General features: G+C 40.7%; 10 protein-coding genes and 1 long non-coding RNA gene across 17 annotated transcripts in view; 6 read left to right on the top strand and 5 right to left on the bottom strand.

The window, feature by feature from the left end:
* The window catches only part of LOC119724859 (MFS-type transporter SLC18B1-like), an 11860-nt gene extending 5484 nt beyond the window's left edge, over positions 1-6376 (bottom strand). The window contains exons 1-7 of the mRNA XM_038196137.1: positions 6223-6376; positions 4182-4608; positions 3530-3625; positions 2535-2608; positions 2039-2186; positions 1500-1568; positions 944-1031 (exon numbers count right to left, since the gene is read on the bottom strand). Of these exons, the coding sequence (XP_038052065.1) occupies positions 944-1031; positions 1500-1568; positions 2039-2186; positions 2535-2608; positions 3530-3625; positions 4182-4547 (841 nt within the window). The 5' untranslated portion in view covers positions 4548-4608; positions 6223-6376. The remainder of the gene's footprint in view (positions 1-943; positions 1032-1499; positions 1569-2038; positions 2187-2534; positions 2609-3529; positions 3626-4181; positions 4609-6222) is intronic.
* A 3736-nt stretch (positions 6377-10112) lies between these two features.
* LOC119724858 (MFS-type transporter SLC18B1-like) lies at positions 10113-25917 on the bottom strand. Of its 3 annotated transcripts, none has more exons than XM_038196135.1 (7): positions 25650-25916; positions 17834-18152; positions 16936-17031; positions 15307-15380; positions 14296-14443; positions 13541-13609; positions 10115-10460 (listed from the first exon to the last, which is right to left on the bottom strand). In XM_038196135.1, the coding sequence occupies exons 2-7, from the start codon at positions 18116-18118 to the stop codon at positions 10359-10361; spliced, it is 774 nt and encodes a 257-aa protein (XP_038052063.1). In that variant the 5' UTR covers positions 18119-18152; positions 25650-25916; the 3' UTR covers positions 10115-10358. The 3 variants fall into 3 exon arrangements, with proteins under 3 accessions (XP_038052064.1, XP_038052063.1, XP_038052062.1); XM_038196134.1 differs by having other exon boundaries at positions 17834-18179; positions 25650-25915; XM_038196136.1 differs by lacking the exon at positions 16936-17031 and having other exon boundaries at positions 10113-10460; positions 17834-18179; positions 25650-25917.
* Positions 25918-33943: 8026 nt separating this feature from the next.
* Positions 33944-35529, top strand: LOC119724857. Its single transcript, XR_005270680.1, has 3 exons — positions 33944-34019; positions 34403-34550; positions 35460-35529. It is a non-coding gene; the product is annotated as an uncharacterized LOC119724857 (long non-coding RNA).
* A 499-nt stretch (positions 35530-36028) lies between these two features.
* Positions 36029-38705, top strand: LOC119725180. The gene is made up of 6 exons (XM_038196540.1): positions 36029-36041; positions 36527-36663; positions 36996-37094; positions 37322-37413; positions 37924-38019; positions 38428-38705. The coding sequence occupies exons 1-6, from the start codon at positions 36029-36031 to the stop codon at positions 38504-38506; spliced, it is 516 nt and encodes a 171-aa protein (XP_038052468.1). The 3' UTR covers positions 38507-38705.
* A 1092-nt stretch (positions 38706-39797) lies between these two features.
* On the bottom strand, positions 39798-48320 carry LOC119724856 (A disintegrin and metalloproteinase with thrombospondin motifs 6-like). Its single transcript, XM_038196132.1, has 10 exons — positions 48144-48320; positions 46688-46821; positions 45988-46155; positions 44706-44880; positions 44422-44555; positions 43978-44064; positions 42853-42977; positions 42037-42180; positions 41562-41699; positions 39798-41041 (listed from the first exon to the last, which is right to left on the bottom strand). Exons 1-10 carry the CDS (start codon positions 48253-48255, stop codon positions 40978-40980), a joined length of 1281 nt encoding a protein of 426 aa, XP_038052060.1. The 5' UTR covers positions 48256-48320; the 3' UTR covers positions 39798-40977.
* A 5694-nt stretch (positions 48321-54014) lies between these two features.
* Positions 54015-59078, top strand: LOC119725179. Its single transcript, XM_038196539.1, has 2 exons — positions 54015-56387; positions 56791-59078. Exons 1-2 carry the CDS (start codon positions 54015-54017, stop codon positions 58312-58314), a joined length of 3897 nt encoding a protein of 1298 aa, XP_038052467.1. The 3' UTR covers positions 58315-59078.
* Positions 59079-59310: 232 nt separating this feature from the next.
* LOC119724855 (MFS-type transporter SLC18B1-like) lies at positions 59311-71890 on the bottom strand. Its single transcript, XM_038196131.1, has 14 exons — positions 71751-71890; positions 69296-69638; positions 68147-68242; positions 66402-66475; positions 65742-65889; positions 64898-64966; positions 64598-64685; positions 63818-63954; positions 63123-63221; positions 62879-62970; positions 62008-62103; positions 61326-61400; positions 60487-60630; positions 59311-59719 (listed from the first exon to the last, which is right to left on the bottom strand). Exons 2-14 carry the CDS (start codon positions 69632-69634, stop codon positions 59629-59631), a joined length of 1548 nt encoding a protein of 515 aa, XP_038052059.1. The 5' UTR covers positions 69635-69638; positions 71751-71890; the 3' UTR covers positions 59311-59628.
* Positions 71891-72887: 997 nt separating this feature from the next.
* On the top strand, positions 72888-93037 carry LOC119725177. The gene is made up of 4 exons (XM_038196538.1): positions 72888-73005; positions 86857-88960; positions 89463-89850; positions 91305-93037. The coding sequence occupies exons 1-4, from the start codon at positions 72888-72890 to the stop codon at positions 91647-91649; spliced, it is 2955 nt and encodes a 984-aa protein (XP_038052466.1). The 3' UTR covers positions 91650-93037.
* A 1170-nt stretch (positions 93038-94207) lies between these two features.
* Positions 94208-100763, top strand: LOC119724854 (CMP-N-acetylneuraminate-beta-galactosamide-alpha-2,3-sialyltransferase 1-like). Of its 4 annotated transcripts, none has more exons than XM_038196129.1 (7): positions 94208-94315; positions 95627-95960; positions 96088-96278; positions 97049-97228; positions 97657-97702; positions 98461-98580; positions 98741-100763. In XM_038196129.1, exons 1-7 carry the CDS (start codon positions 94311-94313, stop codon positions 98924-98926), a joined length of 1062 nt encoding a protein of 353 aa, XP_038052057.1. In that variant the 5' UTR covers positions 94208-94310; the 3' UTR covers positions 98927-100763. The 4 variants fall into 4 exon arrangements, with proteins under 4 accessions (XP_038052057.1, XP_038052056.1, XP_038052055.1 ...); XM_038196128.1 differs by having other exon boundaries at positions 95612-95960; XM_038196127.1 differs by having other exon boundaries at positions 95578-95960.
* A 1413-nt stretch (positions 100764-102176) lies between these two features.
* LOC119724853 (pyrroline-5-carboxylate reductase 1, mitochondrial-like) lies at positions 102177-112238 on the bottom strand. Of its 2 annotated transcripts, none has more exons than XM_038196126.1 (8): positions 112063-112238; positions 109554-109720; positions 108972-109074; positions 108402-108466; positions 107831-108010; positions 105721-105933; positions 103996-104088; positions 102177-102604 (listed from the first exon to the last, which is right to left on the bottom strand). In XM_038196126.1, the coding sequence occupies exons 3-8, from the start codon at positions 109039-109041 to the stop codon at positions 102407-102409; spliced, it is 819 nt and encodes a 272-aa protein (XP_038052054.1). In that variant the 5' UTR covers positions 109042-109074; positions 109554-109720; positions 112063-112238; the 3' UTR covers positions 102177-102406. The 2 variants fall into 2 exon arrangements, with proteins under 2 accessions (XP_038052054.1, XP_038052052.1); XM_038196124.1 differs by having other exon boundaries at positions 109554-109721; positions 112071-112238.
* Positions 112239-112313: 75 nt separating this feature from the next.
* LOC119724852 (glutaminase liver isoform, mitochondrial-like) lies at positions 112314-121503 on the top strand. The gene is made up of 13 exons (XM_038196123.1): positions 112314-112724; positions 113264-113342; positions 113633-113766; positions 114083-114212; positions 115106-115349; positions 116780-116838; positions 116950-117041; positions 117208-117325; positions 117475-117651; positions 118208-118339; positions 118858-118950; positions 119323-119525; positions 120027-121503. The coding sequence occupies exons 1-13, from the start codon at positions 112453-112455 to the stop codon at positions 120106-120108; spliced, it is 1815 nt and encodes a 604-aa protein (XP_038052051.1). The 5' UTR covers positions 112314-112452; the 3' UTR covers positions 120109-121503.
* Positions 121504-124898: the final 3395 nt, after the last annotated feature.

Below are 124898 nucleotides of genomic sequence, written 5' to 3'. Positions count from 1 at the left end.
AGTATTATTCAATAAGCCATAATACAGTGCTTCCGCGTGCGGCCTGACTGGACAGTACTATAAGGAATAACTGTGTGCTTGGTCGGTTTTAAACACGATGCTGATAATTACCCGAGCCGAAATCCCATTCATAAATACCTTTTTCACGAGCAGTCGTAAACAACTCCTTATATGGAGATTGGCGCGCGCGTCGCGCGTATTGCGTGAAGTGGAGTAGAACGCAGCTGGGCCGCAGTGCAGTGTGAATAAATAGGACTATGAGATACTGGCTCACTGGTAGTATTGCGCATGCCCACGTGGTGATTTTGAGCATTCAACCGATAAAACGGTACTGGCTCCGGATTTCATAGGAGTCAACATTTCATGTGACACTGGAAAAGTGTTAAAGACCAGCCAGCCGATCTTTATCAACCGTTTAAAACCGGCCACGTGACGGGCTGTCGACGAAGGGGAATGGGTAACGTTAACTGTGGTAATATGAATTGCTGTTTTGTGTCGATGTGGTGTGTTATATTCATACTAGAAGACAACTGGACTTGCGCAGCAATGTTTTCTTTTCGTCTCAGTGCTGTTATCAGTGTTAATATGGACATGGTAACGTCGTGTCCATGGCCGTGGTAACCAACATGGCCATGGGTCATGGTCATTGGCGTAACCATGTGACTATAGGGCTGGAAATGGTTGCGTGTATTCGTGGGCGTGGCCATACTAATGGCTATGTGTCTGTAATTGTGTTAAAAAAGAGCATGGTCAGGAGGCTAGCTGCGTGGTCATGGGCGTTGTCGTGGGTGAGGTCATCAGCGTGGGCGTGATCGTAAGCATGACCGTGGGGGGTGGTCATGGGCCTGGTTCTGAAGGTATAGCCATAGGCTAGTAAACTCACAACAACCCCTGATAGTCACATGAACCAGTATAAGGACGTTTGCATTTGAATTAATCTTACCAATCTTTGGCATCAAGAAGTAATTGACAGCAACACAAGCCCAGACAAACCCGCCAAGTACAAAGAACGGGAGCTTGAAACCGCCCACCTGTTCAGAAAAAAATGCGTCCGTTATCAGTGGTGAATATTAATGAGGAATGATTGACAGATAGGTTTACGAATGGCCTCTCCCATTGCTGCACAATATGGAGTTTGACAGTCATCAGTGTGTGGTCAAGCGTGTGGTCATGAGGGGGCGGGGCCTGGATGGCTTGTTGGTGAGGTGGGCGTGGAGATCGGATGGGATTTATAAAAAGCTCTAGAAACCAATTCTGGTTTTTTTCTTGTCTCTTGTTACAATGGACCGATCCAGTAAGCTCCGCCAGTGCGCACCTGCGCAAATTAACACGTGCTTCTCTCCAATGCCACGTTGCATTTTCCTTCCCCGCGCATCATACGCGCGTGCACGCATGTCGGACTTGTGTGCACGCATGTCGGACATAAAGCTCTTCTGTGATTGGTCAGAATACCATGGGGCGGTGCTTACTGGATCGGTCCATTGATTGATAATACTTACATTAAAGAATAGCCCACCTACTACTGGTCCAATTGCGAACGACATACCGGCGAGAGTTTCAATCAAGCTCTAGTTTGCAAAACGTGAAGAGAAGACAAAAAAGAAAACACATGCATGTTTCGTGTGCTTATAAATCGAGGTATTTGTGCCATGTACTGTAAAGTGCTTTTAAATATGTACATTAACCACAAGTTGAGAGTCAAGTGGGATAATGAGTACTCTAAGTCGTTCTGTGTTCTAATGGTGTAAAACAAGGAGAGGTCATCTCTCCAGTTATATTTTGTGAGTATATGGATGGGCCGCTACTGGAGGAACTAGTTAATAGTTGAATTGGTTGTCACTTGGGCAATATTTATGCTGGGGCTTTTGCTTAAGCTGGCGATATTTTGCGTAAAATCCTACGAGATGAGGCAAAGCCGTTTGAGTGTTTCTATAAGTGGTTAGAATCTTCTTCTAGTACAGAGCCCCAGCTTGACTCGAGGCCTAGTTTTTGAAAACACCATCCACGTGTATTAGTCCCCTGCAAAGTATGTACTTACTGTTGCAACGCCGACATTATCTGGGAAGGTGTAGGCAAGAATGGCAGTTACAGCAGTGTTACAAGCGGACGATCCTAGGCCTTCTAAGATTCGCATAGCAAACGTAAAACCTGTAAAGGTTGCCAATGTTGGCATATCCACAACGAAGCTGCAAGAAGCAGAAAAAAAGGACAACCGTTGTAGAGCTGGTCCACGAGCTCCCGACATTGATTCGAGCTATTCAGAATGGCCCTATATTCAATGGAAGTCTTTATTCAGGCGTGTGGTGTGGCCTACATAATGTTGGGCCGGATTTAATCCTCTCTCTAGTCTTGCGTAGAGTAACCCTATTTCAAACTTTGGGCCAAGGCGAGACTTAAAATAATAAAGTTTATTTCCTAATCGGCTAATTGGGAGAGTCGTTCTCAACTAAAACCGAACGTAGTCCCAAAGGTTTATAGGGGAAACTTAATTAGTTGAAGCAACAGAATATAGCGAAAGCAACAGCAAAACGTACCCCAGCAGGATGTTGCAACCACCGGTGACAAATGCTCCCGCCAGAAATACGAAACGAGCGCCAGCATGTGGCAGCTGCAGAAAGAAAACAAACAAACAAACAAACAAACAAACAAACGAAGGTAAACAATAACCAAATAGACCAATGTCTCCGATCCAAATCCTTTGACGCCGGATGACGGCTATAGCCGCAGCTCGATGAAAGGCGATAAGCCGGGGTACTGCTATGTACTAAACCCTTGCGAAGCAAGGATCTATTACATAGGGGCACGACATCTAAAACGGAAATATTCATAAAACTGTAAGTAAAACTACTTCTTATTTAAGATATAATTGTTCCAAATTATTTAAAAAATAAATACTTTAGGATATAACAGATGGTAATGTGCAGTTTTTGTCGTCGTAAATGAAGTATTTACCCGGGAAATAAACGTCAAATTTCGAGGAGAACACCGTTTACCCAAATTTCGTTTTTAATTAGGCTTTTATTAAAAAGTTTTAGAGAGATAGGATGCCGAACCGATGAAACAAAAGCGACATTTCAATGTTCATCTTAAAGCTAAAAATATTGTGCTCAGCATTACCATGGTTCTGTAGTTATCACTTATCAGAATTCAATAATAAAGACCAAAAACGTAGACTTATGAATATTCAAAAATATAATTCGCTTGCTTGACAGACTTCGAGGCCAGATCGGGGAAGAGCCTTGCAAATCTGAAAGCCACCGCGCGCAGTGGTCTTTGTTTAAAAGTATTCATGGTATTTGCCACCAGTACAGGCCGTTATCACGCGTCTAACCAGGAGTTGGGCCGAGTCGTTCATCCTTAATTGTGTGTAGGATCCGTGGTGAGATTGGCACAGCCAGCGAGATTGGCACAGAGGGCATTAGGCATGCCGTCGTGGACCAGCAACAATGAAAGAGGCAAAACAACTTTCAAGACAAAACCCAACAATGAGCAGGTGTAAAAGTTATATACTGGTAACTTAAAATCTTACAACTTTGCCCCAGATCGGTGCACCTATAGCAGACGCGATGAAGAAGGCGCTAAACACAAGTCCCACTACCGTCTTCGACATTCCTTTCGCTTCAGCCTGCAAAAGTTATGGGAAAAAATTACAACTGGCCATTTGTTTGGTTAAAGTGAACAATGGCGCTGTATGTCATGACGTCATTTTTCTGGGTAAATATCACAAGTGGAAATATCACGCTTATATTTTTTCCATTGGAGCAATGTAGCAAATTCATTTTCTAGAAATTCGTGATTGTAACGAATTAAAGCAACGACGTCCAGGTTCTTACAACACTAGCAGATTTACCCCTCACCCCCTAAATTAAGGCTCTTTGGGGATCAAGGACCAAATACCACAGAATACTACATGTGTTGTGCACACTTGTATGGAAAGAAATGCATACTACAGGTTACTACTCAGTAGTATTTCGTAGCTTTAGGGGCGGTAAGGGTTAATTACAATTTATTTGTTTGTGTAAACAACAAACTTGAATTGGACAGCGCCCTCATCGGTCATCATACCAATAAAATGGGACCGTGTGATACCAAACGTTTGCCTAAAAGACGCATTTTTTGTCATTTTTATTGTCATGTAGTTTAAATAGTCAGCTGTCAGTCGGCGCACGGCTTATACCCACCTCAGTTGGAAAGAATACTGCAATGACGGAGTAGGAGGTCCAAGTTGAGAACGAAGTCAAAGCCGCGCTAAGAAAGGTGATCTTTTGGTGAAGGGTGAACTTTGACCTCGGGGCAGCAGCAGAACCACCATCACTTGCAGCAGAACCACCATCACTTGCAGCAGAACCACCATCACTTGCAGCAGAACCACCATCACTTGCAGCAGAACCACCATCAATTGCAGCAGCTGGGTTGCTTGGGTCTGTGGGCGTGACCTCGAGCGATGTCTCTTGCCATTGGTTGTTTCCCGTTACATGAGCGTTGCCGTTTGGGGCGATGGGATGGGCATTTAGATTGGACTCTTCTGATTGGCTGCGGTCGGTCATGCTTTATTCATGAACCACCTCGTTCTGAGTCGGGCTGTGATAATTATTCAAATCGTGGATTCTTGGGAAGGGGGGGGGGAATAAAAGAAACAATAACTGTCCAACGATATGGTGGTTTCAATATTTTGTATTTGAGTTGAACCAAGATATACCACAAAAGATAACAGTCGACTTGATGGTGCTCTGATAAAACAGTTTAAAATCTGACAATTCACAGTAAACGATTTAAGTGTCCTTAAGAAAAAATGAAGCCGTTGTTTAGGCTTTTTTTTCTGAATCCTAATTTTGTTTGCATTCGAATTTTACTTTCATCCACAACACTTCCAAAGTATCTGAATTCATGAACAATTTCAACATCTGTGTTGTCAATTTCAATTAGTTCCTTCATGTTTTTCGTTTTCCGGAAATCATATATCATCTCTTTGGTTTTCTGTACATTTAAAATCATGTGATTTCTGTTGCACCACTCCACAAATGTATTTATTTCAAACTCTGCCTCAGAGTTAATGGTGATCAGCCTAGATAAGGCGGTGTCATCAAAATATTTTGTCATGACACATGATCTACTTTCAGGGCAAAAATCACTAGTGTACAAAGAAAACAATACAGGGTGAGTAAAAAAAACCCGAAACCCAAATGTCGGGACTATTGTTTTAGTGAAGTTCTGCATGAAGCACTTTGAAAATCTAGGATATAAAAGCCCAATTCATAAGCTTTCTTTTAGTATAAGAATCATTCAAATCACTTATGTACTTTTCAAGTTACGGACTTTTGAACACAACCACCGTTTTAAGGTTCTGTCCACGCATCACAAAAAAGATCACTGTTCTTTCAGCAAAACGAAAACAAATCAAAAAGGGATGCACATGTGTGTCAATTGTTTTTGTTTTGCTGAAAGAACGCATACCTCATTTTCCAAACAGATATTTCATGGGACTTGCCAAAGCTTATCACACTATTTGTAATCTTCAAGTCAACCCTCGACGCCTCCCACGACCCTCGACGCCTCCCACCACCACCACCACCCACCACCAATAATCCTAGCCCCATAAATGTGGCCAATTTACTGGACTACCTCCATAAACATAGGCCACACATCCACATGTACAAAAACGTGTCGCACTTTGTCAAATTTTGATTTTTACATTTAGGCTTAGTTTGTAGTATTTTTTGCTTTAGAAGCATACTCACCCTCTTTATAGGCTAATCAGAAAGTGCTGCCTTTTTTCAGATGTCTAATTTTTGTGGAATTTCATGTCGAAATTTTGATACGCAAACGTGTGCAAATGAATCTGGAAATTTCACGAAAAATAGACATCTGAAAAAGGCAGCACTTTCTGATAAGCCTATAAAGCGGGTGAGTATGCTTCTAAAGTAAAAAAACCCCCAAAACTACAAACTAAGCCTAAATGTGAAAATCAAAATTTGACAAAGTGTGACACGTTTTTGTACATGTGGATGTGTGGCCTATGTTTACGGAGGTAGTCCAGTAAATTGGCCACATTTATGGGGCTACAATAATCCCTCCACCGAAAAGCGGTACGAAATACGCCTCTCATACTATAATAGCTCTCATGCATCGAGTTAAAGCCAATAAAACATGGTTACTACTAGTCTGCACGAAGTTTTGCTCGTTTGCAGTTTGGGGTTTTCAATGAAAATATAAAATTACTACCTTCGTGTCTGTACGCGCTGGCTGTACTCATGGGGCTCTATTCCAACACGCCTTCATCCGTACGTACAGGCTGTTATGTGCACTTGGGCCAAGTTCGCGCAAGGACTATAGTTAACCAATGGTTAACTATTTGCCCGAACTCTGTCTAGTCAACGGTGGTTGACTACGCTAGTCGACTATTTGGAACCAGCCTACTGGGGGTTGGCTGCTTCGCTGGTAACCAATAGCCGCGCGCATTCATAACGCTAGCAGAGGGCCAGGATCCAGAAGTTTGACATTTTGACCAGCGTTTGACTCGACTAGAGACGTTCGCACGTTGCTATCAGTGCGCAGGCGTAAGGTACGTCACAAATCAACCACTATAGTCGACTAATGGTCCTTGCCCGAACTTGGCCTTGGATTACGAACAGGTATGGTTCCTTCCTCTATGGTACTCTCGACATTAAGCTATGAATACGTGACGGGTCAATGGTATCTTTTGTAGGAAACCGGCGGAGCGAAGCTGTTTTATTACAGCCTCGTGTTCAGGGCCAGTAAGTAGGCCCAAATTACGTGTTGGCTGTACTACTGGGGTCCTATATACATGTACATGTACATGTTCGCTCTGCTAACAGGACGCTGGGATACTCTGATGAATGCACGTTCTGATTGGTTGGATTTTGCGTAACCTGTGACCTGCGCGTCATCACGGTCATGACTCTGCAAGGTTTGAAACGGCCGTTAAGACTGATTCATTACTCTTTTATTCCAGTTTAGAGATTTGTTTTCCGTTGAAAAGCGTAATAATTTAGGAAATTCTGTAAAACTTCTGTGTTGTAAATTACAATTCCCGTCACTTGCTCAGGCTCCGTTTCGAATCACGAACGGTCGGATTGTTAAAATGCGACCCTCAAAATTTTGTCAACATGGTCCGCAATGAAACAGAAATCACATCCGGTATGGAATGTGCGCTTTTCTACGGGAAGTTTTCGGATAGCATTTGCGCATTTTATCTAACTGAGGTCTTGAACAGCTGCAGCACGGTCATAGGCCTTATATGCATTATGGGAAACTTATCATGACCTGCGCATGCAGCTAGCGCGCTACGTATGTTAAACAGCTGTGTCGTACGTCACAGGTCACGCAAAATAATATCCAATGAGCTCTTGAAGAGATCAGCCCTTCCCAGCGTCCTGTTTGCCGGGCGGGGTACGTGTACGAGCGAATCTATTTACAGGTGTACCATAATTGAGCTTAAAGGGTGCACACCTGTAAATAGGCCAAAACTCCATTCGCCGAGCTCTTGAATGAAAGTTATACCCTCAAAATGTTCTATATTACAGAGTTTTGAGAGCCATGGAATTCGGGGAATTGAACACATATGGCACTGAACCTCTGGCCTGGACTTTGAGTTTCCAATTCTGAGCATTTTATTGGATGCAATCCGGTCCGAAAGTGGCGCTATTTAGCTATGTTGTGGAGGGCTTCTTTTTTAAAATGGCTACTTTTCCAGTTTGTGAAACATCATTCGTTTGTGGTGTACTTCCTTTGGTGAGAATGTGTCGTATGAATAAAAACTAGCAAATGCTAGGAAGTTTAAGCAGAATGTAAAAGCATTTACTTTGGAGTAAAAGCATTATAAGGAAAGCAAATGCTGGATTCAGTATGAATAAAAGTTTTCCTTTACTGTTCAGAATACTAGACAACACGGTAGCAAACGGTCTTACTGTTGGATTGTTTCATGGATGAATGGTTGTTAACAATAGGGTCTCTTTCGTGTGTGCGACCTGCCACACACACACATAGGGTTCACACATAGGGTAATAGTCCAATTCAAGGTGATGCATACAGTGCACGAACTAGTGCATTTGATCCCAAAATCTAGCACAAATGATATACATGTAGACACTTTTCGCCAGTTGCAGAATACAGAGATTACACTTCATCATTCATGAAAATGGTAAACGTCCACAGTGTCTTGGTGACGTCACAATTGCATAAAGAAATCACAGACACGTGTTAAAGCGGGTAAATACCAACATTCAAAACACAAAGGTTTTTGTTCATTGAAATAATAATAATAAAGAAATAGTTTGCAAAGATTGGTGACCTAATAAACTAAACAGTGCTTTCAATTTGTTCAGTCCCCAGGTTGCCGTTGGGTAAAAGTTCTCCTTAATAATCATTCTATGCCGCTAGTAATGGAATTACTAATAAAAATATTATATTTCGCATTAAATGTTATTCAAATTAAAGTAAATGTTAATATTATACTACTGACTTTTTCTAATTTACACATGATTGTACATAACTGTAATGAATGGCATCATTGAAATAGATGTTACTACTACTACCACACAAAAATATATTACTTTATTTGGCATTGTTATTATTTTAAAAAATCTCGGCAGTCCAGCAAAAAAAGCTTCAAACAATTTGTTTTTCAGCGGTTATGAGCGAGTCAAAAAAAGCAGAACCCAAACCCCCCAAAATATATTTCATATGTCACAAAATATGTGACACCAAAAATCATAATGACTGGAAAGCTCATTTCATAAACTACTTTTACATGAAAAAAGAAAGAAATGGTTAAATCCGTTAAAAGAATATCACCATTTAAACGCAATGATTCTAAAACCTGTTTCGTCCCAAAAAAATATTGTGTGTTCTGACTGTTTGGAACAACAAAGAAAAATGACACAGAATAAACCAAATTAGGTTTTGCCCTTCACCGACGTTTAAACACTGTATACTCAGTGTGTTACCTCCCGAGTGAAAGTTGGAAAAAATCACTCGGGTGGGACTCGAGCCCACGACCTCCTGCTTTCTAGTGCAGATGTCTACCACTCGACCACCGAGCTAACGGGATTGGTTGGCTGGTTCGAATCTGATGTACATAGCAGCAGGTACCGCATTAACTTATATTAGACACAGAATACTTGTTTCAACAACTGTCAACAACTGTAGTACACAATATCTTTATCAACAATCGTGTTAAGGCAAACAATATGATTTATAAAATCATTTTCTTTCTAAAGACGGGTCTTCAAAAGGACTTTGTTTAACATTTTTTAACTTCTAAACTGAGGCTTCACCGCTGATGATGTTTGAAGACAATTGCGACGACGATTCTTGAAATCGCATTTCTGGACAAAAGAGCTGTAGGTTTTAGGGTCATTGCGTTTAAATGGTGATATAGTTTGAACAGATTGAGCAATTTCCAGTATTATTTGTCCCCCTAAAATTGAGTTCTTAATGAAATAAGCTTTTCAGTCATTATTATTTTTGGTGCTACATATTTCTTTAAATATGAAATATATTTTGGGGGGTTTGGTTTCAGCTTTTTGTGACTCGCCCTGTAAATTGATAAAAATGTATGAAGGCAAAAAGAGGAAAACATAAATTAAGTCTCTTTCGAAAGAAGTGTCACCTTCTCTTCTTCTGTAGCCTCCACAACAAGCCGGTGTTTCGGCAATCGCCTCCTGAAATGGTCAAGAGCAATGTTTATCCGAGTTAATCCGAGTTTGGCAAATGGATGGACGAAAGACCAATTGCCCAACCACAAAATGACAAAAACAAAATGATCAATAAAAAAAGGGGTCTACGCATTATGGGTTTGAGATGTGGAAGGTTCACTTCCCACTTTAGTCATTTTTCTCATTCAGTGGACAACAAACCTAGCCTTGTTATTTGTTTATTGATTGGTAAACCATTTAAATGAATATTCATGACGCACACTGTATAATCTATACACACCTACCCTGTTTGCGTTATTGTGAGCATGAGCACATAAATCATAAAACAAACAGTTGGATTAGGGACTGGTGTGTTTGCTTCCACCAAGCGTCTCAAAAGTCTCTGTGCCCCGCCCTCAAATATGCATATTCATGACGCACATTCATGACGGGCGTGGCTCATGCTGGTCACTTGTATGTTCATGGTTGTGTTAATGAGCGTGGTCATGAGGCTACGGGCGTGGTCATGGACGTTGTGTACGTGTGGGCATGGTCCTGGGCGTGGTCGTGGTCATGGGCGTGGTCATGGGCGTGGTCATGGGCGTAGTCATAGGCAAATAAACTGTTCACAATAACCCCTGATAGTCACATGATCCGTATGACGCCTTTGCTTTTAGGGAAGAAAAATATGTAAAATATTTGTTAAACAGTCTTACCAATCTTCGGCATCACGAAGTAATTGCCAGCAACACAAGCCCAGACAAATCCGCCGAGAACAAAGAACGGGACCTTGAAACCACCCATCTGTTGAGAAACCAATAAATGCGTCTGTTAGCCGTGTTAGCAGTGATGAAAATTAATGTGGGGGTCTGCCCCATTTGTAGTGCATACGGGTGCAGACTAGTAAATCGGTCCGAAATTGCCTACGCCGGCCTAATCACGATTTGCATGCCCTCAAATTATTCAGTATAACAGCATTTTGAAGGTCGTGAACTTGATGATTTGTAAAAAAAGAGGTTGGAAGCCGTGCAGGACTGCGAGCTCGTCTTTCTGAAATATGGATGATGATTAGGTCCTAAAATGGGTCTATTTTGCAATGGAGCGTAGGCGTCCATTTTCAAAATGTCGATGTACTTCAGGACTGCTATTAGGGGTGGAATCTTTGGATGGAATTTTCTCCCAAAAGCCATTGGTGAACCCCCAGATAATTGAACAGAAAATGAAAGACGATGACATAAGCTTTAATTTGATGTATGACTTGAACACCTCAGAGAGTTGTGAGTAATTTCCTGAATTTCTGAAGTGGGAGCATTTATCATCGAGGTCTATGTAAATTTATTTACTGGTCTGCAACCACACACGTTCAACTATTTGTCGCATAGCAACGGGAGTTGTCGGTTCACTCTGCACTTTATATAGTGTTCCCGCGCCTGTATAGAAACTAGTTCTTGCAACTTTGACAAGGATACTATTATTCTTCACATTTGAGTGGGGATAATTATATAGCATTATTTAGTAACTTATATTGAATCTTTTTCATAATATTGATACGATGACAAACTCACCTTTAAGTAATGATTTGTGTGCATTTTAACGCGCATTGATTTGTAATGAAGTCTACCGTGTGGGTGGGTTCCACGGTGTCTGTCCTTTTCTCTGTTTGTGATGGCTGAAACTGCATCGGTGACACACTGTACTGTCAGTAAATCACAGATTTACATAATTCGGGCGATTTAAAATGCAGTGCGCCACCAAGAGTTTGCCACGGAGAATCAATTTTTCAAGTTTACGGTCGACAAAACATTTGAATGAGTGTCAGTAGACAACTTGAGCTAATATGTCATAGATTGGGGCATAGCGTTCTGCAGCCTTACCAAAAACACCATATTGATAACAAGAAAAGAAAAGGGCAAACAGATACTGGAATCATACGCTTACGAAACCACTGACCGGAAAAACTAACAATTTCAAATGTCCCGCGCTGCGAATTTGTCGACCATCTCCCACAATGCCCTGGGAAAAATGAACTCTCCGTGGCAAACTCTCGGTGGCGCACTGCATTGTGAATCGCCCGAATTCCGAGGATCCACCCAGGCCTCATCAGCCACAGGGAATTGCTATTCACCCCTAGGTGTCTATGTCCGGGTGAGTCACATCAGAGTGTATTGGAGTGCAGTGACTGTATTTTGCGTATTTCGATGCTACTTTATGAATATCATTTTCCACATGCACGTAACGGTATCCACAATGCACGTGACATGGTACAGTTCTGTAGTGTGTTAGCTTGCGCATGGTCGTGTGATTGCGAGGATGCTCGCAAGCAGTGGGGGGGGGGGGGGGGGGGGGGGGGGGCGGGGGCCCCATGAAACCTTGTCGCCCCCCCAGTCGCCCCCCCCCCCCCCCCCACTGAGATTTTGAGTTTCTAAAAAATTATTATTGATCTACATGACGCCATGGGCGTCAATCCTGGGGGGGGGGGAGCCCCCACTTTTTGAAGGGTGGGGGACACAATATCAAATGTCCCCCCCCCCCCCAGATTTTTGAACTCGTGTCTCATTTACAGGGCCCTATTATGTACTACAATGTATCTTTTGCTTAGAAAATATTGGTTAAAGTGGTCAGAAATTGCCTCAGATAGCACCACAGAGCATTTAGAATCCAAACATTTTTGGGGCCCTTAAGCGGGCCCCGAACCCCACGCCTAAAGCTCAGAATTCTGGTAGCTGATTCAATGACTCCAACCTCGAAAACAATGTTCACAAAAAATTCTTATGCCTTTAGCTGAGAAAACCTCGAAAATTATGTTTAAATTATTATCTTTTGTGCTAAGATAATTATTGGTTAAAGTGGTAAGAAATTGCCTCAGATCACACCACAGAGCATCGAGAATCCAATTTTTCGGGGCCCTTAAGCGGGCCCCGAACCCCACGCCTATAGCTCAGAATAACGATAGCTGATTCAATGACTCCAACCTCGAAAACGATGTTCAAATAATTATCTTTTGCTAAGAAAATATTAGTTAAAGCATGGAGGAAAGTGGTAAGAAATTGCTTCAGATCACACCACAGAACATCTAGAATCAATTTTTTTTCGGGGCCCTCTAAGCGGCCCCCGAACCGCACGCCGTAAGGGCTTCGCGCTTCGCGCTCGCATCAGTTCTGATCAAGGTATGTCCGCCCCCCCACTTTTGAGAAGCGATTGACGCCCCTGCATGACGCCCCCCCATGAAATGTTCCAGCCCCCCCCCAGCGCCCCCCCAGCGCCCCCCCCCCCCCCACTGAAAACTTCCTGGCTACGCCACTGCTCGCAAGACAGTCGCGCGTGCTCTCGATATTCGAGCACTCGCGAAACACTTGCACTTCTCTCTGTATACTTAACATGATAGTGATCATTGTAATTACTATTTTAATCATGGTAATCATTATTTTACGATAAAATATTGTATTTTGTAATAACTTAGGACTCTTATTTTCTATTTTAGTACAGGGTGTTTGTTTTGTTTATCCAAACTGAGATGGATCAAAATAAAGCCAAAGTGAAGCCTTTACATCTGGCGTACCCCTTACGAGGGACTCACCGAGCTCCCAAGCCTACGAGGTTCAGACCTCGTACCCCAAGCCGCCGTGCAAACGCCCCCGCCGAGGAACGATTGTGAGATTGGTTCACGAAATGGCCTCTCACATTGCTGCACAACATGGATCGAGTTTGATAGTCATCGGGGCGTGGTCATAGATATGGTCATGAGGGGGCAGGGTAGGGGCGGGGCAGGGATGGCTTGTTGGTCAGGTGGGCGTGGGGTTGGCTATGGGATTAATGAAAGATCTAGAGACTTGTATTTTTTTTTGAGTTACAATAATTGACTGATAATACAAATGTACACTTACATTATAAAACAGTCCACCTATTACTGGCGCAAGTGCAAACGACGTACCGACGACTGTTTCCATCAAACTCTAGTTTACAAATCATGGAGAGAAGACAGAAGGAAAAACGCATGCTTACTGTAAGGTACTGAGTGATCATGATTACTGCAGCAAAACCCACAAGCAACAAAGACTCGATCTATGGGGCGTTTTAAAGAGGTTGTGGAATGCTCGAAGACATTTCCGTCATGTTTCGGGTATATGTAGCCTAAGGTGTGATGAAATAAAAACGACTACTTGTGTCTGTCATGAAATGAGTACAAAAGGTACTTTTGAGAGCTGTTTTTCAGGTCCTGCTTCGACCCGAACGTGCAATATGTGTAAAATTCGTCGTTGGGGGCAGCAAACAAAACATAGTAAATCGTGACGTACTAAACAGGGCTCGTTTATGCTACGCTACATCTATACCCGAAAAATGACGGAAATGTCTTCGAGCATTCAACAACCTCTTTAAAACCTTGGCTCCGTCTTCAGATGTGACACTGTGGAACGTCCGGCCCCTACACTTGGGAGGACTGCGGTTCAAATCGGTCCACGTTTTGCGCAAGGAGCATCCAATCCTGCGAGATGAGGCAAAGCCGTTGGTGTGTTCCCATTAGTGGTTAGAATAGACAGGCTTCGTCCAGTATAAAGCCGAAGCAGGACTCGGGGTCTACTTTTCGAAAACACCATCCTTACCTGTATAATTAGTATTCTCCTGCAAAATATGTACTTACCGTTGCAACGCCGACATCATCCATGAAGGTGTAGGTGAGAATGGCACCTACAGCAGTATTGCAGGCGGACGTTCCAAGGCCTTCTAGGGTCCGTATGGCAAACGTGAAACCTGTAAAGGTTGCCAATGTAGGCATATCCACAACGAAGCTGCAAGAAGAAGAAGGAGAGAAGAAGAAGAGAAGAAGAAGAAAAGAAGAAGAAAAGAAGAAGAAAAGAAGAAGAAAAGAAGAAGAAAAGAAGAAGAAAAGAAGAAGAAAAGAAGAAGAAAAGAAGAAGAAAAGAAGAAGAAAAGAAGAAGAAAAGAAGAAGAAAAGAAGAAGAAAAGAAGAAGAAAAGAAGAAGAAAAGAAGAAGAAAAGACGAAGAAAAGACGAAGAAAAGACGAAGAAAAGAAGAAGAAAAGAAGAAGAAAAGAAGAAGAAAAGAAGAAGAAAAGAAGAAAAAGAAGAAGAAAAGAAGAAGAAAAGAAGAAGAAAAGAAGAAGAAAAGAAGAAGAAAAGAAGAAGAAAAGAAGAAGAAAAGAAGAAGAAAAGAAGAAGAAAAGAAGAAGAAAAGAAGAAGAAAAGAAGAAAAAATGCTGTCATTGTAGTCTGGTTCCCTTACCTTACGTCAAACGAGACGGAGCAATCTATACATGTCGGAAAAATTGTCAGGTCAGGGAACCAGACTAGCTGGCTTGCACCCGTTTACGGATGTGTAACCGAAGGCAAACACAATGTGGACCTACTTAAAGTTGGCAAATCGGGGGCAGTATTTGAAGAAAAAAAAAATCAGTTTTTTTTTCCAACGGTAGTCGACCGACCACCGTTGGAAATTATAAAAAAAAAAATTAACTTTTCTTGAAAATGATAGCACACCAGGTGCCAGGATTTCACAGGATGCTTGGGGCTATTATTCACTCACAGTCAAGTAATGTATTCCATTATAATTTGGTAGTTTCATTTTTTGATGTTTGCAAATGTTATTTATTGCAACAGAAAAAAAAAGCAATGGCTAGCAGTTAAAACGTACCCCAGCAGAATGATGCAGCCGCCGGTGACAAATGCCCCCGCCAGAAATACGAAACGGGCGCCGAAATGTGGCAGCTGCGGAAGAAACAAAATACACCTATGTTACATGAGCTCGCGACCACGGCATACGTTGGCGCACCGGCAAGTGCGCCTCTGTGCCACACACTTCCTGCGTGCGCTATATGCAAATGACGCGTGTCGGACATTTTTATGCACGCTTGATCACGGTTAGTGTTGGATACTTAGTGAATCGGTTTAGTTTAAATGGCCGAGAAATGATTACATGCGGAGAATTAAAAAAAGCTTTGGAAACACACTGACACATCCACACACACTCTCGAATTTGTATCCTTGTGGAGACATTTCTTTGTTCTCGTGTAGTTAAGTTTTCGATTTTGAAAGTGAAGTTTCAAAATGTTCTTATTTTAATCAGAATTAATTTAATTAATTTTCTAAAACTCTTCCATTTGCGACTGATCAACCCACCTTGGAAATTCCTAGTTTTTGAGTAAAATCCATATATCTATTTCGTGAAAACCTTGTGGAGACCTATTCATCTATAGAAATTGCCCTGTGGAGACCTTTACAATGTTTTGTTCCCTATTGTGTGCGTGTCTCCACAAGGATACAAATTTGAGCACACATTCCCACGTTTGGTTGCGGAGTACATCAAGGTTTTCCTATTGGTCCTCATCATCGATCTTTTACTGTAACTTTTCGGTAACAGCTCTCATTTTTACACGTTTCGAATCGAGGACGTCCTCGATTTGACTCCTGTACCCGATTACATAAGGATGTTTCACAGATGTGTCTCAATTCTACTTATTCTGTTGTTTCAGAATGGCTATCCATACACTGGAATTCTTCACGCATATCTTGGTGTACGCAATAGGCCTGAATTATCCCATTCGACGACGTAGAGGGCGGTTATCCTATACGATAGCACTGACCATCACTTAAGTAACAGCGAGTCAGCGAGACGGGCACAGAGGACACGTACTCTTGGACCACATACCAACCACAATGAAAGAAGAAAAGCAACCACGAAAAAAAATTAAAGGTACAGTCCATCATTTTGTGTATTTTGTTCGTTTGAAGCAACAAAGGTTCTCAAAATCTAAAGAAGAGTGCTGAACAACTAACCTGATGAAGTGTCAGCTCAGCTTCAACTGTACACTTCGGGAAAAACAACATTGTACGATCTCGATTTCAAATCAAAAGTTGCTGAATCATGTTTCGAATTGAACCTGAATTTAGCGTCCGAGACACGTTCTCACTGAGCCCACTGCGTTTACGTGATTTCGCGCACTGATCCGTGTGCGACGTGTCAACGCTTGCCCGCGCTTCGCCGAATATAAAAACGAACTACTAACGGGAAACTTCCAACAAAGCGTCTTTAGACGCATCGTTGAAAAGGCCTTCTTTCGCTGATTTCTTCAAAGTGACAGCATGCCATAAATAATTTCACAGGGAGTTTAGTCCCCTTACTATCTTTCAACCAAGTATGTTTCTCAACAATAATTACGTCAGTTACTTTTTGGATTGCTGTAAAATGATGGACTGTAGCTTTAAAGAGCAGTGGTAAAAGTATAAACATGAACACTGGTAACTCCAAATCCAAAAGACTAACAACTTTGCCCCAGATCGGTGCACCAATACCACACGCGATGAAGTGGCAGCTAAATACAAGTCCTACGAACGTCTGCGACATTCCTTTCGCTTCAGCCTGCAAAAGTTGTTGGGGGAAAATGGCATTTAAAAAACAAGTGAATAACGGCGCTGTATGTAATGACGTCATTTTTCTAAGTTAACATCACAACTGGAAATATCAGGTTAATTTTTTTTGTACATTGCAACAATGTAGCAAACACAATGTTCTAGAAATTCATGATTTTATAAAGGTAAGTTACGAATTAAAGCAACGATCTGCAGGTTCTGACAAAATTAGCGGATGAATTACAATTTTTGAGTAGAGCACAAACTTTATTTAGACAGCTGCACCCTCTCGGTCATCATGCCAATAAAAGGGGAAAGTGCGACACCAAGCGTTTGCCTCAAAAACGTCATTTTGTTATCATTTACTTTGAGTGCGTTCGATTACTTCCCCCGCGCTTACTCGTGCGAGCGCGACAGCGTTCGATTTACCTCTCACGTGACTTCTCGCGCTTACTGGAGCCTGGCCCAAGTAACCGACTCGCCAAGCAGGTCTAATACTTGGGTAAGTATCCCATAAGGCCATGCAATGTCCGGCGGTCGCCTCAGGCCGTGTCCGAAACGGGCTTCCAGAGCTAAGGCTATTGTCAGCGCGTATCCGCGTATTTCTAATGGGCGTGGACCTAAACCTAGCTCTAGACAGTTGATTCGGACGTCAAACTTCAACTTTCCACGAAACAATACCCGAAACCGCTCGTTTATTTAGCTCCACTGCGCATGTCTGTCATCACGCGAGGAGCCAGGCGCGAGTAAGCGCGGGGGAAGTAATCGAACGCACTCATTCTGTCTTTGAAACTCTTATGGTTTGTACCCACCACTGTCGGAAAGAATACTGCAATGACGGCGTAGGAACTCCAAGTTGAGAACGAGGTCAAAGCTGCGCCAAGAAGGGTGATCTTTTGGTGAAGAGTGAACTTTGACCTCGGGGCGGCAGCAGAACCACCATCACTTGCAGCAGCTGGGTTGATTGGGTTTGTGGGCGTGGCCTCGAGTGATGTCTCTTGCCATTGGTTGTTGTTTTCCGTGACATGACCGTTGCCGTTTGGGACTACGGGCGGGGTATTTAGATTAGACTCTTCTGATTGGCTGTGCTCGACCATGCCTTATTCTTGAACCACCTCGTTCTGGGTTGGCCTGTAGTAATTATTCAATTCTTAGATTCTTCGGGATAAAGGAAACAATAACTGTTCAACAATATTTTTGGCGGTTTTCAATATTTTGTGTTGTTTATATAGGCCCCAACAATGAAATTAAAACTCATTGTTTTAATAACTAGCGGTATTCAATTCAATTCAATTTAATTTCAAGTTATTGGTCCTTCCAGGAAATTTGTTTTGTCACATGCAATACATAAATAGATAATTCATTAATATAATCCAGAAAATTTAAATAAGCAAATTACTAAAATAATACTTAACGATTACTATGAAAATAAATATTTATTTATTTGAGCATATCAGTCAAAATGACAGATTCCCACAATCTTTGAAGCTTGTTTCACAACCCTTTTCAGTTTTTCTTTGTCCTTTTTCATTGCTCCATTATACCAAACTACACAGTCGTGAATGATGACACTTTCTACGACCGAGGTGTAAACAAGACTCATAATGACCCTGTCGACCCGAAAAGAACCTAGCTTATGCAGGATATATAACCTCCGATTTCCCTTTGCTGTGAGAGCTCTGGAATGTTCACTCCAATCTAGCTTGCTGTCAACGATTGTTCCCAAGTATTTGTAACTTTGTACAATCTCAATGTTAACCCCTGCGATACAAACTGAACTGGTTAAGGGATTATTTGCCTTCTTGCGCCTAAAGTCAAACACCATTTCTTTAGTTTTGTTAGGGTTAAGTTCAAGATAATTGTCTATGCACCAAACACTGAAGCCCTGTATGGAACGCCTGTAATCATCTTCATCACTTGTATCTATAAGCCCGAGGATGACAGTGTCATCTGCGTATTTCAAAATGTTCACTGAATTATACAAAGAAACACAGTCATTAGTATACATTATAAAGAGATTTGGTGAAAGCACACATCCCTGAGGTGATCCTGTGTTCGTCACAATGGTCTATGAGAGAGTACCATTCACTTTCAGTCGCTGAGTTCTGGCGGAGAGAAAGTCGCATACCCAGAGAATTAGTGAAGGTTTCACCTCTAGGGATGTGAGTTTCTCAATCGAAAGATGTGGTTGTATCGTGTTGAATGCAGACGAAAAGTCGATGAATAGTGCCCTGGCGTAACATTTCTGCTTATCTAAATGTTGGTAAATGGCATGAGTGAAAGACAAAACCGCATATATGAAAAACTTTGACCCGATTTCGGACAGAAAAGATAAGCCCTGCTCCCCACACAAATGAAGTTAACTCTGCAAAGAGATTCCGCAGAATTGGCAGTTCGATATTGACAGCACTGTCAATTTTTCGTTGTCCGTGGAGCGACTCCTTTACCAATGTTTTTAGCTGCTCAAGAAATAGACTTCTCTGTTCCTCAGAATATTCGATGAAGCAATCTGGCACATCTATGATATCGCCAGCTTCACGCCATTCATCGTAAAAAGTTGAACTCCACTCTTCGGCGGTGTAATGAACTTTTACAAAGAGTTTATCATTTATAACCTTGGAGTCGGTTACAATTAGCTCGTATAATTTAGAGGTATAGACCACGTCTTACGTCCAGGTTTCCCTTCACGAAGGGAGGGACCGCTGTTAAGTTTACGGTTGTTTATTTCCTTCCTCGGTCTTGCACTCCTCCTAACAGAGGAAGCACTGGCCATCAAGGTAGCCTGTAGTGAAAATAAAAACAGACAAATTACTATAAACTAATTAATCAATGAAATTCTCAAGATCTTCCAAAAAAAAATAACCATGCCTGAACATGCATGGCATTTGGCCAGGATAAAATAACAAAAGATCCCAACTTAATAATATCAGTATCTGAATTTTAATCAACAGTGGAACCATTGAGTTTTATATATTTTTAGCTCCAATTTAATAAAGACAACAGTTTGTCAAATTGGTTAAACATGTTGTCATGGACAATGAATGGACATGATTGTTGAACATGTTGACTGAGCATGCTGAGTGTTGTTCATGTTGTTAATATAGTAAAAATAGCAAAAACTTTTGTTCAGACTTTAAACTTCATTACGTGACAACGTGATGTGTAAAACTGGTCAAAAAAGGTACGAATTATTAAAACGAAAATAATTTCTCACCTCGTCCCGTGTACAGATTGTCGAGTTATGTGCCCATAATATACAGAGATGATGAGAGATCTCCTCACTTAAGAATCAAAATCCAGGTGAAGTATACCCACACGCGTACCGTACCGTCATGACCGTACCAGAACACGCTGCACCCCTCTTGTAGAATAATGAGGTGATCCAACGCGAAGACTCCAACTGTTATCCTTAATTAATAAATACCTTGGAGAGTTGATGGTTTCTGATTGGTCGAGACTCGATCACGTGGCCGGGCATTAACGGTGATAATGACCGGCTTCAAAGAACAAGCGAAAAAAATGGCCCCTGAACCAGCATTGATCCAGCCCCATGGAAGGCAATGATCGGCCTAATTTACAACAGTTTTGGGCAAGTTCGCGCAAGGACTATAGTTAACCATTGGTCGACTAACGCTTGCCCGAACTCTGTCTAGTCGACGATGGTTAACTACGCTAGTCGACTATTTGGAACCAACCTACTGGGGTTGGTTGCTTCGCTGGTAACCATAGCCGCGCGCGTTCAAAACGTACAGCAGGGAGCCAGGATCCAGACGTTTTGCAATGACATTTTGACCAGCGTTTGACTAGAGACGTTCGCACGTTGCTATCAGTGCGAAGGCGTAAGGTACGTCACAAATCAACCACTAGTCGACTAATGGTCCTTGCCCGAACTTGGCCCATATTGCAGCTTGTAACAATACAGCACTGCACATGCGCTCAACCACCTTCGCGTGAGACTGACGCGGTCACCCCCAAACCCGGTCATTATCACGCAGTGAAGACCGGCTCCTCACACTGTTATTCCCTTATTGCTGGATTTTTACACGAATGTAACATATGACAGTCATCAAGAGAGAAACTGGAATACATCTCCTCTTTGTAGAATCCCTTCACAAAAATCCGATTCAAGCAGTTTTTTTCGGTCCTGAATTGGTTGACTGTGGGAAAATGTGGGAAAATGACCAACCTCGTGTTTCACGAGGACGGAAGTATGGGTGGCATCGACTATAGTCTTCACGCTTTTTGTAATCAGTTATCATTTCTAAACAGTTCCATGCTCTTCTTGGATTGTTAGCTTGAAAGTAGCTCTCTAGTTTCTCCCGATATCTCTCTTTAGCACCTTTTATCTCCTTGAGTTTTCGATTTAACTCCCTTACTTTTGCCACATCGCCCTGTCCGAACGCTTGTCTTTTTTCTTGCATGATCGATTTCACATTTCGGGTTACCCATGGTTTATTATTTGGATAGTTCATAACAGTCTTTGTTTCAATGTGAAGATGCTCACAGAAACCAACATATCCATTTATTATATCCGCGCGTTCATTGATATCTTTTCCTGAGTTCAAAAGCAGTTGCCAGTCGGTGATCGCAAAAGCTGTTTGAAGCGTTTCAATTGATATCTGGTTCCAAGCACGTACTGTCTTTCTGGGATGTTTGTCACTCTTTAATCTTTGTCTATATTTAGGCAACAAGTGAACTACATGATGATCAGACTTGCTGAGTTCTGGTCGGATGATGGTCTTGTAGGCATCCTGTAATGAACAATGACATCGGTCTAGGATGTTCTCACCACACATTGGCCTATCAATGCACTGATAAAAGTGTGGAATACAGTGCTCCAATCGACACTGATTTAAATCTCCAAGTATGATTTTTGGCGAATTCGGGGAGCGATTTTCCACATCTTGGACATGTTCATGGATGTTTGCAGCATTTTCAGAGTTTGCATCAGGTGGCACGTAAACTAAAAGTACATGGACTTTGGGAAATTCACGCGGTAGGTAGAACGGGCGGAGTGAAATGCTGAGTAGTTCAATGTCAGCACAGCATAAAAATGATCTGATCGTAAAACTATTACACCACCGCGGCACCTGCTAGCTGGGTGTCTTACAAAATAATCAGTGCACCCTCAATTCACGTATTTTTTAGTCGGGTTTTCAAATGCATATTCATATCGTACGAATTCGTACGATCGACGGTAAAAGGATATTTTGCCACATTTTTCATCATGAACGTTATGTTTTGCGTAGTAGCGATACGTTTTGGAATGTTTTCATACAGATAATTTAATACTTAACTACATGTATTCTAAAATCTGAAAGAAAAAAATTAGCCAAAAAAAGCCAAACAAAACAAATAAATCATTTTTGCACGTGCAGGTATGACTTCAGAGGACAGTGCAATCGGGGCACATAATTATACCACGCAATTGCAAGGACATGTGTAAAATAACCAAGCGCCTACATTAACCGTTGCACTTTGTGCTTGTGCACACTCTTTAGGCCTTTTACAAAAAACGAGACACGAAGGACAGCGAAGGATGTTTTTAATGTCATACACAGATAAACCGCAACGTTTGCACACTCAGGGGCGTCAATCGCTTCTCAAAAGTGGTGGGGGGGGGGGGACATACCTTGATCAGAACTGATGCGAACGCGAAGCGCGAAGCCCTTACAGCGCTGGGTTCGGGGCCCGCTAAAGGGCCCCGAAAAAAATTGGATTCTAGATGCTCTGTGGTGTGATCTAAGGCATAATTTACCACTTTCTTCCATGCTTTAACTACTATTTCTTAGCAAAAGATAATTATTTGAACATCGTTCAAATAAGCTACCGGTATTCTGAGCTATAGGCGTGTAGTTCGGAGCCCGCTTATGGGCCCCGAAAAAAATTGATTCTAGATGCTCTGATTTCTGACCACTTTTACCAATGTGTTCTTAGCAAAAGACAATAATTTAAACATAATTTTCGAAGTTTTCTCAGCTAAAGGCATAGGGGGCCTCGAAAATTTTTGGATTCTAAATACTCTGTGGTGCGATCTGAGGCAATTTCTGACCACTTTAACCAATATTTTCTTAGCAAAAGATATTAATTTAAACATAATTTTAGAGGTTTTCTCAACTAAAGGCATAGGGTTCGGGGCCCGCTTAAGGGCCCCGAAAATTGTTGGATTCTAAATGCTCTGTGGTGCGATCTGAGGTAATTTCTGACCACTTTAACCAATATTTTCTTAGCAAAAGATATTAATTTAAACATAATTTTAGAGGTTTTCTCAACTAAAGGCATAGGGTTCGGGGCCCGCTTAAGGGCCCCGAAAAATTTTGGATTCTAAATGCTCTGTGGTGCGATCTGAGGCAATTTCTGACAACTTTAACCAATATTTTCTTAGCAAAAGATATTAATTTAAACATAATTTTAGAGGTTTTCTCAACTAAAGGCATAGGGTTCGGGGCCCGCTTAAGGGCCCCGAAAAATTTTGGATTCTAAATGCTCTGTGGTGCGATCTGAGGCAATTTCTGACCACTTTAACCAATATTTTCTAAGCTAAAGATATATTTTAGTACATAATAGGGCCGTAAATGAGACACGAGTTCAAAAATCTGGGGGGACATTTGATATTGTGTCCCCCACCCTTCAAAAAGTGGGGGACATGTCCCCCTGTCCCCCCCCCCCCCGATTGACGCCCATGTGCACACTGCATTCTAATAACTACAACCTGGACACAAATAGTTTGTTTCCAATTTTACATGCCAGAGTTTACTCCGACTAAAGCATTGTAATTCTTGAGAATAGTTTCAAAACAAAATCAGGCTCTTAGTTGATCCTTTTGTAAAACGATTTTTTTTTTGTACACAAAACCTCCCACAACTTCCAACATGACTTGTAAACAACAAAATAAACAAGTGGTCAAACTTACAGTTCAGGCTACCGCGCCAAATTTACATTTACCTTGTGGGAGAAATATTCAGTTGGCGAAAAATGAAGAAAATGAATCACAATCACAAAAGGTGTACAATCATCAACAACCATAAGTAGGCTAAGGCTGGCCAAGGGCGGATCCAGAACACAATTTTTTTGGGGGGGGCCCAAAAAAATGTGGTCCCCCAAAAAAGTGGGTCAAAAAAATTACGGCGTGGGGTTCGGGGCCCACTTAAGGGCCCCGAAATTTTTTTGGATTCTAGATGCTCTGTGGTGCGATCTGAGGCAATTTCTGACCACTTTAACCAATGTTCTTTTGAGGAAAAGATGGCGGTGTACTCATTGCCTGCCTTTATTGCGATGTCACATAAAAAAAAAAAAAATTGGTTTCGTTTTTTTTTTGGGGGGGGGCATGGCCCCCTTTGGCCCCCCCCCCCTGGATCCGCCCTTGAGGCTGGCATAAAGGAAGTTCCAGCATTGCCTATAATCTACTACCCCATTCTTTTTTGGTTTGGGGTACTGATTAGGACGCACAGCAATTGGAAAGATTCCCATATCTGGCCATCACTTGACACCCTGTGCACAAACCCTATGTGGCTGGTCTGAAAATGTTAAAGGTTTTCTCATAAAAATGCAAAATTTGTCCCTGCTAAGTTTGACTTTTCAGGCCATATTTTCTGATGGCTGATAGGTCATTTAAGGGAAAAATTACCGATGGCCAGATAAGGGGAATCTTTCCCAGCAATTTTCAACTGAACTATGCACTAACATTATCATGCATGTAGGTTTTAACCCTACCATGCCCAACTAAATTTGGTTCACGTAAGATGTTAAGTAATAAACCCCAATCCCATTGTTACTGTTAGCCCTATAGAGGTAGAGCCCAAAAGATACGTGGTTAGACCACGGATCCTACACACAAGGATTAACGACTCGGCCCAACTCCTGGTTAGACGCGTGATAACGGCCTGTACTGGTGGCAAATACCACGAATACTTTTCAACAAAGACCACTGCGCGCGGTGGCTTTCAGATTTGCAAGGCTCTTCTCCCGATCTGGCCTCGAAGTCTGTCAAGCCAGCGAATTATATTTTTGAATATTCATGAGTCCACTTTTTGGTCTTTATTATTGAATTCTGATAAGTGATAACTACATAACCATGGTAATGCCGAGCACAATATCTTTAGCTTTAAGATGAACAACGAATGTCGCTTTTGTTTCATCGGTTCGGCATCCTATTTCTCTAAAACTTTTTAATAAAAGCCTAATTAAAAACGAAATTTGGGTAAACGTTGTTCTCCTCGAAATTTGACGTTTTATTCCGGGTAAATACTTCATCTATGACGACGAAAACTGCACAATACCATCTGTTATATCCTGAAGTATTTACTTTTTAAATAATTTGGAAAAATTATATCTTGAATAAGAAGTAGTTTTACTTACAGTTTTATGAATAAATCCGTTTTAGATGTCGTGCAAAAACCCAACACAAAATGGCACATCTGGAAAATTCGCGATTACGCGCCAACGGGTATTAATGTCCGTTATCACGCATCCAACCAATTAAGGCAAGTCCACTGACTGGCACTGAGTGCATTTTGTACTAGAGCTCAGAACAGTCGTTTATCCTGGTGTCTAGGATCCGTGGTTAGACTGCACGAAGTTTTGCTCGTTTGCAGTTTGGGATTTTCAATGAAAATATAAAATTACTACCTTCGTGTCAGTACGCGGTGGCTATGGGGTCCTATCCCAATAATACGTCTTCATCCGTACGTACGTAGGACTGTACATGTGGAGGAAATTTCCATGCTATGCCTAACCATGGAGGTACCTCCATGGCCTAACTATAGAATGCAGTCTTCTTGACCCTCCAGCTTGTGCACACTTAGCTAGCATGATCCTAGCGTTATGTTTATGCACACTGTGCTCGATTGGGATAGGAGTACTAGTTCTCATGTCTCCTTGCTCTATGGTATTCTCGACCATTTGGGCGTGAATACAACAGATATCTTTTGTAGGAAACCGGCGGAGCAAAGCCGTTTGCATACACTACGGTTATGTAATAGAACACTATTGAACACTATTGGTCATGCAGTCAACCTTTTCATTCATGTCTGAATATCAGTGAAACTTCTACTGACTGTGGTCATTACCCAGACCAAATGTTATGAGGAAAAACAAACTGGTAGGCCTGACCTTTCCCGTTTTGGTGGGAGACAAGGACATATCCAAAGGGACATTTTTCTTTAACCTCACCCTGTATATACATGCACGTACTTTTTTTTCTAAATCCAAATCCAGGCTCGCTATGGTGTCAGGTCAACTCGCCCCCTGGCAGACTCGCCTCTTACCGACTCGCCCCCTAGCCGACTCGCCCCTTAAAAACTGACCACCTGGCCGACTCGCCCCTTAGCCGACTCGCCCCTAGCCAACATCGCCTCTTAGCCGACTCGCCCTCTGACCGACTCGCCCCCTGGATATTATGTACATTCCGCGGACATCTTGAAAAAATTTTTTAGACAGTGAGATGATATATGAAGAAAAAAGTGGCGTCAGGTTGCAATTTTCTTTCCCAAAAATCCTCCAAAGCAGTTAATCTGATTAAGTAAAGAGCGAAATATGTATCATTGAAAAGTAGGACTTGATTAAACATAATATAAAAAGTAAGAAAATACACAAATTGGGGAAAATGTGAAAAGAGGTCACTTGTTTTGAACATACATCGTATTTATTCTCAACATACCATTACCAGCCTTCGATATGCAGGAGGCCATGTAACTGCTTCAATCGGCCCTCCATATCAAACCATTGTATACAATCATTTCAAACGCATGGTATGTTATTTAAATCACGTGATGTTTCGAGCATACCATGCTTGTTCGTAATACTAGGCTGCAGAAATAAATAGCCCAAACCAACGTAGTATAATTATGAGTGCATTATCAACCAAGAAAAAAGTTCGGTAGGTCCTATCCGCTCCATTCACAAGTACCCCCTCACCGGCAAAGAAAGTACAGTTAAGGGTGACTGACCGACACCATCTCAGTGCCTTACTGTAATTCATTTGCCGCGAAGCGCGGCCACTGCACTGCGTGTACATGGGTGCACACCTGTAAATAGGCCAAAAATCCGTCCGCCGACTTCATGAATAAAAGTTATTCCCCTTAAAATAGTCTATATTAGAGAGTTTTGAGAGCCATACAATTGGGGAATTGAAGAGATATGGTAATGAACCTCTAACCCGGAATTGGGGCTTCCAATTCTGAGCATTTTGGATGCTATTGGGCTCAAAAGTGGCGCTATTTTGCCATGTTGTGGAGGGATCGTTTTTCAAGATGGCTACTTTTCCGCTTTGGGGAAAATAGGGGTCGTCTTCTTTGGGTGAGAATATCTCGAAAAGTCGTGCGAACGAATTAGTAATTCGTGCGAACGAATTAGGAAATTCCAAAAAAAAATTCCACCCTGTCCCTTCCCAGGCTTCATACTCCAGCCAGCAATGCATTGGTTCTGTGTCACCCTCTCTTTGTTTGCTAACTCATTACGTTATGCACCCTTTTCTATATGCATATATACGCCATGGCAGAATGGATAAACGGGCTAGGATTTAATATAAAGGTTTTTTTTTTAATCTTGAAATCAGTAAAAAAAAACTTGACAAAATCTCAACCCTAACATCATACTGGGGATGGGACCTTGTGTGCAGAAAAACATGCAAAAACAAAATCAGTCCAACTTTACTCACTTTTGAGCCAACAAAATTCTCCCAAATTTGCATGGGACAAAGACAAGGTTTGAGCTCTCGATTGCAATTTCTAAAGGAGACTTTTCTTCAACACTTTATTTGAAGCCTATAAAGACTAGACAAGCCCAACTTTTTGAAAAGATTGACCCTTCAGTATTCTCGTGACATGACTGTGGGAAATGTGTGGACGTAAAGACTAGGTACCAGACGTTTCTTTTAACCATGTTGACACAGTTGGTTGATGCAGTACTAAAGGGGTGTTTGACTGGTTGTGTCATGTGCCAGTCTATTTTCTGGTGTTGCATGTTTTTACTCTCTCAAGTTTCTCGACTCTCATTTTTGGACTAGTACGCCCTTGTATATTAATCTAAGTTAGCAGACCAGTAACAACCATAGACCTCAGTGATATTTACACACATGCACTCAAACAAATATGAAAATTACTCAGGACTCTCCAAGGTGTTTGAGACACACATCAAATTAAAGCTTACTTCATCATCTTTCATTTTCTGTTCACTTTTTTGGGGGTGAACCTAAGACTTTTGAGAGAAAATTCCATCCAAAGAGGATCAACCCCTAATTTAGTCCTGAAGCCCATCGCCATTTTGAAAAGGGATGCCTACGCTCCATAACAAAAAAGGAGCAGTTTAAGGGCCTACGAGGTCCAAGTCCTCTTCACGGCTTCTCCTCTTCTTTTTTACAAGTTCACGGCCCACAAAACGCTCTAATACCGGAGAATTGGAGGGCATGCAAATCGTGATTTGATAGGCGAAGGCAATTTCAAGCCTATGCCCCTGCACCCCATGAGTCTAGTCCGAAAATTTGGCAAAACTTAAGGTATCCATATCGTGCAAAAGTTTGTGCTGCATAATAAAACCAGTGTGATTCAAATGTGCAAGCTTCTTACTCACTAAAGTTTCCTCAATGTTCCCCGAAACTTCTGCCTCGCAAAGTTGCTGTTGTGAGCATTGCATCACCAAAAATTCAGCTTTTAATTCTAATTTTGCAGAGAGTTATCGAAATCCAAACGTGAGACATCACGTTGATGTGTACTGCAATGCATTGTGCAAAAAGACTCCTCAGCTATAAAATGTTCATCTTGTATATAAAACAGTGCCCTCTTGTTGATCTGAGTGAATGCAGAATGTTTCATTTTTTTAACAGAGGGCGCTATGTTCTTTTGGCAATCGATTAAAAAACAAGTTAGGGTGCAGCGAACTAATTCAAGTGAGAATTTCTGCGCGAGCTGATTAGCATAAAAAGTGACCCCACAGTTTCTTTTGAAAACGAAGACTGTTTGGCTTAAAACACGGTGGAATTGTGTAAATATAGCCAAGGATCAACTCCCTGGTTTTGGGGCTTCCATCTGAGGGCAGGCTTGATAAAATTACGGTTGAAAAATGGGTCCTATTTGCCTGAGAAAGTGGAAGGATGCCACTTGTTAAACGGCTATACATGCAGGCTTGGGAACTATCACTTTTCGGGAGGTAATTTTGTTTTGGTGTGAATATTTAAAAATGTAATCGGCTAATCTACCCAAAATTGAAAGAAATGAAAAGATGAAGTACAAGACAATAATTTAATTTTTGTTTGAGAAACCCCAGTGATGTTGGCTGGCATGTTCTTTGGCCCTGAACTTTGTTGATTTTACACTGTTTTCAATGGGGCTTGAATTGGTTCAGTGCACCCGTAAGCTGCAAGGCACTTTGTGCATCTACCCGGAATACTTTGTGAATCACACTCACATTTCTAGATCATGGAGAATGACGTGGATGGTTTTTGAACCGCCAAAAACCTGCCTTAAAATTTGATTTAAGGTCTCAAATTTCGCAGGTGACATGCTTGCAACTATAGCATTTTGATGTATGTGTTGTGTGGGCATTAATTAGCCGAATGGTGAGTAAAAAAAAACGTCAGTAGTAATTTTGCATTTTCGTAACGTTCGCAGGTGACATGCTTGCAACTATAGCATTTTGATGTAGGCCTATGTGTTGTGTGGGCATTAATTAGCCGAATGGTGAGTAAGTACATCAAAAATGTAACGTGAGTAACCGTGGAATTGCCCATATACTTTTAACAGCCTACAGTTTTAGATGGTTATAGAAGTTTTCGTTGAAGATATAAATGTCTCTATTTACCGCGAATGGCTATACGGCTGACTTGTTGAGCTCGATCTATTCCAAAAAGGTCCTGCATGTATATGTACATGTTTGTGTACATGAACATGTAGTGGGTCAGGATCAAGCTCAGTTCACTTCGCCGTTTCGGTTTAAAGTTCATGTTTGCACTAGTTCTCATAAAAGTTGTTGCACAATTCATCTTGTAGTGAAAGCGGATTGGCAGCATTGCATTGTATAATTATGACCCCTTTTCGGGGCTTTATGAGAAATTTGAAGATCGTAGCAAATACCTTCAGGCACACTGCTAGCCCGTTGTCCATTCACGCACGCATATGCATATAGAAAGAGTGCATGGGCTATCTATAAATAGACCCCATTCAAACTAAGGGAAAAATATAAGTCCGAAAATTTGGGACTCTCAATACTGGGTATGAGAGTCCCAAAACTAAGGTATTGAAAACATGCAATACAAGACAATTAATAGACTCATTGCACCTGGAACAACAGTACAACTGCATGGGGAGTCCTGTTTAAAAGGAATAACATAGGACGTTGTGTCGCCGCTAACCCTCGGCCATGACCGCTTCCCGTACACATGGGAACCCATGCGTACGGGAAGCGGTCATGGCCGCGGCCGCTAATCCTCATTGGAATGCAGTTGCCTTATTGTTGCCAGTTGTGGTATGCCGTGACACACGGCTAGTGGGTAGTTCCACAGCTGCTGCTTTTGTGCAGTCCCGCTACCACACAAAGGCTGTGCAGTATGCGGGCCACTTGCTCTATGTGTGGAGGAATCATTGTCCCCATTTAACCCCTTCTTTAAGGGGTTAAATTTGTGGCTGTAATGCACAGGAAAATACAATAGATAAAATTTAATTCAACTCAAGTAATACAATACAATGACACGGATTATATGGTATGGTATTATGAAAGGTGACACCAGCGAAAGAGTGAACAGCTAAATTGTTGGACTAAATGTCCGTAAATTAATGTCACGGTGGAAACTGGAAGAAATTCAATTCAATTGCCATTGAAAAGTACACACTACATGTATATCTCTATTTATGCTAAATAGACGCACTGCATTAATCCAAACGATCGAGAATTGTCCATAACGAACCACGCATTATACAATTAATTTGATCGTAAAATACTACCCTACCAAAAAGCCACGACTGCGATTGTATTACTAAACAGCCTTGCGCGTGCTGTATAAAGAAAATAAATGGTTAAGGCCAAACAAAAAAGTGGTTTCTGGTATGCACGCGCTTCGTCGTAGCCATGCGCGTCGGCAAAATGAAAAAAAAAAATTTCAATGAAAGATGATGTCTCAAAACCGCCAAACTCACTGGTTTGACTGGAATCCTGCAGCCGCACAATTTTAACGTGTTTATAGATTGGGTTATGGTCGAGAATAAGCTTTATGTGGCCTCTCTGGACTCCCATATATATTTGCACTAAGTTTAGTCGGGCACCATTTACAGGCATCAGCCGACATTTGAAGCAAAAAAATCAGGTAAAAAAAAAAAAAAAGCCGCGTCGCCGCACCACTTTTTGGGCAAGTTCCATACCAGAAACCGGAGACTTTTTTTTGGGGGGGGCCTAATGATTACGTTACAGAACTTAAAACTACGACTTGTATATGGCCGATCGGAATTTCGGATAGTGTGACAGTACGCTAGTCTTAAAGTGACTGACCACCGTTGAAAATTTATACAAAAACACCATTTTCTTGAAAATGACTTCACACCAGGTGCCATAATTTTACAGGATGCTTAAGATTGTCATTAACCAACATCCTAGTAAGGTATTTCGTAAAAACTTGGTAGTTTTATTTGTTGAAATTTACAAATGTTGTATATTCCCTTTAAGTACTACTTTGACAGAAGTATTTATTCTCAACATACCATTACCAGCCTTCGATATGCAGGAGGCCATGTAACTGCTTCAATCGGCCCTCCATATCAAACCATTGTATACAATCATTTCAAACGCGTCAAACCGCCAAACTCACTGGTTTGACTGGAATCCTGCAGCCGCACAATTTTAACGTGTTTATAGATTGGGTTATGGTCGAGAATAAGCTTTATGTGGCCTCTCTGGACTCCCATATATATTTGCACTAAGTTTAGTCGGGCACCATTTACAGGCATCAGCCGACATTTGAAGCAAAAAAATCAGGTAAAAAAAAAAAAAAAGCCGCGTCGCCGCACCACTTTTTGGGCAAGTTCCATACCAGAAACCGGAGACTTTTTGGGGGGGGGGGCCTAATGATTACGTTACAGAACTTAAAACTACGACTTGTATATGGCCGATCGGAATTTCGGATAGTGTGACAGTACGCTAGTCTTAAAGTGACTGACCACCGTTGAAAATTTATACAAAAACACCATTTTCTTGAAAATGACTTCACACCAGGTGCCATAATTTTACAGGATGCTTAAGATTGTCATTAACCAACATCCTAGTAAGGTATTTCGTAAAAACTTGGTAGTTTTATTTGTTGAAATTTACAAATGTTGTATATTCCCTTTAAGTACTGCTTTGACAGAACCTTATACTAAATTAGTAAACCCTTCTTGTTTTATGTTATTTGGACAGGCCATGGAGCTTCAAACACGCGAAAACGGCAACATGGAGGCTACGCAGGAAGATAGTCAGGTGCCTTCTCCAATGGAGACTCCGCCCAGAGGTTTGGCAACTCCAGAGGAAGCGGTTGATGCCGACGGTGACCAGCAACCAGCGAAGAGCAGGTTTACATCCCACCAGATAGCCACCATCGCGGGCACCGTTTTGGCCGCGCTTACTAACATGATGGCTTTCTCGGTCATCGCGGTGTTCTACCCTATTGAGGTAAGTTCAACCCACGTAGCCACGGGGAGGGAGAGGCATGGGGGCCCCACAAATTGGCCGTGCCCCCAGGTCCCCCACCAAAATACTGATAATGCCCCTCTTCCTTCCCCAACCAAAAAGGCTTTTTGTAAGTTGTATTTTTTAGTTAGCCAAAGGCTAACTGTTTACAATTTCTTATGTCAATGGATATAGCGAGGCATTATGGGGCCCAACTGGGAAAACTGCAATAGGACGTTTGCGATATGTGCCCCCGTCCCCCAAATAAAAAAATTCTGGCTACGCCACTGAATTCCACTCCTAAACTAGTCCATGTCAATTATTTTGCCTATGAGAAATGTCCTAGGAAAAGCAAGAGCGGATCCAGAACACATAATTTTTTTTTTGGGGGGGGCAAAAAAATGTTGGTCCCCACAAAAAGTCATGGGTCCAAAAAATTACGGCGTGAGGTTAACTCGCAAATGGCCTATTCCTCTATTCTGCTGTTAAAAGCTGCAAGCTTCAATAACACAAATTTGTTAGATACATGTAGTTGATTGAAGGTTGAAATCCACTTTTTAGGGATTCATTATATGGATTTCCTGTCACTTTGCAACAGGCGAAGAAAAGGGGAATGTCTCAGACAGTTATCGGGATGGTGTTCAGCGCATTTGCCTTGTCATACAGCATAGGATCGCCCCTAATAGGCAAAATGGTAAGTCCCTGTTTGGTCTACAAATTCAATAAGACTATCATTATTTAGGGGAACGGAATATCTCGTGCTAATCTACAACATCTTTGAATGAGGAATGTAACAGTGGATTCAATAGACCTAAATTTCTTTTGTTTGTAAACATCGGCGCCATTTTATATAGGCTGTCGCAAGCGCATAAATTGAAGCCGTGGTTGGCAACATATTTTTTCAAAAAAAAAGTCCCCATAACGCCCTCAATACACAGTAAAAAAGAATGTGTAGGAATTGTGTTGAAGCTTTGTTGACAATGTCGTATTTCCAACAATCTAATAATATTTTGGTTTTCTGTAATAACTCTTCTTCATTTTTGCAGTGTTGGACCTTCCATAGTTTTGCATCCCGTGGTTGGCAAAATGTTCAGTTTGCCAACCGAGCGTAGAAAGGTCTATAGGAACAACTTGAAATAAAACCGACCATTTCTTTCACAAAACTCTGTTTTGTACTCTTCACAAGATGGCGCTATTTGGTTGTTAGCGCCCTCTACTGGCTCATTTCCCCCTTTTTGCTAATCCACCGTAATAGTTACTGACTTTAACATTACATGTACATGTATTTGCTTCGTAGATACCAATCGTTGGTGCCCGTTTCGCGTTTCTCGCCGGTTCGTTTATCACGGGAGGATGTAACATTCTGTTCGGGTGAGCATCAATCTCTTCATGTTCTCTCTTCTTTTTCTTTTGCTTCATGGACCGTATTCACGAGGTAGCCATTTTTGTCATGTTCCCTAAGTGTATTTCATAAATTGTTAACTGTTGAATAGGGTGGCGCCAGACTATTTATGTAGCCTTATTTTACTTTAATTTTTTTTAAATCTGGTTAAAAACATTAGGAGATGTTTAATTATAAAGTGTAAATTATTCGTTTAAGCAGACTTCAATTATTAATGTTCCTGCTCTCAATTCTCTGCCCAAGTTCCAAAGATTTTACCTCACTTTCAATTCAATAAGGCCCATTGGGATACAGTTTAACATTTGACAACTGGGGGAGCACTAACCGTTTTCTGTCCTATGCTATAACACAGGTTTATTATCGACATGCCCACAAACGCTACTTTCACTGGGTTCAGTTTCGCCATTCGCATTTTAGAGGGGCTCGGCTCGGCTGCTGTGCTGACGTCATCAGCGGCCATCGTAGCTTCTGTATGCCCTGACGATGTTGGCAAGGCTGTGGTATAAAAAAGTTACTTTCATGGGCAATTATACTACATTTGAGCGAGAGGGCGCTGGAACAAAGCCACACTATTGAAGGTCCCGCGTCCGATTTGACCCGGAATCCGAGTCATATTTTGACCCGATACTTTTCCGGGTAAAAACGACATGTTTTCCGGGTCAAAATGACACTTTTCCGGGTCACAATGACCCGAAAGATGACCACCATACTAATTAAAGGACATAATGCGTGCATTTATTGAGGAATAAATGTGTGCCTGGCCGTTTTAAACACTATGTTTAAGACCAATTCGTTTCTGGATGCTTATTCATACCCGAGCCGAAGGCGAGGGTAATTTTCAGCATCGGTCAAAAATCAAAACCTTTCGGTCCAAAAGTCAAAACAAGTCCAAAATTAAAAATTTTCAACGATTTTGTTCAACAATTTAACTTCATGTTTTTCGGACACCTATCCAACTGTATTATGGTATGTCAAGTCTCGCGAGTCGTAGTACAAAAACCCCTCCTTATACGGAGTTTGGCGAGCAGGTCGCGCGTAGTGCGCGAGTGGCGCAGAACGCAGCTGTGCCAGTATATTGTGCCGTTTAGTACTCACTGGTGGTATTGCGCATGCCTACGTGAGGATTGTGAACGCTGAATCAATAAAACGGTAAAAAGCACCTGATATTTATGAATATTTATGAATGTGTATTGAAATATTCTGTCCTGCAAGGGGCAAACATAAACTTTGATTTCGGCAGAAAAGTGACGACTTTACGATAGGAGTAAATCATTCGCACGCGACCCACGCATGCTTATAGTTGATTATTAAAGCAAAAATCACTGAACGCAAGTTTACACTTCAGAGCACCTGTTTAGCTCCAGGTAAACTTAGCTTTTTCCATTGGTGCCTCCTTCTTAAATCAACAGAGTCTGGTTGAGACGACTAGCGGCTTTTCTTTAGCAATAGGGCCAGCAGTAGGCGGCTTGCTGTATGAGGTAAGTATGGAAAAAATTGCAATCTGAGTTTATGAGTTAACGCTATGAGTGCAGTTGTTTTCTATACAAAAAGAAAATAGTAAAGAGGCAAATACCTACCCCTTTAATTTCCAGTCATTGCAATTGAAAGAAGCTGCATGTTAAAAGAATTGCACATAACAATATATTTGCCTTGTATGACACCAAGAACATTCTTTTCTTCTAATCTAATTTTTAGATTGAAGTAAAGTTGCCAAAGTGCTTGAATTTTTTTATTAAATGTGATATTTTGTAATTGTACCAAGAAAACGATGTCTTCCCAGCGTCTTAACTTGCTCAACATACGGTGAGGGGAATGAGGCGCCCTCAGCTGTTTGCATAAAGAACCAACTAACATCCCCAACAAATAAACACATTTTCATTTGTTTCGTTGATTCCCTTACCAGGCTGCAGGATTTAGAATTCCTTTCTTCGTCCTTGGTGGTATCGTTCTGTCGACCGTTGTCGTCAATTACTTCTTGATGCCTAATCAAGGTTTGAATCTTTAAAACCAATAAAATGTCCATATTAAAAAAAGCTGACAGAGGCCATCTTTCAGGTTTTTGTTTACTCAAGCGTATGGTCCCTGTTTAACAAAAGCACACACCGCAATAGATGGACTGCAACTGACGAAATATAAAAGATGATACGAAATGGGGCCAAACTCGTGGACGAAGATGCAATTCCCGAATCACTATAATTTTTTTACGTAAACTTACCTCAAGTTATCTTGGATTCACGTCTGTTTTTTTTACCGCCCAAATGGGAAGACAGCGCCCTGGCCTCATTAGCTGAAAAAAAATGGCCAATCAATGTCAAGTTGTTGTAAGCATCAGATTCTAACCCCGGACATCAGTGATTAAATAAAAGTACACAAAGCACCAAATTTGTACATGGGGGTACCAGACCAAATTGGGCGCCAGATTCAGATTGTTGTTCCCTGCTGACTCCGTACAATGTTATTTACCATTTCTGATCAGGGAACGAGGCTGAGGAGTCTGGTTCTGTGAGACAAGTGCTAAGCATACCTGCCGTCTGGGTCGCTTTAGCCGCAAACTTCGTTGGTTTTGCAGCCACCGCATCCCTGGAGCCGACTCTTGCAATTTTTCTGGACGAGGTAATGGAAACAAATGACATTTTCGTCAAATAACATCTTTGGAATTAAGATATGCGAGGTCTGTTTAAGTGGCAAAGTTGGAATGGGCGGTTCAGAGTTTTGACGATAAGCCCCGCCCACCTTTGGTGTGTGTACGTGTCTGACCTTGTGACCGAGTTTAACTGCGCTGCTGTGGTCACGTGACCAGAAGTCGTGATCTTATTGGTCAATGCGCACTGTTTGATTAACAGGCAGGAAGGGTCCATCTCAACTCCAAAGTCTCCAGTAAAATACTTTTTGACGATAATTATTCCTATACACATTTTATTTGATTAACACCTTCTTCTTGATAGCTTAATTTTAGTGTGATGGCGATAAGTCTGCTCTTTGTTAGCTTGGGTTTGGGCTACGGCTTATTCTCATTGATCTGGGGTGCCATTGCGGACGCAAAGGTAAGAGCAAACATTAATCGGCAGTGCTTGTGTGTGTTAAGGAGTTACTTTCAATGAGAATGGAAAGACAATGCATCGCTCCGAATTTCACACAAAAATGTTCGAGATTATTTTGTAGCAGGATATAACTTCACAACTGATAATAACAAATTATAAGAAAAAGCTCAACGTTAAAACTTTGACTTTTTGTGTCTATTAATTTGAAAATTTTGATTTCCTCATGTCAGAAATGCACTAGAATACTGATTGTAGTAGGTACATCCGGCAGCGGGGGACTGTTTCTGCTGTTAGGGCTACCGCAGATTTTGCACTTGCCTGTGTAAGTTTACTCTTCAAAAATCGGTCGATGTTAGGAACGCCCCGAAACGCCTCACGCAGCGTTCCGTCCAGAACTGGTGCGTTAAAGCAAATTATGAAAAAAAAAACTTGGTTTGTTCAGGTTGAACCAAGTAAACGTTAGATTCTCTTTAAGAACAAAAAACCGTCAGCCCCAAAACGCGGAAGAGTTCCCAGATCATTGAAGCCAGAACCGGTGCATTAGCAAGTAACGTACCAGTGTTAATACATTTGCGAACGTTCCTGTATAATTAACAGTCGGAACAGCTTGTGATCCTTTAAACGGACTCTCAGCGGAACGTTGCGTTGATTTTCGTTAGTCCAAAAATGGTGAACTACTCGAACTTGCTCACGACTGCAAACTCCACTTAAATGTTTGTAGTATAGTCAACAATAATGCAACAATTCTGGTACATGTACATCACTGTAATAAGGTTCTGGCTGTCCCTTTGATTTGCAAAACGTTTAAACACCTGAAACGTTTATCCTACAGGACTGGGGTACTTCCCGGCGTTACCATACCCATCGCAGCCGCAACGTTTTCCATGTTAGGTACTCCAACGTTTGTAGACATGTTAAGTTCTGCAGAGTAAGTGCAATTACTACACTGTTCGTTTTTAACTCTTATAAACGTTTATACTAACGCATTATTGCAACATTGCTGAAGCACAGAAAACTGCCTCTTCTAAAAAAGAAAAACCACAACCAACAGCGTTTTACTGTCAATGAAACCAAATTGGACTTAGTCAAAGAAATGATGCACTCGTTCAGATTTACGCCAAATTGATATGCATATTTTTTGACATAATTATGGAAAGCCTTTTTTTTGGGTTAACTTTTATGTTTAGTCCATACATGTATAGGCTGCTGTTTTTTTGTTTAAAAAAATACAAGTCAAATAGCTCAGAAAAGCTTGTATGAGGGTACGCATTGTACTTGTTAAAACAGAAGTTTTTAATTGATTGGATTAATACAATCTATAACCTCAATCCTACAGGTGGTATGGCATACCGAGTGGATTAGGATTGACTGCCTTTATATCCGGCCTTTGGAACAGTACGTCCGCACTTGGGTAAGAGAGCCAATAAGCTACCGTTGGTGGCGCTGTTTGCTGAATGCCTGAAAGCGAGGTCCTAGTGCTCTCTTTTTTTTCTGAGGATTTACCAAACAAGGAAAAAAATCGCCAGTGTAAATCAATGGTGAAAGCTTACACAGCCTCGGTTTGGCCGAAAGTTTGAGCCAAAGCCCGCTTGCGCAGTGTGTACTTCCTTTGCAAGTTGGCAATAGCGCCACCTACAGTTCGTGCACTGAATGCATTCTGGTCCTCCTGCTCGTAGTACATGCATAAGTAAAATTAACAAACATGCGGAAAAAGGAAGAGTTGATACGATAGTTTGGTTACATTTTCTTCATTGCCCTTTAATATGTCAATCATCCCACAAATAAAATAATTTCTTTTATACTAAAGATGGTGCATATCTCTCGAGTCACCACCAGAAATGAACTGACACAAATCATTTTGATTTTTCCGATTAGCGGATTGGCCGGCCTGTTGCTAGGGAGCGTCATCACAGAGCATTACGGCTTCGGCTATTCGATTATGACCATCGCTTGTGCCTGTTTCGCTCTTTTGGTCATCACGTGTCTTTTTGGCATCTGGGAGTTTCGATGCGGAAAAGGGTAAGTTGCACATAAACACTGAGAACGTAAAAAGGACACGTTTGTCAATATAAACACAGACTTGAAATCTTTCATACCTTTATCCGCAAGCAAAAAGCCGAATGCATGATGACGGTATATACAATGTAGCGGCTGATAGCGCCCTCATGAGACAAATGGAGAACGAGGTCAGAATGGACCGCCGTGATTGAAAACAACGTATGACTTCCTCAAACAAAGGTCACTGAAGCCGATGAAGTGTGAATTTAGGACTCTTTTATGAAATAAGCTCCGACAGGAGCTTCTACGTTAATAATTGGTGGTCGGGGCGCGGTTAGTCTGATCTGTCTGTCTGTCCCGACAATTGACCAGAAGTATTGTTCCATAATGTACCACCGGCGTCGCATTTTTCGGCGTCGCATTTTTCGGCGTCGCATTTTTAAGCTCTGGCAGGGATCGTTTTCGGATCGGTTTCTTCAGTGCAAGACTTTCCTGCAATCATGCAAGACTAATTCTTGCAACAGCCAGAGCTTGTTGTGCACACGTACACGCGGGGTTTAACCAATGGGTATAAAAGGAAACCGACTTTCATTGGAGTATGATTTTCATATGACACAGCGTTCATTTCCGCACGCGACACTTCAGTTTGACTCGCCCACAATGCTTTGCGTTTCCGGAAGAATATTCATATTTGGCACAGACTTGAGATTTGTCTGCAATGTACACATTTGAGTCACGAGTGTCACTCAATATTTAATATCCACTAAAATAACTCTGGAAAATTGTAAGTTAAAAATCTTTTTACCAAGAGAAATATTCAATCTCGAACACTAAGAAAAAGATAAGTCTGGCTCCTCTTAAAAACTTGTACCTTTTGTATTTACCTTTTAGGAGGCGGGAACCACGCGAGGCTTTTTCTTCGGAGGACAACTCGAATGATCAGGAGATGAGACTACTGCCTTCAAAGTAGATTGACAATTGGTATAACTGTATACTACCATCTTGCTGCAATGTCCAGCGTAACTGGAATGTTTTGTTTTGTTTCTTTTCATTACATACTTTTATGGTCGAGTTTATTTGAGAGCCAATTGAACTTCCAAATATGGTTGTGCCCAAACTTTGGAGACGACATGGATTCAGGAATGATTATAAGCTCGCCTGACAGGGGTAGTAACATCACACGCTTTAATCCCCCGGTCATTAACAACTGTATTATTTAAATAACTAGCGGGGTGGAGTCAAACACACTGTACTAATGTTTACTTTGACGTCAATTTGCATGTTGACCCCAAGTGGGCGTGGTAAAAAAAATATGATAAAATAAATAAGGTAAAATGTTATCCACGGGATAAAAAATAAAAATAAATTGTAAAAATTGAAAATAATAATTTTAAGCTGTGGTTGGCAACAGAGGTTGCTAAAATTGTATAGTAACATCCTCATTATGTAAGAAAGGGGCATTTTGATCAAGTCTTTGAAGGCATTTGTTGGTTATTTTGTATTTTCAAACATCCAATGTTTGGAAACATTATAAGAACCATTTTTGCAGCGTCGACCTTCCAAAGTGTGCCAGACCATGGTTGGTATAAAACAGTGCCAACCACAGGTTGTGGCACAGAAAGTGCTACAACTTTAAAGGCTGAAGTTTCTAAATCTATAGGCTGAACTTTATTAACATTTAAAGACTGGAGCTCGAACTGTAAATTGAATGGAAGTGCGATTTGAACCTGCGACGTTTAGATGTCCATACCAGTGCTCCACCGACTGACTATCGTGTCAGAAACCTGATAGCTCATTGGTAGAGCACCATTACGGCGGTGTAGAGGTAGCAGGTTCAAGTCCCGACCCAGTCAATGCCTTTGTTAAACCTCATAGACTTTGAGAAATTTCACTGCTCTGTTTCTGGAAGAAGATTAATACCCGGCTCGTCCTCAAGACAGGTCCCTTTTGTGCTGCAAACGAGGAGAAACAATTGCATCAAAAGTGTTTTCAAAAATGTGTAAATAAGACAAAAAGTAACAACCTTCACTAGTAACCTGTCGAACTGTCCAGCGTAGAACATTGTTAATTTGCTTAGAATGAGTTTTCAAAAATGTGTAAATAAGACAACAAGTAACAACCTACACTATAACCTGTCGAACTATCCAGTGTAGAACACTGTTAATTTGCTTAGAATGAGTTTTCAAAAATGTGTAAATAAGACAAAAGTAACAACCTACACTAGTAACCTGAACTGTTCAAAGTAGAACATTGCTAATTTGCTTAGAATGAGATGGAAACAGTAATAAATGCTTATGTTCAGTTTAAAAAAGTGTATCTTCTGCTATAAAGGGTACATGTAGGTTTATATCACTCCTGTACAGTCTGTCTAGTTTAAAACCAAAAGAAATAGTTTTGTGAGTGTGGTGCCTTATGAGGGGCGGGGCAAGGATTGCTTCTTGGTGGGATGTCAACTAAAAGATTGATACCTACTTTAAGAAGTTGTAGAGATAGTTTCTGCTGCAATTTGACCAGCCCAGCTCGGCTTCGTTGTCCTGCATGTAAGGACACATTAAGAAACCTGACTCTGGACAAGAGTTGCCATGGTGACCGTCGTGATGCATGCCCAAACTGACAACAGAAAACAAATATCACAACCTTTATAAACTTTTTATCTGTATATCTCTGAAAGAAAATACATGTTAAGAGTTTCTGAGAGTGATGAATGCGCATGTACTGCGGTCAAAGAATTGTCACGTGCACGCAATGTGCCACGTGCACGCAATAATCCAATCGGATTCTAACAGATTATTGCATATGCATACACTGAGATCTAAATAATGCATTACGATCGCCCAATGGTCCAATCACGATCGCAGAAAATCTTGGGCAAATTTGCTAAGTCTGACGCTGTCATACAAGCCGCGTAGTTGTTGATATGGCAGTGTCCGTCGGTGGCCAGACCTACCTGTGTCCTATCTCATGAGCGGTAGAGTAAATGGCGTCCTGTTCTAGAAACTCGACCAATGAGCACTGCTTCTTGCGTTGACAGGCGCCACCTGTCAGTGAAATTCCTTTAGTCCCGTCGCCATGGCTACCATGAATGTTAAATCTAAAGACGGGAGCAAAATATGTTCGTCCATTTAGTAACTGGCAGATATGTGTATTAAAGCTGCGAGTCTTTTCAAGGTACAAAGGAACATATTTTCATTGACCTGTTAATTTCAAATGACACTGATTCCTTTTTGTTTTCACTCCTGAATTTCCCACACTTATTTGATCAATGTACTTTTAATGTTTAGCTGCGGGATAGCTGCTCAACACATCATTATTGTCTCTCCGTTAGTTAGTTAGTAGGTTAGTTAGTTAGTTAGTTAGTTAGTTAGTAACAAACGTTCACATTGTCTATTGCTCCTACAAGTATATTTAGACCGATTTCAACCAAACTTTGTCAAAAGTATCAGTAGCCCAGCCCCAACATGTCACATGACCAAACTGGGGTCAAAGGTCATCATAGGGTCATTGGGGTCATAACCTTATTTTTTTTTTACTGGAAACACTACTCCTTCCAGAAATTACATGGCACAATCACGTGACTCATGCATGGACACGAACTCGTTGGCCCGCAGCTTCCGAGATTTTTCCCATCGAGCTCGTTTTCTGTTAAACACTCCAAAATTGACTTAAAATATCTTTCTGTTTCCCGGTTTACTTTAATTACCAGTAGGCCTAGAATATTATTATCGTTTTTCAAAAAAAAATAAATATCAGCAGAACTCTATACCCGGTCAGCAGAGTTGCGATGTCGTGGTGGCGTGGGTTCGCCTCCGAAATCGGGTTGCTCCTGTTCTGCCATTTGCAGAAATGGAACAGCGTCCAGTACGCATTTTCGGCCGTTACTAGATCACCCTGTGTGGTCGCCATCGGAAACAACAAATTCATGAGTTCTATTAGTGAGGTTGCCATCGAAACAACTAATTCTTGAATTCCATAACTTTTGGGGGTGCTGTGGGCCAATGGTTACGGTGTTCGACTCGTGTGCCGTGGTGCGTGGGCTCGAACCCTGGCAGGGAATATAGTGCTTGTGTTCTTGGGCAAGATACTCTACTACGATTGCCTCTCTCCACACAGGAGTATATAAATGGGTACCTGTGAAGGTATAGAGACCAAATTGCACTTATCTCGAGCTGCTCCAGAAAAAAATTGTCTCATTCCTGATGAACAGGGATTAGCGCTTTATACACCACATTACTAATAGTACATTATTATTATACTATTATTATTATACGACGAAATGGTGCCTTATAGGGAGACACGTTATCGTAATTCTTTCGAAGATAGGGAGACATCGGATATTAAGGAGACATTTTAATGCCTCCCTAAATATCACAGTCCCCTCTAGAGGCAAAATGTTATTGTCAAAACGGGTTATATTTGTTGCTCGTGGTCTAATTAGTAAACGTACCGAAACTCGTGGAAAATGGATAATGGAATATTGGATTAGGGCACATTAAAGTTTGAAAAATTTTGTGCACAAGTCTGTGGGAATGTCTAAAAAAAGGATTATTATTATTAATATAAAGGCATATTGGGTTAGTGCACATTTAAGTTTGAAAAATGTTGTGCACAAGTCTATGGGAATGTCTCCCAAATGTATTGTTATTATTATTATTTTATTGGGCAAAGGTGCGACTATATTACAAAAGTCTACGTCACAATTGTGTCATTAAGTCCAACGGTTACCAATAGGAGCACCTCTGTCAATTGAATATATACAATAAATAGGTGGCAAGTTTGTTATGTCTCCCTACGGGAATGTTGTGGTAGACTTTGTTTCAAAGATGTCTAATTCGTCGGATGATTTGGAATCGTATAAGGGAATTAAAGAACAAACAATAACGATTCACACAGTGTTGTTTGTGTAGACCCTCATGTCAACAACGACAAGTTTCAGCTTGTCTCCAATAAGACTTGGTAAAGCCAGGACGTGGGACACCTGTGTGAAAAAAAAATCACGACAAAATAGAATAACAAAAAATATCAGGCAAAGCAACACTGTTTTCAACAACAGTATATGGGTAAATATGCATGGGTGTATACCTATGTTCCCCAATACCTATGTTCCCCGGCCAACCCTAACCCTAACCCTAAGGATTTTAGGGAGACCCCGGTGATTATTAGGGCCTTCCCACGTTAATAAGACTGACCATAATGATACCTATATCCGTAAATAAGGAAATTTAAAGATATTTTAAAGGGTAGCCTGGCTCAGTTACTCTGATCAATACTCTTAATTTATCCACACTCGCTCAAAATTCCATCTTTAAAAAAAAAGAGCATTGCCTATACGTACCGCGTTCATCAGGGCCAAAATGTTGGTGGCCGTGTTGGCACCTCGTATGTCGTAGAGGGCGCTGTCACCCACCACCATCGTCTCGATGTACCTGTCGGATGGTCCTTCAGCTGGATGTACGTGTACCGGATAATCTGCATTATAAGAATTTGTAAAATTAGTTTTAGTTTAAATAAATGAAGAGTATACCTCTTAAATACCACACTATGCACGCTAAGATACTGACTTGAAAACGAACTACACTTAGTCACATAAAAACCTTTTTGGCAACTATTTTGACTGACCCATTTCATCATCATCGATGACGTCACACGACCCAATCAAGTCCTCTTGCTTGCTGCCCTTGTACATGATGTGGGGCGCCCCCACTATGTCATTTGCGGGGCTCAGCTCAACTGCATCTTGCTCGTCCAGAGGTTCGATGTAGAACGTTTCGGAGCCTCTCCGAATAAAAGCAAACTAAGGAGAAAAGGTGTAACATATAAAACCAGAATTTAGTTGGAAGTCGCCAGAGGGGCATTTTATTTAAATTAAGGTTGAATGTGAGTCACGGTGATCTATCAAACTAAATGATCAATCTGAAAACGAATCCTAAAAAAAATATGTCCCTGCAGATGACAAACTGTGTATACTATGCAGTCTCTAACCATTGGCGTCGCGAGGGGGGGGGGGGGGCACTTGCCCCCCCCTGGAAAAGCCAAAAAAAGGGGGGGGGAAGGAAGAAAAGAGGCGCGAAGACAAAGTGGTGTCAATTTAATGAGTTGGGGGGGGGGGCAAAATGTCCCTGCCCCCCTCTAAAACTGATAAATCGAGAATGTGTTGAGAAATACAAGCATTTTTGGGTAAAAAATTGTTTTGCCCCCCTCTAGAAAAAAATCCTGGCGACGTCCATGTCTCTAACCAGTGGTTCTCAGTCCTTACGCGACAAATTGATGACAATTTCACAGACAATGGCAGCTCTCAATGACACTGACAATTATACTCAATTCATACAATATCACTCACTGGATGGATGTCAATGTGAACATTGGAAAAAATATTGTGTACAAAGTCTATGGAGAGTAATTCCTAATAAAATTGGAAATGTTTCTTAATCCCAAATTCATGTTTTATCATCATTTTTTTGCAATAAATGACGTTCTTTGAGATGGTATTTGAAGATAAAAGTGGCGTCAGGTTGCAACATTTTTTCCAAAATGTCCTCCCATATAATGGGAACCGGGTCTTAAACTACACTATTACCACATTTTCAACAACAACAGTGGCCGTAAGTTTCAATGCAACGACAATCTTCCTACCATGAACTTCCTCATTTTTTTCATCATGTATCATCTCAATAAAGGTAAGTCATTGAAAGAAATGTTGAAAAGACATGCATCTGGGACTGAGAAACGTTTCCAATTTTGTTAGGAAATACAAAATTTTCTTGACTCTCCATAGGCTTTGTACACCGAACCGCTGAAGGGGATTGGATACTACATTCTTTCCCTTTTATGTCCCAAATCTCAAAGCAACACCGACAACGAACAGGACACCAATATAACACTGAACAGAACAGGGACTTACGATGCCACTGCAAGCACTAATCGTCACCACTGACTCCCCGTCTCCTACCAGAGTTCCCCGGTAGTAACAGTCGGAGCGGACTGCTTCACGACCCGTCAGTGAATCGCTCCCAGCCCCGTCATATACCACCTCCAAACCGTCAGCTATGAAGGAGGAATCCTGGTGAACCTGCTCACGAGAAAACATTACATTTCTTTCAATTATTCCTCAGTTTCGAGTGGAAAGTTCACAGCAACTTTATAGGCATAAGCACCAACTTCTCCGTGAAAATTTAAAACATGGCAGACAACTCCCTGGTGTGCAGTCATTCGGGTGATGTTGGCTCACGCGTACCAGCGAGGCACGTGTAGTCTGGTTCCCATTTCCCCTTCATTCAATGTCTGCAGTAAAGAGGGACGGGGAGCCATCCTTATTTACTTTGATCTCATTGGTCAACTAAACCTCACCTTTCCCGCTTTAAGTTGCTTCCCAAATACATGTATTTTGCGTGAATTTGCGAAGACCTCGGACAAAATTATAGGTCCTCCAAAATTACTCTCCCAAAACCGATTCGTTTGCTTCGACAAATATCTTTCTGCTAGGATGACAAAAATCTGTATTTTTTTTTACCGCGTTCCCTTTGCAATCAATACTAAAGACCTTGTTCTTTTCAAAGACAAAACATGTCATGTTTTTTAAATTAACATTTTTGAACCTTTACCGTCATGTGAAAGTTTTCTCCGAAGGCCGAGACTTCGATGGTCATTTTCCCGACAGCAATCGCGTCTGTTGTAGCGGCCATAGCTTCATAGTTGTCGGTTGCAACCACGGGGTAAACTAACATAAATTCCGGAGCTGATGACGAGGAAAAAAACGACAGCCAATATAATTTCAAACTTTGATTTTAAGGAAAAGATTAATGGTATCACTAAGATAGATTAACCAAAATAAAATTGTGCAAACTAATAAAAAAATAATTAGGCTTATGACTGAAAAACATTTCCAACTGTTCTCGCCCCTTATTTCTTTGCAATTGATTTTTAACCTTATTATTTATTTCCCCATCCCTTCCCTTTAGTAAGGTGATAAAAGGATGAAGTTTGGCACTCAGTCAGAGTATGTCACGAGAAAGATATTTGGCTTTAGGGCCATCACAGATTTGGCCTTTGAAAAAAATATAGGTAGAATATAATAACAAACAATGGCAGCCATTTTGAAAATTTGGAAAAGTGCTTGTTATTCTACCTACATTTTTTTCAAATCTGCGATGGCCCTATGTCTTTCTCATGACATACTCTGACTGTGCCAAATTCCATGCATCAAATGAACAGTACCCCCAAATATTTCCCCCATCTGCCCCACTACGCAGATCTTTACCCACTGCCATGCCGCACCCCATTGATCCATCCCCAGTTTAATCCCTCTTTTGTGTGTCTGCTTCCACCCTTGCACGCTTGTTCGTCCCCTACATGTTTGTTTCTTGTGTAGCACTGCGTTTGCCTCTGAAGAAGTTCTTGTTATAAGACTGAAACGCCAGACCAGCTATTTTTTTAAAGCAGTTTGCAGCAGTTTGATTCATTTTCGTGTTATTTACTGGATGAAATTGTTAGAATATTAAAATTTTTAATGCACATGTGAGGAGTATAAAGTCTTTTTTTCAAAGAATATTTCAATGTTTAACATAATGTATAAACAGTCCTTTTAAAATGATTTCTGTCATATTGAAAATTGTAAACAATCGCAAATCAGTCTTTGGACTGCGAGAATGGTATGAACAATAAAAACCTTCAATTCAGTTTGCATGCAGGAGATGTATATTATCTAGTGGTGTATCATTTGCCCTTCATCGACGTATTTTATAAACAATTTACAAATAAACGTATGTTTAAGAGTTTGTGCAAAAAGAAATCGCAAGTCTCACCCGAGTGAGCTTTTGTATATACCTCTTAGCCCCCCCCCCCTTGCTGGCTACGCCTATTTATCATGGTATGGAATATTTCAAAACTATTGTATTCACTAACTCTATGTAGCGCGATTTATATATCTTATACAATTATATTATACACCGCTTACACTGAACAAATATATACACGAAGGCTTCTGCCCGTACCTTTTAAAGAAAAAATCCCACACATATTGCTTGATGAAAATCTATAAATTTGAGCATGTCTACATACCTTTTTCTGGTGATTCGACGCCAAAATACCGGACAAGTTGTTTTGAGCTCATCTGTGTGGCTTTCACCATCACAACGATTGCCAAACAAACGAAAAGTTTGAGATATTTCATAGTTTTGGTGAGGAATATTACTATGGACCTACTATTGTATACCTAAATTCGAGTTTTGTACATCATTCTGTACTCACTGCTTCAGTTGCTAGCTATGAAGGTCGCGTGAATGTTTTCAATACACCATAAATTTAAGTGACTAATGGGATTTTTAATTGATATGAAGATGCGGGTTTATTTTGTCGTTGACGGGAAGTACTTGGGCCAAGCTTTATATTTGCACTTATGACGTTGAGTGAATTGCAAAGCGGGCATACTGGCTCAATTCATATCATGTGATCATCGCTGGTTGTCGCAGTGTATCGCAGCCAACAAAAACTAACCGGGCATATCGCAGATAATCGCAGATACTGATCTTGTTCTGAACGCATTAACTTCGTCCAAGACATGTCTTAGAGGCAGCAATCATGCTGCACAGCAAAACGTAAACGATTTATAACATACACCCACACTGCAAAAACTGTTATGTTTAGCAATTGCACACTTAAAGACTTTCTTGCTATCACGTAAACATGTTTAAATGCTAAACATGTTTTAGTTCAGTCGGAAAAGGGGGGTATCGTGCACCCTCGGAAATCAATTTCTAATCAACGTTTCTAGGTCAGAAAAAATGCGTAGAAAACGATTTGCTATGTTAAAAAATTCAAAAAATGTCCCACGTATTGTTTTTATGCAAATTAGTGCCGCCATTACCGAAAAATCTATTTGTAACTATATCTCAGCCAATATTGCAGATAACTGAACGAACTAGGTGTCTAAACCCATGTTTTCAAGGTCAGAGATCACAATAAAACTATACTGGAAGTGACCACATGTGTCTGTGGCATAGTAATATGCAAATTAGTGCCGCAAATACCGGAAAGTCATGTTTTTGGCATATCTCGGCCAATAGAGCACATAATTACACCAGTAAGGTGTCTAAACTGCATGTTTTGAGGGTCAAGTATCATTAGAAGACCATTCACGAAGTAACTATGTGTGTCTTTGGCATGAAAATATGTAAATTATAAAGTGTCGGTTTTTCAGATATTTGATTTTTAGCCAATATTTCGGCCAATATTGCACATAACTACACAAGTAAGGTGTCTAAACCCATGCTTTGAGGGTCAGGTATCATTAGAAGACCATTCACGAAGTAACTATGTGTGTCCTTGGCAGGTAAATATGTAAATTCTAAAGTGTCGATTTTTCAGAAATTTGATTTTTAGCCAATATCTCGGCCAATATTGCAGTTAATGTTGACAGAAGGGTTTTTGATAAGCAATAATGTTCAAAGTTTATTTTAAGCCATCTAGTTCAAAATAAACTGTAATATTGGCTGAAATTGAATACAATTTGGCTGAAAATAATTTTTTTGATAAACCGGCAATTTATAATTTACATATTTTCATGCCAAAGACACACATAGTTACTTCGTGAATGGTCTTCTAATGATACCTGACCCTCAAAACATGGGTTTAGACACCTTACTTGTGTAGTTAAGTGCAATATTGGCCGAGATATTGGCTAAAAATCAAATATCTGATAAACCGACACTTTATAATTTACATATTTTCATGCCAAAGGCACACATAGTTATTTCGTGAATGGTCTTCTAATGATACTTGACCCTCAAAACATGGGTTTAGACACCATACTGGTGTAGTTATGTGCTATATTGGCCGAGATATGCCAAAAACATGACTTTCCGGTATTAGCCGCACTAATTTGCATATTACTATGCCACAGACACATGTGGTCACTTCCAGAATAGTTTTATTGTGATCTCTGACCTAGAAAACATGGGTTTAGACACCTTGTTCGTTCAGTTATCTGCAATATTGGCTGAGATATAATTAAAAATTGATTTTTCGGTAATGGCGGCACTAATTTGCATAAAAACAATACGTGGGACATTTTTTGAATTTTTTAACATAGCAAATCGTATTCTACGCATTTTTTCTGACCTAGAAACGTTGATTAGAAATTGATTTCCGAGGGTGCACGATACCCCCCTTTTCCGACTAAACTATTTAGAGTTTTGATGGAAAGTGTTTAGCAATTGAACATTGATGCTTAGGAATTGGACACACAATGTTTAGCTTCTAAACATGTTTACAAAGTGATGCTAATTAACATTGTGTTTTGCTACACACAGATTGAGTTTACTGCGTATTAAGCCTTCATGCATTGTGCGCAGATGAAAAAAAATGCATAATAATCTTCATGAACCAGATCAGGGTCCCCCCCCGTTTTTCCCGTTTAGACTGCCTTTGTTGTCTGTACCCTTGATGATTCTCGTCAAACTTGTTTATGGAAACTAACACAAACAGAATCGGCTCTAAACAAAACGCTAAAGCTAAACAAAGTCATTCACATTCAACAAAGCATAACGTGGCCAAATTTTGTGTGCTTCTTGGAGCGAAAATCACACAAGCTTCATAACTTTGAGAAAAACTCATAACCACATTTTCGACGTGTCTGAAACATTTCACGTTTGTAGTATTTCGTCACTCCATGAAAATACGCAGTTATAAACACATATATGTCAGACGAACAGGTACAAATACAGTTACCCACAGAGTAAACCCAGACTGAAAAGAACACGGTTCATTGAACAAAAATGGCAGATTTGGGGAGGGTTTATATAACGTAACTATTGTGTAGAAGAATGGGCAACGGGGAACGCAATGTCACAGATGTAATTAACTCAGGCACACACTGGGCCACCCGGGCATGCGCAAAACGATTTCCTTTTGTTGCGAAGAGGAAATGAAAAACACAAATAGGTGTTGCCCAGTAAGAATTTCACAAGTTCAATATCTCCCTTGCTTGAACAGGACGGGTTCTGGAGTTTGTAAAACTAATTCGTTCGACTTACTTAGTGTGGATAGATAGGGGTGGCATGATGGCGACTTTGCGTATCAAATACTTTGTGGCTTTGTGCCTTGTGTTTCTGGCAGTCCACGGTCAATCCACGTCTGGACAAACTGGTAAGTTTCCCGTCATTTTACATGGTGGTCGATGGCTGCTACATTGTTCAGTCCATCGGGGTAATGTATGCATTATTGTCTGATCATGTTCTTCCTCATTTGGACGTGTGCACCTCTTGGGCTCAATCTCTAAAAGGGAGAGCGTTTACATGCCAGAGTTCGAGGGTGAAGCCCAGTGAAACCCATTCATTTTTACCCCCTGGTTTTCAAAGGATACGAAACCGATTTGAGATAACCTTTCTATCCTTTTAATTTTGTATTGTACTAAAAAATCTAACATTTTATTTGATTATCATTGTAATGATTTGTCTTTTCAATATTCAGTAAACCTCAAGCCCTCTTAAAGAGGTTGTGGAATGCTCGAAGACATTTCCGTCATTTTTCGGGTATATGTAGCCTAAGGTGTGATGAAATAAAAACGACTATTGTGTCTGTCATGAAATGAGTGGACTCCCGATGCAGGACTCCCGATGCAGCGTAGCATAAGCGAGTCCTGTTTATTACGTCACGATTTACTATGTTTTGTTTGCTGCCCCCAACGACGACTTTTACACAAATTGCACGTTTGGGTCGAAACAGGACCTGAAAACCAGCTCTCAAAAAGTACCTTTTGCACTCAGTTCATGACAGACACAATAATCGTTTCTATTTCATCACACCTTAGGCTATGTATACCCGAAAATGACGGAAATGTCTTCGAGCATTCCACAACCTCTTTAAGTTTGGATATACATGATATATATCATTATAAGCAGTCTTTTGTGTGTGTGTGTGTGAAGCCAATTAACTGGGAACTAACGAGGGTTTCTGTCACATATGGCGGCTGAAAATCAGTTCACTTGGAACTTTGAAGTTCTGTTTGTAAGCAGACGCCGTGCGATACATTTGCTATCACGTTCTACCATTCATACGGGGCCGTCATAAAGTACGTACGCACGAAATGCTGACTTTTTAACCCCCCCCCCCCCCCCCCCCCCGTACGCATGACATACACATTACCCTCCCCTGTACGCATACGCATTTCGGTGTAAAATGTGTATGTACTGTACATGAACATGAATTAGAAAGTATTATCAATGCGCTATGCTTGCCATAGGCGGGATGCTCCAAAGTCATGAATAATTCAACAGTTTCGATCAGGACAGTATGTTTATTCATGAACAGAACAATGATATCAAGAGCATTGTTGTTATTTAGTCAACCAGATACATTTAAAGCATTTTAAAGTACCGACGTCTTTTTTTTGGGGAGCTACCACAGTAGCCTAGTGGATAGCGTGAGCTATATACAAAGATCCTTGGTTCGAATCCACATCCTCACTGCTCATTTTCATCGACTGCTTTTCTTCTCTGAATTTATCGTCGAGATAATTATATTTTAAGGGTAAAAAAAGATAACGTAACCCTAAGTGTCTTGCAACGATTCAAAGGAAAACTGAATTATGCATACTTTGGAGCATCGATCCCGCCTAAAGAAAAAAAAAACCGTTGCCGCCGGCTACTTGAAGCATACTTTTTATTGGCGATTGTGAAGTTAGGTTAATATTGACCTTATCAAATACTTAGCGACATTTAAAACCAATAAGAGTGTCGTGGACCAAAGGGCAGGGTTTTGATATTCTTTTTATGGGAAGTTTTTGGGTAAAACGATGACGAAGACGACAAAATGCAACGCCAAAATAAATATGGCGATCACCATGACGCGCCCTGATGTGCAAAACCGCGTCGATTCACACATTGCATGAACTGTAAAATGCATACGAAAATCGCATTTCTACAATGATGTCAAATAATGAAAGGTTTGCGGAAACACCATGTGCTAATAATTTCTCAACTAAGAGAATGGTCTGAAAAGAACCAGAGGTATAAACTCTCCTGAAGACGGTCAGAGCATACTGACCGGAACGTCGAGTTTATACCTCTGGTTCTTTTCAGAACCATTCTCTTAGTTGAGAAATTATTCGCACATGGTGTTTCTGCAAACCTTTCATTATTTAGTATCTCCACCATGCAAAGCCTCAAATCTTACTTACAATGTTGTCGTTAGATTAAAAAGAAGTCGATCAGCGTGGGTTGAAGAAGTTGTTTTTGGAATAATGAAAAAAAGTCGTCTCTATTAAACTACTTGACCAAAACTAAAGAGGGCCGGGCTCGTATCACTATATCGCCGTTTTATCATTTCGCGGTCTCTGAAGTTTTATGAATTGTAAAGAAAACGTTGGCGGTGACACTTGGAAGAAATCTAAATGGTGGAACTGAATGGTAGTGTTATATCGCTATTAAAATCTGGTCCTTGTAGGTATTAAATATGAGCAAGTACATTGATTTAATGACAGTTTATTAAAAGCAAATTATCGCTCTGCGTACGTAGGCATTGGCTCGGACACCCCTCCCGTTCCGTGTACGCATGGTGTACGCAATGTTACCCTCCCCCTTCATGCGTACGTACTTATGGAACGCACTGTGTACGATTAAAAACTAATACGTTGACATATCGCCGTTACCTTTTGCAGAGACGGTTCAAATCACTACAAACATTACAGCCGAAGTATGCAATGAGACACATCTCTGCCAGCATATGGGCTGCGCCACCCACTGGAATCAGAACAGCGCCTGTCAGTGCGACTGGGCATGCGTCTTCTTCGACGACTGTTGCGTGGACTTTGCTGCCACATGTTCTGACCAAGCTGGCCTGGATGTTCTGGACGGTTTAGGCGCGTCGTCCTTTGAGTGCGTGACAAATAGGTTCAAAGGTCAATCTGGCTATGCGACGACCTATCACCACTGGATGCTGAGCCTTTGCCCTAAGGTCACAGATGCATCTCACACCAACCGGATAGTTCACCAAAACTGCGAGACACGAACAAACGACAATCCAAGCACTCGTATACCCGTCACGGACACCAATGGCGTGACCTTCAGAAATGTCTACTGCGCCCTGTGCCACGGCCGTCCAACTAACAAACTCGTACCCTGGACGCTGAATGCAACTTGCGAGAAATCCGTGATTAACAGGCTACAGAATACCAGCCGAGCAACTTACCAGAGGATTGTGTGGAACAACTGCAGCCACTCCTTCCAGCTTCCCTCGGTCTTGTCAAGCAATGCCGTCACTCGCAGACCATGCCTGCCATCACTCCTACGTGACTGTGGTTCTGACGGTAGTATGAGCACTCATATTGCAGAAGCGTGCCGAAGCTTTACAGCTGTCGTATGCTCTAAACAGTCACATTTGCTGTACAGGAACCCGGCATGCTACGCCATGTGTGAACTGTCAGATGGTAGATACACACTGACCTGCCCATCCAAGTCTTCCTTCATATTTGAGCAATACGCAGTGGCAATGCCACATTCGACGGTTGTATCACGCTTCCCTAACATTTTTAATCGGAGGGAAGAACCAGATCGTGGGGAAGGACCAGTTCTGACACCTTTATCAATTATCTTCGATTTTGGCCCAGATAACAGTGATGGCCAAGAGGTAGTGTGCGAAGACGGTGATCTCTACGATTCTACCACACAGGAATGTCTTAGTCCATCTTGTAGGCAAGGGTTTATCTTCATGGCTTCTGAAGGCAAATGTGAACCCATCAACAGTCTTATAGTAGATACTACATCTGAAAGGTTCCACTGCCTCGACAGACACTACCAAATGAGGTCCAACTTCTCCTTGCAGGTGACTGTGGAGACTGCGAACATGACCAGAAGAAACATCTCAACTTCTCAAAACGAGTCCTCTGTGAGAATCATTGAAAGATCCATTCAAGACTCTCTGCGCGTGATGTATGAAGAACGCCAAGATGTAACGGCAGGGCTGTATTTCACAACACCACACCTAAACGCTAGTGCAACGGTTTTCAAGATTACCTTTCAAAAGCGCGAGGGTAATGAGAGACTTACATTCAATGACACTGGAAATGATGACGCTGACTTCTGGCGGAGTCTAGTTGACTCGATGGTCGAGGACATTGAAAAATGGCTCCTTGCATCGTCAGACACTGGCGGTAGATCCTGTGGGATTGAAACTGTACAAATCGTTCAACAGTGTGGAGGCGACGTTATGACAGACTTCAGCCAGATCGAAAACTGCCAAGAGACTCTGTGGCTGCCTTTAGACGAGGATGCAACCACCACCACCACCGACAACCAAACCATCTTAATCTTTGACGAGACAACAGGGTCCTGGTTTAATGTGTCAAGCTACAGCCTTCGGATTGGCTTCCAACAGGAAGGAACTCATCCAAACAGAAGCAGCACCGAGATCGGTCTTTGCAGGGAAAGTGCCCTCACCTTCACCTGCCCTACAGTGGAGCTACAAGAGTCCCAGTTCTCACCGGTTGAGGATATCGACATATCAGACAGTCACCCGAACGGAAGCTTGGTATACATCGAAACAGGAGAGGTCCTTTCCCCAGACGAGTTTGTCCGAATGAACGAAGGACGCATAAAGGTTTGCTCCTCTCTGTTGGCTAACGGGACGGGCCAATCGCCATTTTTCAACTTCACCCATGCCCAGGCTATACTCAGCACAGTTGGACTCTGCATTTCGGTCTTTGCTGGAACCATCACTCTCATCACCTACGTAACGTTTCCGAGTCTCCACAGCCGCACAAGGAAGGCTATCATGGGCATGGTGGCATCTCTCATCGCAGCTCAGCTCCTTCTCCTTACAAGTGGCCGTGCGGCTGCTAATAAAGAAGCTTGTACAGCTGTCGCAGTTGCTGGACACTTTCTCTGGATGGCAAGTCTGACTTGGACCAACGTGTTGGCATTCTTGCTCTGGCACACCTTCGCTGCAAGCAAACCAGCTCCCTCCGGCGGCCAGGTTCCATTCATGAGCAAGACCAGCCTCCTGGGTATTGCTTATGCTCTTGGGATCCCTTTGGCAGTGGTGATCCCGTGCTTAGTTATCCACTTCTGCTCCTGCACCGAGATCGGCGTCATTTACAGCACCAGCCGTGCCTGCTGGGTCACCTCTGGCTTGGTGAACCTTGTGGCGTTCGGCGTCCCGATGGCTTTGTTCCTGGTCATCAATATCGTACTGTTTGCTCGGACTGTCTGGGCGATAAGAAGCTCTCATCGCAGGTCTGAAAAACAGCTTCACAAAAAGCGAGAGAAAAAGCTGAGACGAACCAGGAGGGAACTGATGATATATATCAGAGTGAGCTTACTTTATCCACTTCCCTTTTTCATTCCCAATAACTTTGGAGAGCCTGGTTCATGGGGCAAGAATCAATTAAAACTGGAAACTCCTCATTTTCAACACATCAATTTTAGGTCATTCTAGTGACTGACTAAATTGTGATTCAAGTTTGCTTCATTACAAAAATCTGAAAGTTATAATCGTTTCAGCCAACCTCAAATTTTCCATCTGTAGAAGCAGGGATATAAGTTGACTCTTGACATTTCTACCTGAAAATTTAAGGTAAATTCGGAAAAGTACACACACATGTATTGTGCCAATACGTTCTTTACAATTTGAAAAAAGAAGCCTGAATCAGGCAATTGCAGGATGCACTGATACTTTGAATAAATTTTAGCAATAATTGTTGATTATCTTTCAGATTGCCAGTCTGATGGGCTTTACTTGGGTGTTTGGTTTTGTGTCCAGCGCCTTCCCCAAGGTCCAGGCTTTGTCGTACATCTTCATCCTCCTCAACTCTCTCCAAGGCCTCTTCATCTTCCTCTCATTCACCTTCAACAGTCAAGTCAAGGTGATGTGGCAGAAGAAACTGTCTCCGGTGGGATCCTCCATCTGGAGCAAGACCAGTCTAGCGACGAGCAAGCTGAGCAAGTCCTCAGTGACAGCGTCGAGCGTGAGTGCTGGTGTCGCAGCCAGCGAGTCAATGGAAATGAGTTCGAGTCCAGCCTGTGAGGTATCAACCAACCACAGTGACGATGGACACAAGGGCCAGTCAAAACAAGCTGGAAGGCTCAAGTCATCTTTGAGCGGGTTCTGGGCTAAGAAACATGGTCATGAAGGTCATCAATCTGAGGATTATGAAGACAAGACAAAGTATCAAGATGGCCCCGTAGATGTAGATGAGTGCAACAACCTCCAAATGAAAGCTGCAAAACTGAAGGCACGTCCGAGTGGCATCTGGGTGAGACATCTGCCTCCCTCTCGACAAGATCCCAAATCAAAGGTTGCAGAACCTAAGAATCGATACGGAGATGGCATTACAAGAATGAGCGACATCGAAACTGCCAAGGGCATTCCACATGGGAAGCCACTCCCCCCTAAACACCCAAATCCTCAACAGAGCACGGATGTTGAGACTCTGAGAGGTATCCTAAACAGAGGCATCTCAGAGGACCTAGATATGAAAGCTCCCTCCCGACCAAAGCCCCTTCCTCCTATCCCTCCATCAAAACCTCAACAGCAGCCTGAAGTGCTGCCAGGCACTAACATGATGGTACCTCACGTCAGTTGCCAAGGTGTTGCTGCTTCTAGAGAGAACAATCGATGCAGAAGCGAGGGTCCATTTTGTGGAAAGCCTCTTCCTCCCACCCCTCCATCGAAACCTCAACATCAGGCTGAGGATCTGCAAGGTTCTAAAATGGTGGTACCTCAAAACAAATGTTCAGGCATGGTTGCTTCGTGCGAAGACGTCTCAGGTCCATCTGGCGAGGGTCCATCATGTGGGAAGCCTCAACCTCCTGTCCCTCGACCTAAACCTCAACATCAAGTCAGTTCTCCCGACTTGTCTGCATCTCAAAAAGATGATCAAGACATCTTCGGAATTGAGGTTCTATCTCCTGGAAAGCCTCTTCCTCCACCAAAACCTCAAAACCAGATCAAAGACTTGTCAGGTCCGGGTGACAATGTGGAGGTATCACAAGTCAGTTCTCTGGTCATGGCAACATCCCAAGGAGATACCCAAGACATCTTGGAAAGCGAAGGTCCATCATGTGGAAAGCCTGTACCTCCTCGTCCAAAGCTCAAGAAGACTGGGCATCCAGTTGGACTGGAAAACCTCTGCAACACTCCTCCTGGCCTCGCATCCCAAGACATTCAGGATCAAGATCTGTCAGAAGATCATCCTCCTAGGAAACCCACTCTTCCTCCAAAACCAACCTTGGGATAGCTTCTAGGAATGAATAAGTATCAGTGTCTGGGTAGTTGAGCCCTGAAAATCATGTTAGACAGTTAGTATGTATTAACCCACTTTAGTCATCCAAGTTTTATTTAGTCTAAAAGACTTGACATTTTAAATAATAGTTTAATTGGTGTGCATTTCATGTCATTTAGAAATGTTAAAATAGTCCAACAAAATATGGCAGTATAAATAAGAAATCTCTAGAGCATGTATCATTTTCTTATGCAGAGTAGAAATCAATGAAACTTTAGAGGGAAAAGATAATTATTATAATACCACATGTATTTGAATGATTTGTTTGCTTGTTATAATGAAGCTTTACTTAGAGATATGCGACTGTATAAACTGTACTGCAGCGTAAAAACAAAAAAATGTAACATATTTTGGGCTCAAGAGTTAACATACTATAAAGAAAGATTTGACATACATGTACATAGTAAAACAAATATTAAAAAGTAATACAATATATAACATATACTATTCCATCATTATTCCATCATATCCGTATTTTGTAACTTCTGATTTCAACAAAATTATCTCCAAGAAAATTAAAAATACTACTACTAAATCATTCTAAATTTTAGTGTACGATTCAAGTATGATTACATCAATAGAAATATTAAATCCTTTGATTTTAAGTAAACCATTTTGGTTTTTTTTTGGTGTTGGTAACAATATACATATAATTTAGGATATAATTTCTCTTTAAGGCCCAAAAAAAAAAGTCGATCTCTGGTCAGCGCGCGCGTTGATTTTAATCATGCGCGTCAATCTTTTTTTTTTTCCAAAATGTTCCGCGGTAGCTCCAACAGTGCCATCTATTACCGCACCTCCTCAATTTTTTTTACCAAAGAGCACCAAGGAATGGGAAATTGCACCAAGGCAAATGATCGAGGGCAGCAAGGCAAATTATGGAGGACACCAATGTACATGAGGACACCAAAAAAGCAAAATAGTACCCCACCTTGTCTGTACAATCCAAGCTTGAGGGAAAAAAAAAAAGCTGTGTCGCCGCATCAATTCCGGAACTTTGGTCTGACCAGAGACCGATCTTTTTTTTTTTGGCCTAAACTATGATGTGTTTAATACAATTTACTCCCACTTTTTTCCCCAGAAATTACTTTTTATACAAAAATGTTCTAAGCTGCATTAACTACTGTACATGTACTGATATTAATTATGCTTTTGTAGAAATCATCTTCAACTTTTTCAAAAGCAAATATTTCACTCTCTTAATATGTCACCATAGACGAAAACCCTAAATGAATACCTGCCGTTGAATCTTGTCCGAAATATATCCATTTAAGTGTTGACGCCATCTAACAGCGGTCTGCGTTCCTCATCAATGGAATTAGTTTGTAAGGATGCAAGTCTTGAGGCTGGAACGCGCTTCCTGAAACGAAAAAATAACAAATAATATTAATTAAATTCAAAAATAACCCCATCCCCCCTGCCACAAAAATAAAAATCCAAACCAAATAAGGAGGCTAAATCGCACAGGGAATTAGAAAGATTTCAAATGTAGGGCCCTGACACTTTTACGGTTTAAATAAATTTTAGATTTAAATAAAGTTTTCTTTAATACAGAGATCTGCTGGTAAACTGCAATAAAGAGAAGAAAATCAACACTATTTACGTAACGGAGTTTACGACTTTAACCCAAAAATGTCTTGATGGAAAAATTAGTGTTAGAAAATCCCCTATACCCTAGGTCCTCCCTCTACTGAGACTGCAACCCTACTGTTCCACTTCAGTGGGCAGTAAGCTTGCTCTAGGATCCCAGCTACTTGGCATCCACACAGGATTCAACTTCACACTTCATCGATTTCGCTTTTGCTACTTAAGTGTTTACTTTCTTAGAGTTTAGGCACTCTCCTGAAGACGGTCAGAGCATACTGACCAGAACGTCAAGTTTGCACCTCTGGTTCTTTTCAGAACCATTCTCTTAGTTGAGAAATTTTTCGCACATGGTGTTTCCGCAAACCTTTCATTATTTAGTATCTCCACCATGCAAAGCCTCAAATCTTACTTGACAAAAAGAAAGAAAATAATCCAAAGAAGCAAATACACTTGCCTACACTTGTGGGGTTAGCAAAGAGTATAGAAATGTTGCATTTGAAATCATTTTTGATTTCTAGAAGACCTGTTTTGGAGACTCACCCCTTTCCGCATTGGTATTCCCAGACCCCAAACAGACTAATGACGAGCATGGTAAAGATACAGCTGCCGGCGAGAACAGTTGTGGCATCCGCGAACCCAAAACCCTGCTTGAGTGTACCACCTATGATAGGCCCCAGCATCGAGCTGTAATGAGAAAAAAAGATTTAAAACTAGATTTATGTTTGTGGACAAACACAGGGCTGTTTCGGTAATTTTTTTGTGACGTGTCACATGTAAAGTTAAAGTATAAGTTCCATAAGGAAGGATGTGTAGTTCTGTTTATAATAAATAGTGACTCATGATGACGTCACGATGATGTCAATGTTCGGCACACAACTTTAGCTGCTGGTCTAAGTGTGTGCCAAGTATAAAGGCAATCGGATTGACTTTAGTGCCCAAAGTGCCGGGGACAAAAAAAAACATGTACAAATGCTATGATGGGCCTTTGACTGAAAAATAAATATAAAGAATAAAACAAAAAAATCTTAACGAAAACAAAGGCTGTTTCGGCTGGTTGCCAAAACAGCCAATGAAAAAAAAGGACAAAAATGAAAATAGATGCTAAACAATGCTATAGGATGTAATATAATGCTATACAATGTAATACAATGATATACAATGTAATACAATGCTATACAATGTAAGACAATGCTTTACAATGTAATACAATGCTATACAATGTAATACAACACTATACAATATAATACAATGCTCTATACAATGTAATGCCATCCAATGTGACATTATCCTATACAGTGTAACATTATGCTTTACACTGTAATACAATGTAATACAATGTGCTTCATGTACAAAAGGACCACAAGTTATCTGGCACTTACCCAAGAGAAAAAACTCCTGTCCATAAACCAGAAATCATGCTGTTCAGCCCCAAGTCATTTGGCACACCGTACCACCTAGAGGGGAAAGGGTAATTATCAAGACTATCACTCAAAGACAAACAGGACTCGAACCCACAATATGCTGATGGTGGGTTCACTATCGGGGATAGGATTTGAACCTATGACCGCCAGGTTTTGGTGTGTAACATACTCTCATCTGTTGTACTGAAACTTAATTTTGACAGTATTAAACACACAATGGTGACAAAAAGTCAAACACATGTACGTTTTGTAAATGGTCAATGTACCCACAGCCAAATTCCACACAGTAACAGGATTCGAACCTGGAAGATTTGTACTGCTGGTCAAGCATCCTACCTACAAAAGGGGGACTTGGAACCATGTTTAACAGATGACGAAAATGATGAAAAATAGGTCACTGCACCCACAGAGGTAGCAGGAACACAAAAAAATGTCACTTTTGAACCTCGGATTCGAACCTGCAACGTTTGTACTGCCGGTCAAGTGTACCACCCAGTAAAAAAAGGACCAGTGAGCCACGTTTTGAATACTTAGCAATTCTTATGACCAAAAAAATTGCCCCTGCATCTACAACTATATTTCCTGCATTGACAGGATTTGAACCTTGAACCACCTGAATAATTTTCATGAAAATACTTACAGAGCCGAGTTCAGCATATCTAAGAATGACGGCATGATGAGTAGAGCAAAGGTTATGCAACCGACCAATAATGATGACAGTACAATGGGTTTGGTGCTGTAGGCAGAAACCATAAAAAAGGTTGACATTAGTAACGAACAATACAAACTAAAACATATTGAGCCCTAACTCCCTAGGGGGTGTTCGAAATCGTATTCTAAAAATTCTGTTTGTTTCTAAACCGGCCATCACAAGTCATCTCAAGTCAATCACAAGTCATCAAAAGTCATCAAAAGTCATCAAAAGTCACCACAAGTCAATAACAAGTCATCACAAGTCAATCACAAGTCAATCACGAGCCATCAGAAAGTCATTACAAGTCATCACACAATGTCCACACGCCATCACAAGTCGATCACAAATATCATAAGTCGATCACAAACAATCACAAGCAATCACAAGCCATAAAAAGTCAATCAGAAGCATCATAAAGCCATCAAAAGTCACTCAGAAGTCAACACAAGCCTACACAAGTTGTTACAAGTAATCAGAAAGTCATTACAAGTCATCACAAGTCCCAACATGCCATCACAAGTCAATCACAAATATCAGAAGTCGATCACAAACCATCGCAAGCAATCACAAGCAATCAATCACTAGACATCACAAGACATCACAAGCCATCACAAGTCAATCAGAAGTCATCACAAGCCATCACAAGCCATCACAAGTCATCACAAGTCACTCAAAAGCCATCATAAGGCATCACAAGCCATCACAAGTCATCACAAGTCAACCAGAAGCCATCACAAGCCATCACAAGTCGTCACAAGGCAATCAGAAGTCACCAAACGTCAATCACAAGCTAAGAAGTCCATTCAATGATACTTACAATGGCAGATTGAGGTACGGTGAAGGCCCAAGAAAAAGAAATGCAATGCAACCCCCGAAAGAACCCAGCACAAGCATGATGCGTGTAGCTTTCTGCAAAGGATGGGAGAAAAAGAAGGAATTAGGAAAGGGAAAAGAAAAATTACCACATCGTTTTAGAAAAGTTGAACGAAGAAATTGACTGGAGTGGGGAAATTGACAAGTTTTGTGATGGGACTCTAAATTTTACTTGTTTTTCAACTTACCGTCTTGTCTGCAAGATATCCAAAAATGACAGACGAGATGGCATACGACGCAGAAAATCCAAGAAACACAAAGCCAATATCGTTAATATTCAAACCCAGCTGTAAGGGATTAAAAAAAACATTATTCCAATTCAATAATGCAACAAATTTTCAGCAATCACATGTTTGAATAGAGTCCGGAATTTCAGAATGATAGAAATCCCGTGATCCTGTGTGTTGTGTAATGCATGTTAAAGAACCCAGTAACACTTATCGCCAAGAGAAAGGGTTGGCTCCTGTGTTTCTGGCAGTGGCTTAAAGAACCCAGTAACACTTATCGCTAAGAGAAGGGGTTTGCCCCGGTGTTTCTGGCAGTGGCTGCAATATGCGCCGCAGCACCTTGTAAACCGTTATAAAGGTGCTACATAATGGCTCTCACATTTCTCATAAACTTCATTTACCTGTCTTTAAAAATAGACATAATTACCTGTGCCTTGAGGACCTAATAATTGTTAGATAGGTGCCATATAAGACGCCGGTATTGTAAGTTATACATTTTTTTCAAAACATAACATATGGGTCTTCGGTTATACTTTGTTTAGGTGACACAAACATGACGCCACCACAACTGTCTTCTGTGCCAACTCAATGTATCTCAATTTATTTGAGGACCTGGAAAAGGTTTAAATAAATGTTGGTGACAAAGAAAAGCCTACTTCAGTAAGGTGAGGTGAAAGTGTAGGATCCAGGAACCCCATGGCCACAGACCCCTGAAGAATACAAATCATCGTCACCCAGATTGCGGGAATCCTCAGCAGCTGAAGTAATGAGCCCATCTTATCATCTTTGGTACCTGGGAAAAACAAAAACAGATTTCGAGCTAGGAATTCAGTGGTATGTTCTTAATCCATAATTTTGTTTAAATTAACTTATCTGTTAATAATCTTATCCTAGGCACTATTTTTTGATGATCCACATCTCACAGGAAACCTTTCATAGAAAAGTAGCGATTCAAATAGAAAGTCTATTTTTTTCGGACGCCACACTGCAATGAACAAACGGTATAACTTGAAAGAATCACCTGAAATTTGGTGAAGTGTAAAAAACATCTCCTTAGGCCCCCCCAAAAAAGTCTCCGGTTTCTGGTATGCGCGCGTCGTCGTAGCCATGCGCGTCGGCAAAATGAAAATTTTTTTTCCAATGAAAGATGATGTCTCAAAACCGCCAAACTCACTGGTTTGACTGGAATCCTGCTGCTGCGCAATTTTAACGTGTTTTTAGATTGGGTTATGGTCGAGAATAAGCTTTATGTGGCCTCTCTGGACTCCCATATATTTGCACTAAGTTTAGTCGGGCACCATTTGCAGTCATCAGCCGACATTTGAAGGAAAAAAATCAGGTAAAAAAAAAAAAAAAAAAAAGCCGCGTCACCGCACCACTTTTTGGGCAAGCTCCATACCAGAAACCGGAGACTTTTTCTTTCTGGCCTTACTTACCATGATCAGGCATCAGAAAATAGTTGACTCCACAGAAGGCTAAATCAACTGCTCCAAGGACTATAAATGGAAGTTTGAAACCACCAGCCTAAAAAATACAAACGAAAACATTGGGACCTGAATTTAGTACCTATATGTTCAGTTTATAACTAAAGATAGCACCAAAGGTCGGAACCTGGAGTTAGTACTTTAATACTGCAATTACATTTGGTACTTAAATTATTGGTAGCTGAAGTTGGAATCTAAACTTGCATGTGACCTATCCCATTTAGCTCTTGATCTTTGACACGTTATACTCACCGAGTACAGTACTCCCCCGATGGCCGGTCCTATCATGGATCCCACTCCTGCCACCATTTCATTCACACTCTAAAAACGAAATGAAAATTTGAAAATATTATTCCCCACAGGTAATAGACCAAAATACCAACTCAAATCTGATTGACTTGTGACTGACTTATGATTTGACGTAACATTTGGCTTGCGATTGACTTATAACCGGCCAGTGATTGACTTTGTAACTGACTAGTGATTTGGCTTAGGGTTAGTGATTTGACCTGTGATTTGACCTGTGATTTGACTTGTAATCGACTTGTAATCGACTTGCAATTGCCATGACTAACGATTGACTTGTGATTGACTTGTGATGGACTTGTGATGGACTTGTGATTGACTTGTGATTGACTTGTGATGGACTTGTTATTGACTTACGATTGACTTGTGATGGATTTCTGATGGACTTGTGGTGGACTTGTGATGGACTAGTGATGGACTTGTGATTGACTTGTGATGGACTTGTGATGGACTTTTGATTGACTTGTGATTGACTTGTGATTGACTTGTGATGGACTTGTAATTGACTTACGATTGACTTGTGATGGATTTCTGATGGACTTGTGGTGGACTTGTGGTGGACTTGTGATGGACTTGTTATTGACTTGTGATTGACTTATGATTGACTTGTGATGGACTTGTGGTGGACTTGTGATTGACTTGTGATTGACTTGTGATTGACTTGTGATTGACTTGTGATGGACTTGCAATTGACTTACGATTGACTTGTGATTGACTTGTGATGGACTTGTGATGGACTTGTCATTGACTTGTGATTGATTTGCGACTGTAACTCTTGACCAATCCTTACCGAAGCCAAGCCGACATTGTCAGGGAATGTATACGCAATGATTGCCGACGACGCAGTCATACCCGCCGCAGCAGCAATGCCCGTCACGGCACGAAGCAGAAGACAGAAAAATGTAAACCATAATCCTGTCGGCATCTCATCAACAAACCTTTACATTTAAGAAGAAGAAAAACGACATACAAACATAAATGACACTGGGAAAATGGTCTGACAATGCAATATATTCAATTACATGTTTATTCAACTCAAGACTACCTCTTGAGTGGTGGGCTTGCTTTGTTTTTGGAAATTTTCATTGAAACAGTTACCACAAGGTGTTAACAAATTGAGAGATTGCCACGTGACTTTTATTGCACAAATTAAGGATGTGACGTTTCTAAACACGTTTAAACGTTTAAACGAAAACAATTCTAAATTCCTTTACAAATTTTCCGAAAACGTTTAAACGAAACCCAAATTATAACAAAGGACCTACATTCATGCAGTCTTCGTTTGAGTTAAACCTACATAGCACAAATTACTGATTTTGTTTTTTACATTAGGGTGACTGTGACAAAATGAAGTAAAAAACCAGAGCATTTACTATTTTATCATAAGGTTTTCCAGATTTATATTTAAAGATTTTTTTTCAAAAATAAGGTCAAAATGTGACAGAAATACCCAAATAAGATACAGCCTCCACCAGAGACAAAGGACCCTGCAAGGAACATGAAACGTGCTCCAACGACCGGTAGCTGGAAGAGAAAAAAAAGTCAATAAAAATTGACTCGAGTGGGATTCGAACTGTGACTTCTGAAATATCACTCCAGATGCTGGACTAACAAAGTTTACTGGAACTACGTAGGACTATTGTTCAATTCACATTGGCCTTTTTTTAAAGGGCCCATGTAATGTAATTTTTTAAATGCAATCCTTGAAAATGCACATTTGGTGCCCATAAAACCTTTTTTTCAATTTTTGTTTTGCCATTTTCAAGGGTATTTTGGTGCCTTCGGGTGTTTTAACCCTAAAGGGGCCGGGTTATTTTGACCATCTCTCAGCCGGGGGGGGGGGGCGGATTCGGCCCCCCCCCCTAAGATCTCGGCCATCGAGTGACGAAAAATTTTGAAACTCGATACATGCATAGAGCAACTCTTCCTTGACATACCCAAGAAATTTCATGACTATAGGTCAAAGGGTTTTGGAATTATGGCTAATTAATTATTCATATGTACGAATGGCAATTCTGCTCTGTGTACATGACGTATATGCGAAAATTCAGTTTTCACGGCGCGTAGCGCCGGAAAATTTTTCGCTACGCGGCAACCCGTGGTCCGATTTTTATGTTTTTGGTATCAAAAGATGCGCAAAGCTCGAGGCTAAAAAGTCATAACAGCTCGGGTCGCGAAAAAATTTTTTTAGAGGCTATCACGGAAAATGTTGAGGGGGGCGGATTCCCCCCCCCCCCCGGCCCTTTTAGGGTTAAGCTTAGGCCAAAAAAAAAAAAATATTCGGTCTCAGGTCAGACCAAAGTTCCGGAATTGACGCGGGGACGCGGCTTTTTTTTCTTTTTTTCTTCAAGCTTGGATTGTACAGACAAGGTGGGGTACTATTTTGCTTTTTTGGTGTCCTCATGTACATTGGTGTCCTCCATAATTTGCCTTGGTGCTTTCGATCATTTGCCTTGGTGCAATTTCCCATTCCTTGGTGCTCTTTGGTAAAAAAATTTGAGGAGGTGCGGCAATAGAGGGCACTGTTGGGGCTACTGCGGAACATTTTGAAAAAAAAAAAGATTGACATGCATGGTTAAAATCGACGCGCGCTGACCAGAGACCAACTTATTTTTTTTTTGGGCTTACAGCTATTACAGCACCAACAGATGCCAAAACTTTGGAGATTTTTTCAGTTGTAAATTTTATGCCCTTTGGTGATTCGTTGTTGTTTCCGGCTTACAGTAAACCGGTGAACAAACAATTTTTCGCAGATGTTTTCAATGAGCAAATTTTTGGTTCACAATATGAATAGAAAAACCCTAAGCTGAACAGTGTCTTCCTGAAATGACATCACATCAATAGCGCCCTCAGTTGTCTGGAAAAGCATGGAAAAAGTGCACATTTCAATAAAATTAACCAAAACACGGATGTCAAAATAGTTTTCATACATTTACATGTAAGAGGAGTAGAAAGCGGCACAAAATATTTTCCTGAGAAAAATTCATTCATGGACCCCATAAAACAAAACTGTAAATTCATCTAACTATAACCAGCCAGCTGTTTCTGATTTTTGGTTCTTTATTAGTCAATTCATGTGTCTTGGAGTATTAATTTGCCTACAATGTAATTTTACGAGTTTCACCAAAAGTGTATTTTTTTTTGGGGTAGGGGCAAAGACTGCTGAAAGGCTTGAAGAAATGTGGGCAAACTTACAATTTTACCAAAAATCGGAGAAAACACGAAACTTGTAAAGGAGAAAATGCTGAAGGTGAAACCAACGGTGATTGCGGACATTCCCCGTGCTTCGGCCTGAAAAGAGAATAAGATACAAACTGCAAAGTTGGGAATAAGGTCAAGTAAAAAAACATGAACCATTTTTTTAACCCCGCCCGCTTCCTTTTTTTCCGACTGCCTCTTCTTTTTTTAAATTCATACATTTGCCATATATTTTTCAAATATTTGTTCAATATATTGTCTTCTTATTAATTTACAACAAAATTGTAGCTATGTAGAAAGGGTTAGGGCTCATTTGAACACAATTTTGTATCAGAAAAAGAGTAAAAACAATGGTAGGATTAATCTGCCATCTTGGTTAAAGGGAATATACAACATTTTCAAATATCAAAAAAAAACTTAACTACCAAATTATCACGAAATACCCTACTGGGCTGTTAGTGAATGACAGTCTAATGCATCCTGTAAAATCATGGCATCTGGTGTACTGACATTTAAAAAAAAAAAGTGGTATTTTTGTATCAATTTCCAATGCTAGGCAGCCGACCAGCGTTGGAAAATAAACTGATTTTGTTTCAAATACTGCACCCAATATATTATATTAAGTTAGTCCCCATTTCCTTTGCAATCGACTACACACCTGTGAACGGGTACAAGCCAGCTAGACTGATTCCCTGACCTTACAATTCCCCGACGTCTATAAATTGCTCTGTTTCATCCTAAGTGGGGTCGGGGAACCAGACTACAAGAACACGATTGTTTATCTTGTTTTTCCCAGCATCTTACGGGTAAGAAACCAAAACTTCAAACAAGTCAGTGTAACAATATTTGCTATAAAAACTAAGCTCCCAAATCCATCCATATCTGAAAATTACAGCGAAAGCAAATGTTGTATATATTCCCTTTAAAAAAAGCCCAGACGATAAACTATTTTCCTTTTTTACTCGGCCTTAAGAAACAAAATTCCTGCACTGGCTTAAGAAAAAAAATCGTTGTTGTTGACCACAAGCATAGGGGATTCAGCTTTAATGGATCCGTCTATGGCATTGAACGACAAAGGAAAAAAATCCAAGTTTCAATTTTTCCATTTCAAAATCTAGAAACTTTCACAGAAATGAAATTATTTACCTCGATTGGAAAAAATGGTGTCATGAGGGCGAAAGCTGTGACATCGGCGATGGTTGCCAGGACAACGCTCAGAAAGGTCACTTTTTGGTGCGTTGTGAACTTCGAGAAGCCTGTTGTGGGTGTGGTCGAGCTCTCTGCTCCACCCTCAGCATCTTTGTTTATGGATGAAGTGGGCGGGGCAACCTGCACAACCACTTCTGATTGGTGGTGATCAGTGTCATTGACAGCTGAAGTAGGCGGGGCTTTGGCATCATCCTCTCCTGATTGGTTGGTTTGGTCTTCAGTAGCATGAATAATGCATGTTGTGGGCGTGATCCTGTCTTGGCTGGTTTCGTCCATAGCTCTGAATAATGCAAAGAGAGAATTTGAAGAGTTATTTTCATGAAACACTACGTCCAATTCTCCAAGTCCAAGTCATGAAAGTCACCGTTTGGTTATTTGCCAACAGCTTGTTCTCCGAAAAGACCTTAAGAAAATAATGGAAAGGGTGGGGGGGGGGAGATTTTTATGAGAGTTATCGAGAATTTAACCTGAGAGTGAAGCCAAGCGATCAATTTGAAGCCTTAAAGGGAATATACATCATTTGCTTTTGCTGTAATTTTCAGAAATGGATGGAATTGGGGGGTTGGAAGTTTAGAGCAAATATAGTTACACTGACTTTTTTGAGGTTTTGGGTTCGAAAATGCTATAAAAACCAAGAAAAACAATCATTTTCCTGTAGTCTGGTTCCCTAAATCCATTTAAGAAGAAACAGAGCAGTTTACATACATTGGGGAATTGTAAGGTCAGGGAACCAGTCTAGCTGGCTTGTACCTGTTCATAGGTGTGTAATCAATTGCAAACTAGTGCGATGGTCAACTGGGGCCAGTATTTGAAAAAAAGGCAGTTTTTTCCAACGCTGATCGGCCGATCAGCGTTGGAAATTGATACAAAAATACCACTTTTCTTGAAAATGACAGTATACCAGGTGCCATGATTTTACAGGATGCTTTACACTGTCATTCACTAACAGTCCAGCAAGGTATTTCAAAATGATTTGGTTGTTTTATTTTTTGATGTTTGCAATGTTGTATTTTCCCTTTAAACTACTGGCACTAGCTAGGATGATCCTAGCGTCAATGCTTCTTCTAGACTGGCAGATGGCAAATGTCCAACTTTTTCTTAGAAAGATCGGCCCTTCAGAAATTCAGTAGTCTAGTGGCCTGACTATGGAATTGCAAAAGTGTAAAAAAAGAGACTGGGAACCTGATGTTTTGGAAAGAATGGTGCAACCTGATGCTGCTTTTTGCCTCATATATCTTCACAATGAAGGTCATTCGGGAGGAATTCCATATACGTACGCCACTAGTATTTCCAGCAGAACGCGATAATATGTCCTAAAAAGTGAAATTTAACAGGGAAAATATTGAAGCATTTTGTGAGAAAACATTTAGAATTTTTCAGACCAGTCTCATTGGGTTTGTACACAGTGTGTCAAGTGACGTCCGTATATGGAATCCTTCCGGTCATTCTTGCAGAATTGATAAGACATGAATCGGGGATTGAGAAACATTTCAAATTTTGTCAGGAAAAACTTAGCAAATTGTGTTGACGCTCCATAGACTTTGTACACAACTGTTGAAGTAGTGTCAGGTTGCAACATTCTTTGGCTGATGTTTTTTCGACACACTTGATTGGTTGATTTCATGTGCCAGTCGATTTTCCTAGCATGTGTCATGTAAGTGAAGGGCTAGTAAAAATAAACACATCCCAAATGGCAGGACCAATTTTTGCCTGTCATGCCTGTGCCACTTTCAAAATCTAGGATACGAAAGCCCAATTCATAAGCTTTCTTTACTATTAAACTTCATTTCGATCACTCATGTACTTTTTAAGTAACAGCATTTTGAACACAAACACTGTCTTAAAGTTCGTTCCAGGGATCACAAAAAAAAAAAGTTTTCTTTCAGCAAAATGAAAAGAATACTCATACTTCTTACTATGCATGTATAGCAAATATAAACAAAGTATGGAAAAATGTTGCAATCTGACATTGTCTGACGCCACTTTTAACTTCATAATCATAGATATATCCATCTCAATGAAGGTAATTCATCGTGTTCATTGTTCATACTTCATTGCCAAAATGATGATAAAATTAAAACATGAATCTTGGACTAAGAAACACTTCCAATTTTGTTAAGAAATACTCGAAATCAAATAGGCCCTCGTCCCCTAGGGCTTACTAACTTAGAAAATGTTCTTGACTCTCTACATCTAGGCCTACATCCATATCTACGCAGGTACTCAGCAAAGTCCACTTCTGGATGTTAACGCTGAGGTTAACCATTAACGGGCCTCTATTTTGTACACAATCATTGACAATTGCAGAAGTGGCGTCAGGTAGCAATATTTTTTCCAAGAGTGTTATTTTTTAATAAGTGTTATTAGTTTTAAACCAATTACAACAGCTTACCTCACGTGTATAAATGTCTGTTCCTACATGTGTTATGACTGGCGAAAATGAAGAACACCGGTAAGCGATCAACATGAACGAATGTTGCACAATCGATGGTAAGATAACGCAAAAGGACGCCACCACGTGGTGCTAATCCCGTTAATTTTTATGAGGCTGTGAGGCTGTGTCCAAGAATTACTTGGCTACGGCTGACCGCTTCTCTTACTCATAGAATCGTGTGTAATTTCAAGTTGTAGCCAAGAATCAATTCGGACTTATTTCGCGGCAGGAAGGGCGCCCCCACTCATACCAGTATCATTTTGTGAGGGGCGTGGCTAGTTGGTTGGTTTTGAAAGAGGGTACAAAGCATCCCGCCGCGCCAGTTGAATCGCATGAAACACGCTTGGGGGGGGGGGGGGGGGGGGGGGCAGGCGCAGGTCTGGGGGGGGGGGGGGGGGGCAAACCCCCCCCCCCCCCCCCAGCTCTGTCAAATTTTATTTTTCTTTTGCATAGAAATTCCTAAAAAATAATGCGAACCACCCTCCCGGCCCCCTCTGACACCCCAAAACAAAAATATATTGGTATAATGACCGCCTGTTCAAAATACGGACAGACGCAGCTTAGATAGGGGGTATTTGTACACCATTCTGTAATCTAGTGTTAATAATCGTCGAATTTGAACAGCCCCCCCCCCCCCCCAGTTTTCGATTTTACGGACGCCAAGTGTACGGGGAAAAAACGGTCCACATTTCACGATTGTTTTGCTGAGGACCCCCCCCCCCGTAAACATTCCTGGATCCGCCCCTGCGGAGAAGCCTATTCGTTATTTTCCCAGGCTTAAAACAACAATTGGGGCCTCTTTTCAAAACTTAAACAAATTGCCAGTGTTTGTTTTTAACCGGGTAATTATTATTTTCAAAATCAATTTATAGATGTTACTTTATAAGCTTCGCATGTCACGATGCAAAATGACGTCACGATTCGCACCTGCGCAGTGTGCATTTGAAGGTGTATAAAACTGGCGCTTGGTGCAATGCGGCAATAAAAACTCAACTTCGTCCCAATGTGGTCGTGATCGTCCATTCATATCGTTCGGTCGCCTGCAACTTGACGTATTAGTAGACTTTAATTTGGTGCGCGCGGGAAACCGGCAGCATGGCCCAATCGCCTGCTGAGTTCAAGTTGGTGGTTTTGGTGTTCGTCTGCGTGTGTCTTCAGTTACTTCGGGACGACGTTACCGCGCAAGAAACCGAGGGCGATTGCGAAATATGGAGTGAGTATTTTACAGTTTTAGAATTATTGCCTGTTTTGTTTTGATTTTTTTTTCTAATACAAAAAAGTGAGGAAATGCAGTCCAATTCATTGTTGGTGCCGAAGAAACGCATTTTTAATATTTTCCCGTGTTTCTGCTTATGGTTTCGCTTAGTGCATGTGCTGCCGATCACAGCTTTGCCAGAAACACGACATTTACAAACCTTTTGCTCGTTTAGTTGTCCAAACCCTTCAGATTATTTTTATTCGAACCGACATGCCAGTTCAACTTGCTGAAAGTAATCTTAATATTCACAGGACAGTTTGCGCTTTAGCTTGCCCCAAATCTGCCCCCTTGAAAAAGAAGTGTGATAGGCTTAACTCGAAATAAATAACAATTTACCGGTGCTGGAAATATTTTTGCTTTGTGTTTGGATTGACTATAAATACCTACCTTGCTGAATGTGGCCCGCTCATAAAAGCCTACTGCGGTTTGGAAAAAAATCATTCGAGCTAGCATATTTCTTTTTAAATCAATGAGTAGGAATGCGTACAAATTCGTCGGGAAATCGGCAGTAACCACGAACAAATGGCCTTCCTTGAAATTCTCACACCCCGGTAATAACTGGCATGGTTGTGTCCGTTGAATTCCCGGTCGGCATCGGCGAAGTTCATGTCCGGATAAGTTGCACGTGTACATGCAGTGGATGGTGTATCGCTCTGTTTCACTTCCTCGGTACCAAGAAGTGTATAAATATCTTTCGTGAAAACTGCAGGGCTTCGCAAACATCGACGTGAAAGCAGGTCATACGCGCAACTCTTCAACATTCGCGGGGCATTTTTACAGTCACATAAACATTGGCAATAAGTACACGACTGTTTTCCTGTTTAGCAATGAAATTTCTATCCTTATTAAAAAACTTTAATTCTGCAACGTTCAATTCTGGCTCAAAAATTCTAACAGCCATCTGATGTCTGGAAAAAGTAAGAAGCTGAGAACGTTTAATTTTACGTTAAATTTGGGCCAGAAAAAAAACATGCACACAAAGGTTTATCTGATTTTTCCAAAGTTGGTACCAAATAATCAAGTGGCTCATAAACTCTGTGCGCTTTGGTCCTGCATTAAAAAAACATCAGAGATACATGCAAGAGATACATACAAGTTAGTAAATCGGACAATTTTAAAACCAGTAATTCACGCGACCTCCGCCCCCCCCCCCCAACGTTTTCCGCGATAGCCTTGAATTTTTTTTCCGCGACCCGAGCTGACTTTTTAGCCTCGAGCCTTAACGCATCTTTTGATACCAAAAACATAAAAATCGGACGTTTCAGTGTTCACGGCGCTATGCGCCGTGAAAACTGAATTTCCCCATATACGTCGTGTACAGAGAGCAGTATTGTCATTCGTACATATGAATAAATAATTAGCCATAATTCCAAAACCCTTTGACCTTTAGTCATGAAATTTCTTGGGTATGTTCATGAAGAGTTGCTCTATGCATGTACTGAGTTTCAAAAATTTTCGTCACTCGATGGCCGAGATCTTGGGGGGGGGGAATCCGCCCCCCGGCTAAGAGATGGTCAAAATAACCCGGCCCTTTTAGGGTAAAATTTAGGGGGTCGGAAAATTGTATCATTAGAAATACAGGCGACCCCCCTTTTTTAATTTAGGGGGTTGGACAATTTCATCATTAAAGAAATACAACCGACCCCCATTTTCTGATTTTAGGGGGTCAGACAGTTTATCATTGGAAATACAGGCGACCCCCATCTTCTGATTTGAGGGGGCCGGACAAACACCACGGCTGGCGAGGTGTGGCCATGGAAGGCCCAAGCTCGCGAAGCTGATATTAAAATGACCAAAAGCATCGAGGCTTTCCCTGTATAATGTGCACATAAAGATTGGCAGTACCCCTTACAAATGGCTTGTCAGTTTTGTAAAACTTAATTTCCGTGCAAACTATTAGTCAGCCTAATCCTATCGATGGTTCGAAAATCAAACTAGAAATCATATAGCTAGTGATCGCTGTGCTCGTGTTGGAATTCGGAGTAATGCTCGTGAGTACACGCACTGAGGAACTTTGAGCCAAGCTCTGTTGCCTGATTTCCCGAGAGAAAGTAATTTACTTGCTACAGCCTAATAATTAAGGTATATGATTAAAGACAACATACATAGGATTTCCTACAAGCCTAGAAGATTAAAGAAAAACACGAGTCGTGTTTATCAAATGTGTGCCACGGCCCTTTTCGTGCAAATTACATTCGATCTGGTATTTCAATAACAATTTGACCCCTTCTCAAATGGGATTGCAAGATTTCCTTTACAAAAGAATGAAGGTGGGTATGCCACTGTTGTTTGCTTTGCTGGTATTGTACCTTGACAGCAAGAGAAATGAACAGGATCTTGTTGATAATGAAACTGGTACGCAATAAGCCTTTTTGGAGTTCCAACTGCGCGCATTCATAACCAGTGACAACGCACATTATTTGTCTCAAATGCCCTTTGACAGTACCCACAATGCGCACACAGCCTTTTTGTAAAGTCAGTGGCGCGATGATGTCAAAGGCCATTTGAGACAAACAATGCGCGTTGTCACAGGTTATGAATGCGCAGTTGGAACTCCGAAAAGGCTTATAGACTGCTCCTATATAGCCTAGCTGTGAACGTGAAACATTTCTTTTTAACACTTTAATCATTACATGTCATCAATTTGAGCTTTTTCGCTGCCGATTCCTAGAGGGCCAACCTGGAGTCCTATTTGCACCTATTTCACCGACTGACTATTTTGACTGACTCCCTGACTGAATGAGTGAATGACTAACCAACTGACCGACTGACTCCCCAATTGACTGAGTGACTGACCAACTGACTCCCCGACTCCCAACTGACTCCCCATACTGATTGACTGACTGTAAAATGACCGGGCAGTGCCATCGTATAGGATTACCCAGTAACGCCAATGGCTAAATCCGGCCCAGGGTGTTTATAAACCATTTACCCGATGCATGAAAAGACTTCCAGTAAATAACCATTCTGACTCAGTTGCATAGAATTTCTGCATTCTGGCCCAGTTTTACTAGGCCTGCATTGTCTTAATTTTCTGTTGAATAACGGTCAATTGACGCCATCACGAGTGCGAACGGGAACTTGTGACGCCGCCACCGAGGCCCGCTGGGAAACAAAATAATATAAATTCGTAGTAGTTGAAACCATTTCAAAATCGCGGCGAACTTTGATTACGGCGCTAATGTTTCGTGACGTCAATTTTTCTCTTTGCTCCGCATTCGCACGGAGTATAATTTACTTTCCTGTACATGTAGAGTGGAGTGTTATCATCCGGCGAACATAGCAACCTTTTCGAGAAATCCATTACGCTCCGTTAACATCGTCACATATTATGCCGACAGTTTCGCCGCCCGGACGCCGTTTAGATTGAACGGAAATTACCAATGTCTTTTGTATCACTAATTTGTCAATGACTAGTGTTTTTTTCAGAGTGAATTTCAAAAGCTCCTGTCGCATATAAGCCATGTGTAATTCTGTTGATGACGTCACCGACATAAAACGTTTGTATGTGGGGGAGGGGTACATACATATGAGCATATTTGCTGGTCCCAAAGGGCCAGCCTACTGACAGAATGACTCACGGATCGACTCACTGACTGACTGTCGACTTGTTAGGATTACAAGATTGACAATGAATGGTATGGGCTAAAGTCGACACACTTTGTGTAAACAGATGCACAATTGTATAGAACTGCGTGTAATGTGGAACAAGATTTACTGGGGTCCGCTCATAAGTCCGACGCCTCATAGGTCCGACGCCTCATAAGTCCGACAAAATGGCATCCCCTAACCAAATAAAGGCCCATAAGTCCGACGCCTCATTATGTCCGACGCCTCATACGTCCGACCCCTCATAGCTCCGACGCCTCATAGGTCCGACGCCTCGTAGGTCCGACAAATTAAACGCCTTGTTTTTCCGACGTCGGACCTATAAGGCGTCGGACTTATGATACGGCCCCGATTTACTAAGCTTGCTTTTCTTGTTGATCCCGTCCAAACGTTTCAATAAAGTACACCGAAACACAACAATAAATTCTCTAAATTGTTTATATCTTCATTATTTCGGAACCATTTTGTGGCATTTTCATTTCATTCTGTGTAAACCCTCAAAGGGTACATGGAACATAATTCTGTGCAACTTTCTCCTCCTCTTAAATGTGTAAAAACAACATCCCTTTTTGGTTAAGTTTATTAAAAAGTGCACTCTTTAAACATTCAAACTTGTCCATGTTTGTTTCCGGACAACTGAGTGCGCTGTTGGCGCGATGTCATTTCAGGAAGACACTGTCCAGTTTAGGGGTTTGGTGTTCAAAAGTGTGCACCCAAAATTTTGCTCATTGAAAACATTTGTGCGAAAAGTTTGCACATTGGCTTACTGCCGCGTACTGACACAACACCGAATCACCACAGAAAAGAAAATTTACAACAGCAAAATATCCAAAATTCCTGCAACTTGTGGTGCTGAAATAACTGTAACATTTGAGTTCTCTGCCAGAAATGACATCACACTTTTGCTCATGAGTATGGGTCTTTGCATTAGCATCAAAACAAAAAGGCATCAAAATATTCTCGAAAATGGCAACACGAAAATAATAAAGGTTAAATGGGACACCAAGTTGCAATTTCAAGGATTGCATTAAAAAAAAACATTGCATGACCCTTTAAAATAAACATACAGGCCTACGTGTAGTTTCGTCTTCTTTGAGTTTTTAAAATCTCTTTAAAATGTACCATCCTATGCCTCGTTAAACAAGCTTGATCGAATCCCGGGAACTGCGGGCCAACGAATTCGTGTTCATGCATGAGGCACGTGATTGTGCCGTGTAATTTCTGGAAGGGGTAGGCCGAGTGTTTTGAGTCGAAACATCAGGTTTTTGGCCCCAATGACCCCATGATGACCTTTGACCCCAGTTTGGTCATGTGAAATGTTGGGGCTGGCCTGGCAACTGATACTTTTGACAATTTAAAGTTTGGTTGAAATCGGTCAAAACATGTAGGAGCAACAATGTCAGCGTTTGTTACTAACTAACGGTCCAACGGAGAGACACGACGACTTGTTTAACTGCTATCCCGCAGCAACAAATCAAATAAGTGTTTCCCGCCCATATTATGTTACATGAGTTTAAGATAGTCACAGGGCGCAATTTGTTCATGCAATCACATTTTCACAATCTGCGAGCTACCTTTGCCCAAGTACTCCGTTCAAACCGCGAGCTCTGCTCGTCCACTTTATCAAGAGGCTGTCTGTTATGTCTTGTGACTTCATTTTCAGTAATGCATCACCAATTTGGACCGTTTAATGTAGCAGTGTCTCGCCTGTTTAAGTTTATTGCATTTCAAGCATTTTGGATAGCAAGAAAGGGAGAAGTAATGAAACCAAAATGTAAGAAACATTGAACAGAAAAAGAAAAAGATTGAAGTGGCGACACGAGTCTCTGTCTTGAACAGAAAATAAGAAATCGTAAATTAAAACGGTAAGGCAGACATACCTCATAATTTAAGCGAATCAAATGCGTTGAATTATGTCTTTATTTGACAAATTGTTTCAAATATTTTGCTGGATAATCTATATAAAGTTTTGGTAATGTACAAATTTAAAGTACGGATTTCTGAAACAAGTTCGACTACCAACTTATACATTTTGTTTGGTGTAGTGTCCAACTACTATAACACTTTTTTTCCCTTCAAATTTCGTCATATGCCGGAACATGCTCCAACCATTAACAATTCCCGCTCTTCCTTGAAAAGACTGAAGGGGTTATTCCTAAAATTGCAATTTTAAAATGAAGGTTTATCTGGCCTCCATACTTTTCATTAATATAGGTCTTCCCGGCCAATTTCCTGACATGTTCATTCACTTTTGAAAATCGGTCATTCGTTTTCGTCTGAATTTGAATGCGCGTCTTTAATCCCATTTTAATTCAACGAAAGTTCAATCGTTTTCATTGTCCGTTCATTCGGTTTTGAGAAGAAACAGACGGCCAATTACGTTACCTGTGCATTCATTTACGCAAGCATACCTTTTCTAAATTGATTTCAGGTAAAGCTAATTTGATTGACGGTTAATAAAAAAGAAAACCTTCATTGTATCTGGTGCCGATTGCATTAGACTAGTAAAAATGAAAAAGAATGGTGAATATTTGAAATCGCCCTCTAATAGTGAAAAAGGAAGTCTTGTAAACGAATCTGAATGGACTAAACGAAAGGTGCTGTTCAATCACTTAATTGATTGAACTGAAATGGAATCGAATGCTCTGGTAGTGAGAAATGAAACGCGGGTAAAGAGTGATTCTCAAATTCAGACGAAAATGAATGGCTGATTTTCAGAATTGATTGAACATATTTACTGGAGTCTGCGCTTTAGAAATCAATAAATCATTTTTATAGTAATCTCACATGAATAAAATACATCATTAATTTTTACGCACGATTTATGTGTAACATACTCCTCTGGTATAAAAACCATAAAAGAAAAATCGTGCATTGGAAAAGAAACATCTGGTAAAACTGTTTTCGTCATCAGAGTATGGTATAGACTCATTAAGAATCATTCTCAGTTGAATTATGTATGAGCGCTCGCCATTATTCATTCATCAAACATCTGTGATTACTTACAGTTTTTAATAGTTTTTTTTTATCAGCATCCTTTATTTTGCTTATATAAGCGTGCTTTGAACAATCCGGACCCGAGTGAAGGTTTGAAATAAGAAATATTTAGCGTTAGCGAAATTGACAGAAAGACGTGTAACAAGAAAAATCACCACTTATCAATCGTATATTCTTTTTTTCCCCAACAATGTCCGGGCCGGGCATTTCGTGACCGTAAATTAAACAAAGTGCGGCCGGGGCTCCAATTAGCGAATCACGGCGGGCGTATAGAGACGCGCGTGCCGCTGTGGATAAATCACCGCGGTCTTTTGACATCGCGTTGACGGTTGTTTGGGGCTTGATTGATCGGTAGGAAATGCTGATAATCATCAAGCAATTTCTCTTTGATTATGACTGACCGGTATGCGACCTTTTACTGCGCTTTGAATTTGCTCGTTCCCAAGTGCGCTGGTATTTGCGCTCTTAAATCTGAAGAAGAAATCCAACGTCGCATTGCGCGTGCGCGATGGGGGACTCAAGATGGCGGACGTTGCTTCAATGCGTGGGTCCAGGGCCCAATTTCACGGCGCTGCTAAGCACAAAAATTTGCTTAGCACAAAAAAGTCTGGCTTTTATTTATCAAAGCAGCCTGTTACCAACCAAAAGTCAATGTGATTTTCATGCTAAGCAAACAAAAGCCGAATACCAATCACGAGCAATATACATCACAATGAGTTTTGGCTGGTAACCTGGTTTTAAAAGCCATACTTTTTTTGTGCTTAGCAAATTTTTGTGCTTAGCAGCGCCGTGAAATTGGCCCCCGCAGTCAGCAGTCAGGTGCCTTTTCTTGGTTCTGCTTAGCGAAATATCCCTGCTGCGGAAAAAATCCATGCGTACGGTAAGCGTATTTCACAGATTAACGAGGAATTTTGGCTTCTGCGCATGCGTACATCCTGTAACTAAGGATTCTGTGCTCAAGGATATAGCACAGTGTTTTTCTGCTAGCGCGGTTAGCACAAAATGGTGATCGTAAGTACGTAATTCTGGTTAGCAGAATCATGAAATTGGGCCCTGCTGAGGTCGGAAGATGATTTCTGTTTACCCATTTCCCCCAGCCTCGACTCCGTGGGCGAGTGCGCGTTCCTTACACTTAGAGATCGCGCAAGGCATGATGGGAAACAACATGGCGCAGCAAGATCTCGCCAAAAAACACCAAAAAACAAAGACCAATTTTGAAATAAGCAAACTGAAGTCGAGGTTGTCAGTGTTTAGGCCATTGTAAGACATCGAGCTATATAGTACCTTTTTCTTTTCAATCCTCGCTACAAACAGGGGTAACTGAGGTCCTCGCTTTGCCAATATAAAAATCGAGGACATTTCTTCAAAATATTTGAGCCGATCGCACCCAGGTCCCGGAGTTGGCGAGATAAAGTACCACGTTAATCAACTAGAATCCTATAAGCAACATACAATGACAAGAACAGGCAAACTTATTTTCGCAAAATAATTTACAAGATTCCCTGATAGACAAATCCTTGAGTCTACCAACCAGAAATGTCTTGAAACAGTGAGAAGTTCCCTTACCAAGTTACGGTCAAATCTTGAACAATCATCTTCAAGTTACTTTATTACCGTCAGATGTCAATTTCTCCAGGAAACTGCTCGCGCGATTGACGAACGATAGTCCGGCAATCGACTTAACCAACACCGAAATCTGATATTAAAATCTCTAAGCAATCATCTAGAATAAGCTATGCCCAGAGTGCTGACGTGCGCTCGGTCACGTCAAATGGCTGATTTTATCTGTCTTCATTCAATCGATAGTTATAATGAGAAGGCGGGATTGGCAAAAAGCACAGAGTCGTACGTTACCATTATCATGAGGACAAGGCATTTGCCTGTGTTTCCCTTCGTCCCCGCAATACTCTCACATAGAGTAAGTACAAAGACGACCGTGTGAGGACCTTTTCCAACAAAATATCTCCCTTCGAGGACAGCAAGGAATCAGTTGTTGTCTTTTTGACTTGCTGTCCTCGGACTTTATATAATACACGTATATACACACGTGTGTAAAAACCTCAAATTGTGGACATTCGTTGTCCTGTTATTATTATAGCACTCTATTTTTTGTGAAGAACCCCATTGACTTTGTACACGATTTCGAACCGTGGACCTTCACCCAATCGTGGACCCTATTGTCCTCTTTTGATCATGGTCCACTATTGAACGCATAATATTGTTGAAAAAGAATACACATCGGTTATATGGTACACGATTTCCAACTGTGGACATTCACCCAATCGTGGACCAAAGGGTCCTCTATTAATCAATGTCCACTATTGAATGCGCACATACCACCGCTCAGAGTGCAGTTGGTAAAAACGCTGACAACCCATCGAATAGTATACGGCATGTCCCTCGCACAGAAAGGATCTATGATATGCGAGCAGAATCGGCGATTAATGCAAAACAAGAACTGCGACTTTATCATCTCCAGATCTGACCATTCAGCGGGAGCCTTCTTCGGTAAGCGGGGTCTTTGGTTACCCGTTGTTGTACTAAAAAAGAAAAAAAAAGCGTCTGCCAAATTGACCAATCAACAGCTTAGTCCACATGTCTGATCGAAATGACGTCATGACCGAATCGACTCTGATCGGGCGCGCGGAGTCGCGTACAATTTGCACGTTCACATAATACCTGACGCTTGTCGTGGAGCACACGTGAACTATATCCTCAGACTACTCATTGAGTGCCCCTTCTAGAAAATGAGCGACCCCCCCCCAAAAAAAACCCAACCAAGTGTCTCTCTCCTTGCAAAGTGGAATCAACTAATGCAGTAAATGTTCATTTCTGTGGAAATAAGAGTGAACATGATAAGAACGTACCTGTGAGCCCTCCCCCCCCCAAAAAAAATCAAAGTTCCAATTTGAATAATTGGACTCGAACATCGCTTGCGAGGAACTACTGAATCATGTTAACTGAGATTCAATCTCCCCCCTGTGCGAATTCGTCCGTCGAGGCGTGCCATCGCACGTATATGTCCAGACTCATTCGAAGCACATGAACACAGTGACATTTAATTTTCCGAGAAGCCTACTCGGATGTATACGGTCCAAAAAAAAAAAACCCAACTTTTCTAATTAATTTTTGTATTGCATGGTTGGGACATTAATTTGAGAACATTATTGACAGATACAACACACATGCTGTTGCCAACGTTATGACTTCCGGTTTAAGGGCGCCGCATTATAGACATCTTTATGGTTTTGGTATACTTTTGGTCTCTCTTTTTTTTTTGGCGCACTGGCACGTACAATAGGTCAAGTGTGCGTTTTGCCAGTGCAAGACTCTTGCTGTTTTGATTCTCGCGTGAGACTTTGTGATTGAAGTCTTCAGTTTGATCCTCTTGAGGGTTTCGGAGTGGGATCGCGGGTTGTAATTGATGTAGCTCGTTCAAGTCGAGGGCGTTTACTCAGCTTATTCTGTGAAGATGGTACTTTGATGAACTATTGCAAGGTTACATGCGACGATATTAATTGGGTGCCAGAAAATGATAAATTTCACGACATTTGCACAACTTGAGCAACGCATTGTCAGCGAAGCTAATATAACGTTGTGGCATGCGTAGTGAATTTAACGGTTGTTAACTTTTTACGCCTTGATGACATCAAAACCTCCATTCTTTCATTCTTTTCCATTCCGTAAAAATGACTTCATGTTTGCCTTTATTGTCATCTTGATATAAATGTTATTTTGCTAATGCTCTTCCTGCTGGACTACTAAATTTACTGTTGCTGTGCCCCCTTGCTTTATTGATGGTTATTTATCATCAATTATAGCTTGCGTTGGTTCGAGATCGGTCATTTCGTAATTTGTTAACATTTTACTCACTCTTACAAAACAAATTGATGAGGAAATGGTTTTAAAAGATTAAAGCCGTTCGGAGTTTGGGTCTTAAGGAGGCAAATATTGTTCATTCCGATCGTGAAACCTCTTCACAATCATCTCAAGGACGGCAGAGATAGATAGTATCTAACTCAGCCAGAAGTCCTCGAGAAACGACGGACCGTAAAGCGAGGGACCGATAATTCTGTTGCCCTGTCCACTCGTCCGTGCTTCGCTGAAAGAGCAAGGCGGTTTTAACGGCTCGAAAGGATTCTAAGGTAACAGCCCTTTTTCGTCCAGTGGGATATATGTTTTGTGCGGGGGAAATTTTATATTTTGATTCGAAATGGGACGCGTGATTCTGTCTTAGGCCGAGTTGGACCGGAGATTTGAATTTGCACGCAACAAATATTGAAGCGAGCGAGCTGGCAGAACGGATATCTTTTTTCGTCCATTGAGTATTAAAGCCTTTATGTCTATGACTTAACTGCACAGCTTTAACAGCTTCTCTTTACACCAAAAAGTAAATTTGTTTTATCAGACCATGTATGTTTTCGTGTTCTGGCTTAATTTCCAGACATCTTACCAATATTGCAGAAGCAGACAATTTAAACACAGCCCAAGCCTCTTTCGGTGCGGTTTGGACAGAGCACACACGCAAAAAGCTTCGGCCTGATTTGAAGAGTTTCAAGCAGTCATTCGTCGACGGATAGAGGATTTGAAATTTGCAGTTTAAGTTTTACAGATTATGCATAGAGTTTGTACGGGTCCGAGGAGTTTTGTGTTGGATCAGATCTATTGATTTTCCCGACATGCCTTAAAAATCGCTTTCACACATTTCACGTTGACCTCTCTCTTTTAAAGGGAATGTAGGCTACAACATTTGCTTTTGCTGCAATTTTCAGAAGTACATGGATTGGGAGGATTGGTATGTTATAGCAAATATTGTCACACTGACTTGTTTCACGTTTTGGGCTTGTAAATGCTGGAAAAACCAAGAAAAACCAATCATGTTCTTGTAGTCTGATTCCCTGACGTACGTACTTAAGATGATTGAACGGAGAAATGTAAAGACTTTGGGGAACAATTTGTAAGGTGAAAGAATCAAATCAGTCTAGCAGGCTTGTGCCCCTTCACATGTGTGTAATCAATTGCAAAGAAAATGCGGAATAACTAAACATGAAAAATTTGGAGCAGTTTTTGAAAACTGAAGCCAGTTTTCTCCAAAGCTGGTCGGCCGACCAGCGTTGGAAAAATACAGTTTTTATTGAAAATGTCAGCAGATCAGGAGCCACAATTTTGCAGGATGCTTCAATCCCTAACAATTCAGTAGGGTATTTCGTGATAATTTGATCATTTTTTTTTAATGTTTGCAAATGTTGTATCTTCCCTTGAAATAAAAAAGGTTCGTTAATACTTGTTGGATTTCGCAATCCATTTACTGACCCTTTACAAAAAACCGTGCCAATTCAATAAAACGTGGTCGTAAATTATTATCAATACGACGCCCATTCTCTTATTTGCAAACGAAAATTTATGGCATCCTTCTTCTATACATGGGATCCACTTTGGTTCTTATTCCGAGATTTAGCATTTGGCCGACCACGCGCGAAATATGTTAATGGGATAACAATTGATACAAATATCCTTCGTTGACCGGAGCTTTTCTGTTGTTGGTCATTTAGTGCAGTTAAGGAATAGTCGACCAAAGGGGAGCGCCAAATTTATGAAATTTCTTTAACACTAACGGTACTTTTTTGTTTTGCGGCTGTGTTCATTCCGGCAATACTCACAAATGTTCAACGTACATCTTATTGTGTTGGGAGATGGGTAGTCTGTGTGTTTTGTGGTGAATGGGCATATACATTGTATATATATATGTTACCGCAGCCATCTTGGTAATGTTCCTGGACGTATTGTTACTGATATAGTTTTGAAGTGCTAGTACGTAATACTGGTACCAAACAGTTAACTGAAATGTCGTACATGTTTCTACTGAATAATGTGCTACCATATAACATAATTAAGAGCATCATTACGTTCCCTGACGTTTCGAGAACAGATATTTTCAAGTGATGGCACGTCCACCACTGGTACAGACTTAAGCTTGTAATTTTGTAGAGTTTGTGAAGTTACCACTATAGCAGCCATTTCCGTACCAACCACAAACAAAAAAAGACAAGTGTGCCACACAAAACAGAAATATTGACCTGTGGTATCTTTATTTAATTTAACAAACCTTGGTGTCTTTTTGTTATTCAACAAAGCTGACAGCGTTTCACGCATGCTGCGAAAAATAAGTTCAAAGCGAAATTAAACCACGAACAATGTTACAAGACACAAGAAAAAGGCGGGATCGCTATAATATTCAATCCTAAACGTTCCATCCTGAGCGTGTGACGAGAAATAAACATCTTTATTGGATTGGACATCTACTTATCCCTCCCCCTGAAAAAAATTCTAACAAAATTTAGCTTACTGGGCGATAATAAAAAAAAAATAGAACACAGATCATTCATATCCACAATCTCCCAAGACTACAGCGATGGGAGACCTGGTCTAGACGAGCCGCTGTTATAAACAAGACAAAATAGCGACCCGGTCAGCTACGGCCCAGCTGTCCAAACAGCCTCCCATACAAAGTTCATTTTCTCTCAAGAAAGGATAATTATCTCTCAACAAAAAAAGACAATAAAGACTGCTTCCTGTGAAGTAATAATTATCGACGAGCGTGTGGGGAAGGCAGTTTTGCTGTTCTCGGCATCCTTTGAGAGGTCGTAAATTTCACCACGAGGATATTCGGGTGTAAAAATGAGGCTTGAAATTAATGTGAAGCCACGCTAACGAGCGAGATCTCGGGATTAATGGCGATTGAAATTGGCCAATTAAAGCCCCTTGTTCTCATGGAGTTTTGGTTATTAAAACCGCGTCAGTATTTGCATTTTGTAATTACAAACTTGTTCCAATCTTATTATCACATAAATCAAGAAATACCAATGAGGATATACATCAGTGATTGTAAAACACTAAGAAATATTCCACATGAGAGAATTGTTACCTGGAGTTAGTTGCCTGGTAGTCATACTCATTTTATGTAGTAATATACAAGATGGTAATGGTACCAGTCACGGCAGGTGTTCGCAGCAGCAAGAAAAATTCAGTCAACAGTTCACAGTATCCTCACTAGAGACCTGACCTATTATCGCGTAATCCGCCGCGAGAGATTTTGAGGCCTTGTTCAGACAAGGTAAAAAGGATGCCTTTAGGCTAACCTTGCGAAGATGAAGCGCCATGTAAAGACTTTCTTCCTTTATTTTATTTTTCAATGCACAGTTGATCCACCGGTTGGGATACCTGAAGCATATCCAATCGGGCTTGGCCAGAAGGTCACCTGCGGGATCAACGACACCCTACCAACTTCCTGTCCGGATGAGGAAGGCTGTCAACAGGAGTGCCTGGCGCTTCTGGACACCTTGCCGCGCTGCTTGTGTGACGAGATCTGTGATGTTTATGGCGACTGCTGTCACGACAGTCCCCGCAATGTCTGCTACGAGGCCTGGCCTCCCACTCCAGCCGGGGATTCATTCTCCTGGCCCGACATCACCTCGGCACGCCACACTGACGAACAGTGCATCCGGACCTGGATCTCCAATCTTAACAACGAGGGAGTCATCCCATCGAGGCCCGAGTACGGCGGACACTGGCTGGAAGCAGGCTGTCCGTCCGGTTACAAGAACAAGGAGATTGTGTCCAAGTGCGACTCGGAACAGGAGACTCTAATCGGCAACCTGACTTTAAATGACACCGAGACGTTGGTCCATTCCATACCGGTGACAGGCAGGTTGGGTGAGGAGTGGAGACACTACAAGAACATCTACTGTGCCTTCTGCCGGGGAGTCAAACTCCAAGATATGCATCCTTGGAATCTCGGCAAAATCAAGTGCACGGAGAGCGTTTTTACCCCTCCGTCAACGGTTGAGGATGTCGACTGCGAGAAGTTCGCCTACCGGTTCTCCCCGTCACGTCCAGCGGTCGAAGCTGGTGACGCACCCTTTCAGCAAGCCAGAATCTGCAAGCCAGATGTGGTCGAGGACTGCCCGGATTTACTTGGCAATGTTTCCGGATCGTGGGCGGCTGTTTATTGCAAGAGCTACACGGCTCTGATTCAGTTGGACAAAGAGTGGTACAAAAACCCACACTGTGTCATCTGCAACGGCATCACTCTACAAAGTGACTGCTTCAACCCGAGAGCCATCCCAGGGAGTGGCGACACCCCGCTCTCAATCCCTTTCGACTTTCTCCCGCTTGCAGATGATGCTATCGACTCGGTTGCACTGGACCTGGAGTGCCCGTATGGCTTCAACTACTCGTTCAACGCCCAAGAGTGCATTCCAGCAGGTGAGATGAGTGGTGTGTACTGCAACAAACTCTACCCTGTTGTACAAGCGATTGCCATTGTCTCAGTTGATGAAAAGACTGCACTAAACTCCTGGGTGGAAATCTTTGTATCGCTGTTCGAAGAAGCCCTACATCTCGACAACCACACTGCCTTCACCAACCTCAATCTCGTGACTTACGGAGTTGAAGCATCGGCACCCACTCCCAATCAAGAAACCCCCGAGACAATGTGGTCTTTGTCCTTCGATGTGTCCAACACCAGTACGACCTGGGAACAATTCAACAACCTCACTGGCCAGATGACATCGTTGAAGTTTACTCTTGCCAGTCACGCCCCATCGGTAGAACTCCTAAGCGTGAAGCTGACACAATCCTGCACCGAAGATGTTTCTCTTGACCGCTGCGAGGAGATGACCTTTGACCCAGACCTCGTGACCGTCTACGTCTTCGAAGGCGTCAAGTACATCTACCCCAGCGAGGACAAGCCTTTGTTGTACCGTACAGACACCGTCTTCGATCGCGTGGAGTATGCACTTCAGAGTTCCTCGCCGAACGTCGAGAGCGTCCATCGAGAGATCGTCATCTGCAACGCCACTCAAGACCTTCTGTGTTATCACATCACTCTCGGCCAATCTGAGTACCTGATAGAAGACGGTGTGATGAAGTTCAACATCGAGGGAAGGTACTTAGAGTCATCTGAGTACCTACTCCTCCCGAACAACAGCGCTAAAGTCTGTCAGTATGCCTTCCAAGACCCTTGGTTCGACTACTCACTCCCTCAGTACGTCCTCAACGTGGTGGGCACTTCGCTGTCCTCGCTGGCGCTTCTCCTGACCTTCGTGACCTACTGCGCGTTCTCGAGTCTACGCACTGTACCCGGGCTGGCAACTATGCATTTCGTGGTGGCGCTGTTCACAGGGGAGATCTTGCTGTTGGTTGGAGGCTCCGCGCTTCGCGACTCCCCTGGAGTCTGTACCTTCATGGCGGTGGTGTCCCATTACATCTGGCTGGCCTGCTTCTTCTGGATGACAGCCCTAGGGTAAATAATACTTTTTTCTCCAACAAAACACAACAAACATGATATTAACTGTAAATTCAGTCAAGCTATACACGACAATTACTTTTTTATATCAACAATATTCTTAAAAATGTTGCTGATGGCTTGTTCTGGCGACATTGTCCTTCCACAGTCTCAGCCACAGATCAGTCTTGAAAACAGTCTTCATCACACACAAAACTGCTTCTTCATATTTTGTCACCGAAAACGCCAATGAGGAATGATATTATGTCATAATTACCATGACCATCAAACTACAGGATATAGAGGAGAACACGAACCTACTGTCGCCTGGACATAATAGATTACTATTTCAATGAAAAGACAAAAAAAGCCAAATTGACAACACCATCATATACAACTAATAGCAGCCATTCCTTTAGTTACACATGTCAGAATTACAGAGATATTGTAATCGGAACAGAAACTGTTGTAGAAATTATTAGATATGCAGTTGAGCATTATTTTATTCTTGCTCATACAGCTTTGACGTCAGCCGCACATTCTCCATGACAACCGGGCCGAGGTTGGTCGAGAAGGGTGGTCACGCCCTCACGTGGATGTGCGTCTTCAGCTGGGGCGCGCCGGCCTTCATCGTCATCATCTGCCTCCCACTTCACTTCGTCTACTCCTTCCCTTCCGAGGGAGCCATCGACTTCAACTACGGTCTGGGCGGGGTGTGCTGGATACGCCCAGAGCTGGCCAACCTCATAGCCTTCGGGTTGCCGGTGGTGGCGTCCTTGGTAGTGAACGCCGCCCTCTTTGGCAAGACCGTCATCGGCCTGCGGGCCTCCAAGAAAATCACAAGCTTTATCGAGAAGGATAAGTCGGCTATGAAGAGAGCGAGTGATGAATTCTTCATCTACTTAAAGGTTTGCATCGACAAATAAGGAGTCAAAAATAATCTGTTTCCCCTGAAGTAAACTTAATTGAATGCCTATTCATAAATACATGAGACGGTTCACCCAGTCCTATTGGTCGAGAGCCAGTCACGTGGGTGGTTTTAAACCGCCGATAAAACACCGCTGCGTTCTGCGCTACGTCGCGCACTACGCGCCCAGCGCGCCAATTTCCAAATAAGGAGATTTTTTTTAGCACTGCGCGCGTGAGGCACATACCATAGATAATATTTATGGCGGGAGGGGTGTTTTACAAAACCTGAAGTATATAAATATATGGGCGACCGTCATTGCAAAAAACCCCAAAAGAATCCACATCGGGAATAACATTCGGAATTATACCGACGTTTCTTTTTGTATGCCACAGCTGCAATTTGTCCTTTTTGCAAATTTTGTCAGCTCATTGGGCCACCATTACAGAACAAAAGAATAAATTTCATTCAACTTTTACAACACATTAAACTATATTGACAGCACTGAGTAAATAACACACCAAACATGCCTCTCTTTTAAATGCTGACGGCGCATGGGGCGTCTGTTGTCAACCACGGTTGAAATTATGACATTGTTGGCCGCCCATACAAAATGGCGCTCTGTATACATTGATGGTTTATGTTAATTAGAAAATGTATATAGCATATCGCGTAACAAAACACAAAAATATACTTTACTAGTTAACAGACAGTACATACCGATTACATACACTGTACCTCCCTTTATGTATAGGCCTATACAATTATGAGGAATAGCTGTAAGTTCAGGTACTTACTACCGTTTAAATTGTAATGGATTAAAGTCTTTCCAACCAAAATGACTGGTCAACGGTGTTTGTAAACAATAGTGGAAATTTCAGATCAATCCATGAGGGCGGTAGGCTAGGCATAATGTTTACCCCGTTAAAGTCCGAGTCCATCATTTGCAGCTATCCAAAAAAGTAACTGGCGTAATTATTGTTGAAAAAAACATACTGGTTGAAAGATAGTAAGGGGACTATCTCCCTGTGAAATTATCCTTTCTGGCAAGCTCTCATTTTGAAGAAATCAACGAAAGAAGGCATTTCCAACGGTGCGTCTTAAGAAGCACCGTAGGAAAATTTAAATTAGTAGTACGTTTTATTATTCGGCGCAGCGCGCACACGCATTGGAACGACGCACAGGCGCGCGCGGTTGCTACAATTCGTCGGATCAGTGCGCGACATCGCGTAAAGCTGCTATTCAAAACTATTCGAAACATGATTTAGCAACTTTTGATTTGAAATTGAGGAATATAAAGCTGAAGCTAAAACTTCATCAATTAAGTTGTTCGGTATCCTTCATTAGATTTTGAACACTTTTGTTGCTTCAAACGAACAAAATGCACTAATTACAAATGATGGACTATAGCTTTAAGAAGTGACATCTCATTTTGTTTTGGTTTTTACTTTCAAGGTGTCTGTTCTGATGGGACTCACCTGGATTTGGTTCTTCATCGCCGCGTTCACGGGAGAGACCGCCATTTACTACGTCGCCATCACCCTGAACGCGTTCCACGGCTGTTTCGTGTTCATGGCCTTCGTCTGCAACCGGCGTGTGTGGAGCATGTGGCGTCGCAAGTTGGGCGGGAAACGCTCCGCGGGTACCAGCAGCCGCAGTGGTACAATGTCGACCGGCAAGTCCGGGACCAGCGCAGGAGCGGCCATGACGAAATCCTCGTCGGTGGTGACGTCAGAGAGTCCGGTATCGGGCAGCCCGGTGATGCCTGAGCGAATGGGATTGAATGGAACCCGTCTGTAGAGAGACGGGGATAAGACCATGGACTGTACCATAACTTGCTCCCAATGGGCGGACTTTTGATGACGACATAAACAGAAAAATAACATCATTTTTGGACGGTTTTAAGACGGTTCAGACGTCGGAACTGTGAAGTTATTATTTTGACCCCCTGGCATAAAAAGATGCATACACTGCTGGTCCATTCGATTGTGGTCCAGTCAAAGCCACTCCCACTAAAAATAAGTTAAAGAAGAGTCATATCACTAAAACTATAATATTTTATTTTGGCATATCATAGACCCTTGCTGTGCAAGGGATTATTCAATAGACCATATATATGGGATTATCGGATATCGGAATGTAGTCTATATGTACGTGGTCTATGATGAGCAGATTCGCTCATTAATTAGGCAAGAAGACCGCTCTTGACCTCTAGATTTTTACCAATCAGTGGGCGCTTTCTATATCGGGTCTTCGGTCATGCACCCGTTGCGCGTTATAGACAATGACAAAGAAAACCCTGTGTCACACGCTCTGTATCATGTCATGCGCTATGCGCCCGTCTGTTGTTGTATTGCAAAACACTTCATTCAAATTATACCAATCAAACCATTTAGTCCTGATTTGGGAATGAAATGACGTCACGATTTAGTAAAGAAGGCTCCGATTGGCTGGCGTGCGGCTTGCACATTATCTGCATGTCTAGACATAATCAGACGTGATACTCAGACTATTAAATCGGAATGTGCAAAACTTCAAAATCAGAGTTCATTTCGCATTCGTCTTTCAAATCAAAGCTTGATCAATTGCATGCCATAACGCCTGATTTGATGTTGGTGGATAATATAATATATTCCGTACGTGTACACTTTGTTTAATTCACAGAGTCCTTAGAAAAAAAATATTGTTTCAAATGTATAATTTACAATTGGAATAATTTGCTTCTGTGTATAATTATTGTTTATTCTAAAGTAGTAAATCTACAAAAATAATGAGATTATTCGTATCAGTATATATTCTTGCATTGGTGTTAACTAAATTGTACGTGTAGGTCCATTTGCTGTATAATTATGTTAATATATGTAAATAGTAAGGAAATATATTCTGCTTAAATGTTGAGTTGTTATGAGAATAGTACAAATGTCGGCAACACAGCCGCGCAAAATATTTAAAGTTGATCTTCAAACGAAAAGTTTGGTCTGTTGTCACTTTTGGACCAGGGCCAAACTACTGAGGTCCGCTCCTTGCCCAGAAAGGACTCAGCCAAAAAGAACGGGTACCAACCAACTAAAATGCACATAAAAAAATGATCATTTTTGGAAATATAACTATACCTTAGATATTTTAGCTGCTGCTGCCATATCAGTATTAAAATATATTAGTTACAAGTTATGATATGTAATATATTAACTTTATTTTAACTAATCGAAAAATGAGGTTTCAGTAATCGTCTAGTAAAGTTTAAAGATGGGCGTAGAATATTGTCATCTAATTAAAAAATGGCGTCACAAGCTATTCCTGTTAATAGTACAGAGTTAAGATGAAGAATAAAACATCCTTGATTATTTGATGACAACTTAATGTTGGTCACTTACACCGCCTGTATAGACTGGGTATTATCATATCACTATTGTCCATCCATACCTTGAAAAGTTCGTTCGATCGATCGTGGCAGATTTTTTATTCCGGGGGTGGGGGAAGGGGGTAGGGGGCATCAGTGGGCGTAGTGCGGTCATTTTTATTGGGGGTACATTTTTTTAAAAACTAATACATCCGTGCTGAAATGTAGACACGTTTTTCTCTGGACACTTGGCCTCCGTAAAATCAAATAGTGGTGGGGGGGGGGGGACCATCTGTCGATGGGGGCACTGTTCAAAACCGACGATTATTATGCACGCTAACGGACAATATATGTTGCCTTTCGGCGATTTCTTGTCAGGGTTTGGGGCGAGGGGGCAACAATGCGGGGGGGGGGGGGGACCATCTGTCGATGGGGGCACTGTTCAAAACCGACGATTATTATGCACGCTAATGGACAATATATGTTGCCTTTCCGGGCGATACATGCCCCAAATAAAAATAAAATGCACCGGACTTCTATTTAAAAAGAGAACTTGATCAGAAAAAGGGCACTTTTTCAGAAAAAAAGGGGCAGTCTTGTTGAAATAAAGGGCACTTTTTACAAAATTGGGGGAGGTAAATCCCCCCCCCCTCGCAGCTGGCTACGCCTATGAGTATTCCATTTACCGACCACCTAATTCTAGAAATACCCTCCAGGTAAAATATGCCGTACCTTCACTCTGATACGAAAGTAACGGAATTCTCCCCGATGTGATTTTAAAAAAATAATCACATATTGTTTTCAAGATTTTGGTGACAAGATTTTAGTGGGTGATGACAAGTCACAAATTATATTTTAGCGACGGACACTATTATCTAGAACACTCTACAAACCAACAAAATGATAAGGGGACAATATTGAATGACTCACCGGTTGATAAAAGAAGTATTACTCCCAGACGATTAACGGTGTTATGACACTGGAGCTGCATAATAGTCGGTACCCCATGCCCATTTACTGTACCGTACGTACACGATCAACGGCGGCGGCTGCAAAGTGCAATTTCTTCGACTTGCGAGTGGGTATGGGGAGGATAATGTAAGTGGATCGATCTAGAAATCATGAGGTAAGTCACTTTTATGTTAGCCCTAGGCTGGGATCGGCGATTTCTTGTCAGGGTTTGGGGTGAGGAGAGAACAACTTGAAAGTTGACTGTCGAGAAATAGAAATGGTCAGCCGGGGGAAGGGGCGGGGCGGGGCGGTGAGAGGATGGGGGTATCTCAATTAGACTACGGTTGGCGGTGTTCTAGCATATTTTGCATGTAAATATCAACATATGCATAGTTATGCTTATTCCTCCATTCCCAAAAGTACGTAATTTTGAACATTAAAGATCCATCTAATTAAGTAGGCTATAAATAGTATAACTATAATCATACATGTGACATAAAGATTAAAGACAAGTATCAAAAAAAGTAGGCTATCATCATGATCATCTGATCATCACAGAGCTATAATTAGACCCATGAACGTGGCGTTGTAGTTTACAAGCCACGTTCACGGGTCTACACAGAGTTTACTCCTAGAACTATGAGGCTCCGCGTGAGCGGAGCCTCATAGATGTAGAAGCCCGGAAAATTGTCTGCAGCACAAAACACTAATAAAGTACAAAAACGTCCATCAAAATGCAGACATTTCACACAGAACCGCTGCACAGTTTGCCCCTATTCTCCGTATTTTACCTCTTGACATACTCACGTATCTTGGGCACAACTAACATAAGTGGATTCTGTCGGTTTTTAGGCCAAAATGATGAAAAATATGCCCTTTCCGCACTGAGCCAACCGAACACTTGAAACGTGCACGCATATGATCGAGCGATGATTTTTGGTTCGCTCGGAGCGCGCCGCGGGGGGTACGGTACAAGGCGAAATGATAGTATGTGCATGCGTACAAGTGCATGTACCGTACCCCCCGCGGCGCGCTCCGAGCGAACCGAAAATCATCGCTCGATCATATGCGTGCACGTTTCAAGTGTTCGGTTGGCTCAGTGCGGAAAGGGCATATTTTTCATCATTTTGGCCTAAAAACCGACAGAATCCACCTATGTTAGTTGTGCCCAAGATACGTGAGTATGTCAAGAGGTAAAATACGGAGAATAGGGGCAAACTGTGCAGCGGTTCTGTGTGAAATGTCTGCATTTTGATGGACGTTTTTGTACTTTATTAGTGTTTTGTGCTGCAGACAATTTTCCGGGCTTCTACATCTATGAGGCTCCGCTCACGCGGAGCCTCATAGTTCTAGGAGTACACAGAGTTGGCATACGTACAACTACATTGTTCGTCACAAACACCACGCTAAACGTTTTGCCATCAATGTTGTCATCAGTATGCCATTCAGATGTCATCAGTATGTCATTCAGACGGACATTTTTCAGAGCCAGATACTACAGACCGCTGGCTACATTCGCCCTGGCCATTCTCGTGTTGGTCGTCTACATGAACCGGAGAAAAATCGGCATCATCCTCAGTAACACTTTCGAGGACCGACCACATCCAAACCGGGACAATGTCCAAGAGGAACTGAGACGGTTACAGCCGCTCAAAGTGGTCGAAGAGGAGGGGGATTTACTGGGAGGGGCCAAGACCTGCAAGAGGGCGTGGCAGAGAGGGGCGTCGCCCTGGTTCGACAAGCGCTACAATGAGACCATACCCCCTCTCTGGACAGGACGGAATAGAGAGTTGACTAAAGAAGTCCGAGACTGGTGGTTGGTGAGTTAAGTCTCGAATTGTTAATTAAAATTTCAGTAAACAAACAAGTATTTTACTTCAATGCAGTGTTTTTACATATTTCGTTTTGGTTTAAAAAGTGAAGTTGTTTTTGTACTTTCTTTCTCAGTCGATTCATGAAGATGGCAATCGTGACATCCCAGCGCTTCTGAAATCCCTCTTCAAACTCATTCCCGAAGCTGACCCGTACCCGCGGCGGAACCTTGAACGCTGTGTGCGCTGCGCCGTGGTCGGCAACTCGGGGAACCTCAGAAACTCCAAATATGGAAAACTCATTGATTCCCATCACAGAATTATCAGGTAAAGTATCTACAACAGTTCACACCCCCTTCTTCTGATTGTACATTCCTCAATACCGAAAAATCCACCAGAATGTTTTCTAGGATTTTTTAGGATTGAGGAAGTTAGAACCTGGCCACTACAGGGTGAGTCAAGAACACGAAACCCAAATGGCAGGACTAATTTTTGAATGAAGTTTTGCCTGTAGCACTTTCAAAATCTAGGATATGCAAACCCATTCATTAAGCTTTCTTTTAGTACAAGATTCGTTCAAATCACTCAAGTACTTTTCAAGTTACAGAATTTTGCACACAAACACTGTTTTAAAGTGCTGTTCACCGATCACACAAAAATTAGTGTTCTTTCAGCAAAACGAAAACAATTCTCATAGGGATGCATATGACTTGTTTTTTGTTTTGCTGAAAGAGCACTTACCTTTTTTTGTGATCCGTGGACAGAACTTTAAAATGGTGTTTGTGTTAAACAGAACATGAGTGATTTGAATGATTCTTGTACTGAAAGAAAGCTCATTGATTGGGCTTTCATATCCTAGATTTTGAAAGTTCTACAGGCAAAACTTATTCAAAAATTGGTCCTGCCATTTGGGTCTCGTTTTTTTTTACTCACCCTGTGTTACTTTACATGGAGCTTTGCCTCTTGAAACTTGATAGTACAAAGAGTGTGCCAGTGGGTTCTTACAAAGTGGAGGATTTTGAAGGATCCAGGAAGATTCCTAGCAAAAATACCAAGTAATTCAGGATGAAGAGATGTATTTATTGTCCTCATTGAAGGGTCAACTACGCACCCATCAAAGGCTATGAGGAAGATGTGGGAACCAGGGAAACGCATCGTCTAGCCTACCCGGTCACCTATACCGAGGTACAGAAGGGAGCCCATTTTGTCCTAGTGCCGTTCGGAGCCAAAGATATCGACTGGCTGATTAGCGCTTTGACAAATGGAACTATCAAGTGGTCAGTATTACCTTTTTCCCCCCAATGTTACCTCCCCCCCTACTCTAAGAAAGTCATTGCCCCCCCCCCCCCCCCCCCGAACCACATTCGTAAAGACATACCTAGTGTTAGCACAACTCTGAAATGTTAGTGGAAATAGTTTTGAGAATAAAAAAAAGGATGTTGAACATTTGATTTCCACAATGCCTAGGTTGGACACTGGTGTATTTTGTCTTCGGTTGTTGCTGTTAATTTTGTGCATTGATAACCTGTATTCTGAAGAAAAACTGAACTGTTTAAAAAAAAAAAACAGGAACAACTTTGTATAGTGTTTTGGATTGGTAGTAAAAGTTGGCAACAAACCTTTTTACACAGTTCGCTAGACTTATCTAAAAACAGTTAAATTATACATCTTTCCACTTTTTAATTGTTGGGTTTTTTTTTTTAAGGACCTACTCCCCAGTGCCACGCTTTATTGAAGCTGAAAGGTCAAAGGTGAGCATATATAATTCAGTACTCTTGGTGTGCTTTGTAAAATTGGTCCCCATTGCAAATGGTCCGGGCTTAAATGTAATATATAACATTTGCTTTTGCGGTAATTTTCAGAAACGGATGGATTTGGGGGTCAGTATTTTATAGCAAATATTGTTACACTGGCCGGTTTAAAGTTTTGTGTTCATAGACGCTGAAAAACCAAGAAAAAAATGTTGTTCTTGTAGTCTGGTTCCCTGATGCTTCTTTAGACAAAATGGAGAGATTTATAGACGTTGGGGAATGGTCGGTCAGGAGACAAGACTAGCTGGCTTGCACCCGTTCACAGATGTGTGACCAATTACAAACAAAATGTGGATTTAACCAAATTTGGTAAATTGGGGCAGTATTTGAAAAAGGTCCTTTTTTTCAACGATGGTCGGCTGACCATTATTGGAAATTGATACAAAAATTCCCCTTTTCTATACGTGACAGCACACCAGGTGCCATAATTTCACAGGATGCTTTGGACTATTCCCTTACGGTCGAGTAAGGTATTTCATAATAATTTGGTAGTTTTGTTTTTTGCAGATGTTGTATATTACCTTTAATTAACAATGAGAAATTTCAATGTTGGGTTGCTTCTCATGTAGTTCATAGGCACTCATTGCTCAATACTTTCCTTTAGCTTTTTAGAAAAAAAAAAAATCCTGCTTAGTAGTGCATACGTCTTCAATTACTGTGAAAAAAATTGAGTTTTTTTGGAATGCATTTTTTTTCAGATCCAGATCTACAACCCAGCGTTGATGTTCCAGGGTAAATTCAGCTGGATAGGGTCGGAGGAGCGATGGCCGTCAACGGGGTTTCTTATGATTCTGTTTGCTTTCCACATTTGCGATGAGGTGAGTCAAAGGCCACACACTCTTGTTTTACCATACTCTCGAGGACAATGCTTTGTCCCTGTAGTATAGCACTCTTCCATAGACTAAGCACACAAACCTACTACAGAGGACCGTTTTATCTTTTAAAGAAATTTTCACAATCCAACTTCATCATTTGCAGGTGAACATATTTGGTTTTGGCGCCTCGTCCTACGGTGCGTGGGACCACTACTGGGAACCGGACGCAGGACCCTGGAACTTAATTTATAAGTTCTTCCTTTCGCCTCACAAACACTCGGTGGAAGAGACTATTCTTGAGAAATGGAATGAGGAAGGAAAGGTCAAGATTCACAGGGGAGTTCGATAAAAATTTGCCGTATAATTATGGGAAAAAAATTTATTTGTGTACCATTTTAATAGTCTGGTTCCCTGACCTGACAATTCTACATCTGAAATAGTCAGAATCTTTTGGTTTGGGAATCAGACTGCCTCCTTATTTCTCTGTGTGATCAACAGAGGGCGCTGTTGCCTAGCAACACAGCCCGAGGACTGGAGCACGTTTTGGCGGCCCTTGAACTGGAACATGTTTCTGACGTCACAGCCGTGACCTGAAACATGTTTCCTGTGCACCGCGAAAACGACTGACCGGAAAATTGTTCATGACGTCATGTTACTGCCTACGTGACTGCACACAACCCAAAAAAAATCACGCGGCGACTGGACATGATTAACATTAACATTCAAAGCAAAAGTGGGAGTTTTTTTTATAGCGTTTCCCTAAAGTTCTAAAAAGAGTAGGCCTCATATTCTGTATCAACTTTCGTACAAATTGAAGGTAAAAACCCACTATTTAAACCCCATTTATGGTAAAAAGTAACATTGTCTGCTAAGCTTGTTCACCTTTCCGCCATCTTGAAACATAAGTTGTTGGTCGAAACAATGGCGTCATTTCAGTGTAACCGAAGCGCCGAAACGGCCGCGAACCAGAAACATGTTTACGGTCACAGCACCAAAACTTGCCCCTGGTTTTCACATCAGTGGAACTCTCAATTCTCCAAGTGTGAACAACTGAGGGCACTGTTGTGTAGCAACAAAGACAAGTTAAAGGTTCACTGGTACCCACCACCTAATGTGTGGGCATTGTGATGGTTAATTTCCTTGAGCTGTCATTGGACAGATTTTGTTTCACCGGTAACCTGTGTTCAACTCTTGTGTGTGGCATATTTATAGTGTATGTGCATTGATCATGATTACCCATAATGCTGTGTGTTTCCTTTTAAATCGTGTACACTGATCATCAGCTAAGGGGTACGAGGAGAAAATATAGCAACTTTATTTTGACTTTTTGCCATTATGATAGTGATCAGGTTTGATGCGCAATATTTCTTTTATTTTAAATAACTTGATTGTGAAATTGAAATTAATAAAAATTCTTTTGAAAATATCAAGCACATAGTGCCTTAGCCAAACCTTATACAAATGGAGTGTATATTAGAAAAAAGTTGTACAAATATTGTCAGTAACACAATACCTGTAAATTTGAAAAATTTGCATAACAAAATGTTTACATAACATTGGTTTAAAGGTGAATACATGTATATCACAAAAATATGTTTGTGATTTTTTGGGTACTTTCAGAGGTTAACTTTAATGGGTTTTATTAAAACAAAATTGAAATGAGAAAAAAATGGAGGAACATTTTTTCTGTAAATTTGTTTTATTTTAAAATTATGCATCCTTGTAGGCGTTATTTCCACCAAAAAGCAATAAACATTTGTTTAAGCCCCATAATGCCCAGTTCAGCAACACAATGCTTTAGCTTTTTTATTTACATATCCTATTTTAGCAACTCAAAAATAATATGACACCTGAAAACAGCCTTACAGTATTAAAAAACAACAAAAAAAAACCGAAACAAAAGTAAATGCAATGGGCAACAGAAAATATTATGGTAAAAATCCACGCATAAATTAATCAATAAATTTGGTTTGCAATATCAATTTTACAGCAGGCATGTCTGTGGTACATTATTGATTTTGATTAAAACCACAAAAAAATGTTGTTTTGAATTAATAAAACCTTTGTATATGTACATTTATTAAACATTGGTAAACTTGGTTGATTTTGTATACTTTGAATGATCCAACAATTATAATTAATTTGATTCTTTCAGAAATAAAGTGAAAATGTAATCTTTTTTTAAATTTCCTTTGTTCTATTTCATGTGATTCTTGTGTTCAACCCTAACTTCCTAGACATTTTTGTAGTTTGTAACCTTAATCCTGCAAAATCCTCCAAAATGACTCTATGTAAAAATACATGGGTTGTTGTTAACAAGCCCATATTAACTAAAAAGCACACTGGAAGAAAATACCTGATATTTTATATTTAACAACGGCATCCCAGCAAATAGTTTAAAGGGAAGATACAACATTTGCAAACATCACAATACGAAATGATCACATTTTTCACGAAATACCTTACTGGATTGTTAGGGAATGACAGTCTAAAGCATCTTGTAAAATCGTGGCTCCTGGTGTGCTGACATTTTCGAGAAAAATTGTATTTTTTCCAATGCTGGTCGGCCAACCAGCGTTGGAGAAAACTAGCTTTTTTTCAAAAACTGCTCCTACTTTTTCATATTCAGTTATTCCGCACTTTCTTTGCAATTGATTACACACCTGTGAAGGGGGTACAAGCCTGCTAGAGTGATTCTTTGACCTTACAATTCCGCAAAGTCTTTACATTTCTCCGTTTAATCTTAAAAGTGGGGTCAGGGAACCAGACTAGAAGAACATGATTGGTTTTCTTGGTTTTCCTGCATCTATACACAAGCCCAAAACGTGAAACAAGTGATTTTAACAATATTTGCTATAACATACTAATCCTCCAAATCCATTTTTTTCTGAAAATTGCAGCAAAAGCAAATGTTGTACATTCCCTTTAACAGTGTCGAAAAATTGGAACACCGTGATCGTTTTCCAACCATATCTGCCCAATGACTGTGGTAAGGTTTTCATAACACAAATAAAAGGACGACATGTACTTGTATTTAAATACATAAACTCTATCAGTCTTACTGGCGGCTTTAATTTCAATGTTACATGATCTTTATTTCAAAAAGATACAATTTAGTCATATAAGGCAAGTTTGAGAAGGCCATCCACCCTATATTTCAAAACATGTCTGAAAAATACAAAATTAATATTTTGCAGTTCAAAGGAGAATATGTCTGATAATATCCCATTATACACAAAATTTTCTTAAAAAGTTCCGGAATTATATTTTCCCCTGGAAATGTCCAATGCAGCATTTAAAAAATTCACGGAAAGCTCTTTTAATTGACCAAGGAAAACCTATCGGAAAAAGTCAAGTGTTTGAAAAGTATTAGAAAGTCTTGAAAAAAAAGCTATGTTTGAGAAAGGTGTGGGAAAGTATAGGAAAAGTCAGGAAAAGTATAGGAAAAGTCATGAAAAGTATAGGAAGTCTTGAAAAGGACATTTACGGAAAAAGTGTGGGAAAAGTAAAAAAGAAAAAAAGAAAAAAAAGTAAAACAAAAAAGAACGGAAAAACATTGGGAAAACAAAATCAAATCCTGTATGGGAAAAGTAAAAAAAAAAAAGTATTGGAAAACAAAGTATGAGAAATCTAGGAAAGCTTATAGGAAATCCTTGGGGGAAAATGTGGGAAAGGTGTGGGAAAATGCTTTGGAAATGTTTGGAAAATCATTGAGAAGGTATCGGAAAATCTTTGGAAAAGTATGGGAAAATCCTGAATAAGTCTGTCTGAATCCTGAGGTCGCTTTTCCATCATTTCTGCAATTTTCCTAAGGAATACGGATGTTTCATCATTTATTTTCAGCATTCATAGTGTTCAGTTTCTTGGCTTTAAGGCACGCCGCCTCCACGGCTTCGATGAGGCACTTCCGAAAACCTCCCCGCTCCAGCTCGTGAATGGCGTCGATGGTCGTGCCGCCCGGAGAGCACACGTCGTCTTTGAGTTCCGACGGATGCTTTCGGCCTTGCAAGACCAGTTTCGCCGATCCCTAGAATGAAAAACCATTTCAGATACAAACGAGGCAGGAGTTTGAAATCCATCTAGGAAATTCTTAACCACTTTGCGCTAGGTTTATTTTTGCCGGAAACTTTCATTTTCGCAAAAGGCAAAATTTTTTCCAGCCAACTTCTGATACACAGCCAAACGCCACAAATGCTGATTCACAACAATCATTTAAACAGTATTTGAAATATATTTCTTGCCGAAACCTCATACTTTTCAACACTCCCGGGTGTGCAACAGAGCGTAAACTGAAGCACAATAGGCCCTGCACAGCGGCCAATTCAAGATCAACACACGGTCCGCATCCACAGACTTTGCGGACTTTGTGTGTGTACAAAAGACACGAGGGATTAGCGTGTTTAGACGTCACCCGGAGGCGAGTCGAGGCACGCTTGATGTTTCATCCGTCAGCCATGCCTGTGTATATAAACAGCCAGTGCGTATTAACACGGCCCCCGACACCAAATGGTTAAAACTTAATGTAATTTTAAAGAAAATTTTAGCTAATGAATGTTTTAAGGGGCCTGTTTTCAGAAATTTGAGAGGATTTTGAAGTCAGATTTGCTGCATTTACCAAAAAGTAAACAAAAACAATTCTCGGAAACTAAACAGAATATTTCCCATGGCACGATAAAAGATTTTCCAGATTGAAATTAATACCCAGGTTTTTATTTCATGCTGGGATTACCACCAATGGAAATCTTCTGTGCTGAGTTTTCCCAATCTAGGTTTTCTATATTGACACTACTAATTCCTAGTCTTTGATCATTCTGAAACTGACATCTGCCTGTGCTGAGATTGCCCAGTGCAGCACCTGTGCTGAGATTTCCCTTTGCTACGACAACCCGTGCTCAGGTTATCTGTGCTGAAATTTCTCATGCTGAAATTACCCTTGGGATGAGATTCACCCTCAAACATAAAACTGCAGAAATAAGACCTCAGTCTGAAAACATCCCATGCTCAAATTACCCATGCTCAGTTTACCCCAACAAGAAAAGGGCCCTGCATGCTGTACTCACATGCTGGTCATTATATTTTCATCTGTGATGAAAAGTGTTGATACAAAACAAAATGACTTTTTACCAGTGACAGGCCACATATATCAATTCAAAAGCAAATTTACCTGAACTAGTAAAAGCCAATGGTTAGACTAATGAGCTTCTGTTAACATCATTTTTTAAAAATATTAAATCAAAAGGTTGCATGTATTATCATGAAATTGCTGAGTAAAAGTCCGTTGCATTTCTTCTAGAATAATACACATGTACATCATAAATACATAGTGGTATTCTGCCCGATAATCATTATTGCAAAATTTATGAAAATAATTGAAACAAGGACCAAAACAAAAATATACAAATTCTTGTAAGTTCTCACCAGTAACGTCTGTGCAGCCAACTTGATGGCTATATCCCGAGGCAGACCCATTTTCACTCCGCCATCTGCCAATGCGTCAATTGCAATATAAGCCTGCAAAGTCACAAATAATGAATAAATTATCCACTGACACATGTGAAACTAGAATTTCAACAGTGACAAATGAGAACTGAAGTCTTTTAAAGGTATAGTCCATCATTTGTAATTTGTGCATTTTGTTCGTTTGAAGCAACAAACGTGCTCAAAATCTAAAGAAGGGTGCTGAACAACTAACCTGATGAAATTTCAGCTCAGCTCAGCTTCAGCTGTATATTCCAAGAAAAACAACATTCCGGGATCTCAATTTCAAATCAAAAGTTGCTGAATCATGCTTTGAATTGGGCCTGAATTCAGCGTCCGAGACACGTTCTCACTGCGCCGATTGCAGCTACGCGATGTCGCGCACCAATCCGACGAATTATAGCAACCGCATGCGCGTCGTGTCAACATTTCCGCGCGCCCCGCCGAGTAGAAAAAGAAATACTAACAGGAATTTTCCAACGTTGTGTAGGCCTTCTTTCTTCAAAATGGTAGCTTGCCAGAAAGAATAATTTCTCAGGGAGTTTAGTCCCCTTACTATCTTTCAACAAAATATCTTTTTCAACAACAATTACGTCAGTTACTTTTTGGATAGCTGCAAATGATGGACTGTAGCTTTAAGTTGCAGTATTACCCACAGCCGAAATTTGGTGAGCACAGTTCAACAAAAACTTAGTAAAAACAGGATACCAGCCACAATGCCATGCGATGGATGCTGCTTTTGGCTGGTCAACGGCCAACTTTTGCTTAGAATAATTTTTTTCTACTTAGCTGCTTTAAGAATTGGGCCCCGGCATTTTATTTGTTGCACTCAAAATCTCAGTGACGGATTAAGTTAAAAGTGTTTTGCAATTGCAGGGATCCAGAAATAACTATAATCATGACGGGGGTAACAATATTTAAACTGCTTTGAATTTGAAAATAGCTATTTCGGCTTTTAAAGTGTGTGGTCTAGTGGTTAGAGTTTTGACACTCATGATCAGATGGTCAGGGGTTCGAATCCAGCTGCTGGCCATATGCTGTGTCCTTGGGCAAACCACTTTACCCCAATTGTCTCTTTGCACTAGTATAAATTGGTAGCGGCATTAGCTGGGGAGTAACCTGCAATGGACTAGCATCCCATCCAGGGGCACTAGAAAATATTCCCTGGCATTTAGGATGAGAAAATTGAAAATGAAAACCGGCATGATGAGCCACATGTTAAACCTGTTCTGTCAAAATCAGACTTTTCTGGGCAAAAATGAGATTATTTTGCATATTGTTAAAATATGTTCTTTTTCCTTTTAATAGGTGGTTTAATTTTTGAAACCGGTCATTCCTGGGCAGAGTTATGCTATTTTGAAGTTCATTGTGTGGAAAAGTAAAAAACAGAGAAAATGGCCACGAACGTCACAAAACAGTAATTTCTTAACTGATATACCTTAACAAATCATCAAAAATACTATATTTAGAGTTCAAATTAGGGTTTCAAACTTTTATAGTAAATTTTAGACATGTTCAGGATTACAAATATGCAAAAATTTGAAAATCGAAGAAAAAAAAATCACCCCCACAGCTTTTTTTGGCCCTATCTCAATTACAACCTCTGCCCACAAGTGTCACATATTGGCCTCGGGACGGACTTTAATTTTACTTTTTTGGACTTACATAAGCAGGACCACTGCCACTCACGGCCATCACAGCGTCTATCATTGTTTCGTCCCCTTCCATGCAGTAGCCAAGACTGTTGAAGTATTTCTCAATCAAAGCCTTGTCTTCGGGTTTGACGGCGCTTCCCGATGTGTACATGGTCGCGCCTTGCCCGATCCCGCACGGAGTGTTGGGCATGGCCCGGATGACGCGGGTTCCCACCGGAAGTTTCTGTAGGAAAACAAAAATTCATGGACATTTTTAAAAATTTGTTATGGAAAATACAGAGATTTTCAATTCAATAAGCATTCATTTCCACTCTGTGGAGGTATGATCCCAAAAAGCCAAAGCTTGTGGTGGATGTGCCCAACAATACAAGACAAAACAATACAAACAACACTAATTATAAAATTTACAAATAATAACATTTAAATATGTAACAGTAAAACAAAGCAGATAAACAAAGCAGACACGACAATAAACAACATTTCAATAAACGGCTAAATTAACTTAACGTAATAATGACAGGCACTCTGAGAATTAAGTTCTTAAGTTTTTAGTTTATATTTGAAAGTATTACTTGAAGGGCAATTAGTTAAAGACGGTGAAAGGTAGTTCCAGGTTTTTGGTCCAGAGAAAGAAATGGTATGTCAAGAAAGAGTTGTTCTAAGGGTATATGCAAATTGGACGAGGACCTAGTATTATTATCATGTATGCAGGTAGGTGGTGGTTTGCAAATTTATACATAAAAACATCTTGTTGAAAGACATTAATATTCGTAAGCGTCAAGAGTTTGCGCTTCCTAAATAAATATGTGAGTGTTCATTTTGACTAAAAAGGTCTGGATGTTTGAAAAGTGTTAATTAAGTTTTCTTTTTACTTTCTTTGACAATTTGCAAGTCATTCTTTTCAAGTTAGACAAAGTTTCATACTCAATAGGTCTGATAATAGAACAAAAAAAATAATCTAAAATTTAAATTCTCTCTAAGCCTAATTTCCTAAAAGAAAGTGATTATTGGAAAAAGGTGCTGACATTTAGCAAGTCATGTGTTACACAGCAAAACCTTCATGTAATCTGCGAAAGGATTTAAAGCAGAACAAATAATTCAGTTTTGCAAAGGTCAACTCATTATTTACAAAGGTCTCAAAATGTCAACTTACACTTTCATCAAGTAAATCACAATGGGAAACTGACTAGGTGCATATAATTATACTGTCGTGTGGTTAAACAAAGTAATTGACTGGAGCGGGGTTTGAACCTGCGACCTCCGGATTGCCGTTCCAATGCTCTACCAACTGAGCTATCCGGCTCTATGTTGGCGGTTTCCCACCCAGTCAATATCTTTGTTCAAGAGTTCTTAACCAGGTCACGTCGGATGAGGTGTATACACGCAAAGGTTTTGCGGTATTCGGAACGGATGACGGATAAACACGCAACGAGCGAGGTTGGAAATATCTGTCAGCGACCCGAGGCCGGAAATATCAGGGTGTGCTACCTGCAGATGACGGCCTGAACCTGTCTGGCATCGAGGTTTGTGAAAAACAATCCCCACCTGGGTCCGGTCAATGTCAAAATAATCCTGGCGCGAACTGGTTAATAGCACCCTTTGAACAAAGAAATTGATGAACTGTTAAACCGCCGACACAGAACTGGATAGCTCAGTAGGTAGAGCACCGGAACGATGCTCCGGAGCTCCCAGGTTCGAACCCCGCGCCAGTCAATTTTTTGGTCCAATCTTTAATAGGCCAAAAAAAAAAAGTCTCCGGTTTCTGGTATGGAGCTTGCCTCAAAAGTGGTGCGGCGACGCGGCTTTTTTTTTTTTTCCCTGTTTTTTTTTTTTTTGGCTTCAAATGTCGGCTGATGACTGCAAATGGTGCCCGACTAAACTTAGTGCAAATATATGGGAGTCCAGAGAGGCCACATAAAGCTTATTCTCGACCATAACCCAATCTAAAAACACGTTAAAATTGTGCAGCAGCAGGATTCCAGTCAAACCAGTGAGTTTGGCGGTTTTGAGACATCATCTTGTATTGAAAAAAACTTTTTCATTTTGCCGACGCGCATGGCTACGGCGACACGCGCGCATACCAGAAACCGGAGACTTTTTTTTTGCCATAGCAATCTTACACTTTCGATGAACCCGACCGATATGCCAGCCGCGAGTGAGACCAGCATGTGATTGGGGGTGACGACCGGCGAGATTTCCTTCAAGACAGTGCTGACCATGTTGGGTTTGACCGAGACGAAGACCGTCTGGTGATTGGCGATGATTTCCTTGTTGTTATTGGTGCCTTGAACGCCCAGCTCCTGGCAACCGAGGCGACATCGTCAGTAAGAAGCATACAGAGCAGTTGGAAGGTTGGACAAAATCCAGCTTGTGTTTTACTTTTGGCAAAAATTCTTTACCAGTCTATCAAAAATTATCGACCTGTTGAAAAACTGCTACCGCATACACATGCACATATGCAACTTACTAAAAATGGGTGAAGGGACAAAAATAATACTTTTAAAAATAAACACATTTCAACACGATTTTTAAAATTGCTTTTGGACTTGGTGAGAGGTAGACCACAGAAAAGTTGCTATTACTTCAACTTGAGGAACATTCAAATTGTTGTCCTTGTTTTTCTTTTTTTCCCATTTTTTAATAGAATCTCCCTCATTTACAAGAACGGTAACAAATCACATGGCACAGTACCTGTAGTATTTTCAGATTTCGCTCCGTTGGGGCGCTCGCCTGCATTTGAAAAGCCGGTAAGGCCTCTACATTGGAAGACAAAAGAAAGAAAAGTTTTACTAAGTTTCTTGGGAAGCATCAATTGGGGCTTCCAATGAGACAAGAATTTGAGACACAAATTTGGGACTTTTTCACAAACTGGTGAGCTACATGTACGTGCCCTAACCTTACACACTTGAGGCCAAGTAAAAAAATAAACCAGTTCCTTGTACCCGCCTGCTTCCTTTTTTTCCAGCCCCCTCCTTTTTTTAAAAAATACGTAAACTAGCAATATATTTGCTAATGTTGTCAATGTATTGTCTTTTTATTTGTTTCCAACAAAATTGTTGAAATGTGGAAAGGGTGACAACTCCTTTGGACAAAATTCTGTATCAGCAAATGAGTCAACAAAATGAAATCTATTCGCCATCTTGGAAAACCAGCCATCTTGGAAAAAAAAAGGGCTGCCTCCTTCATTTAAAAAAAAAGCCCAGACGAGATACTATTTTTGTTTTGAGACTCGTCGTTTTTTGAGACTCGTCATTTACTCACCTGCCAAGAGCAGACCCCTTACGATGGTCTCGACGACTTTTCCCGCACCCAGGAACCCAATGGAAGACATGCTGACAAAAGCGACTCAGAAGTCACTGTGAAACTGCAAGAGAAAGGAAGCGTTAGGCACGATCATTCAATGTTTCCCGATTGGTCGATTGCGCTGTGCTATTGGTCGATCATGACACTATCGGTCAATCGTGAGGCACCAGTTGAACTCTTTTTATTTCTTATTCACGGCTCTGGAGGATTTTTTTTAAACAAAAGGTAAGTAAAGTCCGAGATGTCCTACGGAATTGACCCATCGCGCAAAGCACTTCTGCGCTCTTGACCGATCGCAGATCGACCGATTGCACACAACAGAAGTACATGTATAAGTATATGTACACAGGTTTATAATAATATCTATACAATGATGTAGCCAAAGCTGGGAAACAGCCAAGCTTTTGAAAATGGCCATGGATCCAACACTGCAAACAAATTTCCAATGGAGGATTGGCAAATCACTCTTCTAGAATTTATTTCTCACTTCAGCTAATAAATGATCTACAGGCGAACCAATAAGACTATAAAGTAAATTACCTTGGTATAATCGGTATTTTGGGGTAGAACTTCGTCTGTGTTGTGCAGCAGAAAAAAACAGAACCAGACGATATCCAAACGGACATAGTCAGCACTCTACAAAATCTGGTAACAACCTGAGCACTGACGATTCCAGTTCATGTATGATGCTCTTTTAAAAACAATTTCCTGAGAAAAAAAAACATGAAACATTTAAACTGAAATGGACCACCCTCGTTAAAGATCACAATAAAATATACATAAAAATAAACATATTAATAACCTTAATTAATGTGATATCTCTGCATTGAATTTATGTGATAGAGGCTTAAAAACTAATTTACTTTGACATTTGTCTGACAGCAGCTGTGCCGTTCATTACAACAGTGGAGTGTACTGTTCGTATCTAGGTCACAGGTGTCAGATGCAGATTTTGATTTTATCGTTAACCTAGTTTGAGTAACTTGGACCCTACTTGTCGCATTTTTTTTAACATTGGGACATGGTCTGACGATAGTACGGACCAAGCCGCATGGCCGCTATCGTGTGACACAATAGAAACGACCCAACAACATCAGATTTCTCCCTCAAAATGGCCACAAAATATACTAGTTACGCCACCTGAGATACAAATTTTAAAAATACTTGCGTAACATTTCGAGCACTGTGTACACTTCAAAAATGCATAATTTGAAGAAGAAAAATTACTGAACGCATTACTTATTTAATTAATTAATTAAATTTATTACTTTCACAATTATTATATTTGCAGGCTCAATAATTCACATTAATGTTTACATGCTTCAACTTAAAAACGCTATGATATAAAATGGTAATTATTTGAAAAAGTAAATAAATTTATTAATGCTTTAATTAATTAATTTTATTCATTAATTTAATTTATTAATTCGACTAAATAAATAAATATGTTTTTTAATTAAACAAAAATCATAATGAGCCGTAAACAATATGATTGCAAAGTGCATAAATATTGTTTGCATTACCACCCCTTAATTATCTCTGAACGAACTTCACATGCACAACAGTCAACTTCATTAGCATAATACTGTTAAAATAATAAAATGTTTCAAAAAAGGCATTAAGGCATTGTCTCACGAAGCACAGAGGTGAAATTAATTGGAGAAAATCTGCTTTAAAAATGATGTTACGTATGAGTTTACCCAGAAAAACACCAATTTTTTTAGCGGCTTTGCATGCATGGGGAAAATCTATGTAGTGCGCAAGTTTAAACTTGCGTGCGCAATTTGTAGCAAGGAAATTAATGCACGCGCAAGTTTAAACTTGCGTGCGCGCAGGTTTAAACTTGCGCGCGCAAGTTTAAACTTGCGTGGGGGACTCAAATTGTGCTCGACACATATAGCCCAGGCTAAATAGAAACGAAGTGGCTATCGTTACGGCAGCCGTTGTTTAGCGCCCTCTACGATACTTTTTTGATACGCACGCAGGTATATAATTATTTGTTTCCCCACGTTTTAGCGAGCAGTGCGACAGCTCAGTCGATAGAGGATAGGATTTTGCACTGCGAGGTTGCGGGTTCGCATCTCAGTTTTGCACTCGAATTTTTTTCCTTTTCTAACCTGAGGCTTTGGAGGATTTTTTTTAAAAGGGAAATAAAGTCCGAATTTCATAACGTTCCAATTCACTTTTTTCCTTCTAATTTTATATTTTCTTCTCATGTTTTCATAAAAGTTGCAGTCTACCGTAACGATAGAAAATGGGAAATGCGTTACGGCTGCCGTAACAATAGCCACTGCGTTTTTCCATTACATTAGCATGATTAGGCCTATTTCAATTACGCAGTGGCTATTGTTACGGCAGCCGTAACGCATTTCCCATTTTCTATCGTTACGGTAGACTGCAACCTGGCAACTTTTATAAAAAAACATGACAAGAAAATATAAAATTAGAAGGAAAAAAGTGAATTTGAACTTTATGAAATTCGGACTTTATTTCCCTTTTAAAAAAAATCCTCCAAAGCCTCAGGTTAGAAAAGGAAAAAAATTCGAGTGCAAAACTGAGGTTCGAACCCGCAACCTCGCGGTGCAAAATCCTACCCTCTGTCGGCTGAGCTGGCGCACTGCTCGATAAAACGTGGGGAAACAAATAATTATATACCTGCGTGCGTATCAAAAAAATATCGTAGAGGGCGCTAAACAACGAGTGCCGTAACGATAGCCACTTCGTTTCAATTAAGCTCAGTGAGTCAGTCATTGCAAAAATGTTGAAAAGACGTGAATCTGGGACTGAGAAACGTTTCCAATTTAATGTTAGTTATACCTAGCGCTATCCTTACTTGAAAATGTCTCTCAAGTCTCATTCATGTCATTAAGCCTAGGCCATTCCTCCATGACCATGCCTAGGGTAGGGCGCTAAATAGAAATTGTACACAACACAACCATTGTGATTGTGACAACCACAACACAGAAGCGGCATCACATCAGGATTCTACATTCTTTCCGAGATAAAACACAACCCTTTCAGCTCGAATATTGATTGTAAACTTTAATACCTACTTACTAGCTGTTCCGCATCATTCACTTCGCACTTTCGCTGAGTTCCAGCTGTTTATTTACGTGGCCCCGCCTGCAAGTTGTGATGATGCAACACATGCAACCAATTAGTTTTGCCGCGTGGCAAAAACACGACGTCTAGAAGGTGTGGTTCCCATTTCCACACATGCCGGTTATGGCTGAACTTGTGAAAAATTACAGGTAAATCGAGGAAATTCGTGGCACCAGACGAAACTAACCATCAAATCACTTGGTGGCGCTCTGCGACATTAATGGTGGAAAGATTTTGTTCCGGTCGAGTGCGTGATTATCTACGTATAAAATTAAAAACAAATGAACAATTTGTGAGTTCGATATAACTGATCGCTTACATAAGTGCCTGTAGAACCATGGCAAGGTTCTCGCCGCAATTGGCTGCCATTTTTGGCGGCCGATTTTTAGCAGATGGCCAGAAATTGCCCGGTATGTCGAGTCGATTTTCTCTCGGAAATCGCAATATTTTACCGGGGACCACGAAACAGCCTCGCCCGGAAACGCGCCGGATGGCCGGGCTACCCGGTCCTCTGAGGTGGGTTCACACGACTCCGTGTTCGTCACAGTGCCGTAGGACTGATCATGAAGAAAAGAGTCAAGACATGGTGCCAGAAAGAAAAGATGACGGGTAAACAAAAAGATGGAAAGAATTATGTAGTGTCCAGGCGCCACTTCTTTGGTTGGTGTGTTTGTACAAAAAAGTCAATTTTCTAACAAAATGTGAAATCTTTTATCATGATGAATGATCATGTTCATGTCTTTGCAACATTTTTCAATGACTGTCTTTCGTCATGTAGGTATTATAAAATTAATAAGAGGATAACATACGATGAAAAAAGTGATGTCAGGATGCAACATTCTTTTCAAAACAATATTTTGTGTGCATGTTTTTTTGTAATATGAAAATAAAAACATGAATGTAGCAATTTCACAAATTTAGCTGTCATTTTGTTGGTTTTTATATTTTTGAAAACTGTGTTAGTAGTAATTTACAATGGAAATCCCTATTCCTTTTTATTTGGGAGGGGGGGTGGGGTTCTTAAAAAATCAAATTGTAGGACTCACCACAATAAATCTTTATTATTTTGGAAGTTTTTAAACATAAATAGGCCTAATTGGGCTTTATTTAATACTTGTGTGTTGTTTATTTGTTTATTTGTTGGAAAGTCTTGTGAGCTTGGAGGATCTTGTGTTCCGTATCCTGAGCAATTCCAAGAAGAAGGTCGCTCTGAGAGACTTCTTCTCAGTAAGTATGGAGAAGCAAAAAACAAAAAAAAATTGTCTTTTTGTAACAATGTATAGGGTCCTTTTTCACTAAGCAGTAAGCACAGAATATAATTGCTTAGCAAGAACAGGTTACCAGCCAAAGAGGTAACACAAAACACATTGCATTTATCTGGTTACCAGTTGAATTTCGCTTAGCACATAAATATGCTAAGCAGCATGCTTAGCAGCTCTGTCAAAAAAATGAAAATCAATTTAATTATAAATCAAATAAATTTGAAATGCAGATATTATTATTCTTTTTTCTTTCAGGTTTTAGCTTCCAAGGGGCTGAGGCAGACGGATCCCCGCCTTCAGGAATCTCTGGAGAAGATCAAGGAGAAATTCACCCAGCAGTATCCAGACAACATCGGCGACACGCTGCTGGACAAGTTGGACTTCCAAGAGTGAGAAATCATAAAAGACTTTCCCACACAGAGGTGTCTGAAACTTCGCCTTATCTCCCAGCTTTGGCTTCGAGGGATTTTAGGCCCCTGGTGACTGTGCATGCTCTACTTCAGGAAAGAAAATTTGACTTGGAGTCAAAGCTGGAGAAAAAGCCAAGTTTTCTGGCTTGGTTGGGCTTGATCTTTGCGTAAAGAATATTTTCTGCACAAAGTTGCTCATTTTCATTTCACCAAACCTATCTGCACTGAAACAAAGAGGAGTTTTTGGATAACCGATTATACATTTATACTTTTTTCTTTTCTTGGTTGTATTCAGATGTATATCGTCAAATATTGTCCTGATCGGTCGCGCTCTACGCAACATGTTTATTCTGCCTGACTTCCCCCTTTTCGCTGCTCAAGTGGACAAACTGTACGAAGAGATCAAGATGAACACGGGTGGAGAGGTGAGGTTATAGGTTGACTTGTGATTGGCTTGTGATTGGCTTGCGATTGGCTTGTGATGACTTGCGATTGGCTTGTGATTGGATCTAATTGACTTGTGATTGACTTGTGATTGGCTTAAGATTGACTTGTGATTGACTTGTGATTGACTTGTGTTGGATCTAATTGACTTGTGATTGACTTGTGATTTGACATGTGATTGACTTATGACTTGACATGTGATTGACTTATGACTGGCTTGTGATTTGAATTATGATTGACTTGTGATTTTACTTGTGTTTGACTTGCGATTGACTTGTGATTGACTTGTGATGACTTGTGATTTGAATTAGGATTGACTTGTGATTGGCTTGAGATTGACTTGTGATTGGCTTGAGATTGACTTGTGATTGACTTGTGATTGGCTTGTGATGGCTTGCGATTGGCTTGTGATTGACTTGTGACGACTTGTGATTGGCTTGGGATTGACTTGTGATTGGCTTGTGATTGACTTGTGATTGACTTGTGATTGGCTTGGGATTGACTTGTGATTGACTTGTGATTGGCTTGCGATTGACTTGTGATTAATTTGTGATTTGGATTATGATTGACTTGTGATTGGCTTGAGATTGACTTGTGATTGGCTTGAGATTGACTTATGATTGGCTTGTGACAACTTGTGATTGGCTTGGGATTGACTTGTGATTGACTTGTGATTGACTTGTGTTTGACCTGTGATTGACTTGTGATTGACTTGTGATTGACTTGTGATTGACTTGTGATTGACCTGTGAGTGGCTTGCGATTGTGATTGGCTTGTGATTGACTTGTGATTGACTTGAGATTGACTTGTGATTGACTTGTGATTGGCTTGAGATTGACTTGTGATTGACTTGTGATTTGACTTATGTTCCCAGCTGGCAACGTACATTCCCCAACTAGCCCGCCAGAACCCTGACCATTGGGGGATTTCCCTCTGCACTATCGACGGTCAGCGGCATTCCGTGGGTGACACCGCGGTCCCCTTCTCCCTCCAGTCCTGCAGCAAAGCGCCGATCTACGCCGAAGTGCTGACCCGACACGGTTCAGACCACGTCCACCGATTCGTGGGTCACGAGCCAAGCGGGCGAACGTTCAACGATTTATGCCTGAACGATTCAAGTAAGTCATGTGACACTATTTAAATGTGGAGTGCTGTGGCCTCGTGGTTAAGGCCATTGGATTCGTGGTCTGCGGGTAAAGCTGCAGGTTGTGGGTTCGAGTCCAGCCGGGGGTCATGTTGCGTGTGCCCTTGGGCAAGGCACTTTGTCACTCATTGCTTCTCTCCACCCAGGAGTAAATGGGTACCTGAGAGGGCAGAGATGGTTATTGTGATTGAATTAGCTTCCTTGTGCCTAACAGGCTGCATCGAGCTGTATACTCCCCAGGGAGCTGAGATGGTATTTGGAATTTTTCATGTGCCCAACGATCAGGGGTAATAATAATGTAAAACGCTTTGATCGTAGTTAAAAGCGCTGTATAAGAACCTGTTATTATTATAAACACTCTGCATGATTTCAGTCGGGTCGAGTTGGTTTCAGTTTTGCGTTTGCGATTTTCTGGCCGGGTCGGTTATGCCATTTTGTGAAAAACCTGAAATAAACAGAAATAAACCGAAACAGTTTGGAAATTCACGCGGTGCAATATTATGGCAGACTTACTATGTGCCCGGTGCGACCATCATCAACCCTACGCGCGAATGTGCATGTAGTTTACGGTCTGTAAGGCATAACGTGTGGAATCACCAGTAGGTAAAGTCACCTTATCCTACGGTATGATTCTTTTCATGTGACGCGATATTAAAGTTCAGGCATGAAAAGCACACACAGTTGCCCAAGCCAGATATTTGGGGGGTTTTCGGGGCGGTTCCATTTCGGGTCGGTTCAGGTCGGTTTTTGCTTGATTTTGTTGGTCAGGTCGGGTCTGATTTGGGGAGATCAGATCGGTTTCGAGTCGGTTTATATCTACAATGTTTCAGGTTGGTTTGGCACGGTCAACCCGACCGGCTGCACAACATTAGTTTCACGTTCATTTCTCCTGATTTTGCTTGAGCTTCCATTCAGTATTCCTACTTTCTTTCCAGTTCATTTTAGTGTGCAATGTCCCCCATATCTTCCCACTCATTTCAGAATATGACTTTTTGTTCGTTGTCCTCGTCCGTTTCCTATTTATTTTCCGGTGCATTTTCCCCATTCATTTCAGAATATGACTTTTTGTTCGTTGTCCTCGTCCGTTTCCTTTTTATTTTCCGGTACATTTTCCCCATTCATTTCTGAATATGACTTTTTGTTCATTGTCCTCGTCCGTTTCCTATTTATTTTCCGGTACATTTTCCCCACTCTTTTCAGAATATGACTTTTTGTTTGTTGTCCTCGTCCGTTTCCTATTCATTTTCCGGTACATTTTCCCCACTCATTTCAGAATATGACTTTCTGTTCGTTGTCCTTGTCCGTTTCCTATTTATTTTCCGGTACATTTTCCGGTTCATTTTCCAAATAGCTTTCATGCTTTTCCATTCTTTTTCCCATGGATTTTTTCCTTCCACATTCCAGACAAGCCCCACAATCCCATGAACAACTCCGGTGCAATGTTGATGCTGTCACTTCTCAATGTGAGTCGATTTTTTGTTGTTGTAAAGTTTGCTAAAACAAATAAATAAAAATACAAACAAAAACAAAAAGACAAACCAAGACAATGCAAACCCTGATTAATTTCGTTACAGCAAAGCCGCAACATGGCGGACCGTTTTGACGACATCATGCAACGCTTCAAGGAGATGGCCGGCGGCGAGTACATTGGATTTAGCAATGCAACGTAAGTCAAAAACCGGCACCAGACTAAAATACTCAGAACTCAGTCAGTACTCAGTTCACAGAACTCAAAACTCAACATTGAGTCTCTTTAATTCACAGTATCTGCCTTCTGAAAAGGCATTTTTTGTATCCATTTTTATGATTTTGTCCTTTTTTTTCTCCCCAAGTTTTTTATCAGAGAAAGAATCAGGGAATAGAAATTATGCACTATGCTACCTACTGCAAGAGTATGGCTGCTTCCCAGAGGGAGTAAATCCGATGGAAACACTTGACCTGTACTTCCAGGTTAGTCATAGACATAAGTGATTTAACAGCTTGTGTTACAAAGTAAATTAATTGTGCTTCCTCCCTCATCCAATGGAAACACTCAACCTCTTGTTTGTCATATTCCTACTAAAAAAAACCCCTGCTTTTCTTAATTTTTGTGATTATAGGTTTGTTCTCTTGAAGTCACGTGCGAGTCGGGAAGTGTTATCGCTGCCACGCTCGCAAATGGTGGCATTTGTCCAATGACGGGAAAGAAAGTGTTCGACCCCGCGGCAGTCCGCGATGCGCTGACTGTCATGTCGTCATGCGGGATGTACGACTACTCTGGCCAGTTTGCTTTCAAGGTAGGAAAAAAATCGCAATGGTGCAAACGATTTATCACTGCTGTGGTATAGACTGAGGAATCACGCTTTTAACGCAAGCCTTACGTACCCTTGATTTGTGTACATTTAACAATAAATAGTAATTATTTGTTGCTTATATAGCGCTTTATACCTAAGGTTTCAAAGCACTTTACTATTATTATCCCTGTTCATCAAGAATGAGACCAGTTTTTTGCAGCAGCTCGAGATCAGCATAATGTAGTCTCTACCCTCACCGGTACCCATTTATACTCCTGGGTGGAGAGAGGCAATTGTAGTAAAGTGTCTTGCCCAAGAACACAAGCACTGTGTTCCCCGTCAGAGCACGCACATTAGTCAAACACCGTAACCATTGCACCACAGCGCCCGACAGTTTAACCGAACTACCACGGTTACCAGACCAAAAGTTCTGATCTAGCAAACTGGAATAAACAAAAATGTCCTTAAGACTCATTTTGTAGGATTTGGTCGCATGTTTTTCTCCACAGTGTAGTACTTACGGCAAAAAAAATCTGGACTATTTTTTCTCTCGCTTTAGGTTGGTATGCCCGCCAAATCTGGAGTTGCGGGCGGGATAATGGTCGTCGTGCCTAACGTGATGGGTTTCATGTTGTTCTCGCCTCCACTGGACCGGTTTGGGAACAGCGTCCGAGGAGCAGACTTTTGTGAGGTGAGTTTAACCAGTTTGCATCGGAGGACGTGATAACACGCACTGGCTGTTTTTATACACAGGCACGGCTGACGGGTTAAGACGTCAATCTCCTGCAAAACACTTCACCTGTTTCAGGTGCTAATTTGTGAAAAATGTTCCGTGATTTTATGTAACATCCTGTACTGTGTTTTCAAATGTTCCATGTTTTGACATTTTCATTCATATTTAACCAGTTCGCACCGGAGGCCGTGTTTACATGCAAAAGTTTTGCAGTATTCAGAACGGATGACGGATAAACACGCAGGGAGCGAGGCTGGCAATATCTGTCAGCGACCTGCTCGCAGCAAGCGAGGCTGAAAATATGAGTGTGCTGCCCAAGGGTGATGGCTTCAACCCACCTAGCTTGAGGTCCAGTGAAAAGTAATCCCGTACCTCGTTCCGTTCTTGTCAAAATAATCCCGGCGTGAACTGCTTAAAATCAGTGGATTGACAAAATATATTCGTAATTCTCATCTATAACTTTTTCTTCCCTACAGAAAATTGTCAGCACGTACAATTTCCACAACTACGACAACCTCCTCCATGCGACCAAAAAGCAAGACCCTAGAAGACAGTACCTCCAGAGCAAGGTACAGCACCCCGTTCTCTTTCAAGAAATTGTTACATTTTACATTGGCAAACAGTGAACCATATATTGATAGCGTCATACAGCGTCGCTCAAACTCGCATAAAATAATTTTTCTTGGGTTTTCAAATTTGTGGAAGTATTTCAACTTCAAACTCAAACAGGTTAGAAAATGGCTTTTGTTTTACAAATCCTGTTAACCAATATTGTCTGCTGGGAACCAGCCAAAAGCTATGTACATCACATGATATTTTGGCTGGTAAACGGTTTACGCTAAGGAAATTTTTTCCGTTCTCGGCCTTTTTTTGTTGCCAGCAGGTCTGTAAACTTAGCCCCAGTTCTACCAATAAGAGAATTTAAATATTTTTTTTCGCAGGCTTCGCGTGTCGTCAAGCTTCTCTTCGCCGCATACAACGGCGACGTGAGCGTGCTCAGACAGTATCTCTTACAGGGTGAGGATATGGAGCAGAGAGATTACGACGACCGAACGGCCCTGCATGTGGGCGCGGCGCAGGGACACGTGGAGGTGGTTCGATTCCTGCTGGAGAAATGTAAAGTCGATCCAAGTCCAAAGGACAGGTATGAGTAGTGTCTAGAGAACAATATTACATAGAGCATCATTTCATTGATCCCATCCCAAAAGACAGGTATATGTAGTTTTCAGTGAACAATATTACATAGAACACCTTTTCATCAATCCCATGTATGTTGAGTGTCTGGAGAACAATATTTCATAGCGCACCATTTCATTCAGTCCCATCCCAAGAGACATGTACGTGTTGTGTCTAGTGAACAATGTTACATAGAACACCATTTCATCAATTCCATCCTAAAGGCAGGTATGTTCATTGTCCAGAGAACAATATTACATAGAACACCATCAATCCCATCCCATAAGACACAAATGTGTAGAGTCCAGGGAACAATTTTTCATAGCGCACCATTGAGGAACATTATTATTTGAAACACCGCACAGCATTGTGGGAACAAATATGGACAAACACAAAACACAATCGTATTACTTTCAGTTGTTGATATTTTTATATTTCCATTTCATATTTTTTTATTCATTTTTTTCAGATGGGACCACACGCCACTAGATGATGCCGAAAGATTTGGACACACTGAAGTAGCAGAATTGCTGCGAGTGGCTGTTTCTTAGCAATTATCCCCTTGGCAACCATCCCCCTAGCAGCAAGCAGTGGCTTTCCCCTGAAAAACCTACGCAGCCAACTTTCTCAGTATCATGATTGACTATAAAAATGGCTAGGTTGTAGCTTTTTCTGCCCTTTTGAAGTGCTTTGGGTTGAATTTCTTTGTAATTTTTACATGAAACCTAAACTTTTGTAATAGTTAAACTTTTCTTACAAACTAGTGTAAACATTTCAAGGATTGACCACCAGTAATTGTAAATAGCGCCCTCAATAGTCAAGTGTGTGCCATCTGCATTAAAATGCCTTATGTACTCTATGATGCTCTTTCAAGTTTTAAATGAGAAATTTTAACGAATTTTAAGAAGAATCGAACCAGGTAATCATGTCACTTTGGGTAAAAAAAGACGAGGTTTGAATTTGTTGGGGAAAAATAAGTGCAATTTTCATTCTTTGCAGTTTCAATGCTGGTTTACTGCCATTTTATTTTTGTAATGTTTTGGGGATTTACTTTGGTTTTTATCATTAATATACAGCATAGTTGTAAATAAATATTCCACATTGGTTAAATTCAGTGCAGCAACTGGACGGGCACGTAACACCATCTACATGTAGAAAAACATATTTGTATTTTTGTTGAAGAAAGTGTAGTTATTAACATTGCAGGTGATTATTCCCTATGTGTACTACATTAGCTATGCAGTGTTTATTTTCAATGTTAATATTGTACATGTTTATATTTTTTAAGGCAAGTCTACCATTTGTATCTATCATGCACATTTTCCCTTTTATTTTTCATACACAATTCAAACTGCCTAATGTTTAAAATGTGTATTCCAATATTTTCATGTGTAGAAGTTATAAAAAAAAATACAATAATGGTCTTATTTTTTAGTTCCAACTTGGAATTTTGACAAATGTTGACAGGGTTGTACTTTTGTGAGGTTTTTTTTAGGATTTGTATGGGAAACAGCATTTTTTTGGCAGTTATTCTGCTATTTTGATAATTCCATAAACTTCGATGACTATAGCCCACAGACATGCATAAAAATTGTTTAAAATTGCACTTTAGTTGGCATTTTAAAGTTTTGTTTTACTCATTACTTTTGTTCCTATGTATTTATTTTCAGGTTGAATCATTTGTATTCAGTCAAAACATTCTTTCCTTTTTTTCTCCTCTATATTTTCATATTTTAGTCTCAGGGGCATGTTCATGTTGGATTGTTAATGAATATAACAGAATTTGTGTAACTTTTGGATTAATTAATGTGCCTCTACCTTACTTTACTTGTGTGGTAATTTTGAAGACTAAAAGTAACAAGGTACATGTATTTCTAAATTTTGTAATCCATTTTAATGTCAAAATGATTAAAACCAATGCACTAGAATGGTATAAAGAAACTAAACAAAATGTGCTCTTTGTAATTTTTATGAAGTGTCTAATTTAATTGAACAAAAACCTTCAGTGCCCCCTCCCTCTCCCCCCCCCCCCTCCCCCCGAAAAATGTATGTTCCCCACATGCCCCTCAAACTAGTCATATCTTGGAAAAAAATCTGACAAATCAACGTTTCAACTTCCTGATTTTCAGGTTTTTTCCTTGCTATTTCGTACCAATTTTTCTGAGTTCAGAAATATATATTTGAATAAAAATGAAATCAATTAAGAAATACTACTATGAAAAGTTTTTCCTTCAAAGCCTAGAAATTCAAATTTCTTTTTATAGGGTGGTTTTATATTTAGAAGACAATGATGTAATTCACTATTTTGGGGAAATAATTTAAACCAACACAAGCAAAATTGAAGCATACTTATAAAAGCAAATAGGTTCCACACAGAAATATTTTCTCAATGTTATGTTTTTTTTATTGCATTCATCATTGTCTCAAAATGTCAATTTGTTTTTGGTTTTTGGTGGAAGAAATTCCTTTCTTTACTAAATCCATAATAAACTTCATCACTTGCTTATAATCATTTCAATTAAAATAATCTTATTGGCAATTATGTAGAATTTGGAAAAGGTGGATTAAATTGAAAAAAAAAAAAAAAAAAAAAATAACTGGAAATCTAGCAAAAAATATACTAAAGTTTTGTCCATAGTTTACAAGGTTCCTATGGTGGTAATATGTAATAACTAATTGCACATAAATTTAAGTAAACACCTCATAACGCAATTGCATTATGAATAAAAATAATTGAAAATTGACAAAAAATTGAACGGGATAAATTAACATTTTTTTTCTAAAATTACAAACTGTCTCTAACAGTTGAGGGAATCTGGAAAAAGTTGGGTAAAAATATTTTAAATGGTGGCAAACTGACCTATACTTACAGAATAAATAAAACCCCCGATTCTTTTAATCCTTCTTCCAACAGACTCCAAATATTTTAAATAGATATTAAACAAATTATTACGCCATTTTTGTTTTAGCGAATTAGATTGCTTCATGACCCATTTTCCGAGTACAAACATTGGAAAAAGCCATTTATTGAAATAGTTTAGCAACTTTATTCAAATGCTAAAATTAAAATTGTAAAAATGTAATTTTGAATTTTAGCAACATGTAAACGTCGTTAGAGTGCCCTCGCTTGCCCACGAATAAGACCTGTTCCATTTCCAAAAAAATCTCCTACAAAACCCATAACTGGAATCAACAGATTACTCAAAATTAATTTTAGTCGCATGTACGAGTACTTTTTACATTAGGCAACAATTTCATTTCAAATTTGAATTGTATATTCCAAAGAAACCCCACTTTTCTTTTAGTACATTTCATACTGATTGAAGTGACAATATTATAAGCAATGTACGATGGAGTTTATCAGAAAAATATTCACTAGGGTGGGACTCGAACCACGCACGAGTGCATGAAGGTGAGCTTACAGGGCGAGTAAATAAAAAACGAAACCCAAATGTCGGGACCATTGTTTTAGTGAAGTTCTACATGTAGCTCTTTCAAAATCTAGGATATGAAAGCCCAATTCATAAGCTTTCTTTTAGTACAAGAATCATTCAAATCACTCGTGTACTTTTTAAGTTACGGAGCTTTAAACACAACTGCCGTTTTAAGGTTCTGTCCATGGATCACAAAGAAGTTCAGTGATCTTTCAGGAAAATGAAAACAAATCACATAAGGATGTGTGTGAATTGTTTTCGTTTTGCTGAAAGAACGCACACCTTTTTTGTGATCCGTGGACAGAACTTTAAAACGGTGGTTGTGTTTAAAACTCTGTAACTTGACAAGTACATGAGTGATTTGAATGATTCTTGTACTAAAAAAAAGCTTATGAATTGGGCTTTCATGTCCTAGATTTTGAAAGTGCTACATGCAGAACTTCACTAAAACAATGGTCCCGACATTTGGGTTTCGTGGTTTTTTTTTTACTCAGCCTGTAGAGCATGTTTGTAAAAAATAAAAACATCTGTGAAGAGCCTAAACTTATCAAGTGATCGTTCTAGGCCAATGAAAATACGGTATTCAAGACAGAGGTATAACAATCATAATTTACGCCCCCATGCAAGATATCCTATCAAAAGTCAAATTTTAATGAAGGTTTTATTGTGACAAATTTAAAACAATGAAATAAATTAAAATAGCTTTAAAATGACTGGAATGTACATGAACTGTACACGAAATTACATACATTAATGTTTCTAGAATGTGTAAAAGTCCTAACCTCAATTTGGGCAAACCAGTAAAAAAAACAGTAGCTATTGAAACGCCAATTTCTTTTAACTTAAAATTACACAAAAAAGTTTGGAAAGTGAACAAACACAGTTTACTTAGGTGAACAGAGGCTGAAGGTTTTCAACATTTAAGACAAAACAAGTATTGTTTAATTTTCTTTGAGTTTACATTTGAACATTTTAAGAGACTGTTGACATTTTTATAATTATTAATTTACAATGGCATTATTTCTTACAATAATGCATAGCACAATCACATAGCACCGTTTCATCGTATGGTTATTACAAAACTGAATCATTTGTTTTTCATGTCGTTTTTGTTTTCTCTTTTTTTTTCACAATAAGTGACACATCTGTTTAAACAGGGCACAATTTCCACGAATTCAACAACGGGTAAAATTTGGCAATTGGAATATTAGGTTCACACGCACAATCTGCTTTGCGAAAAACTAAAAAGAAATTCTTAAAATGATAAAAAAAATTCTCATCATAGGAACGTGTACACCACAAGTACTGACACAGTTTTTGAAGGAAGTTTTGGCACATTGCCAAGTTGATATCACAATCTTAGAAATGGACTCCACACGAACCTTTTATCCATCTTTTGAAACAAAAAAAAAGGATATTTCGAGTAAGTTTTACTGGAACACAGTTCATGAAATTTAGAGGAATAATTTGGTCACTTTTCATTAAAAAAAAAAAAATTCACAGATATAATTTTTCAAAGTTCACACAATTACATGTTAAACCCTAACCTTTATTTGTAAATGTCGCCCTCTTGTGACCTGAATAATGACACGCTCAACAATGAACACATTATTATAGAAGTGTAGTAGTTGTTATATTGTACACATGCACATCATATGAACATGAATTTGTTTTTGTTGAAAATTAATTTCAACTTTGCTGTAAATTTACATTTATCAAACTTCAACAAAAAAAGGAGAAAAACAGTACAGCGCAAAAATGAAGTCAGTTTTTATGCCACATGTTTAATAAATTGTACTGTTCTGTAAGTAATTTTTGGGGAAAAGGGCATCTACAAAAAAGGGAAAAGAGTTCAGCTACATTTTACACATGCTCACCCCTCCAAATTAAAAAATGGAACATCCAAG

Source organism: Patiria miniata, unplaced genomic scaffold (assembly GCF_015706575.1).
Source record: "Patiria miniata isolate m_02_andy unplaced genomic scaffold, ASM1570657v1 HiC_scaffold_18, whole genome shotgun sequence".
NCBI lineage: Eukaryota > Metazoa > Echinodermata > Asteroidea > Valvatida > Asterinidae > Patiria > Patiria miniata.
Note: the sequence above shows the minus strand (reverse complement) of the source record. Positions and strands in the feature narration are given on the sequence as shown.

Coding starts and splice junctions, on each gene's coding strand:
- LOC119724856 (XM_038196132.1), bottom strand. CDS start 48,255: ATGAAATATCTCAAACTTTTCGTTTGTTTGGCAATCGTTGTGATGGTG. Junction 46,822..48,143: donor CGTCGAATCACCAGAAAAAG/GTATGTAGACAT, acceptor CCTCGTCATCAG/CTCCGGAATTTATGTTAGTT. Junction 42,978..43,977: donor GGGTCTACACAAACAACACT/GTGTGAATCGTT, acceptor GCGACCACACAG/GGTGATCTAGTAACGGCCGA.
- LOC119724853 (XM_038196126.1), bottom strand. CDS start 109,041: ATGTCTTCCATTGGGTTCCTGGGTGCGGGAAAAGTCGTCGAGACCATC. Junction 108,467..108,971: donor AAGGGGTCTGCTCTTGGCAG/GTGAGTAAATGA, acceptor CTTCCAATGTAG/AGGCCTTACCGGCTTTTCAA. Junction 105,934..107,830: donor CGGTCGGGTTCATCGAAAGT/GTAAGATTGCTA, acceptor GTTTTCCTACAG/AAACTTCCGGTGGGAACCCG.
- LOC119724852 (XM_038196123.1), top strand. CDS start 112,453: ATGGCAAGGTTCTCGCCGCAATTGGCTGCCATTTTTGGCGGCCGATTT. Junction 114,213..115,105: donor AGATGAACACGGGTGGAGAG/GTGAGGTTATAG, acceptor TTATGTTCCCAG/CTGGCAACGTACATTCCCCA. Junction 115,350..116,779: donor TTTATGCCTGAACGATTCAA/GTAAGTCATGTG, acceptor TCCACATTCCAG/ACAAGCCCCACAATCCCATG.
- LOC119725179 (XM_038196539.1), top strand. CDS start 54,015: ATGCTGAGCCTTTGCCCTAAGGTCACAGATGCATCTCACACCAACCGG. Junction 56,388..56,790: donor AACTGATGATATATATCAGA/GTGAGCTTACTT, acceptor ATTATCTTTCAG/ATTGCCAGTCTGATGGGCTT.
- LOC119725180 (XM_038196540.1), top strand. Junction 36,664..36,995: donor TTGCAATTTTTCTGGACGAG/GTAATGGAAACA, acceptor TCTTCTTGATAG/CTTAATTTTAGTGTGATGGC. Junction 38,020..38,427: donor GACATGTTAAGTTCTGCAGA/GTAAGTGCAATT, acceptor TCAATCCTACAG/GTGGTATGGCATACCGAGTG.
- LOC119724855 (XM_038196131.1), bottom strand. CDS start 69,634: ATGGACGAAACCAGCCAAGACAGGATCACGCCCACAACATGCATTATT. Junction 64,686..64,897: donor TCGGGGGAGTACTGTACTCG/GTGAGTATAACG, acceptor TGTATTTTTTAG/GCTGGTGGTTTCAAACTTCC. Junction 63,955..64,597: donor TTTTCTGATGCCTGATCATG/GTAAGTAAGGCC, acceptor TGTTTTTCCCAG/GTACCAAAGATGATAAGATG.
- LOC119725177 (XM_038196538.1), top strand. CDS start 72,888: ATGGCCCAATCGCCTGCTGAGTTCAAGTTGGTGGTTTTGGTGTTCGTC. Junction 88,961..89,462: donor TTCTGGATGACAGCCCTAGG/GTAAATAATACT, acceptor TTGCTCATACAG/CTTTGACGTCAGCCGCACAT. Junction 89,851..91,304: donor AATTCTTCATCTACTTAAAG/GTTTGCATCGAC, acceptor TTTACTTTCAAG/GTGTCTGTTCTGATGGGACT.
- LOC119724854 (XM_038196127.1), top strand. CDS start 95,601: ATGTCATTCAGACGGACATTTTTCAGAGCCAGATACTACAGACCGCTG. Junction 97,229..97,656: donor ACAAATGGAACTATCAAGTG/GTCAGTATTACC, acceptor TTTTTTTTTAAG/GACCTACTCCCCAGTGCCAC. Junction 98,581..98,740: donor CTTTCCACATTTGCGATGAG/GTGAGTCAAAGG, acceptor CATCATTTGCAG/GTGAACATATTTGGTTTTGG.
- LOC119724858 (XM_038196135.1), bottom strand. CDS start 18,118: ATGGTCGAGCACAGCCAATCAGAAGAGTCTAATCTAAATACCCCGCCC. Junction 14,444..15,306: donor GGCTGCATCATTCTGCTGGG/GTACGTTTTAAC, acceptor TTCTTCTTGCAG/CTTCGTTGTGGATATGCCTA. Junction 13,610..14,295: donor ATGATGTCGGCGTTGCAACG/GTAAGTACATAT, acceptor TTTGTAAACTAG/AGTTTGATGGAAACAGTCGT.